At 44.4% G+C, this 124,812-nt stretch overlaps 2 protein-coding genes across 2 annotated transcripts; one reads left to right on the forward strand and one right to left on the reverse strand.

Annotated features, from left to right (window-relative positions):
* The first annotated feature begins 5,684 nt into the window (after positions 1-5,684).
* On the forward strand, positions 5,685-97,984 carry CNN1 (calponin 1). The gene is made up of 7 exons (XM_089688857.1): positions 5,685-5,839; positions 77,094-77,215; positions 78,925-78,991; positions 80,739-80,876; positions 89,930-90,040; positions 93,886-94,032; positions 94,306-97,984. Exons 1-7 carry the CDS (start codon positions 5,780-5,782, stop codon positions 94,552-94,554), a joined length of 894 nt encoding a protein of 297 aa, XP_089544983.1. The 5' UTR covers positions 5,685-5,779; the 3' UTR covers positions 94,555-97,984.
* A 9,954-nt stretch (positions 97,985-107,938) lies between these two features.
* Positions 107,939-114,903, reverse strand: ELOF1 (elongation factor 1). The gene is made up of 3 exons (XM_089688858.1): positions 114,787-114,903; positions 112,232-112,302; positions 107,939-110,817 (listed from the first exon to the last, which is right to left on the reverse strand). Exons 1-3 carry the CDS (start codon positions 114,897-114,899, stop codon positions 110,753-110,755), a joined length of 249 nt encoding a protein of 82 aa, XP_089544984.1. The 5' UTR covers positions 114,900-114,903; the 3' UTR covers positions 107,939-110,752.
* Between the last annotated feature and the right edge of the window lie 9,909 nt (positions 114,904-124,812).

The following is a 124,812-nucleotide window of genomic DNA, read 5'->3' on the forward strand; positions in this document are numbered from 1 at the left end:
CAAAAGGGGTGGTAGTCGAACTGGAAATTTTTATACAAAAACTTAGAAGTCTTGAAAAGAAATCCAATCTGCATTGGCACATTACATTTTGTGAGCAATATATTGAAGAGAATATCAACCCTAGAGGTTTACGCATCAAAATATTTCCAAATGTAAGGAATATAACTATGGATTTTAAGGCATCCTGGGAAAGTACTCTTCAGAGCTGTTCTAGATCTATGATGCAGCTACTTCTCACACAATATAATAAGGAAATTAGTGAAATAGATATGGAGGTTAAATCATTATATACTCAACATCATACACTTTGTTCGCATCCTGATTTCCTGATCAAAAATTGGGAATTACAGGAGTACCTTGAACGACTCAATGTCGATCTAATTCAGCAGAAAGAACAAAAATTTCTCAGAGATAAAATGGCTTTTTCCAGTAATTATGCATACAAATGGCCCGAAGAGGGACAGAGACGCCCTTGGGTTCAGAGAAGGACACAATTTAACAAGAACCTTCATACTCAGGAGCTGGACAGAGTAGAATCAGACTCTTCCAATGCTTCGACTCTTTCTCGCACATCACAAGGAACACGTTTCCCATTGGAGGCATCGGTTATCCTGTAAGAGACCTAAAGATGGTGTGATTAGTGTGATGGTCAGTGGGAAGAATGCTCCTTACACTTGTGGTTTTTGGAAGACTTACCCCCTTACAAATAGCTAAAAATGTCATTGGTGTCAGTGGGAACTTATCTGAAAGGCAGAAATTGCTCAAGGAACCCCTAACAACCTCTAGTGAAACCCTAGAGTTCTATGGAACCCTGGTTGAGAAACCCTATTATATATGGAGGTTTTCTATTTATTTAATCTTTTTTCTGTTTGTTGAACGAGATGGACTTGGTGTCTTTTTTGACCTTACTATGTAACTAATGCATATGTAAATCTTTAGGATGACTCACTAGGCTTTAAAAACTAGTATATGCACATAGAGGTTTCCCAAAGAGAAATGACAAAATCTGGAACCCATGGCCGCACAAAACATTTTATTGCTTCTTTTAGTACATTCATCTTCCACTTTGACACATCCTCCTCCTCTCACTTGTGCCATAACACTTACATTTCTACTAGAGCAGTGGTCTCCAAATTGCAGCCCAAGGGCAAAATGTGGCCCTTTGCTTTCCTTTATCCGTCCCTTGGGGCACTATTTTCCCGCTGATGCAAGGCATTCTGTCTTCCACTGACACCAACAATGGGGCACTATTCCTTCTATTGGCACCAACGATGGGGCATTATTCCTTCCACTGAGACCAATGATGGGGCAGTATTCCTCCCACTAATACCAATGATAAGGCACTATTCCTCCCACTAATACCAATGATGGGGCACTATTCCTCCCAATAATACCAATGATGGGGCACTATTCCTCCCACTGAGACCAATGATGGGGCACTATTCCTCCCACTAATACCAATGATGGGGCACTATTCCCCCCATCACCACCAATGATGGGGCATTATTCCTCCCACTGACACCAATGATGGGGCATTATTCCCCCCACTAATACCAATGATGGGGCACTATTCCTCCAATACCAATGATGGGGCACTATTCCTCCCACTGATACCAATGATAAGGCACTATTCCTTCCACTAATATCAATGATAAGGCACTATTCCTCCCACTAATACCAATGATGGGGCACTATTCCTTCCACTAATACCAATGATGGGGCACTATTCCTCCCACTAATACCAATGACAGGGCATTGGTTGCATCCACTGACTCCAGTGAATTTTTCTACTTACCCTGGATGAAGTCCAGTCCCCTAAAGTCTGAGAGACAGTAAACTGGCCATTTGTTTGGAAAGATTGGAGACCCCTGTTCTAAAGGTTTGTTTGAGCTTATTGAGAACTCTCTTGTTTTATATGTCATGCCACACGGATGTATGTTCAGTTGTAGTAGTGTAGTGGTTATGTGCGTTGCGTTCTGGAGAATATCTGGCACCTATTCCAGCAATGTATATATGAGTTCCTGACACCTGGCCAGGTGACATTAGGACCATGTGGCATACTCATGCGATGTCAATAATGAATGGAGAGGTGAGGTCACATAGTCTCTTATTAGTCTATCAGACTCTGAAACTGAATCTTCCAAAAATGAAGCAGTCCATGCCAGAGAGTCCTTGTAAGGACAGAAGGAAAAGTAAAGAGAGATAAAATAGTAGAACTGTCTACAGGGAATTGATAATGTTTATTATTCTTTAATCTGGAAACTAGTAAAGCTGTACATGAATGAAATCCTTCTTTAACCCCTTTTGTGTGCCTTTCTAAATGGGTAGCTGTTTAACTTAGTGATTGGCATTCACATTTTGACAATGGTGAAGCTTGGGGATCAGTTATGCTAAGGGACACTATCTGCATGGAGTATGCATGGGATTCCAGGGGCAGGATTTTAAAAAAGAGATTCCAACTCTGCCTTTAACCACTTGAATTCCTGGGACTTTTTCCACCCTAAATCCCCGTGAGTCCCAGAGTATTCTTTTTATAGTGTTTGGTGATGTCTAGGTTTTATAGTCTTGCAAGCTGGGAGGTGGGGCAGGTGGAATGTTCCACCATGGGGTGCCATTACCCTGTGCTATTCATCAATGCCTTGAGACAAGGTTGAGGCCGCCGTCAGGGAATACTCAACCTTAAGGCAGGCCTCTACTTTTAGAGATGAACGTACACCATGTACACTTGCACAACAACTGTCCTCCAGTTAACTCTTGGGTCCCAGTGCAAATGCATACCTTCACTGATGACCTCCAGTTTGGAGGAACCTGCTGAGCCTTGTCAACATCCATTTGTCCACTTCCTCTCCCAGTAACAAAATTAGACCCTGGCATGCACTTAGCGCAGGCTACGCATATGCACTTGACTTAGACCTTGAGCTTGTTGCTGGAGGCCATTCCACCTGCAACAAGCACACTTTAACAACAGGCTGCTTGTCTGACTGTTAGCTTCCATTGGTAACCACTTGCTATAATGCACCAGGATGACTCTTTAAGTGTCTTTAAGTACTGTCTTCATACCTCAATGTGCCTAGTAAGTGTACAATTTGCTGGCTACTTGCATTGCACTCCTTTAAGAACATCAGACCAGGCAGAAAAGAAAATTTCTGCATTTTACTTAAAAAAAGTGCTAGAAACATGCAAGAACAGTCCTTTACCCTACATGTGCTGCCCCGCCATACCTGCAAAAGGTAAAGTCCATCAGTGGTAAGTCCATTATTATCCAGCAGCCGTGTCTTCGGGGTGAACCCCAGGATCCAATGGCTCCCTACGATTGGTTCCAAGTTGACAGGAAGGTGTAACACCATTTTCTCCCTTAGGCCAAGGATTCACTGCAAAAACCCCAGGCTGCCGGTGAAACCAGCAGTGGTGAGGACACCGCTGGACAGAGGGACAGGTAAGTGTCTGTATTTTAAAAGTCAGCAGCTACAGTTTTTGCAGCTGCTGACTTTTTTTTCAGCTGGAACTCCGCTTTAACTCCTGCTAGATCACTTCAGGCTGGCTCCTGACACTCAGGAGCCGGGTTACCGTAATAAGATATTACAGGGGGAATAAGACACTCGGGAGCCGGGTTACTGTAATAAGATATTACAGGGTAATAAAACACTCGGCAGCCGGGTTACCGTAATAAGATATTACAGGGGAATAAGACACTCGGGAGCCGGGTTACTGTAATAATATATTACAGTGGAATAAGACACTCGGGAGCCGGGTTACCGTAATAAGATATTACAGGGGTAATAAGACACTCGGGAGCCGGGTTACCGTAATAAGATATTACAGGGGGAATAAGACACTCGGGAGCTGGGTTACTGTAATAAGATATTACAGGGTAATAAGACACTCAGGAGCCGGGTTACTGTAATAAGATATTACGGGGGGAATAAGACACACGGGAGCCTGGTTACTGTAATAAGATATTACAGGGGAATAAGACACTCAGGAGCCGGGTTACTGTAATAAGATATTACGGGGGGAATAAGACACTCGGGAGCCGGGTTACTGTAATAAGTTATTACAGGGGGAATAAGACACTCAGGAGCCGGGTTACTGTAATAAGATATTACAGGGGGAATAAGACACTCGGGAGCCGGGTTACTGTAATAAGATATTACAGGGGTAATAGGACACTCGGGAGCCGGGTTACCGTAATAAGATATTACGGGGGGAATAAGACACTCGGGAGCCGGGTTACCGTAATAAGATATTACAGGGGAATAAGACACTCGGGAGCCGGGTTACCGTAATAAGATATTACAGGGTAATAAGACACTCGGGAGCCGGGTTACTGTAATAAGATATTACAGGGGGAATAAGACACTCAGGAGCCGGGTTACTGTAATAAGACACTCAGGAGCCGGGTTACCGTAATAAGATATTACAGGGTAATAAGACACTCGGGAGCCGGGTTACCGTAATAAGATATTACAGGGTAATAAGACACTCGGGAGCCGGGTTACTGTAATAAGATATTACAGGGGAATAAGACACTCGGGAGCCGGGTTACCGTAATAAGATATTACAGGGGGAATAAGACACTCGGGAGCCGGGTTACCGTAATAAGATATTACAGGGGAATAAGACACTCGGGAGCCGGGTTACCGTAATAATATATTACAGGTGGAATAAGACACTCGGGGGCCGGGTTACTGTAATAAGATATTACAGGGTAATAAGACACTCGGGAGCCGGGTTACTGTAATAAGATATTACGGGGTAATAAGACACTCGGGAGCCGGGTTACTGTAATAAGATATTACGGGGTAATAAGACACTCGGGAGCTGGGTTACCGTAATAAGAGACGGGAGATATTACAAGATGTTAGGAGATATTACAAGATGTTACAAGGGTAATAGGACACTGAAGACATGGCACATGACACTAAAATGGAATTTTGAAGCTGGGTTACTATAATAAGCTATTAAACATTTCAAATTTATTCAAAGATCTCTCCCATTCCAGTGAAGTTAAATAAATCTCAGTGTATATAATATAGACACAGAGGGAATTCCAGGCATATACTCTCCTTATATGTCCAGTCCTATATACACACACAGGACACAGGATGAGAAGTGATAATAGATCTCCTGTATCTGTATGTAGAGGTGAATCTAAATGCTCTGAGGAGCTTACACTCTATTGTCTGACTGGTTTACTTTCAGCCTGTATCATATTTTATTTCCCGTCTGTCCTCTGCCCCCTTTTCTCTATATATATCCAGTTCTGTCCTATCCTGGATTTTCTGCTCCCGGTCTCATCGAATAATTGTTATTCTTTCATTTCCTAATTGTTAGCTTTGTTGCTCCGTATTTCACGCACTTTCTGAGTCCCCACCCCAATATTAACCCTTTGTGGCCCACTTTTGGTCAGGTTCATTTTTCAGTCTCTATCATTCTTGATCTCCTTTCTGTATTCCTCTCTCTTCCTCCTCCTTCTCATTCTCCTCCTCCTCCTCCCTCTCCCTCTGCCATCATCACTCCAAAAAAATCCAAAGTTGGAAAGTCTGACACACTCCTGATATCTCTGACTATATAAATATATATATATTTCATTTTTTTTTTAATACCAACATGTTGACATCACAGGGAATGCTGTTCCACCATTGGCCGGGTCTTGGACCAATCCTTCGCACTCCATGCAGACACACATCACCCAGAATATGAGACATTTAAAAACTTGCAGGAAAAGTTTTGAGAGCATCTTCTGACGGAGAGAGGTGAAGAGACAGAACTGTCAGCCATGTCAGCTCACTTCAACAGGGGCCCAGCCTATGGACTCAGCGCCGAGGTCAAGAGCAAGGTGAGCTGCGTTCAGATGTGGGGGTGTGCTAGGACTGGCCCAAGGAGCTGACACTTTAAAAGGCTACCACTCTATTTTTTTCATGGGCTGACACTTTATTTATCCATGCCTGACTAGCCTGAAGAGCTGACTATTTATGTATCCATGCCTGTCTAGCCTGAAGAGCTGACAATTCAATACTATAGTAGTTTTATCCCTTGACCAAAGAGCTGATACTTTTCTTGTCTGTTAGTTCTGACAGCTGAGCTTTAATTTTTATACAGATTAGTGTCTATGTAATCTGAAGGAGTCACACCTAAATTGTATATTTTAGTATTTAGTATATTTTTCACTTTGAACAAAGCGTTTTATTATATACTTGTCTATTACTAAATGTCCAAAGAGCTGACACTTTATACTTGACTCATTATTTGGGTAAAGGGCTGACATTCTGATACTTCTTCGGTCTATTAACCCTGGCATTAAGAGCACCTGCTTTGTTATTATAGCGTTCTATTTCCTGGTGTGAAGAGCTGACACTCTATCCCCTGGAGTTTCTGACATTTTGGTACTGCACTAGTCTATATTCCCCCCAGTATAGTGTGAAGAGCTGACACTCTATTACAACACCAGTCTATATTCCCTGGGATGTCTGACATTTTGATATTACACTAGTCTATATACCCCAGGATGGTATGAAGAGCTGACACTCTGTTACTACACTGGGCTCTCTCCCTGGGATTAGGAGCTGAGATTCCATTACTACACAGCTCTATATCCCCCCGGAATTAAGAGCTGACGCTCTATTATTATACTGGCCTCTTTCCACTGGTATTAAGAGCTGACACTCTATTATTATACTGGTCTCTATCCACTGGCATGGAGAGATTATACTTTTTTTTACCATCGTGCTCTATGTTGCCTGGTACACAGAGCTCACACTTTGCTACTACAGTGCTCTGTATTACCTGGTACGCAGAGCTCACACTCTGCTACTACAGTGCTCTATATTACCTGGTACGCAGAGCTGACGCTCTGCTACTACAGTGCTCTATATTACCTGGTACGCAGAGCTGACGCTCTGCTACTACAGTGCTCTATATTACCTGGTACGCAGAGCTGACGCTCTGCTACTACAGTGCTCTATATTACCTGGTACGCAGAGCTGACACTCTGCTACTACAGTGCTCTGTATTACCTGGTACGCAGAGCTCACACTCTGCTACTACAGTGCTCTATATTAGCTGGTACGCAGAGCTGACACTCTGCTACTACAGTGCTCTGTATTACCTGGTACGCAGAGCTCACACTCTGTTCTATAATCCCTGGTATGGGGAGCTGACCATCTATTACTACAATGCTGTATATACCCCCAGTATGAAGGGATGACACTTTAATACTACATTGCTCTCTATACCTCGGTATGAAAAGCTGACACTCTATTACTATACTGCTCAATGTCCCCCCCCCCCATAAAGAGCTGACACTACACTGCTCTATATACTCTGGTATGAAGAACTGACACTCTGTCACTACACTACTTTATATACCCCTGGTATAAAGAGCTGACACTCTCTTACTACACTGCGCTACATGCCCCTGGTATGAAGAGCTGACACTTTATCACTACATTACTTTATATACCCCTGGTATGAAGAGCTGACACTCTCTTACTACACTACTCCATATCCTCTGGTGTTACTACACTGGTCTATATTCCCCGGTATAAAGAGCTGACACTGTTACTACACTGGTCTATATTCCCCGGTATACAGAGCTGACACTCTATTACTACACTGGTCTATATTCCCCGGTATACAGAGCTGACACTCTATTACTACACTGGTCTATATTCCCTGGCATACAGAGCTGACACTCTATTACTACACTGGTCTATATTCCTTGGTATAAAGAGCTGACACTCTATTACTACACTGGTCTATATTCCCCGATATAAAGAGCTGACACCCTATTACTACACTGGTCTATATTCCCTGATATACAAAGCTGACACTATTACTACACTGGTCTATATTCCCCGGTATACAGAGCTGACACTCTATTACTACACTGGTCTATATTCCCTGGTATACAGAGCTGACACCCTATTACTACACTGGTCTATATTCCCCGGTATACAGAGCTGACACTCTATTACTACACTGGTCTATATTCCCCGGTAAACAGAGCTGACACTCTATTACTACACTGGTCTATATTCCCTGATATACAGGGCTGACACTCTATTACTACACTGGTCCATATTCCCCGGTATAAAGAGCTGACACTCTATTACTACACTGGTCCATATTCCCCGGTATACAGAGCTGACACTCTATTACTACACTGGTCCATATTCCCCGGTATACAGAGCTGACACTCTATTACTACACTGTTCCATATTCCCCGGTATACAGAGCTGACACTCTATTACTACACTGGTTTATATTTCCCGGCATACAGAGCTTACACTCTATAACTACACTGGTCTATATTCCCCGGTATACAGAGCTGACATTCTATTACTACACTGGTCCATATTCCCCAGTATACAGAGCTCACACTCTATTACTACACTGGTTCATACTCCCTGGTATGAACACATGACAATTCATTTCAATATATTTGAATTTTCTTCTCACCCATAGATCCTATTTATCATGAAGACATTATCTATGACTATCTATTCGAAATATAAAGGCTTTACTGATATATTGCTCCTTATCAGCCTAGTCCAGGGGTGGGCAACCTGCGGCTCTCCAGCTGTTGCAGGACTACAAGTTCCATCATGCCTCTGCAAGTCATAGCTGTAACTGTCAGTTTTGTAATGTTGCAATGCCTCATGGGAAATGTACTTCCACAACAGCTAGCGAGCCGCAGTTTGCCTACCCCTGGTCTAACGTTTTATTAGTAAGCTATTCGATATATCCCTAGTCTGAAGATGTAACACTTGATTAATACTCAGCTATGACTCTGCGAACTGCTGGTCTGAGGACACTGGCACATATACCAATGTGTCTATGCATTGTCCAAAGGGCTCAGGAAATCTCGAAGTCCTGTGGCCACACTGCCAGGTTAACTGCTCTTTCAGGTCTAGGGAGACCAGGTACAGCAGTTTTTCTTACTTGTCCTTGCAGGCTCTTCTCACCCATACTCTGGTGGTCTAAAGGTATTCTGATGTCATCAGGACCGATGCAGGGACCACAGCCCTGCATTGGACTTAAGGAAGCCAAAGAACAGTCCACTGCTGGAGTGCAGGAGAGGGCTGTCTGGGGGACCTGGTAGGTAAAAGTGCTTTTCACCATCCCCTGGACAGAAACAAGCATTTAACTCTTGCGGTGCAGGACGGTTAGTTGTCCCGGAGTTGGTCTTTAATACTGCATCCTGAAGAGCTGGGATGCAGTTTGTGGCTCTTTAGTGTGAATGGCTAAATGTGTAAATATTCTTGCTTGTTTCCTTCTGGCCTGTAGAATGACAAGGGACTTTGGTCTGCCTGATCCAGTGAACAGATACGGTATAAAAAATACTAATCTATATACAGTGGTGTCCCAAGGCAGGTGCGGGGGGGTTCGTTTCGCACCGGGTGACACCGACTGCATGGGGTGACACCGGACCCGCTCCACAAAAAGGTAAGTTGTAAAGCAAGCCGACGATCCCCGCAGGATGGATTGGATCTGCAGATTGAGGAGCATAATGGATCGGACTCTGATCCATTATGCTCAATGCGCAGATCCGATCCATCCTGCGGGGATCGCCGGTTTGCTTTACAACTTACCTTTTCGTGGGGGGAGGTCCGGTGTCACCCCGTATAGGTTGCATGCCGACAATCCCCACAGGATGGATTGGATCTGTGGATTCGGGAGCATAATGGATCGGACTCCAATCCATTATGCTCAATGCGCAGATCCGATCCATCCTGCGGGGATCGTCGGAGGGGGTGTCACCAAGTGTTATTGCATCGGGTGACACCAACCCTAGGGACGCCCCTGCCTATATACAACCGACAGTTCATGAATATCTGGATCTCTCGGTGTCCAGTCTGCATCAAACTACATCAATACAATGACATCTTTTCTGTCTTGTGATACTTCTATTAACATAAACCTTTTCTTCAGCGTGATCTCAAGAGCTGACACTTAAGTTGTCCAAACGTGCAACAATCTGATCTTACAATCTTCGCACATTCTTCCTTAGGATTACCAAAACTATATCATACAAGGACCTGCATGAACAGGCAAACCAAATGTAAACCCAGACAGGCCCTTGCACTGTATAGATGACGGTGGATCGAATGAAGATCTTACAATCAGATTGTAATGAGTATGGTGAGCATCAGATCGGCACTGTTAGACGTGGAGCAGAGAAAAATACCCTACCCTGCTGGTTGCTGTGCAGTGATTTCCAAGCTGGCCATACACTAGTAGAATTTTGTTCACATTTTTTAGTTTTACGAACGTTCGTTTGCTTTCCTAATCATTTATGTGTACAGATCAATGCTCGTTTCCACCACAGTGACATGAATATTAGTAGGAGTAAAACGGAAACTTTTTCTTGAACAAATTTCTAACAGTGAATGTGTTTTTTGATTGGGAAAGTCTATTCGCTCCAAAATCACAACTGAAGCCATGGGATGGGGTGTCCAAACTATGGCCCATGGGCCACATTAGGCCTGCTACAAGATTTTTCCCATCCCCCAGCTAGGGTCAGTGACATCCCCTTAATGTGCACTGCCTATGGTCTTTGCTTCAATTCTCTCCCCCATGTGACAGGGGATTCTGATGTAAGGGGGGGGGTTCTGACTGGGACCCAGATGCAAGAGGCTGATTGGCTGCAGCTGCTGATCGAAGAAACATTTCCAACATGGCCCTTCGACAGAAGTCTTTCAAATGATCGACTTCTGTCAAGCGGGGATCAAAGTCAGCTGGACCCTGCTGCAACAGCCGAATATTGATCAGTAATACAATAACTGGATGCCCTTACTGGATCAGAGAAACTGGCACTCTACAATAATCGGGTGCCCTGTCTGATCATAGGAGCCAAGACTCTAATACAGTAACCGGGTGCCCTATCTGATCATAGGAGCCAAGACTCTAATACAATAATCGGGTGCCCTGTCTGATCATAGGAGCCAAGACTCTAATACAATAACCGGGTGACCTATCTGATCATAGGAGCCAAGACTCTAATACAATAACTGGGTGCCCTGTCTGATCATAGGAGCCAAGACTCTAATACAATAACCGGGTGCCCTATCTGATCATAGGAGCCAAGACTCTAATACAATAACCGGGTGACCTATCTGATCATAGGAGCCAAGACTCTAATACAACAACTGGGTGCCCTATCTGATCATAGGAGCCAAGACTCTAATACAATAACTGGGTGCCCTGTCTGATCATAGGAGCCAAGACTCGAATACAACAACTGGGTGCCCTATCTGATTATAGGAGCCAAGACTCTAATACAGTAACCGGGTGCCCTTATCTGATCATAGGAGCCAAGACTCTAATACAATAACCGGGTGCTCTGTCTGATCATAGGAGCCAAGACTCTAATACAATAATCGGGTGCCCTATCTGATCATAGGAGCCAAGACTCTAATACAATAACCGGGTGACCTGTCTGATCATAGGAGCCAAGACTCTAATACAATAACCGGGTGCCCTTATCTGATCATAGGAGCCAAGACTCTAATACAATAATCGGGTGCTCTGTCTGATCATAGGAGCCAAGACTCTAATACAATAACCGGGTGCCCTATCTGATCATAGGAGCCAAGACTCTAATACAATAACCTGGTGCCCTGTCTGATCATAGGAGCCAAGACTCTAATACAATAACCGGGTGCCCTTATCTGATCATAGGAGCCAAGACTCTAATACAATAATCGGGTGCTCTGTCTGATCATAGGAGCCAAGACTCTAATACAATAACCGGGTGCCCTATCTGATCATAGGAGCCAAGACTCTAATACAATAACCGGGTGCCCTTATCTGATCATAGGAGCCAAGACTCTAATACAATAATCGGGTGCTCTGTCTGATCATAGGAGCCAAGACTCTAATACAGTAACTGGGTGCCCTATCTGATCATAGGAGCCAAGACTCTAATACAGTAATCGGGTTCCCTTATCTGATCATGCGAGCCAAGACTCTAATACAATAACCGGGTGCCCTGTCTGATCATAGGATCCAAGACTCTAATACAGTAACTGGGTGCCCTATCTGATCATAGGAGCCAAGACTCTAATACAATAACCGGGTGCCCTGTCTGATCATAGGAGCCAAGACTCTAATACAATAACCGGGTGCCCTGTCTGATCATAGGAGCCAAGACTCTAATACAATAACTTGGTTCCCTATCTGATCATAGGAGCCAAGACTCTAATACAATAATCGGGTGCCCTGTCTGATCATAGGATCCAAGACTCTAATACAGTAACCGGGTGCCTTGTCTGATCATAGGAGCCAAGACTCTAATACAATAACTAGGAGCCCTTTTCTGATCATAGGAGCCAAGACTCTAATACAATAACCGGGTGACCTATCTGATCATAGGAGCCAAGATTCTAATACAATAACTAGGAGCCCTATCTGATCATAGGAGCCAAGACTCTAATACAATAACCGGGTGCCCTATCTGATCATAGGAGCCAAGACTCTAATACAACAACTGGGTGCCCTATCTGATCATAGGAGCCAATACTCTAATACAATAACTGGGTGCCCTGTCTGATCATAGGAGCCAAGACTCTAATACAGTAACCGGGTGCCCTTATCTGATCATAGGAGCCAAGACTCTAATACAATAACCGGGTGCTCTGTCTGATCATAGGAGCCAAGACTCTAATACAATAATCGGGTGCCCTGTCTGATCATAGGAGCCAAGACTCTAATACAATAACCGGGTGCCCTTATCTGATCATAGGAGCCAAGACTCTAATACAATAATCGGGTGCCCTATCTGATCATGCGAGCCAAGATTCTAATACAGTAATCGGGTGCCCTTATCTGATCATAGGAGCCAAGACTCTAATACAGTAATCGGGTGCTCTGTCTGATCATAGGAGCCAAGACTCTAATACAATAACCGGGTGCCCTATCTGATCATAGGGGCCAAGACTCTAATACAATAACCGGGTGCCCTATCTGATCATAGGGGCCAAGACTCTAATACAATAACCGGGTGCCCTATCTGATCATAGGAGCCAAGACTCTAATACAATAACTGGGTGCCCTATCTGATCATAGGATCCAAGACTCTAATACAATAACCGGGTGCCCTGTCTGATCATAGGATCCAAGACTCTAATACAGTAACTGGGTGCCCTATCTGATCATAGGAGCCAAGACTCTAATACAATAATCGGGTGCCCTGTCTGATCATAGGAGCCAAGACTCTAATACAATAACTAGGAGCCCTTATCTGACCTGAGGAGCTGACACTCTAAAAGCCCCGTACACACGATCAGAAAATCATACGAAAAATGCCACTTTCAAAGCAATCATACAATAATCTGATCGTTAGTGCACAGCAATCGTCCAAAATTACTCGAAGGGACAGGCACGAAAATTTTTGTTGTACAATACTGGATTGTACAATTTTTGTTTAACCAGTAACAGTTTTTATCCAAAAATACAATACAAATTCATTACAAGTACATGACATCACTTCCAAATTTTTATTCTGTCGTACTAGAATTCTCTGAACTTTAGTAACCTCTACACTTTCAATATGAGACTAACATGCAAAAAAAAAAAATGGCCGCTCATTCGTCTGTTATTCTCAATGTGTATAGGGGGCTTAAGGCTGGTCATACATTAGGCGCTTTTCTTTTCTTATTGCTTGACTGTGTTGATGGGGGAATCGAGTGATTTTCATTCCTTCCCTGTCACTGAGCTATTGTATTCTGACAGCAGGAGGTTTCCCCACCGTCAGAATACAATGATCACAGCTGGTGGCAGTGGTCATACGGAAAAAACCCAACAGGCTGGTTGCACTGAAGTCGATCAGAGGATCAACTTTAGTAGAATCCACCTGCCCATAGATGGAACAAAATTTGATTTGTCTAAGGCCAGCTTACAGCAACAACTGGGAGCCCTTATCTGATTAGAGAAAATGACAATTTGCCTTTAACTGATCTGATGAGCTTACACTCTAATGATGACTGCACACATATAGATTTCTCACATCAGTTGATTTCCTCACTCATGCTAAACAGTGTGGATGGAGGAACCTCCCCCGCTGATGACTGTTTTATCTGATAGGATGCTGTCACTGTTTGGCCGATTATGCTCCATGGATTTCTAAATTGACTTTTGTCAAACTCGTGGTGCCCGGCTCCATCATTTTCTTTCAGCTGAAGTTTCTCAAGTCAGTTGGTCCCAGGGGCGGACTGACCATTTGGAAACACGGGCACTGCCCAAGGGCCCAGGGTCAGTAGGGGGCCCCATGAGATGCCCCTGGTACCTTTTCATAGGCTTTTTTGAGTTTGGGCAAGGACACAGGGGCCCCATGATCCCCTATTGCCCGGGGGCCCCATGAGTTGTCAGTCCGCCCCTGGTTGGTCCAATAGGGCCACCCATGGCTCGAATTTCAATTCAACAGGAAATGGCCAAAACTGGAGCCATGTATGACAGACTAAAGTATTAGATCAGGGGTGTCAAACTGGTGGCCCTCCATCTGTTGTGAAACTACAAGTCCCATTATGCCTCTACCGTTGAGAGTCATGCTTGTAACTGTCAATCTTGCAATGCCTCCTGGGACTTGTAGTTTTGCAACAGCTGGAGGGCCACCAGTTTGACACCCGTGTGTTAGATGGATTTGTGGAAAGTAGCGACCAATTTGCGACATTGGTTTTTGTTGGATGTTTGAATATTTTCAGTATTATTGTCACTGTCATGTGTATTTTGAGAATATGTGGTTTTTCACTGTTTGATAGTTCTTTCATGTGAAAGGACGTCCGTAGAAGAGATCTTTCTCAGATCTGGTGAGCACTGCAAGACATGTATGGCTGGCCTACCACAAAAAGGAATCTTCCTCATACGTTGGCCGTTTTATTTTGAGCCTGCTCAGGGCTGTCGGTATTTTGTGTGTATGGAATAGACGCTCGCACACAGCCAACCCATGGCAGGTGGCCTCCCAGTGTTCTGTTCTTCTAAAACACGAATTGGCAGCACTGTGTGATTCTACGGCCACGCTATGAACCTTTTGTTGACAGAATATGATGGCTGGATAAAGCAGCTGTCAGTGAGGAGCAGCAGATTTGTTCACATTTGGCCACAGATGGATTGACTACTGTGTGATTGGTCTGCCAATGTCGGAGAGTGAACACGGCAGCCCTTAGCTAATATGTTATTAAACCTTTCTCCAAATGTTTTATATATGATAAATAAATAAATAAAAGAAATGCGAAAGGAAGCCCATGGGCGATATTGATGACCTGTTTGATTCCCAGCTCTAAATAAGATTTTGAAGCCAGTAATGATTATTTAAAGAAAAATTCCAAGCTTGAGAGGGCAAAATCAGGCTCACTTCTGCACAGAAACCAATCAGCTTCCAGGTTTTATTTCCAAAGATTAACTGAACAAGCGGAGGTTAGAAGCTGATTGGTTTATTTGCAGAAGTGAGTCTGAATTTGCACTCTCCAGCTTTAGTAAATAAACCCCATATAGTCTATCAGGTCTAACATAGCTACACTGGTCCATCTTGGTCCAGTATAGTTTATGAGGTCCAACATAGCTACACTGGTCCAGCTTGGTCCAATAGAATCCAACAGGTCCAACATATTTAAATTTGTCCAGCTTGGTCAAATATGGTCCAACAGGTCCAACATAGCTATGCTTGTCCAGCTTGGTCCATTATAGTCCAACAGGTCCAACATAGCTATATTGGTCCAACTTGGTCCAATAGAGTCCAAGAGGTCTAAGATATCTACATTGGTCCAGCATAGTCCAGCAGGTCCAACATATCTTCATTGGTCCATTAGAGTCCAACAGTTCCAACATAGCTATATTGGTCCAGCTTGGTCCAATAGAGTCCAACAGGTCCAACATATCTTCATTGGTCCATCAGAGTCCAACAGTTCCAACATAGCTATATTGGTCCAGCTTGGTCCAATAGAGTCCAACAGGTCCAACATATCTACATTAGTCCAGCTTGGTCCAATATAGTCCAACAGGTCCAACATAGCTACACTGGTCCAGCTTGGTCCAATATAGTCCAACAGGTCCAACATAGCTACACTGGTCCAGCTTTGTCCAATAGAGTCCAACAGGCCCAACATAGCTATATTGGTCCAGCTTGGTCCAATGGAGTCTAACAGGTCCAACATAGTTACATTGTTCCCGCTTGCACTAATGTGTCTATACATATACCATACCTGTTGGATCCCCATGGAAGGTGGAAAGCATTGTATTAGACACCACTACTACAGTAATCTCCACTGGCTTCCAGGTCCCGTACTGAGTAGCTTCCCTACTCCACCTTGTCCAATCAGAGAACGCTGTACATTCATTGAGACAATGCAAAGTGTTACCTGAATGGTGCCCATGTCGAGCAAGTGACCTCCCTTGTTCAGTAAGCAGTAAGGCAGCCATTCGGCAGGGGCACCATTCAGGTAACATTTTGCATTGTCTGAATTAATGTAAAATGTTCTCTAATTGGACAAAATTAGGCCTGTGATGTCACCACCCCACCTCTCCACTTCGTCCAAACAGAGAAGGCTCAGCACGGGATACCTGGTATCTAGTGGAGATCATTGTGGTAACAGTGCCTACTACAGTGATTTCCAGCATCCACGAGGATCCCACAAGTATGCCACATACATTGCTTCAAGCAGGACCAGTGTATCTATCGAAATATAAAAATACCTGGAATTCATCTTTAAAGTACATCTAAAGCCATTACTGTTTTTTTTTTTGCTTTAAATAGAGTACGGAAGAGTTAGATCCTCTGTCAAGTTTTTGTCCAAGCAACCACTGTCACTGAGACAGAAAATGATGGGAAATCCAAAAACAGAATAAAAAAGAAATCCATCTTTCTCATAATAAAACATACAACAAAATTCTGCTGCCACTTCCACACTGAAAACAATGCCTTAAACACAAAAACAATGTAACATACACACACACAATAAAATAAAATAAATAGTAATTGTCGATGAAACTGGAGGTGAGGGGAAACCTTCCAATAGGGACACCTGTTCCTATGAATAGTAAGGGGAAGAGAAACCTCTCCAATGGGACACAACCTAAGGTGTTTTAACCCTTTGCTACTTTATCTAAAACTAAAGACAAAAAAACAGTTTGGGCTAAAACTTCATTGGCTAAAAGCTTTATTGGTCTAAAACTCTCATCATTATTCATGGAGATTCCAGTTTTTCCAAAGACCACTTTGTTGTTTTAAATACAGTAGAGTGGGGAAGATTTAGAACCTCTTGCCAGGTTAGAGACATTTCTACCCACATCTTTGAGAAAGGTAGTGAAGGAAAATCGCACCAATGGGATGCAAAGAGTGAGAAAAAAAGAAGATATTTTAACCATTCCATTTTCTATGCAAAATAAAACAAATATTGGGCTATAGGTACATTTTGAATATTGTCTAGCAGCTGTATCACTCCACATAAAAATGAAAAGACTTCACCATGCGCAAGTTTGGGACATATAAGAACTATTGGCAGAGCTTTGGATTGGGTACATCTGGGACCTACTGTAACATCATGTCATTTGATGGCAAGGGATGACCCTTTCATGCAGCTACCTTTCTCTGTCTGCAGGTATTTGGGTGCCATTATGGTGATGTTTCTCTATCTTCAAATTAATATCCTTGTGAATTGCCCACTGAAGCAGAGACCTGATATTTTAGAAACCTTGTTGAGAATCAGTCAGTCTATATTAAAGGCACCAATGTCAGCAATGTGCACTGAAAATTATGTAAAGCATTATGGGGTGGACTTTCTTGTATGGCTGGTGGTGAGAAGACCATATTGACAGAAGCCTGAAGTTGGCTCAAGTTTTACCTGATTTTTGCTGAAATGGCCAAAATTCAAGCCACAGGTGCCCTGCCAGTACCACTCTGCTCAACAAAATTCAGTTACAAAATTGACAGAGTTGGGTGCAAAATTATCCTCCAAACAGAGACTGAATCCTATCAGATTCAGTTTTTGGGTATCAAGACTGCCTTGGCTGCCTGAATACAAGGGAGACTCCTCTATCCACACTGTTTAGCATGGATGGTGGAATTGGTTGATTTTCTTTTGGGCGTTGGGAGACAATCCAAGATGAATGGGCCTCCTAACATAACACCCTTCAATGCAAAAAAAACTCATGAGTTGAACACACAAAGCTGTGAAGGGGGCCTTAGTGTGACATGGCCCCTAGGTTCCATAAACACAGTCAGAGCTTTTTTTCTAGTTTTGAAGCCTGTCAGGTTTTTATTGGTACCACTGCCCCACTAGGGACAGAGACATTCTGTTTTTGTTGGTGACCATTGTCACAGAGAGAATGTGAGGGAATATTCTCAATTTTAGGATTGGCACCAAAACAGAACTAGAAGAAAAGTCTTCCAATAGGGAAACCTTTTCTGGTGACAGCTGTCAAAGGTGGGGATTATGCTCACCTGTTGGGTACAGGAACTGTAGGGCAATCTCACGGATGGGGAAAGCAACAGATGTTCCACTATATATAAAACTAAAAAAGGTTTTGACTGGAGCTAAGGTTTCTTAAAAATAATTACATAACTGAAACATCTTTGCTTAGCACCCATCCTTAAAAAATCAGCTGTAAAGCAACTATTTTTGCTAAAATTAAAAATAAAAAGCCCCTGTAAAATAAGATCCATTTTGTGGATTCTTTGCCCTGTTGCAGAGCAAAGTAACCTGAAGAATCTTCACCTATGACATTTCAGGGTGGCCATACTCTGTGGTTCCTTCCACAGACCAGTAGTGATACAAGGGGCCACCTGGAGGAACTATAGATCAAGAGAGGGGCACGAAGGCATTTGACACACCTAGAAATGTCAGATGTGAAGCTTCTTTGGGTGACTGCTCTGCAGTATAGTGAAGATTCCATGAACAGGTAGTTTTTAATTTTATTTCAGTGACTGAAGTGATTTCTGTATATGATTGGAACTGAAGGACACTAGGACCTCTCACATTTGGCCTGTTTACATTATCAGCACATTTAGTTCTTTGCTTCTAATGAGAGTTATTAAGTATTGTAGGCCTAGTAGGACAGGCTACACATTTCCTGGCTGGCTTTTTCTTGGGAATTCTGAGCTCCTGGGCTAACTATTTGATTTTTTTTTTCATTCAGTGTAAGTCTGCACCTGGTTTCTCCTTTTAGCTGCACATGCAACTGTCAACTTGTTGTTTTGGTGTACTTTAATCCTATGTTCTTCCATGTTTATTGTATTGTCTTGGCCTACTGTAGTCCTATGTCCTTCCAAGTGTCCTCTATTGTCTTGGCCCATTTTAGTTCTATGTTCTTCATGTCTTGTATGTCTTGGCGTACTTTAGTCCTATGTTCTTCCTCCTGTTTTGCATTGCCTTGGCCTACTTACGCCCTATGTTCTTGCACATGCCTTATATTGTCTTGGCATACTTTAGTCCTATGTCCTTCCAAGTGTCTTGTATTTTCTTGTCATGCTTTTAGTCTTGTGTTCTTCTGCGTGTCTTGTATTGTCTTGGTGCACTTTAGTCCTATGTCCTTCAATGTGTCTTGTATTGTCTTGGTGCACTTTAGTCCTATGTCCTTCCAAGTGTCTTGTATTGTCTTGGTGTACTTTAATCCTATGTCCTTCAATGTATTTTGTATTGTCTTGGTGTACTTTAGTCCTATGTCCTTCAATGTGTCTTGTATTGTCTTGGTGTACTTTAATCCTATGTTCTTCTGCGTGTCTTGTATTGTCTTGGTGTACTTTAGTCCTATGTCCTTCCAAGTGTCCTGTATTGTCTTGTCATACTTTTAGTCCTGTGTTCTTCTGCGTGTCTTGTATTGTCTTGGTGTACTTTAGTCCTATGTCCTTCCAAGTGTCTTGTATTGTCTTGGTGTACTTTAGTCCTATGTCCTTCAATGTGTCTTGTATTGTCTTGGTGTACTTTAGTCTTTTGTCCTTCCAAGTGTCTTGTATTGTCTTGTCATACTTTTAGTCCTGTGTTCTTCTGCGTGTCTTGTAGTGTCTTGGTGTATTTTAGTCCTATGTCCTTCCAAGTGTCTTGTATTGTCTTGGCGTACTTTAGTCCTGTGTACTTTCATGTTTCTTGTATTTTTCTGGTGTACTTTAGTCCGATGTTCTTTCACAAGTCTTGTATTTTCATGGTCTACTTTAGTCCTATGTTAGGCATGACATGTTGAAAAAAATTACAAATACAAAAGTAATTAAAATCAGCTATTCAACGCTTGGGATTGTGAGAGTGGTGGGTGGTTACTAAATGAAGAAGCTGAGAAAGTTCAGTTTACATCTGAGAAGACTTGCCAACAGCAATAAATCAGTCCAAACTTCAGCACATTTGCCGTATTTAGAAACAACTGAACTAGAGACGCTTACATCCTGAACTATTATGTCCTTAAATCAGAAATGTGATAAAACAGAAATGTGATGAAACAGTGCATATAGAGGTCATCTGCTGTGGAAAGACCTGGCATTGCTGAAACCCTCATGTGGTTTGATACAGTAGAGAAGCAATTTGGTGTAATTTTGAGGATGAACTTTTTTAGTGTCAGTTGGCAGCAGTGAATGGATTGCTTATATGAAAGAATCTAGGTACCAAAACAGTAGGATGACCTTTCACGCCTGGAGGAAAAGACTAGAGGGTTACATCAATGTTTTATTTTAAGCTACAGGTGTTAGCAGGCTTGCACATGTACCTGCACATGCATGCTGTCATGTGCTGAAGCCTGTTCATAAACAAGTATGCAAGTGTGTATGTGATAAACACATCCACATACAGCTAGTGGTCTTGTTATTTCTTTCTCACCCTTCTCCTCCTCATAACCGCGGGGGACATCTCCCCGAATCCTGGCCCTCCACCACCTCCCTCACCCGCACAAAACCCTCCCGCCTCCACGTCCTGCCACAACCCCCGCAACTTAGTATCTGTCCCCCTGCTCCCTAAAATCTCCCCCCCGTTTTCATGTGCACTCCTGAACGCCCGATCGGTGTGCAACAAGCTTATCGCCATCCACGACCTCTTTGTTTCCCGCTCCCTCAACCTCCTGGCGATTACGGAAACCTGGATCCAGCCCACTGACTCTACCTCCCTTGCTGCACTCTCCTACGGAGGTCTCACCTGGACCCACTCACCCAGGCCCAACGGTCGTAAAGGTGGTGGGGTTGGCCTGCTCCTGTCACCGCTGAGCACCTTCCGAGTCCTCCCAAACCCCCCCTCCCTATCCTTCTCCTCCTTCGAGGCCCACTGCGTCCGACTATTCTCCCCAACCCCCCTGAAGATTGCTGTGATATACCGGCCTCCTGGATCCATACCCCGCTTCCTGGAAGACTTCTCCTCCTGGCTACCCTTCTTCCTCTCCTCTGAGCTACCCACTATCATCCTTGGGGATTTCAACATCCCTGTCAACCTCGACAACCCAGACACAGCCCGTCTCCTCCACTTAACCTCCTCCTTTGCACTTGCACAGTGCATATAATCCACCACCCACTCCGACGGTAATATCCTTGATCTTGTCTTCTCCAACCGCTGCGCTCCCCACAACCTCACTAACACCCCCTTCCCTCTCTCTGACCACAACCTGATTACCTTCTCTACCTCCTCATCCTCCAACGCCTACCCCTCCAAATGTCACACTTGTACCAGCCGTAACCTCCGCAACCTTAACCCTGCCTCCCTCCACTCCGCAGCTGATCAACTCCACGACCGCATCCTCCCCCTGTCCTGCCCCGACTTGGCTATGACCGCCTACAACAATGCGCTCTCAACAGCCCTTGACTCACTAGCGCCTTTAACCACACGCAACATCAGACCCCGACCGCTCCAGCCCTGGCAGACTGATCACACCAAAACCCTCAAACGACACAGTGACTGGAGCGACTATGGCGCAAAACCAAATCCCAACAAGCCTTCACCCGATACAAATCTGCCTTCCACACCTACACCTCCTCCCTCCATACTGCCAAACAAGCCTACTTCCTGAACCTCATCAAGGCCCTCTCCTCCAATCCTCGCCGACTCTTCTCCACCTTCAACTCTCTACTCTCGCCACCCCCACCTCCACCCAGCACCTCACTCACTGCCCTTGAGATTGCCAATCACTTCAAAAACAAGATTGACACAATTCGCAAGGACATTGCCGCAACTCACACGCCTTCTCAACCCGTCCCCTCTCACACAGCTACCCCCTCATCCCCCCTCCCCCTCGACATAACCCACAGGGACTTCGTCGCTGCTCAAACTCCCTCCAACCCCCTTCCCCCTCACTCAGCTACCCCCTCTACACCCCTCTCCCACGGCCCCACCACTGCTCTGACCTCCTCTTCCACCCCACCCTACATTCCTCATACTGAAGCTCCCCCAACACTCCGCACCTTTGACCTTACTACCATCGAAGAAGTCTCCAAGATCCTCTCTGATGCCCGCCTCACCACCTGCCCCCTCGACCCTATCCCCTCACAACTCCTACAACCTCCCTCCCCCTCCATCCTACGCTCCCTCACCCACATCTTCAATCTCTCCCTCTCCTCCGGCACTTTCCCTTCCCCTCTGAAACATGCACACATCACCCCCATACTTAAAAAGCCCTCCCTGGACCCCAATGACCCGAACAACCTCAGACCCATCTCCCTGCTCCCATTTACATCTAAACTCCTCGAGCGCCTAGTCTACGCCCGCCTATGCTCTCACCTCAACGACAACAACCTCCTCGATCCCCTACAGTCCGGCTTCCGTCCCCTACACTCCACCGAAACTGCCTTACTCAAACTCTCCAACGACCTGCTAACCGCCAAAGCTAATGGCCACTATTCAGTGCTCCTACTCCTTGACCTCTCTGCGGCCTTTGACACAGTTGACCACCCCCTCCTCCTCAAAAAACTACACTCCCTCGGCCTCAGAGATTCTGCTCTCTCCTGGCTCTCATCCTACCTGTCACAACGCTCTTTCAGCGTTACCTATAATGCCACCACCTCCCTCTCACTCCCCCTCTCTGTTGGGGTCCCCCAAGGCTCTGTCCTCGGGCCCCTTCTCTTCTCCATCTACACCTCCTCCCTTGGCCAACTCATACACTCTCACGGCCTCAACTACCACCTCTATGCCGACGACACACACAAATCTATCTCTCAACCCCCCACCTCACCCCCTCGGTCTCCGCCCGAATCACACTCCTGTTGAGCGACATATCAGACTGGATGTCGCTCCACTTCCTTAAACTGAACCTCTCCAAAACAGAGTTTCTTGTCTTCCCCCCAGCCCGGACACCACCCCCCATTGACTTCTCCATCATGTCCAACAACACCACCATCAAACCCGCCCCGCAGGCCAGAGTACTTGGTGTCATTTTGGACTCCAACCTATCCTTCCAGCCCCAAGTCCACTCTTTAACAAACTCGTGCAGACTCCACCTCCGCAACATCGCCAAAATCCGCACGTTCCTAACTCCAGAAACCACTAAACAGCTCATCCACTCCCTCATCATATCACGACTCGACTACTGCAACTCCCTCCTCACTGGCCTGCCTCGCCGCTGGATATCCCCGCTTCAGTCCATCCTGAATACAGCTGCCAAACTCATTCACCTTTCCAACCGCTCCGTTTCCGTCACCCCCCTCTGCCAATCCCTCCACTGGCTTCCGATTGCGCAACGGATCAAATTCAAAATCCTAACGCTGACGTACAAAGCTGTCCACCATACTGCCCCGAACTACATCACTGACCTAATATCCAAGTACCGCCCAACACGCACACTCCGCTCCTCACAAGACCTCCTTCTCTCTAGTTCCCTGGTCTCCTCCTCCCATGCCCGCCTCCAGGACTTCTCCAGGGTGTCACCCATCCTCTGGAACTCCCTGCCCCAACCCATCAGATTATCACCTACTCTCCTCTCCTTTAGGCGCACCCTGAAAACCCATCTCTTCAGGGAAGCCTACCCCGCCCCCTGCTAACTTGCCGACCTCCTCCACTCTTCCTACCACTCCATCCCCCACTGCTATCTCCTCCTGTGCCACCATCCCCTCCCTCCTAGATTGTAAGCTCGAAAGAGCAGGGCCCTCAATCCCCTCATGTTTTGCATTGTATTGGTATTGTTCTGTCACATGTTCTGTTCCCCTCTGTAATGTACAGTGCTGAGTGAACTATTGGCGCTTTATAAATACTGTATAATAATAATAATAATAATAATGTTATTTGAAGATAACCACCTGACAACTAGCGTGTTTTTTCATAACAATTCATTTCCAAAAAAAACACTAAAAAAAGATTAAAAAGTTAAATATTAAGTGTATTTCTAGGCAAAACATTCTTTTTAGTTTTAGATAGAGAGCAGAAGGGTAAGATCGTATGTCTAGTTTTTGTTGGCGTCCCCATTGGAGAGGTTCACTCAACCATTTCTACTGGTGAGCACTGTCACCAAGAAAGAAAGGGAAGTTCAAAATTTTAGAGTTGTCCCTGGAATAAGAGGTGAGATCTTTGAATGGGGACACCTGTACCAGGGGCTTCTGTCTAAGAGGGGAATTCCTTACATTTTGGAAGATTTGCTTTAACTTTACACATAGTGACATATAGCTAGTCTGGCTGAAAAAAGACAAATGTCCATCCAGTTCAACCATAGGAAAAAAAAAAGTTATAATTCTATACCCACAGTTGATCCAGAGGAAGGCAAAAAACCCCCCAGCAAAGCATGATCCAGTTTGCTCCTGCTGGGAAAACAATTCCTGTTGCATCTGGAAATAAACCATTGAGATTATGGTGAACTGGTTTTTACTTGCCTGTATTCCAACACTTTACTATTGGCCCATCGTATTTGATGGCCAATGGGGAAAAGTAAGTGGGTTGAGCTGACCTGAGTGTATCAGTGCCAGCTCCGGTCACTATTGGAGTGACCTTGGTTTTGAAGATCCTGGAGGTCTTTGGAGGTCATTTTTGGATGCATGCAGGCACCTGGAGTCCTCCACTCTAAAGCTGGCCAGTGGAATTTTGTTTAGATTTTTATTCAAAATCCTGAAAAATCTTTTGTCAGAGCATTCAAATTTGCCGTAAGGTCAACAAATTTTGCTCAAAAGCCCTTAAAATTTCATCCACACCAGCTGCTTAAATGGAATCCCAATGTATTAAACAGGTTTCTTTTCCTAGCACGTGTTTTTTGTTAACGAACGTCACATTTAATTACACTTTTGTTCATTCAGATAACAAATGTGAAACATTTCCAGTCCTCTTTTGAATTTTCTAGTTACTGTTGTAAAAAATAATTACCGATTTGATTCCACTAACCGTTAGAAAATCAAAAAAATTAACATTTTCTAATAAAATTCTACTGGAATATGGCCAGCTTAAGAACCTGGGGCCGCTTTACCAGTTGAGGAGAGCCCAGGGATTTGCTTTAAACTGCATAAAATATAGCTTTAGTAGCTATTATGTGTGCACACAGGCAATTTAAAAACAAGCATTCTTATACAAAAAATGGAAAGAAAATTAAGGGAAATGTGGCTACATGTTATATAGACCAAATAGAAAAACAAAACTGTAAATTCAATACATTTAGGAAAACCAAATCAACCTAAATGGCCATTTATTTTTGTACAGTGATGGGTAGATATTTCCTAAAGAGTAGAACATTTTTTTGAAAATTGTAATGTAATTGCCATTGGAGTCATCAATAAAATCATTCTCATAAGGGTTCCCTCTCCTTGTTGCCCCCTATTTGCAGTGGCTTCAGCCGTATATATTGGTTGCTCTAGCCTCCCATTACATGCCACTGCTTTTATAGTTAATATAGTTCTGTAATGGTTTGTTTATAACTCATGACCTATAATATCAAGCACCTTACAGTTGCAAGAAAAAGTATGTGAACCCCTTGGGATTACGTGGAGTTTTGCATGAATTGGGCATAAAATGTGCTCTGAACGTCATCTAAATCACAACAATAGAAGAACACAGTCTGCTGAACATGCTAGGCACGGTTCACATCAGACAGTGCTTCTTGAAACCAGTAAACCCAAAACAGGTGTGTGTTTTTTAAGGGCAGGACAGCTGTCAGCAACACATCCAATATCATCACACTGATTGGAGTCAAGATTGGCTCACTCCTGGCTCCAATTAGCTCTGGGAGAAGTCATTAAGCTAGGGCCTCACATACTTTTTCCTCCCTGCACTGTGAATGTTTACATGTTATGTGCAATTAAACCATGGCAACATCTAATGTTTGTGTAGTATTATGTTCAGCAGACTGTGTTCTTCTATTGTTGTGACTTAGATGACGTTCAGAGCACATTTTATGCCCAATTCATGCAAAACTCCACATAATCCCAAGGGGTTCACATACTTTTTCTTGCAACTGTACATTTTAACAAATTTGTCGATGATTGCACGCTCTGCATGTGTGTACTTTTCTAGAACTGAAAAATAACTTGGGAAATCATTTAACTAAAAAAAAAAGTTCTCATAGGGCTAGTTAATAAGGATTGCCTTCCTTTGCTTAGAAACATAGAGACATAGAAGAGTGGCTGTAGAAAAATAAACCAAGTGGTCCATCGAGTCTGCCCCATTTTGTTTGGATTGACTTTTTTTTTTTTTTTACTTTTTTTGTCCGAGTATAGATCTCTGCTTGTTTGTGGTGAGACTATGGTTGCTTGTGGTGAGAATGCTGATACGGACAGAGACAAGATGGACAGCCTCCTGACAAATGTACACATTATTATTATACAGGATTTCTATAGCGCCAACAGTTTGCTCACTGCTTTATAATATAAAGGGAGACAATACAGTTCAATACAAGAGGGTTAGAAGGGCCTGATCCTTGGAGCTTACACATTGTCCTGATTTCCAGTTTGTGCCCATATACAGTTCTGTTTTACCCATAGCAACCAATGAGATGCCAACATTTTTCCACTGCAGCTTTGAAGATGATAGGGATAGTCTGGACGGGGAACCTGGTAACTATCAGAGCCCTTCAGGCCAGCAACGCCCTAAACTGCTTTGTATTCATATACAGTAATGCATACACATTAACTCATACTGCCAGGCACAGGTGACAAGGAGCAAATGATTTTAATTTAGATTTTAAGCTTCTTAATCATGTTTATTCCATGAATTTTTGGTTCATTTTGTACATCATTTCTGACACTGCTGTTCTTTTTATGTCTTAGGATCACTTATGGGGCCCCAGAATTTTCAATTCTAGTAGTCTGTTGTTAAGAACTTTTATTAGCTCCATCTCCCTGTTTATAATAATGAAAGAAATAACAGTCTATGGAATTATAATGCTTAATATACCAACATCCCAATTGTACAATCAATTGTAAGACTAGACTGTATATCCTTAAGGACCCTTAGGAGGCTGTTGTAATACTATGATGTGCATGATGGGTTTTTTTTATTACTACTTTAACTCAAATTATAATTAAATTATATATATATATATATATATATATATATATATAAATAAATAAAATAACATTAAAAAAAAATATATATATATATTTATTTAACATTATAACATTGAAAATGTTATATATATTTTTTTCATGGTATTAGTTTAAATAAATAAATATATATATATATATATATATATATATATATTTTTTTTTTAAAAGGTTATTTTAAATAAATATTTATATATATTTATTTTTTAATATATATATTTATATTTAAAATAACATTTAAAAAAATTATATATATACATATATATATATATTTATATTATATGTTATTATTTTAACTATATATATATACTGTATAATTTTTTTAAATGTTATTTTAAATATAAGTATATATACATATTTTTAAAACATTTTTAATGTTATTTTTATATATATATATATATATATATATATATATATATATATATATATAATTTGACTTAGTCCAATTTCTTCTTTTTGTATATAGTCTTACTGTTTATATAGGCAAAATGCCTTCATCTATATCAACTTATTCTTGCTTTTTCTAAAATTGTTAATGCTAGTCTACCCTAAGATAATTTTCGGCTTCATATACAAGTGATCCTACAATAAAAAAATATATATTTTTGTTGCATGATATCATGAGCTTGACCCCTTGCTTGCAAGTACCTCATTTGTGCTACACTGATTTCAGTGCACTGGAAATGACACACGTGTTTTGCAGGAGTTAAATACATTATTATTATTATAAAGGATGTATGTTACGACAACAGTTTACTCAGCCCATTACAATATGGAGGGCAGACAGTGCAGTTGCAATACAATTCAATACAGGAGGAATCAGAGGGCCCTGCTCATTAGAGCTTACAATCTAAAAGAGAGAGCCAAGAGATACAAAAGGTAGTAACTGTGGGGGATGAGCTGATGGAGAAAATAAAAGCACAGTTGTTAGGTGGGGACCGGATAGCCCTCTTGAAGAGATGGGTTTTCAGGGATTGTCTAAAAGTGGACGGAGTAGGAGATAGTTGGACAGATTTAGGTAAGGAGTTCCATAGGATGGGAGAGGCTCGGGAGAAGTCCTTGAGGTGAAAATGGGAAGAGGTGACAAGGGAGCTAGCAAGCAGGAAGTCTTGGGAAGAAAGAAGAGAATGAATAAGTTGGTATTTATGTCATAATTATTTTAAGTCTTGGAGGCAGGTTGTAGGTTAAATTTCCATCTATGCTCGTTGGGAGGTATGTGTAACACGTCTCGATGCTGCTGCCTCTGTAATTCTTATTACAGCAAACCATGTACTGCGCTTTTATCAGTATCTCAGATCTAACTGCCAGCAGGACTAAAATACGCCCATTTGTTTTACTGATGTGTTATGGAAATAAGTGCACCATTGTAAAAAGAAAAACAAAAAAAAAACAAATATCGTAAACTGCTCTCCCTACACCATTTATATGTTCAGAGGTTTCAGTATCACTATTTCCAGAAATTCCTTGTAAACAGCAAAGTTTGGCAGATGAACATTTAAAACAGAAGAAAGTGAAGAGCAGAGAGGAGAGACAGACAGATTGTATTTTTATGGCTGTAAAAACCATCCATAACTGGAGTCCCTGTGGATGGAGTTATTCCTTGCATTCCTTTAGGAGAATGGGGAAGGGGGGGGGGGGGGGTGAGTAGGAAACTCTACGGGGATTTTGAGGATACAGTCAATAGCCGATATAGTCAATCATCTGTAGCCAAGGCAATGGAAAGATATCTACAAAATGTTAATCACTACAGAATACCCCGGGGACAACAGGAACAAGGCAATGTACAAACTTACTTGATTTGCCTGAATATATTACATGAGCAGATAGGTTTTCATAATACACTACTTGGGACTTGGACTCCTTTGTAATGGACTGGAGGAAGAAAGTAAGGTCTTGAGTTTCTAGCTCACAGGTGGAGATAAAAGAAACATGTCAGGAGAGAAATCAGTAAGCTGCTTTTGAAAGCAGTTGGGTGAAAGTTGAAACTATTAGATGGTATATCATGATCTGGACCAGAAAGAACCTTCAGAGATACAACAATCCCAGAAATTGTTCCACATGGGTTCCCCTTACGTGTTATACATGATAAGCCATACGTTTATGACTCATGGGGCCCCCGGGCAATAGGGGATCATGGGGCCCCTGTGTCCTTGCTCAAACTCAAAAAAGCCTATGAAAAAGGTACCAGGGGCATCTCATGGGGCCCCCCACTGACCCCGGGCCCTCGGGCAGTTCCCGAGTTTCCAAATGGTCAGTCCGCCCCTACAACCGCCCACCATAATCCATCAATGTATGGACTCCACTAGATCTCCAAAGGTATGCTGTGGTATCTTGCACCAAGGCGTCAGTAGCAGATCCTTACATACAAGTCCTGTAAGTTGTGAGTGGGAGCCTCCATGGATTTGACTTGCTTTTTCCAGCACACACCACAGATGCTCAATTGGATTGAGATCTGGAGACTTTATAGGTCACTTCAACACCTCAAACCCTTTGCTGTGTTCCTCAACCATTCTGGAATTCATCAGACCATGCCACCTTCTTCCATTGCTCCATGGTCCAGTTCTGATGTTCACCTGCCGATTTTAGGAGCTTTTGGATGGGGGCATAGGTCAGCATGAGCACCCTGACTGGTCTTCTGCTACGCAAACCCATATGCAACTAAAAATGTGCGTCATTCAACCATTGTGTGTTCTGACACCTTTCTATTGAAAAGCAAAATGACCTCTTTCAGCAATTTGAGCAACAGTAGCTCTTCTATTGGATCAGAATACACAAGCCAGCCCTTGCTCGCCACGTGCATCAATGAGCCTTGGCCACCCATGACTCCATCTCTGGTTCGCCGGTGACCTTCCTTGGACCACTTTTGGTAGGTCCCGACTACTGCAGATCAGGAACATCCCACAAGAGCTGCAGTCACTCAGATCCTTACGAATACCCAATTTTTCCTGCTTTCAACACGTCAACTTCAGAAACAACATGTTCACTCCCTGCCTAAAATATATCTCACCATTACTTTCAGATGCCTTTGCAATGAGGTAATCAAGGTTATTCACATTGCCTGTCAGTGGTCATAATGTTATGGCTGAGCAGTGCATAGGTATTGTGCCAGGGTAGGTGTCTTCCCTTTTGCCTTTGGAAGCCATGTAAGCCTCCCTTCCCATTGCACTGGTCATTGTTGTATGGCTGCCTTTGGTTGCCTCTTTTTGTATTCTCTGATGATCTCTCAGAGCTTACCAATGCTGCCGTGTAATTGTTGTGCTGGGGCACATGTATGACAAGGTCTTTTTGACATTTGTTCATTTGTTGGTATTATATCTGCTGTGACCCGTCAATGATAAGGGATCATGCCTCATGGCAAGGGGGACAAGCTTTGTATCACCTGAATTTAAGAACAGTAAAAAATTGTTGTCTGGCATGTCAGATGTCAATGATGGGGTTGTCAGATGTCAATGATGGGGTTGTCAGATGTCAATGATGGGGCTGTCAGATGTCAATTATGGGGCTGTCAGATGTCAATGATGGAGTTGTCAGATGTCAATGATGGGGTTGTCAGATGCCAATGATGGGGTTGTCAGATGCCAATGATGGGGTTGTCAGATTTCAATGATGGGGTTGTCAGATGCCAATGATGGGGTTGTCAGATGTCAATCATGGGGTTGTCAGATGTCAATCATGGGGTTGTCAGATGTCAATCATGGGGTTGTCAGATGTCAATCATGGGGTTGTCAGATGTCAATCATGGAGTTGTCAGATGTCAATGATGGGGTTGTCAGATGTCAATCATGGAGTTGTCAGATGTCAATGATGGGGTTGTCAGATGTCAATGATGGAGTTGTCAGATGTCAATGATGGAGTTGTCAGATGTCAATGAGGGGGTTGTCAGATGTCAATAATGGGGTTAACAGATACCAGAAATTATTTTTTATGCGGCGTGTTAATGCACATGTACCATTGCCTCTGTTGACTTGCATTGCATTCAGGCAGTCGATTGAAATCAGTTCACCAAAAAGCCCCCTGAAAATTGGACATGTCATACAATTTATGCTGCTTTGCCATACATTGCCATACATAGCAGCATGCTGCAGCACATGTACATCACCTTAGTGCGCTGGGGTGCTATTCAAAATGAATGGCACCAAAGCACGCCATTGCATGCCTGCACTGTCACAAAACCGAGATGTAAATCAGACCTTATTGAGAACTGAAAAAAAAAAAACAAATACAAACCTCCAAGTAAGAGCAGCCGGAGACCATCCAAAACACAATTCCCAGCACCGGGGTACAAAAATACCCAATATAAAATATGACCCACAATCTGCTTGGCAAATGTTTACTGCTGCCAGCCTCATACAGTAAGGCACTAGGCAAAAGGAACACATCAGACTCCTCCATATAATGGTGACCCATATAGCAAGATATGTAAAATGGAGTCTGTCCCTCCCACCACAGGGTGACACCACCCAGGGGGAGATATGTGACATGAAATCTGTCCGTCCCACCACAGGGTGACACCACCCAGGAGGAGATATGTGACATGAAATCTGTCCCTCCCACCACAGGGTGATACCACCCAGGAACAGCTATGTGACATGAAATCTGTCCCTCCCACCACAGGATGACACCACCTAGGAACAGCTATGTGACATGAAATCTGTCCCTCCCACCATAGGGTGACACCACCCAGGAGGAGCTATGTGACATGGATTCTGTCCCACCCTCCACAAGGTGACTCAGACAAGAAGAACTATGTGACATGGAGTTTGTCTGTCCCACCACAGGGTGACACAGAAAGGAGGAGCTATGTGACATGGAGTCTATCTTTCCCACTACATAGTGACACCACCCAGGAGGAAATATTTGGCATGAGGTCTGTTTCTTCCACCCCAGGGTGACACCACTCTGGAGGAACAATGTGGAATGGAGTCTGTTCCTCCCACCACAAAGTGACACAGACTAGAAGTAGCTATGTGCCATGGAGTCTGTCTCTCCCACTACATGGTGACACCACCCAGGAGGAACTATTTGGCATGGGGTCTGTTCATTCCACCCCAAGGTGACACCACCCTGGAGGAGCTATATAGAATGGAGCCTTCTTCTCCCACCACAGGGTGACACCACCCAGAAGGAGCTATGTGACATGGAATCTGTTCCTCCCACCACAAAGTTACACCGACTAGGAGTAGCTATGTGCCTTGGAGTATGTGTCTTCCACAACATGGTGATGCCACCCAAGAGGAACTATTTGGCATGGAGTTTGTCCATCCCACCACAGGGTGACAACACCCAGGAGGAGCTATGTGACATGCAGTCTGTCCCTCCTATCACAGAATGACACCACCCAGGAGGAACTATTAGTCTATTATTTGGTCTGATTTAATTATTATTATTATACAGGGTTTATATAGCGCCAACAGTTTGCTCAGCGCTTTAAAATAAAAAGGGAGACAATACAGCAACTATACAAATTCAAAACAAGGTTAGGCGGGCCCTGCTCTTGGGAGCTTACCATCTAATAAATTACTCCTTTTGGACTGAAAACACGCAATTTGTGTGTAAACAAAGCCTGTGAACATGCTTAACCGCTTCCTGACCGCCCTATAGCAGAAACACTGCTACAGGGTGGCACGGGTGCGCAAAATCACGTATATACATGTGATTTTGCATTTCTGGGTAGGGGGTGTGTGCAAGGTGCGCGCACCCTACCCGCGGCCATGGCTGTCAATCACCGGGTCCCAGCCAGTGATTACTTGCCGGCGCCCAGTGATTACCGAGGATCTCTGATGGGGAGGAGAATTGTTTTGTTCTCCTCCCTGTCAGCTTGGGCACACTGCTTTGGATGGCTGTGCATAGCACAGCCACCCGAAGCAGTGTGATTACAGTGACGCACCAACACACCGCCCCCTAGTAAAACACTCCCTGCAGGCAGTTAACTCTTTGATCACCCCTCATGTTAACCCCTTCCTGCCCAGTGCCATTAGTACGGTGTCAGTCCTTTTTTTTAGCACTGATCACTGTATTAGTGTCACTGGAGATGTCAGTGACACCAAGTCAGTTCCCCCCCCCCCAGTGTTAGAATGTCCGCTGCAGTCCCACTATAAGTCACTGAGCACCGGCATGATTTGTAAAAAAAAAAAAAGAAAAACCCAGTATCTTCACCGCCATTTGTAGACGCTATAACTTTCACGTAAACCAATTCATTTACACGTTTTTGGGGTTTTGTTTTAGCAAAGACATGGAGCAGAATACATTTTGGCCTACATTTATGACGGAATTTAATTTTTTACATTTTTTACTGGACATGTTTAATAGCAAAAAGTCAAAAGTATTGTTTCTCTCTCAAAATAGTCAGACTTTTTTTTCTATAGCACAAAAAATAAAAAACACACAGGTGATCAAATACCACCGAAAGAAAGCTGTATTCGTGGGAAAAAAGGATGTAAATTTCATTTGGGTGCAGCGTAGCATGACCGCGCAATTGTCAGTTAAAGTAACGCATCGCTGTAACGCAAAAAATGGCCTGGTGAGGAAGGGGGGGGGAATCCTCAGGAGGGCAGCAAGGGGTTAAGGTGACCCGGTCAGCACAGCGTCACTTGTATGGAATTACATAGCTGCTGAAGGAAGAGTTGCTGTACTTACCTTCTGGAATCCCATTTCTGGACAGATTGCCTCTTTGCTGCTCAATGGCTGCTGCGTGCATTTCACACTTATGGGTGTGCGGAATACCGCCCCCCCCCCCCCCCCGCAGCATGCTGTGGTTCCTTCCGCAAACTCATATGTCCTACAGTGATGTATGAAGCAGCAGAAGTCACACCCAGGATTACTGAACACGTGGAGTAACCAGCGAGCCCCTATTGTATCAAAGGTCCCTCTATCACATCAGAGTCCCTCCATTACCTCAGCAGTCCCTTCATCACATTAGAGTCCCTCCATCACATCAGAGGTCCCCCTATTTTACCAGAGGTCCCTCTATCACATCAGAGTCCCTCCATCAAATCAATGTTCCCCTTCATCACATCAGAGGTCTTCCTATTACATCAGAGGTCCCCCTATTTTACCAGAGGTTCCTCTATCACATCAGAGTCCCTCCATCACCTCAAGGATCTCTTCATCACATTAGAGTTTCTCCATCATATCAGACGTCCCCTCATCACATCAGAATCCCCCCATCATATCAGAGGCCCCCTCATCACATCAGAATCCCCCCATCATATCAGAGGTCTCTCAATTATATCAGAGTCCTTCCATTGCATCAGAGGTCCCGCCACCACATCAGAGGTCCCTCCATCACATCAAAGGTCCCTCCATCATATCTGAAGTCCCTCCATCACATCAGAGGTCCCTCCATCATATAAGAAGTCCCTCCATCACATCAGAGGTCCCTTCATCACATCAGAAGTCGTCCTATCAAATCAGAGGTCCCCATGACGTCAAAGGTCCCCCATCACGTCAGAGTCCCCCCATCACTTCAGATGCCCCCCCATCACTTCAGAGCCCCCCCATCAATTCAGAGGTCTTCCATAAGTTCAGAGGTCCCCCCATCACTTCAGAGCCCCACCCCATCACATCAGAGGTCTTACATCAGTTCAAAGGTTCCCCCATCACTTCAGAGCCCCCCATCACTTCAGAGGCCCCCCCATCACATCAGAGGTCTTCAATCAGTTCAGAGGTCCCCTCATCACATCAGAGCCCCCCCCCCATCACTTCAGAGCCCCCCCATCACATCAAAGGTCTTTCATCATATCAGAGCACCCCCCATCACTTTAGAGGCCCCCCATCACATCAGAGCCCCCCCCCCCATCAATTCAGAGGTCTTCCATCAGTTCAGAGGTCCCCCCATCACTTCAAAGGCCCCCCCATCACATCAGAGCCCCCCCCCATCAATTCAGAGGTCTTCCATCAGTTCAGAGGTCCCCCCATCACTTCAAAGGCCCCCCCATCACATCAGAGCCCCCCCCCCCATCAATTCAGAGGTCTTCCATCAGTTCAGAGGTCCCCCCATCACTTCAGAGGCCCCCCCATATCACATCAGAGGTCTTACATCAGTTCAGAGGTCCCCCCATCACTTCAGAGGCCCCCATCACTTCAGAGGCCCCCCATCACATCATAGGTCTTCAATCAGTTCAGAGGCCCCCCCATCACATCAGAGGTCTTCAATCAGTTCAGAGGTCCCCCCATCACATCAGAGGTCTTCAATCAGTTCAGAGGTCCCCCCCTTCACATCAGAGCCCCCCATCACTTCAGAGCCCCCCCCCCCCATCACATCAAAGGTCTTTCATCATGTCAGAGCACCCCCCATCACTTTAGAGGTTCCCCCATCATGTCAAGCTTCCCCCTTTATGTCAGAGTCCTCCCTATACATCAGAGTTCCCCTCTTTATGTCAGAGTCCCCCCATCACCTAGTCTTCTCATCACATAGGCCCCCAATCACACAGTCCCCATTTCACATCAGTGCTCCAGGGTGGGAAGCTGAGCAGGTTTGGAGGATTCAGACTTCCATCCTCTGGGGGCTTGCCTTGAATCAGTGTCATGAATTGCCATGGTGGGCCATCCGCCGACACCACATCAACGAGTGACACCCTGAGTACTGCTCTACAGAGGCATTGGTAGATATGACAACTCCTGACGCTGATCCCCTCTATTCCTGTTGTGGCCACAACCCAAAATGTGGGATTTTCTTTTACTTTTCACTCCAACGGGGACACTAGGTCTGGTGACAACCAGGGATTCCCCCACTGTGGAGGGATTTCCTCTCTCTTCCTGTTTGGCTATGGGACAGGAAGTGAAGGGAAATCTCCCCAATGGGACACAGATGACAAAATAAAATCTGACCGGGGTTCTAACCCTCCCTTACTCCATCCAAAATGAGAAAAAAAAAAAGTTTGCCTTAATGGCCACATGCATCGATTTTATCATTCAATCAAAATGATCAAATCCGCAAACAATTGAATAGCTATAACCCCTCTTCTGAACGATTGGTGATGACCACACACACTTCCATAACTGATTGATTTCGTTCCCGATCGATCTCTTTGTATAGGAATAATCAATCTATCAATAAAATAGGTGCAGCGCTAAAACAAGGTAAAATACATTAATAAATGGATGTAATTATAAAGTGCAAAGTGATCATCATCATCATATCAACATAAATAAATACATAAGTATAAAGTGCAAGGTATACATCACCACATGGTGATAGTAAAGGTGATAAATTGTCCCAAAATTAAATAACGTGAGGATCTTGTACAATCACAATCAGCGTGTGTGGGTAACTGATCCGGGGTGACAGATGAAGTGACTGAATAAGCGAAGTGTGCACTCACCAGAAGCGCGCTTTAAACACGCATTTGAGATTAATCCTGTCTCATCTGGTATAATCAGGTCTTCTGCTCCCAGGTCAGGCCAGGTTCCTATACACCATTGGGTCTTTAGGCCCTGGTCACATCTGTGTTGGACTCTCTGGGGTCCCTTGGTGTGTATCACTGCGTTGGGTCACCTCTATGATAGGTTCTGCGAATGACGGCACTCACAGGGAGAGCCCAATGAAGGACACCACATAACGTGATACTGCATAAAGGGATGACTTTATTCCACAAAAAGAGTAAATTAACCACTTGACCTCCAGAGGATTTACCCCCCTTAATGACCACGCCTCTTTTTGCTACTCGGCTGCACTAATTCAACTGATAATTGCACGGTCATGCAATGCTGCACCCAAACGAAATTTACAAATAGAGCTTTCTTTCGGTGGTATTTGATCACCTGTGCGCTTTTTATTTTTCACGCTATAAACAAAAAAGGCCAAAAATTTTGAAGAAAAACAATATTTTTTACTTTCAGCTATAAAAAATATATAGTAAACTCAAAGTTGGTTATAAATTGAGGCCAAAATGTATTCTGCTCCATGTTTTTGGTAAAAAATCCCAATGAGTGTATATTGATTGCATTGTGTGGAAGTTATAGCGTCTACAAACTATGGTATAAATACTGCAATTTCCGCCATTTTTCTGCTGTACAGCGCTGCGCTAGTTTAACGGACAATTGCGCGGTCATGCAAAATGGTACACAAATGAAATTTACATCCTTTTTTTTCCCACAAATTGAGCTTTCTTTCGGTGGTATTTGATCGCCTGTGCGGTCTTTATTTTTTGCACTATAAAAAAAGGCTGACAATTTTGAGGAAAAAAAACAATATTTTGGATTTTTTGCTATAAAACATGAAAAACATAAAAAAAAATTTAAAAATCAAATTTAGTCATAAACTTCTGCCGAAATGCATTCTGCGACGTCTTTGCTAAAAAAAAACCCAATACGTGTAAATTAATTTTTTTACGTGAAAGTTATAACGTTTACAAATGGCGGGAAAGATACTGGGATTTTTAGTTTTTTTTTATACTAATAATGGCGGCGATCAGGGACTTATGGCGGCGATCAGCAACTTATGGCAGCGATCAGCAACTTATGGCGGCAATCAGTGACTTATGGCGGGACTGCAGGACTGCGGCGGACATTCTGACATTGGGGGGTACTGACCTGGGGTCACTGACATCTCCAGTGACACCAATACAGTGATCAGTGCAAAAAAAAAAACACTGACACTGTACTAATGGCACTGGGGAGGAAGGGGTTAACTTTATTTTTCAGGGAAGGGTTATCTGTGTGAGGGGGAGTGTTTTACTAGGGGGCGGGGTGTGTACTGCAGGGAACACCGCTGATCGGGAGAGAGAAACTCTTCTGTCCCGATCAGCGTGTCCTGGAGCTGTCAGGGAACTGACAGAGAGCACAGCTACTGCAGCTGTGCTCTCTGTCAGCGATTGCCACCGATCGCCGGGACATAGCCGGTAACAACCGGCTGTGACCCGGCGACTGACATCCGCAGCTGTGATCGGCGGGACAGGTAAGGCGGCGGTGCGCCTCACGCGCGCCCCCTACCTGTTTACAAAACACACGTTTTAAAACGTGGTTTTGCCCAGCTGTGCCGCCCTGCCGCTGTGTTTATACAGTGGCTGGGCGGTATGTGGTTAAGTAGTAAAAAACACTGACCATAAGTCTTTCAGGGTGGCCATCAGCGGTGGTGTGACGTCTGGATGCTGTAGCCCCCCTTAGAGGGACCATACGCGGTGATACACACCAAGGGACCCCAAAGAGTCCAACACAGATGTGACCAGACGCTGTGACACCGGCCTAAAGACCCAATGGTGTATAGGAACCTGGCCTGACCTGGGAGCAGATGACCTGATTATACCTGATGAGACAGGATTAATCTCAAATGCGTGTTTAAAGCGCGCTTCTGGTGAGTGCGCACTTCGCTTATTCAGTCACTTCATCTGTCACCCCCGGATCAGTTGCCCACACACGATGATTGTGATCGTACAAGATCCTCACGTTTTTATTTAATTTTGGGACAATTTATCACCATTACCATCCCCATGTGGTGATGTATACCTGGCACTTTATACTTATGTATTTATTTATGTTGATATGATGATGATGATCACTTTGCACTTTATAATTACATCCATTTATTAATGTATTTTACCTCGTTTTAGCGCTGCACCTATTTTATTGATATTTACATTGGAAGTTTTTTTGGTTGCCTTTTTGGTGTTCTAGCGGCTATTTTCTCAGGTAGCGCTCGCTAATATCCCCTTGTTAATAATCAGTCTATATTGACAACCCATTGGATCGACAGGAAACACACAGAGAATTGGATGATGATCGATAGTTAAAATATGATCGTAACTTTAGCTCTTAAATTATTGATCGCACCTTTTCATCCTATAATCTCATGATCTGATCGATCAAAAAATTATCGTATTCATGTCCAATCAATCAATACATTTTCACCCTGACCGATCAACTCAGTTTAATCAAATCTAATGTAAATTGAGTCTAAATCAATCAGAAGGGACAGTATGTGGATTTGATCGTTTTAATTGAATCACACAGTGTATGACCACTATTAGACCAGACCGAGGCCTAGTACACTCTATGAGAAATTCAGACGAAGGAAGCTGCATATCATGTGACCGGCAATACTATTACAGTGTTACTAAACCCACAACAGTACAATCAGTCTGTATATGCAGGAAAGCATGCTGGTTATACTCACTGTGGAACCTAAGGGGTTAATCCTCTGCATTGTGTAAAAAGTCTGTTTGATCCTGACTTCTCTGATCCTCCCCTTCTTCCAGTGCCCCCCTCTTATCTCTTGATAGGACATATCGTGTAGAGTCACTCTGTACATGCTCAATTTGGTGTGTATTGCTAGAGAGGTTGTTTTTTTTTTCTTGGGAGAGTGCACGTGATCAGCACAGGGCCAATCAGCACTGTCAAGACAGAGGTCAGGGGTTCTGCATCCTCCTAGATCAGAAATAATACTCCTACAAGCATTAACCAATGCTCTGCTGGACACTGATAGAAGTCACAAGACTGCTATAAACTGCTGATGAGAAATGGTATTTAGCAGTTTATAATTAATAAAATAATTGCATTTCATGTTCTGTGTACTGTGGGAGACCAGATATAGTGAATGCAGGGTCCTGGGAGACCAGATATAGTGAATGCAGGGTCCTGGGAGACCAGATATAGTGAATGCAGGGTCCGGGGAGACCGGATATAGTGAATTCAGGGTCCGGGGAGACCGGATATAGTGAATGCAGGGTCCGGGGAGACCGGATATAGTGAATGCAGGGTCCGAGGAGACCGGATATAGTGAATGCAGGGTCCGGGGAGACCGGATATAGTAAATGCAGGGTCCGGGGAGAGCGGATATAGTGAATGCAGGGACCGGGGAGACCAGATATAGTGAATGCAGGGTCCGGGGAGACCGGATATAGTGAATGCAGGGTCCGGGGAGAGCGGATATAGTGAGTGTAGGGTCCGGGGAGACCAGATATAGTGAATGCAGGGTCCGGGGAGAGCGGATATAGTGAGTGTAGGGTCCGGGGAGACCAGATATAGTGAATGCAGGGTCCGGGGAGACCAGATATAGTGAATGCAGGGTCCGGGGAGACCAGATATAGTGAATGCAGGGTGCGGGGAGACCAGATATAGTGAATGCAGGGTCCGGGGAGACCAGATATAGTGAATGCAGGGTCCGGGGAGACCAGATATAGTGAATGCAGGGTCCGAGGAGACCAGATATAGTGAATGCAGGGTCCGGGGAGACCAGATATAGTGAATGCAGGGTCCGGGGAGACCAGATATAGTGAATGCAGGGTCCGGGGAGACCGGATATAGTGAATGCAGGGTCCGGGGAGACCGGATATAGTGAATGCGGGGTCCGGGGAGACCGGATATAGTGAATGCGGGGTCCGGGGAGACCAGATATAGTGAATGCGGGGTCCGGGGAGACCAGATATAGTGAATGCAGGGTCCGGGGAGACCAGATATAGTGAATGCAGGGTCCGGGGAGACCAGATATAGTGAATGCAGGGTCCGGGGAGACCAGATATAGTGAATGCAGGGTCCGGGGAGACCAGATATAGTGAATGCAGGGTCCGAGGAGACCAGATATAGTGAATGCAGGGTCCGGGGAGACCAGATATAGTGAATGCAGGGTCCGGGGAGACCAGATATAATGAATGCAGGGTCCTGGGAGACCAGATATAGTGAATACAGGGTCCAGGGAGACCAGATATAGTGAATGCAGGGTCCGGGGAGACCAGATATAGTGAATGCGGGGTCCGGGGAGACCAGATATAGTGAATGCGGGGTCCGGGGAGACCGGATATAGTGAATGCGGGGTCCGGGGAGAGCGGATATAGTGAATGCAGGGACCGGGGAGACCGGATATAGTGAATGCAGGGTCCGGGGAGACCGGATATAGTGAATGCAGGGTCCGGGGAGACCGGATATAGTGAATGCAGGGTCCGGGGAGACCGGATATAGTGAATGCAGGGTCCGGGGAGACCGGATATAGTGAATGCAGGGTCCGAGGAGACCGGATATAGTGAATGCAGGGTCCGGGGAGACCGGATATAGTAAATGCAGGGTCCGGGGAGAGCGGATATAGTGAATGCAGGGACCGGGGAGACCAGATATAGTGAATGCAGGGTCCGGGGAGACCGGATATAGTGAATGCAGGGTCCGGGGAGAGCGGATATAGTGAGTGTAGGGTCTGGGGAGAGCGGATATAGTGAGTGTAGGGTCTGGGGAGACCAGATATAGTGAATGCAGGGTCCGGGGAGAGCGGATATAGTGAGTGCAGGGTCCGGGGAGACCAGATATAGTGAATGCAGGGTCCGGGGAGACCAGATATAGTGAATGCAGGGTCCGGGGAGACCAGATATAGTGAATGCAGGGTGCGGGGAGACCAGATATAGTGAATGCAGGGTCCGGGGAGACCAGATATAGTGAATGCAGGGTCCGGGGAGACCAGATATAGTGAATGCAGGGTCCGAGGAGACCAGATATAGTGAATGCAGGGTCCGGGGAGACCAGATATAGTGAATGCAGGGTCCGGGGAGACCAGATATAGTGAATGCAGGGTCCGGGGAGACCGGATATAGTGAATGCAGGGTCCGGGGAGACCGGATATAGTGAATGCGGGGTCCGGGGAGACCGGATATAGTGAATGCGGGGTCCGGGGAGACCAGATATAGTGAATGCGGGGTCCGGGGAGACCAGATATAGTGAATGCAGGGTCCGGGGAGACCAGATATAGTGAATGCAGGGTCCGGGGAGACCAGATATAGTGAATGCAGGGTCCGGGGAGACCAGATATAGTGAATGCAGGGTCCGGGGAGACCAGATATAGTGAATGCAGGGTCCGAGGAGACCAGATATAGTGAATGCAGGGTCCGGGGAGACCAGATATAGTGAATGCAGGGTCCGGGGAGACCAGATATAATGAATGCAGGGTCCTGGGAGACCAGATATAGTGAATACAGGGTCCAGGGAGACCAGATATAGTGAATGCAGGGTCCGGGGAGACCAGATATAGTGAATGCGGGGTCCGGGGAGACCAGATATAGTGAATGCAGGGTCCGGGGAGACCGGATATAGTGAATGCAGGGTCCGGGGAGAGCGGATATAGTGAATGCAGGGACCGGGGAGACCAGATATAGTGAATGCAGGGTCCGGGGAGACCGGATATAGTGAATGCAGGGTCCGGGGAGACCGGATATAGTGAGTGTAGGGTCCGTGGAGACCGGATATAGTGAATGCAGGGTCCGGGGAGACCGGATATAGTGAATGCAGGGTCCGGGGAGACCGGATATAGTGAGTGTAGGGTCCGGGGAGACCGGATATAGTGAATGCAGGGTCCGGGGAGACCAGATATAGTGAATGCCGGGTCCGGGGAGACCGGATATAGTGAATGCAGGGTCCGGGGAGACCAGATATAGTGAATGCAGGGTCCGGGGAGACCAGATATAGTGAATGCAGGGTCCGAGGAGACCAGATATAGTGAATGCAGGGTCCGGGGAGACCAGATATAGTGAATGCAGGGTCCGGGGAGACCAGATATAGTGAATGCAGGGTCCGGGGAGACCAGATATAGTGAATGCAGGGTCCGGGGAGACCAGATATAGTGAATGCAGGGTCCGGGGAGACCAGATATAGTGAATGCAGGGTCCGAGGAGACCAGATATAGTGAATGCAGGGTCCGGGGAGACCAGATATAGTGAATGCAGGGTCCTGGGAGACCAGATATAGTGAATGCAGGGTCCGGGGAGACCAGATATAGTGAATGCAGGGTCCGGGGAGACCGGATATAGTGAATGCCGGGTCCGGGGAGACCGGATATAGTGAATGCGGGGTCCGGGGAGACCGGATATAGTGAATGCAGGGTCCGGGGAGACCAGATATAGTGAATGCGGGGTCCGGGGAGACCAGATATAGTGAATGCAGGGTCCGGGGAGACCAGATATAGTGAATGCAGGGTCCGGGGAGACCAGATATAGTGAATGCAGGGTCCGGGGAGACCAGATATAGTGAATGCAGGGTCCGGGGAGACCAGATATAGTGAATGCAGGGTCCGGGGAGACCAGATATAGTGAATGCAGGGTCCGGGGAGACCAGATATAGTGAATGCAGGGTCCGAGGAGACCAGATATAGTGAATGCAGGGTCCGGGGAGACCAGATATAGTGAATGCAGGGTCCGGGGAGACCAGATATAATGAATGCAGGGTCCTGGGAGACCAGATATAGTGAATACAGGGTCCAGGGAGACCAGATATAGTGAATGCAGGGTCCGGGGAGACCAGATATAGTGAATGCGGGGTCCGGGGAGACCAGATATAGTGAATGCAGGGTCCGGGGAGACCGGATATAGTGAATGCAGGGTCCGGGGAGACCGGATATAGTGAATGCAGGGTTCGGGGAGAGCGGATATAGTGAATGCAGGGTCCGGGGAGACCGGATATAGTGAATGCAGGGTCCAGGGAGACCGGATATAGTGAGTGTAGGGTCTGGGGAGACCAGATATAGTGAATGCAGGGTCCGGGGAGACCAGATATAGTGAATGCAGGGTCCGGGGAGACTGGATATAGTGAGTGTAGGGTCTGGGGAGACCGGATATAGTGAATGCAGGGTCCGGGGAGACCAGATATAATGAATGCAGGGTCCTGGGAGACCGGATATAGTGAATGCAGGGTCCGGGGAGACCAGATATAGTGAATGCAGGGTCCGGGGAGACCAGATATAGTGAATGCAGGGTCCGGGGAGACCAGATATAGTGAATGCAGGGTCCGGGGAGACCAGATATAGTGAATGCAGGGTCCGGGGAGACCAGATATAGTGAATGCAGGGTCCGAGGAGACCAGATATAGTGAATGCAGGGTCCGGGGAGACCAGATATAGTGAATGCAGGGTCCGGGGAGACCAGATATAATGAATGCAGGGTCCAGGGAGACCGGATATAGTGAATGCAGGGTCCGGGGAGACTGGATATAGTGAATGCAGGGTCCGGGGAGACCGGATATAGTGAATGCGGGGTTCGGGGTTTAGTAACACTTTAACTTGTATGAAAATTCTCCACAGATACAGGCGCCCATAGCTATGTACAGTGTGGTGGAGGAGGGAGTGTCGGGTTGTTCTTTGCTTCTCATCATCCACATTTTTTTCTGTTCAGCTATTTCCATCCTATTACTGGACACATTAAACAAAATCAGGTGTTGTATTCAAATATGATAAAATGTTTGTAGCTTGCACCCATTAGAGGTCCCCCTTATTGCATTAGAAATTTCCTATCACACCAGAGTCCCTCCATTACATCAGAGTTCCCTCCATCACATCAGAGTCCCTCCATTATATCAGAGTCTCTCCGTTACATCAGAGGTCCCTTCATCACTGCATCAGAGTTTCTCCATCATATCAGAGTCTCTCCGTCACATCAGAGGTTCTTTCATCACATCAGAGGTCCCTTCATCACATCAGAGTCCCTCCATCACATCAGTGTTCCTCCATCACATCAGAGTCTCTCCATCACATCAGAGTATCTCCATCACATCAGAGGTCCTCCTATTATATCAGAGTCCGTTCATCACATCCAAGGACCCCTATCACATCAGAGTCCCTCCATCACATCAGAGATCCAATCATCACATCAAAGGTCCCCTCCTCATATCAGAATCCCTCCATCACATCAGAGTCCCTCCATCACGTTACTGTACACATTAAATGAAAATTGGATGTTGTGTTCACATACGATACAAATTTTCTTGCTTGCATCGCTTTTTGACATCTGAAAAGTCAGCATCAGCTGTCAAAAGCACTGTGAACAGAAAATCGACTGGAAATTTTCAAACGATTTTTTAATCATGTATACGGGCCATAAGATACACATTTGGAACGTTGTTTCGGTTTCCAGGGAGGAATATTATTGATTGTTTTCCATCGATTGGCAGCACTGAGATACTTTGTTGATGCCTATGATTGTATTTTGATCGGTCAGATTGTGAGATTACATGGTGGAAGCGGAGATGTGATCGATAAGTATAGATTGTATCTTAACTATCGATTATCGACTATCGAAGTCCACTTCTCTGTGTGTGACATACTAATCACATGGGTTGTCGACTATAGATTGATTATTGATCGGAAAAGAAATTGATCATTTGTCAAAGTGTGTATGGCCACTATTAATTCTCCTGTAATTGGCTCCTGTCTAAATTGGTCTTGGTATATGTGCCCAGTATGGCTATACATGTGTTCTGCATGCTGATCCCAAGCCCGAGCAACTGGGGAGGGTCGAGGAAAGACCTGACAACCTGGTAAATAAAAATAAAAATGTTCTACCGGAAAAAAGGCTTTTAAGACATGGCGCCTATAGAATCGCTGGAAGTCGGTTTGGCCTAAACCTAAGTATGTTGGCCTTGTATGGATGGCGGGATTAGGAGATAGGATCATCACACATCTCCAACACATGGGGGGTCTCCTTCCCTCCGCAGATGTGCAGCCCTCGCCGTCGTCCCTGCGCCATTCACCTTGTACGCCATCCTGACGGAGAGCGGCCATCGCTCGGTATAAATGACATATTTACCAGTCTGGGAGCACAAGCGGCGGACTGACTTGGGTTAACCCCCGCCTGTCCCAGCCAGCCGGGAGCTGCAGGGCTTCTTTACAAAGAACATAATCATCCCTGGAAGCGAGCGAGCACCATATAAGGCGGCCTGCGCTCTCCCATGGAATGCCTCTACTATATATGGCGATTGGTGAAGTCGGCTGTATACAGGGGGGACAGACCCAGGTGTGAAGGGTCCCCCTCCTTCCCCATCGCTCTTCACTCACATCCAACACCCTCCTTCCTCCTCCCCATTCATACCGCCTGCCCCGCCGCTAATTAGAACCTTGGCAATTAATGGAGATCCTGCAGCAGAACATTCCTGAATCACAAATTTGCAGTCTGCGCTGCTTTTTTTTTTTTTTTCTCTGGCTGGATGGCGGAGGTTTCTGGATACGCGGCGGAGAGGAATAACAGCTTGGATGAGGAAATATTTGACCTTTTAGCTATTTTTGGGAAAATTTAAAGCGGCACGATAATAAATGTGGCGTACATTAGAAGTAACACCGCAATGGCCGCAGGGTATCCCTTGTCTGTTTCAGTGTATAAATCATAGAGGCTTCCTCCCGCTGCTCCACCCAAAACTGACATCGTGGTTTATGGTGGATAACAGCGCTTTCGCCCACCAGATTTTTTTTTTTTCTTTTTTTTTTTTATCACTCTCAGTGATTTGCATTGAAATTGTATTTCTCCTGCTGCAGTAGGGGAGTAGAGAGAAAGAGTAGAAGATTCCATTATTAGCTGAGGGCAGGATAGGCTTCCCTGAAGAGATAGTTTTTCATAGATCGCCTAAAAGTGAGCAGAGTAGGCAATAGTCTGATAAATTGGGGTAGAGAGTTCCAGAGGATGGGGGAAGCTCTGGAGAAGTCCTGGAGACGAGCATGGGAGGAGGAGACAAGGGAGCTAGAGGTTGTGGTTTATGGTGGATAACAGCGCTTTCGCCCACCAGATTTTTTTTTCTCTTTGTTTCACTCTCAGTGATTTGCATTGAAATTTTATTTCTCCTGCTGCAGTAGGGGAGTAGAGAGAGAAAGAGTAGAAGATTCCATTATTAGCTGAGAGCAGGATAGGCTTCCCTGAAGAGATAGGTTTTCAGAGATCGCCTAAAAGTGAGCAGAGTAGGCGATAGTCTGATAAATTGGGGTAGAGAGTTCCAGAGGATGGGGGAAGCTCTAGAGAAGTCCTGGAGACGAGCATGGGAGGAGGAGGAGGAGTGGTTTATGGTGGATAACAGCGCTTTCACCCACCAGATTTTATATTTTTTTTCTTTGTTATTTTTTTTTTTAGCATTCTCCGTGATTTGCATTGAAAATTTATTTGTCCTGCTGCAGGAGGGGAGTCTCACTCTAATTGCTACATTAGATGTAACACCGCAATGGCCGCAGGGTATCCCTTGTCTGTTTCAGTGTATAAATCATAGAGGCTTCCGCCCGCTACTCCACCCAAAACTGACATTGTGGTTTATGGTGGACAACAGCGCTTTCGCCCACCAGATTTTTTTTTTTCTGTTTTTCTTTTTTTTTTTTTTAGATGTAACACCGCAATGGCTGCAGGGTATCCCTTGTCTGTTTCAGTGTATAAATTATTATTATTATACAGGATTTATATAGCGCCAACAGTTTGCTCAGCGCTTTACAATATAACGGGAGACAATACAGCAACAATACAGTTCAATACAAGAGGGATAGGAGGGCCTGATCCTTGGAGCTTACAATCTAAGAGGGAGGGGCTAGTGGTACAAAAGGTAATAACTGTGGGGGATGGACTGGTTGGAAGAATAGAAGATTCCATTATTATTTGAAGGCAGGATAGGCTTCCCTGAAGAGATAGGTTTTCAGAGATCGCCTAAAAGTGAGCAGAGTAGTTGATAGTCTGATAAATTGGGGTAGAGAGTTCCAGAGGAAGGGAGAAGCTCTAGAGAAGTCCTGGTGACGAGCATGGGAGGAGGAGACAAGGGAGCTAGAGGCTTCCTTCCGCTGCTCCACCCAAAACTGACATTGTGGTTTACGGTGGATAACAGCGCTTTCACCCACCAGCTTTTTTTGTTTTCTTTCTTTGTTCTTGCTTTTTTTTATCATTTTCGGCGATTTGCATTGAAATTTTATTTCTCCTACTGCAGTAGGGGAGTCTCACTCTAATTGCTGCTCACTGGCAATTTGGAATTGAGAGCAGAATCGGTGCAATTTTTCTCATAATTCCAGATGGCACTGAAATCACAGCAAAACATGCAATGTGCATTTGGGTGCCATTCATTGTTAGATGGAGAGTAATGCGGGCCATAGATGGGACGAAAAATGGCCGAAAATCGGCCGTAAAAAAAAATTCGGCCGATTTTGGGATCGTTAGTGCGGTAATCGGTCGGCCATTTTTCGTGATTTGTGCCCTTTTGGATTATCGGTCCTGCTGGAAAATAATCGGCCAAATTTGTCGTTCTGCCGATTTTCACGGCAATGATGGACAAATCGGCCAATCTTTTTACCGATTTTAAAAAATGCGCATGAGCAGTGACATGAAAGTAGGAAAAGAAGAAAAGGAAAAAATAGAATATGATTAAGAAGAAGAAATAGAATATAAAGAAGAAGAAATAGAAGAAATAGAATATGAAGAAGAAGAAAAGAGAAAGAAGAAGAAATAGAATATGAATAAGAGGAAAAAAAAAAGAATTTCAGTCTGATATTATATTTTACATTTAAAAGTATAGCAACATTGTATCTATTTGTATCTGTACCAAACTGTACTCTCCGCTCCTCGCACAAACTCCTGCTCTCTAGCTCCCTTGTCTCCTCCTCCCATGTTCGTCTCCAGGACTTCTCCAGAGCTTCCCCCATCCTCTGGAGCTCTCTACCCCAATTTATCAGTCTATCGCCTACTCTGCTCACTTTTAGGCGATCTCTGAAAACCTCTCTCTTCAGGGAAGCCTATCCTGCCATCAGTTAACAATAACTATTCCTCCTACCAGTCCATCCCTCACAGTTATTACATTTTGTAACACTAGCCCCTCCCTCTTAGATTGTAAGCTCCAAGGAGCAGGGCCTCCTATCCCTCTTGTATTGAACTGTATTGTTGCTGTATTGTCTCCCTTTATATTGTAAAGTGCTGAGCAAACTGTTGGCGCCATATAAATCCTGTATAATAATAATAAACACGCATGACAAAATCGCTTGTCGCCCAAAAATGTGCCTGAGCTTTTGTTACAGGACAGATGTGCATTGGGCAGCCCTATGTGCCACACGTAGAAACATGTAAATGCTCTAAGAAATCGCAAGGGGGAATGCGCATGACAGGTGGTGAGGAGGAATTGTATTGCCTCCTCACCGCCTGCTTTAAGCCCTTTATCGCCGCACAAGAGCGTGGTTGCAGAGCAGCCCCATTCACATGAATAGGTCATGTTTGGTGGGTGTCATCCTTTCCAAAAGTGACGGGGTAAAATTCCTGCCATATCTGCAATGCTTTGCAGCTAAAAGGTGTAGCAATTGGGGGGGCTCAACCACAGGGTTCTATTGCCCCCCCAACCTCATGTGTGAATGAGACCTTAGGCTAAGTTTACAAGTCTCTAGGAACTTCAAAAATACTGTAGTTGATGGCTTTAAAAAATCAGATACTTACTAGTACAAGGAATCCAGCACGGTCTTCTTGCAACCAGTTCTTCTTACTGTTATGGGTCTCCCGCACCACCATCTTGGATTTTGGAGCCAGCCCCCTACTGCACATGTGAGAACTTGGGACCCAGTGAGTCTGGTCCTGCAGCCTCCTGGGACATATCACGTGTCTCAATGACCGTTGGTGGGCCCAAGAAGACAACATTTTCCTAGGCGAGAATAAAACAGATAAAATGTGTTCAGGGCTGAGGTGGGGAGGAGGATAAACAGTTCTTTTACTTTTTCCAGAAGTGTTCCTGTTAACACAAGTTCATATATAAGCTGCATAAACTCTTGTTGTGTTTGGGAACACTCCTGTGAGCCCTTCTTGAGAGGTTTCCCCTTATCCTAGCAGTATATCTCCAGTGATGACCCTCTGGAAAGGGATCTTTTATTCCTAGCAAAATATCCTCAGTAAAAGCCCTTTTAAGAGGGTTCCCCCATATCCACCGTGATGACCTTCTGAAGAGGGTTTCCCCATTCCATGTGGTATTTCCTCGTTAAAGACCCCCTGTAGACAGTTCACCAATCTCTGCAGAATATCTCAGAATATCTCAGAATATCCTTATGTATCTCTGTGATGACTTTCTGAAGAGGCTTCCCCTGTTCCCAGTGGTATGTCTTCAGTGATGACTCTCTGGAGAAGCTCCCCTTGTTCCTAGTGAAATATCCTTAGTGATGACCATGTGGAGAGGGTTCCTGTCACTCTTACCCCTAATGCAGGTGGTCAGACACAATAGCTAGTTTCTGTGTTATTCACCTATAGCAGCCCCCTTTTCCAATAAGGCAAGAAGGCCTACTGGTATTTGGTTGCCCCCAGAACTTAAACACAGTACTATAGTGCCTGACCACCACGATGGGGCAGGTGCAAGCTGAGCAGAGCAAACAGGTACTTGAGGTTGACAGACAGGCAGAGTGGTTCATTGATAATCCAGGTACAAGGCAGGTAAGGTTCAGAGTAGTCAGGGTCCAATCCATAATTAAAAGGCAGGCAGAGTTCGGAGAATAATCAATGTCCTATCCGAGGTCATAAACAGGGAAATCCAAGCAGCGGAGCAGACAAACAGGGAGCTTGAGCACGTGTTACAAATGCTTTCACAGGCATGGAACTGTAGCCTTGGCTGGGTTAAATCAGGTTTGGTCTCCACCCAGAGACTGGCCAAATCAATCATATTGCAGATGGACAGATAGACAGGGAGAATGTATCACAGCCAAAACCAGGATGCTGGAATGAGACCAGCAGCTGTGATGGGGCAGGAGCGCTAGACGCTCCTGACATTACCTCCCCTCTGAGGAGGGGCCCTCAGACTCTTAAAGGCATGCTGGACATCGAGCACCTGATCATCAGGCTGGGCATCTGGCACAGTACCATCTGGCTGGGCAATAGTCAAGGCATCAGCGAGGTCAGGTTGGTTAGCAGGCAGAATCTATGGAGCCAAACTGGACAGCAGAGAGAGAACCATTAACATCAGGTTGGATAGGAGGTGACATGTCACTTGAGTCAAGCTGGATAGCTGGAACACAGGCTGGATTCAGAGTGGCTTCGAGGAAAGGTCGAGAGCCCCACCTCGACGAATGGGGCAGTCTGTCCAAAGGATGGATGAAACTTCTTCTTCTTCTTTGCAGGTTTGAGCAGATGTAGTTGCAGTAGGGTGAGGCAGGTTACTTAAAGTCCCGAATATGAATAATCAGGAGGCTTAGTTGGCATGGCCTGGACCAGAATAACTGGTGCAGGGACAGACTGGACCTCATCAGCAGGTATAGAGGCAGCAGAACTTGAGGACAAGTTAGCATCGATGTTCATCCAAGGGCATTTTAGGGCAGGCAATGGTAGGGGTAATCTAGAGGGATTGGCTTTTAAGGACTTAGAGAAAGCACAGGTTTTTCAAGCTTTTACATATGAGCAGGAGTCCTTATGGAGAGAATGCCACTAAAGACCACAAGAAACCAAAGAAAAAGCTTTAGTTATCCCTGGGTGCCTGGCCATCTTAGCGTCATGTGCTTCTGAAAGCACTTTAAGCCCAAAGAGGGTAGCTTGAGAGGAGCACTAGGCTGAGTCTTTAAAATAGAGTCCAAAAGGTCAGGGGATAGGGCCCCCATTACTTGTTCTGGAGGTAAGATATTGTGAAACTTAGAGGACATTTCCAAACAGGGCTCAAGACTGTGTGACTGGATAAGTTGAGCCTCTAGGAGGAAAAGATTTAGACTGTGGCAATTGGCTGGAGATGTGGCCTCTAGAGGAGTCAATAAACTTGTCAGTGTCTTCTGCTACAACAGAGTCATACAAAGACAAAAGGTTACGTAGAATGGACTCACACTTGCAGAAGTTGTCATGATTCAGATCTGATCAGGACTGCAATAAAGACAGGTGACTGGTATTGGCCACAAAAGAGTTACAAATGGGCTTTGTTTCTGTGTTACTGCTGGAGGTGCATTTACACGCACAAACAGTTCCTGGACTTGGAGTGTAAGTTTACAAATCTCCTCAGCAAATAAACAAGCCTGCGTAGAGTCCATCTTCACAGAAAAATGTTCTTGTTGAAGGCTTGTGATAATGTCATGCTAATACCCTAAAACAGGTGGTCAGACACTATAGCTAGTTTCTGTGTTCTTCACCAATAGCAGCCCCCTTTCCCATAAGGCAAGCAGGCCTACCATTACTCAGTTGCCCCCAGGACTTATACACAATACTATAGTGCCTGGCCATCACGCTGGGGCAGGCACAAACTGAGCAAAGCAAACAGTTACTTGCGGTTGGCAGATAGGCAGAGTGGTTTAATGACATTCCAGGTACAAGGCAGGCAAGGTTCAGAGTAGTCAGGGTCCAATCTGTAGTCAAAAGGCAGGCAGAGTTCATAGAATAGTCGATATCTGATCTGAGATCATAAACAGGGAAATCCAAGCAGCAGGGCAGACAAACAGGGAGCTTGAGCTTGTGTTAAAAACACTATCACAATGATGAGACTGTAAGCTTGGCTGGCTTAAATCAGGTTTGGTCTACGCTCAGAGCCTGCCCCCTTCAATTACCTTGCAGGTGGACAGACAGGGATAATGTATCCCAGTCAAAACCAGGATGCTGGAATGAAACCAGCAGCTGTGATGGAGCAGGAACGCTAGACACTCCTGACAGTTCCCCTGTTACTAGTGTCATGTCCTCAGTGATGACCCTCAAGATGGTTCCCCTGTACCTAATGAAATATCCTCAGTGATGACCCTCAAAAGGAAATTCACCTGTTCCAAGCGGTATGTCCTGAGGATGGCCATCTGAACAGGGTTCCCCTGTTCCTATTGGTATATCCTCATTGGTGACCCTCTAGGGAGGGTTCATTCATTCCTAGCGGCATATCCTTAGCGATTACCCATTTGAGAGCTTTCCTCCTTTCCTAGTGATGTATACTCAGTGATGACCTTCTGAAGAGGGTTCCCCTGTTCCTAGTGGTATATCCTTAGAATTGATGCGCTGAAGAGGGTTCTCCTTTGCCTAGTAGTATATCCACAGTGATAACCCTATAGAGAGACTTCCCCTGTTCCTAGTGGTATGTCCTCAGTGATGACCCTTTGGAGAGGGTTCCTCTGTTCTTAGCAGAATATCCTGAGCCATGACCTTCTAAAGAGGGTGCCCCTGTTCCTAGCAGTATAACCTCAGTGAAGACCCTCTGAAGTGGGTTCTTCTGTTCCTAGCAGTATATTCTCAATGATCACCATCTGAAGAGGGTTCCCCTTTGTCAGCAGAATATCCTCAGTGATGTCCATCTGGAGAGGGTTCCCCTGTTCCTAGTAGTATGTCTGTCAGGGCTCCCGGGTATGACCAGAGGTGTGTGACTGACGCAGGGAAACGCAGACTGCAGATAAGTTATAAACAATTTATTAACACTAACAATACAAACATAAATGCAGTGCAATACTAAAACATAACACAGTGCAAACGAACCAAACCAAACCACCCACAGATAACAGTACATACAGTGCAAGCGTCGCCAGGCAGGCCGGGTCAATATCAATTGGGCAGGTAGGTACAGGGGGAGCAAGCGGAGAATAGTCAGGTCACGAGCAGGGTACAGCAACTAACAGGCAGGTAGGTACAGGGGGTCAGGCAGAGAATGGTCGGGGTCACAAGCCAGGAATCAGAACAGAAGTCAGCAGAGGTCAGAATCAAGCCGGGTCAGCAACAAGACAGGAACAGGAGCAGGAGCAGGATGCAGGAACAAGATACAGGGCCCAGGAAAAACACAACACCAAGGCAGAGTCTGCAGGTCTGAATGTCCCTTAAATACACCAGTATAATTAGTTCCAGGTGTTTGACTGGCTGCAAGGTTGAGTCTCTGATTGCTGGGAGCACCCGCTGGCCAACCCTGGTACTGCAGCTCACAAGGCAGGTGAGTCCCACTATTGCTGGCCAGTCCATTCCTGACAATGTCCTTAGTGATGACCCTCTGAAGATGGTTCACCTGTTCTTAGCGAAATATCCTCAGTGATGACCCTGTGAAGGGTGTCCCCAAGTTCCTAGTGGTGTATCTTCAGGGTTGATCCTCTGGCGAGGACTTCGCTGTTCCTAGTGGTATATCCTCAGTGATGATCCTCTGGAGAGGGCTCCCCTGTTCCCAGTGGTATGTCCTCAGTGATGACCCTCTGGAGAGGCTTCACCTGTTCCCAGTGGTATGTCCTCACGGATGACCCTCTGGAGAGGCTTCCCCTCTTCCCAGTGGTATGTCCTCACGGATGACCCTCTGGAGAGGGTTCCCCTGTTCTTAGCAGAATATCCTGAGCCATAACCTTCTAAAGAGAGTTCCCCTGTTCCTAGCAGTATATCCTCATTGATGACCCTCTGGGGAGGGATCCCCTGTTCCTAGCCATATATCCTCTGTGATGACCCTCAGAAAATGGATCTCCTGTTCCTAATGGTATATACTCAGTGATGACACTCTGAAAAGGGTTTCTCCATTCCTAGCAGATATCCTCAGTGATGGCTTTCTGAAGAGAACCCTGTGCCTAGCAGAATACCCTTAGAGATGACAATCTGGAGAGGGAGCCAATGTTCTTAATGGTATATTCTCAGTGATGACCTTCCTAAAAGGGTTTCCCTGTTGCTAGAAGAATATCCTCAGTAATAGCCCTTTAAAGAGGGTTTCCCTAATCCTAACTGTATATACTCAGCGATGACCCTCTGAAGTGGGTGCCCCTGTTCCTAACAGTATAACCACAGTGAAGACCCTCTGAAGTGGGTTCTTCTGTTCCTAGCAGTATATTCTCAATGATCACCATCTGAAGAGGGTTCCTCTTTGCCAGCAGAATATCCTCAGTGATGATCATATGGAGAGGGTTCCCCTGTTCCTTGAAGTATGTCCTCAGTCATGACCCTCTGAAGATGGTTCACCTGTTCTTAGCGAAATATCCTCAGTGATGACCCTGTGAAGGGTGTACCTAACCGGATAGCGTATGTACTCTCCAGCGCCTCAGGATATGCACAGCCAAAAGGGAAGCCAAGGGTACCAGGACAGCGACAACCAAAAGGAAATGTTCCAGGGGTGCAGCCCTCCTCAGACGGGGAAATCAGCCACTGGATAGAGAGAAAACAGGTGGCGCACACACCTAGTGCATTATCCAAGGTTTATTGTAGGAATTAAATCATAAAAACATACTCACAGACGAAGCATGTATCTAAAAAGCATAGAAAAATGACAATGGCCACAACGGCGGGCAAGGTGTTCTCACAGTCAGTGCGGTCAAATGGCTGACGCGTTTCGGGGACGAATCCCTTTCCTCAGAGCTGATGACCAACCTCTGATGCTGATGCACGATGAATGGAAAGTAAAGTAAGAGCCTCGCTGTTGATGCTCTTGTTTTCTCTCTATAAGGGTGTACCTAAGTTCCTAGTGGTATATCCTCAGTGATGATCCTCTGGAGAGGGCTCCCCTGTTCCCAGTGGTATGTCCTCAGTGATGACCCTCTGGAGAGGCTTCCCCTGTTCTCAGTGGTATATCCTCAGTGATGACCCTCTGGAGAAGCTTCCCCTGTTCCCAGTAGTATGTCCTCACGGATGACCCTCTGAAGATGGTTCCCCCTGTTCCTAGTGAATTATCCTCAGTGATGATCATCTGAAGATGGTTCTCCAGTTCCTAGTGGTATATCCTCAGTGATGACCCACTGAAGAGGGTTCCTCTGTTCCTGGTGGAAAATCTGTAGTGATGACCCTCTGGAGAGGGTTCCACTGTTTGAACTAAAGTCTTCTAATGTATACCCAGTTTACTGTCCTGTCGGCACAACATTAAACTATAGGAAATCTCTTCAAAGTGAAGGAAATGCCTTCTTGGACAGTTGCCACCAAAAGAAGTATCCCAGAACAAAGATTTTCTCTGCGTTCCTGTTTTGGTGACAACCTAAAATTTCGGATTTTCCTTTAAAATTTTTGTCATAATGGTCACTAGGAAGAAAATTAGAATAAAAATGTATACTGGTATACAGACAGCATTTATCTGTAGGCTTTAGATACGCTTTAAATCTGTGGCTCTACAGACCACACTGGCAGCCCAAGGAAAGGTCCATGGTCCATAGTTTCAGGGATGCTAGCATAAATGAGGGTGTGCATGCCTCTGACCATTATCCTAACTTACGGAATGCATTTCTTTTGTTTTTTTTCATTCTGTTTCAAGAATAATGACATGTAAGGGCCTTCTATATTAGGAGTGCCATTTGGTTCCTTCTCCCCTACCATACCCTAACCAATATAAATGTTAGAAATAGCTTTTCATTAGCTTTCCCTGTGGGCAGGCTAGCCCAGCCAAGTCCTGGGGAGATTTCTACATGGCTAATCAGAGACACTTAACAATGTAATTCCATAGAAATCACTCTGCATACTTTATACATCCTGGCTGTACTTTGCACAACCTTATAAGCCCTGTTTTGTCCTTTGGCGTCAACACCACAACTGGAAGCTGCTTATTTTCCATGATGAAACAAGCAAATCTTATCCATTTTTGGAAATGATGGACTTAAAAAGGCAACCTAAATGGTAATCACAGAAGTGCTAATTTGCATTGTTCTCAGGCTGTTGTGAGTACTAAGAGCTGCACGGCAAGACGGAAGTCTTGGATTGATGGACAGGAGTCATGAAACCCAACTGTGGGGAGTTGCCATTGATTTTGTTATACTTTAGTAGACAAAGTAACAGGTTTGTCTTAAAGCAGCCTGTACTTACCCATCACCTCCCTACTGCTACCTGCCACTGGAGCCCTGAGGATAAATATGACACTCCACCTGCCTCCCGCAGTATATTACTTACTAGGATGGCACAACTTGGTTTAATACAGGCACCCATGGCAATAGGAAACTACTGCATGCTTGTCACAGGTGGCTCACTACAAAGCAAGGATGAAGATCACAACCAATAAATGGCAAATCCCATATTTATACTCTAATAGTGTCTCTTTAGGGAGCCATGTATGGCATGCTGCTGTAATGTGGCCCCAAAAACGAGGCAGGGAATTGCATATGGGGGAAGGATTATTAAGAAAGCTAAACATCATGCTTACTGCATGAGTGTACTGTAAGGGTGAACCTGTTTATCTGCCTACTTAAAAGTTTGCTTTAAATATATGGAGCCTGTGGACATCATCCTTATCCTTGTTTCACTATCTCCTGAGTCAATGCATGCTGCCATGGCAGTCTAAAACTACTGCACGCTAGTCCCAGGTGGCCTGCTGTTCTATTTCAAATGCCATATCCCTCCTAACGCTCAGTCTGTCCAGCTAGTATGGTCACCTGCTGACTTGGCACCATCCACAGGCAGCTTAACTCTTCAATAAGACAATTGAATCCAATGCACTTTTACTTCAGATAATTGCAGTACAGAGGATGCTTTTTCAGTCTTTTGAATTGGAGAAAGACAAAGGCTTGTCTTTGCAAAGAACTAACACTGACTGAGGAAACATGGAAGAAACAGTGAGGGTCTAGCTAGGACCAAACAACTTAGCACTGAATTGAAGGGGAGTACACAGGGAGAAACCAAATCACTAAAGTAAACAGTTGAATCCAAATCAATTTTACTTCAGATAATTTCAGCACAGAGAATGCTTTTCCAGTCTTTTGAAGTAGAAAATGACAACGGCTTGTCCTTGCAAAAAACTAACATTAAAATATATAAATCTGCGCTAAAAGTAAGATAAAAATGAGAGTGCAAATATATAGCAGCTGAACACTACACCCAGGTACCAGGCAATATAACAGTATACATATACAGTGCAGCTCTTAACAGAAAACAATTGGTGAGACAACATTATAATCATAAATCATTAAAGGAAATGTCCATCTAGAGTTGTCAAAAAGAAAGGAAAGTCCCCAAAAGCCACGGTGAACAGGAAAATCCAAGGATAGCTGATGTGTCACCAACCAGTCACATAAAAGGCTTACCAGAGATATGACCCCCTATTAAGAGTGGTCAATCATGCTTTGCTGGATGATAACCCAGAAAACTGGAAAGCTGGACACTCTTCTGGACCCCCAAGGGAGAAACGCCAAAGATCCTCCAAGCAATGATCCTAAATAGGGTGGCCAAACCAAATAGGTATTAGGAGACCTCCTCTGCTGTCAATTCCAGCAATGTCTCCTCTCTACTTCCTCTACTTCCTATGAGGAAGTAGAGAGGAGACGTTGCTGGAAGTAGCAACCGGGACGTTGCTGGAAGTGGCAACAGAGGAGTTCTCCTAATACCTATTTGGGTACCTCCTCTGCTGCCACTTCCAGCAATGTCTCCTCTCTACTTCCTCTACTTCCTGTGAGGAAGTAGAGAGGAGACGTTGCTGGAAGTAGCAACCGGGACGTTGCTGGAAGTGGCAACAGAGGAGTTCTCCTAATACCTATTTGGGTACCTCCTCTGCTGCCACTTCCAGCAATGTCTCCTCTCTACTTCCTCTACTTCCTGTGAGGAAGTAGAGAGGAGACGTTGCTGGAAGTAGCAACCGGGACATTGCTGGAAGTGGCAGCAGAGGAGTTCTCCTAATACCTATTTGGGTACTTCCTCTGCTGCCACTTCCAGCAATGTCTCCTCTCTACTTCTTCTACTTCCTATGAGGAAGTAGAGAGGAGACGTTGCTGGAAGTGGCAGCAGAGTTCTCCTAATACCTGTTTGGGTCCCATTCGGGACATTGCTGGAAGTGGCAACAGAGGAGTTCTCCTAATATCTATTTGGGTACAGGATTTGAGGACAGGATCCTAAATAAGGTAGCTGATCTACTCCAGATGGGACCCAAATAGGTATTAGGAGACTTCCTCTGCTGTCACTTCCAGCAATGTCACCTTTCTACTTTCTCTACTTCCTATGAGGTAGTAGAGAGGAGGATCTTTGGCGTTTCTCCCTTGGGGATCCAGAGGAGTGTCCAGCTTTCCAGTTTTCTGGGTTATCATCCAGCAAAGCATGATTGACCACTCTTAATAGGGGGTCATATCTCTCTGGTAAGCCTTTTATGTGACTGGTTGGTGACACATCAGCTATCCTTGGATTTTCCTGTTCATCACGGCTTTTGGGGACTTTCCTTTATTTTTGGCAACTCTAGATGGACATTTCCTTTAATGATTTATGATTATAATTTTGTCTCACCAATTGTTTTCTGTTAAGGGCTGCCCTTTATATGTATAAAGAACTAACATTGACTGAGGGAACATGGAAGAAACAGTAAGGGTCTAGCTAGGACCAAACGACTTGGCACTAAACCGAAGGGGAGTACATAGGGAGATACCAAATCGCTAAAGTAAAACTAAATGTCAGCATACTGCAAAGCAATAATAACCTGATGTAGTTCAATACAAAACATAAAAAATACAATCAGTGGAACAGAACATTCACTAGGCAAGGATGAGGATGACAGTCCTTCAATGGCAACTCCCACATTTATGTTCTAACTGGTCACTTTAAGGAGCTGTGTACTAAATGCCACTGTAATGTGGCCACAGGAGGATATGGCATGGAGAAATGCTCTTGGTCTTAGGAAGACAAAGTCAAATGTACTGCAGACATTTCACCCACTTCCACTCTAGCTCCTGCATACCCCCTATGGTCCAGAACAATTTGTACATTTCCACTATGGGCCTGTTTATTTGGCAATAATTTGTCATTGTTTAGGATAACAAAGTAGGTATTTTTGGGGCCAAACTTGTTTTTTTTTGGGCAAAATTGTCTTCAAAACTACATACATTTCCATGAAAAAAGATGTAAAAAAAACAATTTAAATCTTTTTTATTATTTGACTAGAGTTTGTTAAAAACAAAACAAAAAAAAACTATGTAAATAAAAAGTATACATTGTATTTTATGATTTGTCCCATTTACAATGACACTGACACAATGCGTCCTGTACAAACATGGCAAACTTATTTGTAAATGAAAAAGGCTATTTTTTTTTCAATTTTGTGCATTTTATTTTTTTATGCGACAGAAAAACAACAAAATGACAGAAAATTAATCTAAATATTATTGTTAAAAAAAATATAGATAGGGGGAGAAAGGGAAAAAATAGCTCTGATTATGGTTACCTAAGAGGTAGTAAAGGGGTTAATAAAAAAAATATGTTTTGTTTTTATTTTGTTTAACTGATGTCATAGATTGTTACATTGTATTTACTCAATGACACTTGTAGACTCTCTGCAAGTGTTATTTTACACAGAATCCTTTCGGCAGCAGCTAATTCTGTGTAAATCAAAGCAACACAGGCGCTTTGCAGTGTGCCGAAAGCAGGGCATTGACCCATACTGGCCATGTTGCAAAATGTGTGGCATGTCCAATTTTTGGGACATTCATTTCAATGGACAGTCTAAGCCAGGGTCTCCAAACTTTTCAAACAAAGGGCCAGTATACTCTCCTTCAGACTTTAGGAGGGCCGGATTAGGGTCAGCGAGGACAGAAAATGTCTTGGCCCCAGCATCAGTGAGAGTAAACACGGCCTCAGGATTGTTGGTCAGTAGGAGGAGTAGCGCCCCATCATTGGTATTAGTGGGAAGAATAATACACCATCATTGGTTTCATGGGAAGAAATACTGCAGGTCTCAGTTGGAGGAATAGTACCCCAGGGGGCCAGATAAAGGGTAGCAAAGGGCCACATCCTGCCCTCAGGCCGCAGTTTTGAGACTCCTGGTCTAAGCGCATCACACATTAAAATGTGACATGAAGCCAAAATAGGATAAAGATATCAAGATAAAAAACGAAACCAGCATTTGCTGCAATATTCACCCTCAGTACAGAAATAATACCTGGAAGTACCAGCAGGTGTATGGAGCTGTAGGGGAGCGAAGGGAAGATGACTATAAGTAATTGAGAGACCCTGTCCCCTGCCTACTAACAGCAGATCGACAAGGTATACTTACTGAGCAACCTTGGGTAGGCTTCCATGGTGTTGGAGCTTACACAGGTAGATGACATCACTGCCCTCCTCCCCTGCCCCTAAGACACTTTTAGGGCCTAGCAACCAGGGGTGAGCTTGGGTTTGGTCCAAAACACGAAGGAATTGTCAGTGCTGGCCCAACCAGGACATTCCCTGATGATTGGGTCAGCACTGACAGCTTCCAACTTTGACCAAACCCATATTTATCCTTACTAGCAAACAGTGCCACATGGGGTGGTCAATGCTTCTGTGTACTCGGAACCTCTACTCAACAAGAGAAACCTGAAGGATCAGATTGGAGATGAAGGAGTGAATATGGGTGAGAATACCTTGGTGGGTCGGTGGGCTATCAGGTGAGCTGGGTCAAGTGGCAGGCAGAAAAGGCGGCTGTTTTGGGTGCATGAGACAGAGGGAAGAGCAAAGTGGGCAGCATCTACAAGATACATCACAGCTCATGGGTCGCATTTCAGCCTTCTATCCTTGGATGTTAAAGACCCTTGTCCTGCCATTGTCTCTATATTAAAGCGGAGCTTCACTCAACAGGGGAAGTTCCGCTTTAAGCCTTTGTCCCCCGCTCCCTGTTAAGGATTGGCACCTTTGGGGAGCGGGTACCTAAATTTGACTTGTACCTAGGCGATCGGAAGCGGAAGTTGTCCTCCTACCCTCCCTCCCCGAAGTCTTGTCGGACACATGACAGGTTCCAGAAGACTACGGGGCCATTCACAAAGCGCAGTGCTTTTCACGCATGCGCAGAGGGCACCAAGCTGTCACAGACGGGAGCCCACACTGAAGATGCCGGCACCGGGGAGAGAAGACGGCGGGTGAAACCAGCGGTGGTGAGGTCACCGCTGGACTGAGGGACAGGTAAGTTGTCACAGCTGGGTGCCCACACTGAAGATGCCGGCGCCGGGGAGAGAAGATGGCCGGTGAAACCAGCCGTGGTGAGGACACTGCAGGACCGTGGGACAGGTAAGTTGTCACAGCTGGGTGCCCACACTGAAGATGCCGGCGCCGGGGAGGGAAGATGGCCGGTGAAACCAGCTGTGGTGAGGACACTGCTGGACCGTGGGACAGGTAAGTGTTTGTATTTTAAGTCAGCAGCTACAGTTTTTGTAGCTGCTGACATTTTTTTTTTTCAGGTGGAACTGCGCTTTAACTTTGTGAATGAACGCTATGAACGTGGAAATGGTGGTGTCTCTTTAAGTAGAACGTTTGGCACAATGTGACATTTGCTTCCCCAGGATGGGAGCGTACGCCAGCAGTTTGGGAACTGCACTGTTGTATCTTTTAAAGTCTTTGGCAGTCTGTTGATCCCTGTGACAATGACAGACACCTGTTGTCATCATATCATAATGATCCTCAACGGTCGGAGTGTGGGGGGAGGGGCGGTGTGTTGGTTTTGGATCGGCGTGACCACTTGTCCCTTTTCTCGTCCTAGTTTGGTCAATTCCAGATCTGTCAGTGTTTGGGTTGGCAGAGGAGAGGGGAGTGTGTCTGGTGTCACTGCGTGGTCATCCATTCCCGGCTATTCCTGAGCTTCTCCTGCAGCATGTCTGTTCTGTTGGGTCTCTCAATTCTTACTGTATAAAATGCTACTGCATCTCCTTATAGATATACACCGCGCTCGCCTCTTCTTGTGTTCCCCACGCTCTCTTCTTCCATTTTGTAAACTTTTCTAAGTCTTCCCACTCTATGTCTCCTACCTCCATACCTACCAAGAAAGAGTGACACCTCTGAGCTCCAAGTAGGTAGGCAATGGTGCTAGGATGGCCACCTCATCCACTTGCCCTCCTGAGGATTTACCCCCCGTTCCCGACCAGGACATTTTTTGCGTTACGGCGCTGCGTTACTTTCACTTAACTTACATCCTTTTTTTCCCACGAATTGAGTTTTCTTTCGGTTGCATTTGATCGCCTGTGCGGTTTTTATTATTTGTGCTCAAAAAAAAAAAGACCGACAATTTTGAGGAAAAAAAAATATTTTTGACTTTTTGCTATTAACCACTTGGCAACCGCAGAATGACGGCTACAGCGCGGTTGTCCAGTCCTGGGAAGGGGTCATATGACATCCTCCCAGAACGCATCCTACGGACACAGGTGATCACATGATGTGGTAAAAGGCCAATCACAGCGGCCTTTTACCACGCGATTTTTGACTTTTTGCTCCAGTCCAGTAAAAAATCAAATTTCATCATAAAATTAGGCCAAAATGTATTCTGCTCCATGTCTTTGCTAAAAAAAAAAAAAATCCCAATACGTGTAAATTAATAGGTGTACGTGAAAGTTATAGCATTTTCAAATGGCGGTATAGATACTGGGATTTTTAAATTCTTTTTACTATTTTTGTTTCTATTATTTTTTTTATTTGACTTATATTCTGACACTGGGGGGGGGGGGGGGATTAACTTGGTGTCACTGACATCCCCAGTGACACCAATACAGCGATCAGTGCTAATAAAAAGCATTGCCACTGTACTAATGGTACTGGGCAGGAAGGGGTTAACATCTGGGGAGATCAAAGGGTTAACTGTGCCCATTTTACTATGGGCTGTGTCTGTGTGTTTCACTGTAATCACACAGCTTTGTATGGCTCTACTATGCAAAGCCATGCATAGCAGTGTGCAGGAGCTGACAGGGGAGAGATCTGTATTGTTTACAAACAGTCCTCCTCCCCATCGGAGATGTTCGGCAATCACTGGGTGCCAGCAAGTGATTACTGGCTGGGACCTGGTGATTGACAGCTGCGGCCACGAAAGGCAGCACAGGTAGGGCTCACACGCGCCCCCTACCCGGAAATGCAAAATCACGTATTTATACGCAGGGGCGGACTGACAACTCATGGGGCCCCCGGGCAATAGGGGATCACGGGGCCCCTGTGTCCTTGCCCAAACTCAAAAAAGCCTATGAAAAAAGTACCAGGGGCATCTCATGGGGCCCCCTACTGATCCCGGGCCCTCGGGCAGTGCCCGAGTTTCCAAATGGTCAGTTCGCTCCTGTGTATTTTGCGCACCTGTGCCGCCCTGTAGCAGTATTTCTGCTATAAAGCGGAAGGGAAGCGGTTAAAACCGAACACATATTAGTTACACATTTTCTGTAGCTGATTAACCCCTGGACGCCGAGCGCACACAAATATGCGGCCTTTCGGCGTCTGGGTCTTGACGCCGAGCGGCCGCATATTTGTGTGCCATTTGAAAGTACATATGTGCTGAGAGCACGTGTCCTGCATGCTCCCAGCACATATGTCCGTGACTCACGGAAAGGTCCTGATCTCCTCTTGCGATCGGGACCTTTTCCGATCATGTGACCGCCGTAACAGCAAATCACGGCGGTCATATGACCCTAAAACCCCGCCTCCCAACATTCTGAAACCTCTTACGCAAAGGGGTTAATGTGGTAATCAGGGGCGGACTGACCATTTGGAAACTTGGGCACTGCCCAAGGGCCAGGGGTCAGTAGGGGACCCCATGAGATGCCCCTGGTACCTTTTTCATAGGCTTTTTTGAGTTTGGGCAAGGACACAGGGGCCCCATGATCCCCTATTGCCCGGGGGCCCTATGAGTTGTCAGTCTGCCCCTGGTGGTAATTAAACTCACTCTGCGCCTGATCTGCATTAAATCAGCCCCAGAACTTGTGTCATTAATATGTGTTCGGTTTAAAGGGATGAGGTGGCCCCCCTAAATGGCGCACTGTGCCGCACCACCAGATACAAGGACTAGAAAGAATGAATACACAAGAAGTGAGAAGTGAAACACTAAGGGAAGATCTTCATCCATGCGCTGCAGAAACACACATTCCATGTGTTGACGCATTTTGTTGCCATTCAGTTTGAATAGCACCCCAAGGCAACACAGATGCGTGGCAATCAGGGGCGGACTGACAACTCATGGGGCCCCCAGGCAATAGGGGATCATGGGCCCCCTGTGTCCTTGCCCAAACTCAAAAAAGCCTATGAAAAAGGTACCAGGAGCATCTCATGGGGCCCCCTACTGACCCCGGGCCCTCAGGCAGTGTCTGAGTTTTCAAATGGTCAGTCCACCCCTGGTGGCAAGGCACCATAGAGATGCAACAAAGATTTAGTGATCAAATTGTTGGCGCCATATAAATCCTGTGCAATCGTAATTGAAGCGATTTTGTACATCAGAAGCCCATTGATTTCAACGGGCTGCCTAATGCGACACTTACTACCGCATGACATGATGCATGGTGACGCACGTACAATAACATGCCATACAAATGTAATTGGGACCTCAGGCTCTGTTCACACTAAGCAGGTGTGACAAAGAGCATGCTCATTTTGGTGCGTCATGTGCAGCGCAGTCTATTCATTTCAATAGTCTGCCCTATGAGTGAGAAACGCACAAAAGATGTCCCGACCCTTTGCATACTTTGGCACCGTGCATTGTGGAAAGAGCGCAATTTTGGGTGAATTCAAAGTCAACAAAGTGTGAATGTAGCCTAAGACATTCGTTTGAAAGTCGTTTTTATCAGCACTATTATTTCTTTATGCTACGTTCACACACTGTACATCTAGGCACCGCCTGCAAAATCGCATGTTTTCCCAACACGCACAGCAGTGTGCTGACCTTTAGTAGACCCGCGGTGGTGTCATTCATTCCATGCAGTCCAGTCCGGTGCGGCATGGCCTGTCCTACACAGCATGTGCAGAAATGCCCGCTCTGTTGTGCCTGCATGGAGGGACAGAAGGGTTTGGTCCCAAAGGAGGGACACCTGAGGAGGAAGGAGGAACTGAGGGTTTTGGTCCCAAAGGAGGGACACCTGAGGAGGAAGAAGGGATTGAGGGTTTTGGGCCCAAAAGAGGGACACCTGCAAAGGAAGGAGGGACAGAAGAGTTTGGTCGAAAAAAGAGGGACACCCGAGGAAGAAGTAAGGACAGAGGGGTTTAGGCCAAAAAGAGGGACACTTGAGGAAGAAGGGGAGACAGAGGAGCTTGGTCCCAAAAGAGGGACACTTGAGGAAGAAGGGGGAACAGAGGAGCTTGGTCCCAAAAGAGGGACACCTAAGGAGGAAAGAGGAACAGAGATGTTTGGTCCCAAAAGGGAGACACCTGAGGAGGAAGGAGGGACAGAAGGATTTGGGCCCAAAAGAGGGATACCTGAGGAGGAAAGAGGGACAGTGGGGTTTGGTCCCAAAAGAGGGACCCCTGAGGAGGAAGGATGGACAGAAAGGCTTGGTCCCAAAAGAGGGATACCTGAGGAGGAAGCAGGGACAGAGGAGCTTGGTCCCAAAAAAAGGACACCTGAGGAGGAAAGAGGGACAGTGGGGTTTGGTCCCAAAAGAGGGACACATGAGGAGGAAGGTGGGACAGAGGGACTTGGTCCCAAAAGAGAAACATCTGAGGAGGAAGGAGGGACAGAGGGGTCTAGACCCCGAAGAGGGACACCTGAGGAGGAAGGATGGACAGAGGGGCTTTGGCCCAAAAGAGGGACACCTGAGGAGGAAAGAGTGACAGTGAGGTTTGGTACCAAAAGAAGGACACCTGAGGAAGAAGGAAGGGACAGAGGGGCTTGTTCCCAGAAGAGGGACACCTGAGGAAGAAGAAGGGACAGAGGGGTTTGGTCCCAAAAGAGGGGCACCTGAGGAGGAAAGAGGAACAGAGATGTTTGGTCCCAAAAGAGAGACACCTGAGGAAGTAGAAGGGACAGAAGGATTTGGGCCCAAAAGAGGAATACCTGAAGAGTAAAGAGGGACAGTGGGGTTTGGTCCCAAAAGAGGGACTCCTGAGGAGGAAGGATGGACAGAAAGGCTTGGTCCCAAAAGAGGGATGCCTGAGGAGGAAGTAGGGACAAGGGGGTTTGGTCCCAAAAGAGAGACAGTCCCTTCAAATGAAGATAGTCAGAACCGTTTGTGTTTATAATGGGGAATAACAAGCCTGGAACTAAACAGAGATGGTACGGGGAGGCCGGCAGCTGCTGCGGCTGGACGGTGCACTGAGCGGTACTCATGTTTAGGGCAGAATGCGGTCAGGGGTGAATGCCCAGAACACAGTCAGTCTGCATTTCAAACATTCACCCCTGAGCACAGACTGCTGTAAAGGTAAGTACCGGTAAGTACCGCTCCAGTGGCAGCAGCTCTCGGCCTACACCTTCCTCCCACTCACAAGGCCTGCCATGTATGGCCCCTCTAAGGAAGGGCCGCACAGTACCTGCCATCCCCCCAGACGGCTGTGTGGTCCCATCAGCCTGGCATGCAGTGAATGTTGGCAGCCGCCTCTCTTGCATAGCTGTGTGGTTGGTTCACACTAAGATTTACAGGGTCATTGTTCTTTATATAAACATCCCAGACGCCCCTGAGGGCTGGAATGTGCCCACCCACACATCCCCCATCCGTGCCCCATCCACATCCTCCTGGCATGGCGATCGGGGGGGATGTCACGTGACATCCGTGTTCTGGCAGAGAGTCACATGACCTACCAGTCACGTGACAACACAAGCTCTGGTGCACCTACTGCTTCCATGTGCTGCAAAGGGTTCGCCCACCTTGACCAGAGAACTGCCACTGCAGGTAAGGGGTGTTTGACCAAAGCTGAAGGAAGCCCTTGCTATAGGTAGGCCATTGACTTACCTCCTGAAGCCTGGCTGGAGAACTCCCAGAGACGGCATGACCTAGCGCACTACCGCCCCACGACTGTGTGCATTGCAGATGGTTGTACGGTGGTTTCAGCAGCACCCCAAAAGCTGAAAGGGGTCACATTCTGCGGCAGTACCACCCGCCCAACGCGACATATAATTGCTGCTGCAACATCGCAGCCCTGAGCAGATGCATTTCCGTCTTTAGATGGGTGGTAAAACCATGGCTCAACCACCTGCTTTTACTGCCGCCCATGTGAATGAGTCCTACAGAGCCTGGCTAGCTGTAAAAACCCGACAGAGATTCTAATCCTTTCTCACTCTAAAGCCTTTCAGCATTTCCAGGCCTTGTCCAGTGCGGGGCTTTTTGCCTTGGCTGTACAATGCAACTGTGATGGGCAACACGGGGGTGGAGTACATGAGCCTCACGCCTGTTACATGCAGGGGCGGACTGACCATTTGGAAACTCAGGCGCTGCCCGAGGGCCTGGCGTCAGTAGGGGGCCCCATGAGATGCCCCTGGTACCTTTTTCATAGGCTTTTTTGAGTTTGGGCAAGGACACAGGGGCCCCATGATCCCCTATTGCCCAGGGGCCCCTTGATCCCCTATTGCCCGGGGGCCCAATGAGTTGTCAGTCCGCCCCTGGTTACATGCATGCAGATGGCAGGTGTTTATTTCTTCAGAAAGATGACAATGCTATCCCCTGACAATGCCTTCATTTTCCAGAAGACCAGCACCATCTTTGTTCAGGCATCACCCAGGGTCCGCATCTGAACTAAGCTGCCTGCCCTTTACACATGAATCCTGGTACCTATACATTAGTCTTTGTGTTCTAGATCATGTGCTTACATATTGTTTTACACAGATCAGCCCCCTTTCATTGTATGACTTACTCCAAAGTTACATTGTATAGTCTGAGTGATCTCTGGGGGAGAGGTGACAGTAGAAATACTTTCTCCTGTCTGCAGCCAACTAATGACATCAGCTAAGCCTATGGGAAGTCTCTTGCTCAGAGTTCAGGGACTCCTTTATGATGATTGAAGGAGGGACCTTTCTCTGGCAGCTCTGGAATGTATTTGTGTTGTAAAATGCCAGTTATTATCAATGCATGCCAGGGCCCCTCACTAAGGATGCTGCAATGCACGTTAAATGCCTAGGGGGCACTGTGGTGCAATTCATTCTAAATGGCACCCTACACATCTTCCAACAGGCACCGTAGTGTCCAATAGAAGGTGCATTGGAGTGCCATTCAGAATGCACATAGCAGGTGTATTGCCAAGGGTTGCGGTAAAACTTGTAGTACGGATCCTTTCACACGGGCATTCCGTTTTTTCATCAGTTCAGTCACTTTTTTTCATAGAAAAAACGTTTCAGTTTACATCAGTTTTTGCATCCATTTTAATCCATTTAAATCTGTTTTTTTCGGCCAGTTACATCCATTTTTCACCTGTTTTACATACGTATTTATCTGTTTACATCCGTTTACATCCGTTTTCATCTGTTTACATCCGTTTTTAATTCGTTTACGTCAATTTTTCATCCATTTTCATCCGTTTACATCCGTTTTCTCATCAGTTTACATCAGTTTTTTCATCCATTTTACATCCGTTTGCATCCAATTTACATCCATTTACATCTGTTTTTTTTCGGCCAGTTACATCCATTTTTCACCTGTTTTACATACGTATTTATCTGTTTACATGCGTTTACATCCGTTTTCATCTGTTTACATCCGTTTTTAATTTGTTTACGTAAATTTTTCATCCATTTTCATCCGTTTACATCCGTTTTCTCATCAGTTTACATCAGTTTTTTCATCCATTTTACATCCGTTTGCATCCAATTTACATCCATTTACATCTGTTTTTTTTCGGCCAGTTACATCCATTTTTCACCTGTTTTACATCCGTTTTCATCTGTTTACATCCGTTTACATCCGTTTCTGTCTGTTTACATCCGTTTTTAATCCATTTACATCAATTTTTCATCCATTTTCATCTGTTTACATCCGTTTTTCATCCATTTACATCTGTTTACATCCGTTTTTCATCAGTTTACATACATTTTTCATCCATTTTCCATCAGTTTACATCAGTTTTTTTCATACGCTTATATACGTTTTTCATACGTTTACATGCATTTTCCGTCTGTTTTCATCCATTTACATCAGTTTTTCATCAGTTTACATCTGTTTTCATCCATTTTCATCAGTTGACATCCGTTTTCGTCCGTTTACATCTGTTTTTGTCTGTTTTCATCAGTTGACATCCATGTACATCTATTTTCATCCGTTTTCATAAGTTTACATCAGTTTTTTCATCCATTTTAAATCCATTTACATTTGTTTTTTTCCTGTTTATATCTGTTTACATCAATTTTTCAGCTGTTTTACATCCATTTACATCTGCTTACATCCGTTTTATATCAGTTTACATCTTCTTACATCTGTTTTTCATCCGTTTACATCCATGTTCGTCTGTTTACATCCGGTTTTCATCCGTTTTTTTTAAATTTTTCATCCATTTCCATCTGTTTTTCATCAGTTTACATGCGGTTTTTCATCAGTATTTTTCATCCACTTGCATCCATTTTACATCCGTTTTACATCCATTTACATCTCTTTTTCATCTGTTTACATCTGTTTTCCTTCATTTTCATCGGTTTACATTTGTTTTTCATCTGTTTACACCTGTTTTTCATCTGTTTACATCTGTTTTCCTTCATTTTCATCAGTTTACATCTGTTTTTCATTCGTTTACATCTGTTTTTGGCTGTTTTTATCAGATGACATCTGTTTACATTTGTTTTCATCTGTTTTCATCAGTTGACATCCGTTTACATCTGTTTTCGTCCATTTTCATAAGTTTACATCCGTATACATCTGTTTTTCATCCATTTACATCTGTTTTTGTCCATTCCATTTTAAAAAAAAATAGGGTTTTCTTCTGTTAAAAAAATGGATGTTAACGGATACGGACATTAACGGATACAAACGGATGATCATAGAAATACATTGGTGTCCATTTTTCATCTGTAAACGGACAGATGAAGAACGGACATATGTGAACATACGTGTGGAAGAGGCCTGAGGCTCATGTTACCACAATGTCATGGTGTGAACAGGCTCTAAATACTTGTAAACAGCCCTTTAGTGTTTGTGGCGCGTCCCCATTCATGCTCACCAGTGGTTCTGCCCACCAATGGCACCAGGAAAAAGTTTTTTGTTGCGGGCACAAAGCTTCGCAAATGCATCTGCTGCCTTAAGGAGTGTGCTAAAAATGTGGCTCAACCACATGTTTTTAACACCTCCCCCCTCAACCACAAGTCTAAACAAGCAGCTATAGTGTTAAAGCAGGCAGCAAGGTGTCATATTGCCCCTTCACTGCCTGCTAAACACCTCTGAAAAGCGATGTGAATGCAGATCGCTTTTCGGAGGAACTGCAATTTAGCTGCACCTAGCCCTGGAATTTGTCTATCTCATTGCAAGTCAACCAGTCTAGTGTGACTTACCAAAAACAATGCAATTGGTGGAATTTGATCTCAGAAGCAGGGGCAGACTGACAACTCATGGGGCCCCCGGGCAATAGGGGATCATGGGGCCCTGTGTCCTTGCCCAAACTCAAAAAAGCCTATAAAAAAGGTACCAGGGGCATCTCATGGGGCCCCCTACTGACCCTGGGCCCTCGGGCAGTGCCCGAGTTTCCAAATGGTCAGTCCGCCCCTGGTCAGAAGTTATGTAGGCAGGATGAGCATATATGTAAATACACAGAAACCAGCAGCAGAATCTACACCTCTGTATGTGTAAGGAAATACGGTATAAGAATGGAAATGTTATAACCAGGCCCGGATCTAGGGGGTGCTGGGGTGGGCTATGCCCCCCCATTTTTGAGTTGAGACCTGATGGGGACAATTGATGTAAGAGAGCACTCCGAGGAGGGCAATTTATTTAAGGGGGCACTCTGATTTGGCAATTGATGTAGGGGGGGCGCTCTGGTTAGGCAACTGATGTGGGGGGCACTCTGGTTAGGCAATTGATGTAGGGGGGGCACTCTGGTTAGGCAATTGATGTGGGGGGGGCACTGTGATTAGGCAATTGATGTGTGGGGGGGGTACTCTGGTTAGGCAATTGATGTAGGGGGCACTATGATTAGGCAATTGATGTGGGGGGGGGGGGATACTCTGATTTGGCAACTTATGTAGGGGGGGGGCACTCTGATTAGGCAATTGATGTAGGGGGGTACTCTGATTAGGCAATTGATGTAGGGGGGCACTCTAATTAGGCAATTGATGTAGGGGGGCACTCTGATTAGGCAAATGATGTAGGGGGGTACTCTGATTAGGCAAATGATGTAGGGGGGTACTCTGATTAGGCAGTTGATGTAGGGGGCACTCTGATTAGGCAGTTGATGTAGGGGGGCACTCTGATTAGGCAGTTGATGTAGGGGGGCACTCTGATTAGGCAATTGATGTAGGGGGCACTCTGATTAGGCAATTGATGTAGGGGGCACTCTGATTAGGCAATTGATATAGGAGGGCACTCTGATTAGGCAATTGATGTGGGGGGGCACTCTGATTAGGCAATTAATGTAGGGGGCACTCTGATTAGAGAATTGATGTAGGGGGCACTCTGATTATCAATTGATGTAGGGGGAGTACTCTGATTAGGCAATTGATGTAGGGGGAGTACTCTGATTAGGCAAATGATGTAGGGGGCACTCTGATTAGGCAATTGATGTAGGGGGGGGGGCACTCTGATTAAGCAAGTGATGTAGGGGGTACTCTGATTAGGCAGTTGATGTAGGGGGCACTCTGATTAGGCAATTGATGTAGGGGGGGGGGGCACTCTGATTAAGCAATTGATGTAGGGGGTACTCTGATTAGGCAAATGATGTAGGGGGCACTCTGATTAGGCAATTGATGTAGGGGGGTACTCTGATTAGGCAATTGATGTAGGGGGGCACTCTGATTAGGCAATTGATGTAGGGGGGTACTCTGATTAGGCAAATGATGTAGGGGGCACTCTGATTAGGCAATTGATGTAGGGGGGTACTCTGATTAGGCAAATGATGTAGGGGGCACTCTGATTAGGCAATTGATGTAGGGGGGGCACTCTGATTAGGCAATTGATGTAGGGGGTACTCTGATTAGGCAGTGGATGTAGGGGCACTCTGATTAGGCAATTGATGTAGGGGGGTACTCTGATTAGGCAGTTGATGTAGGGGGCACTCTGATTAGGCAGTTGATGTGGGGGGGGTACTCTGATTAGGCAGTTGATGTAGGGGGGCACTCTGATTAGGCAATTGATGTAGGTGGCACTCTGATTAGGCAATTGATGTAGGGGGGTACTCTGATTAGGCAATTGATGTAGGGGGCACTCTGGTTAGGCAATTGATGTAGGGGGCACTCTGATTAGGCAATTGATGTAGGGGGGCACTCTGATTAGGCAATTGATGTAGGGGGGTACTCTGATTAGGCATTTGATTAAGGGGGGCACTCTGATTAGGCAATTGATGTAGGGGGCACTCTGATTAGGCAATTGATGTAGGGGGCACTCTGATTAGGCAATTATGACTCCATGGTACAAAAGTGTGCCGAGTGAAGAGGGAATACTGGTTGCATGCAACCCTGTCACACTACTGATATTGTGCCCCCTGATTTTTTTTTTACTGCACCCCCAGATCAGACAGACTAGATCTGGTCCTGGTTACAACCATAATGTGATTCCAATACACATCAAGAATAACTCAAACTCTTACTTCTCTTATAGTTCTTACTATAGACAGACTATACTCTCTATTTAGGACTCCATTGAAAAATAATTGTAGGAAAAAACTGATAGAGCCAAACACTGATTGCTTACTTTCAAACCGTGGCTATTACAGGGGCTCAAACACACTTCCTGAGCCCTCTGTGGTCCTTCCAATGAGATGCTGGTCACTCTTTTAATGTGTTTTTTGAAATACTGTAAACCTCATGTACATGCAATTATAAAGCAGATTTTATGTTTTTTTGCCAGAGAACTTGACATGAGTGTTAGTTTACAGGTTTCTGGGCTGCCTGGGAGAAAACGATGTGTCTGCAGTTAGCTAAATGACCACTGTGTGGCAGCATAGAGCCTGGGACTAAAATATGGAAAATCCTATCCTGGAAACAAAGTGGAGGCGCTGTTACCTATGAGGTTTATAAGGAGCAAAAGGGGCCGCTGCTCTCCCAGAAAGGGTCCCCTCTATACAAAATTATCATAATAAAAAAATGATTTCATTAATTTTTTTAGGAAGTAATAATTTGCCTCCAATCATCTGTAAAAGTTTTTACTTTGCTATATTGTATCAGTTTTAAATTTATTGTGGCAGCTGAAGCAAATCACACACTGAGCACCTAAGCCCTTACCCCTGGTTCACATATCCGCGTTCCTGCGGGCCGCGTTTTGTGTGGGTACAAGAGCCCATTCATTTGAATGGACTCCCGTGCCCCGGGACACGCAGGGAAAGAAGTCCCTGCACTTCTTCTGAAAACACAGCTCGCACGGGAACCTCGGTTCCCAGTATGGTTGCGTTTTCCAGTGCGGGTAGCGTGCCATTAGAATTAAAGGCACCTGCCCGCTGGTCCACATTCTTCTGTGTGGGTGGTGCCTCTGCACGGATTTCTGTGCAGATTCACAGCGGCACCACCCACACATATGTGAGCCTAGCCTGAAGGAAGGCAGCCTATCATTGTGCGTGTGTGTGTGCACCTGACCTCACCATGACATTGTGTCACACATTTTTTCAAACCTTTACTTCAAGACTTTTTGTCCCCTATGTGATAAAAAAAAGTTTAGTTTAAAAAAAAAACAAAAACGTAAAAAGTGTACAACATTAAATCTACACCCAAGCACTTTAACCCCCCCCCCCCAAAAAAATAATGTTTTTGTCCCCCTCCCATCCCCTCATACAAGCACGCATGCATGCATCAGTGGTGCCTGCACGTTAAAACATTGATACACGTTACATATTTCTGTGCACGCTGGACTGAGATAAAAAATACTATGCCCAATTTTCACAGTTCACTCTAAACTGATGAACCGTGGGGACTGTTAAAACATTGTCTAATGAAAATATAGTGTACTGACGTTTGTCGTCATTTTAGGGGCACAGTTTTAAGGATTGACATGCATCTATTTACTCTGTGCAGCCTCATCTTATATTTTGCAAAAAAAAAATATCAGATAATATATTGCTCTTATGTGCCTTAAAATGATCTTTAGTACATTTTTTACTGAAATATTCTGTTTTGTAAACCATTGTGTGACATACAAAATTTGGAACTACCACTACTTTATTCACTAGGGTGTGTGCTTTCAGAAAATATCTAATGTTTGGGGGTTCATGTAATCTTCAGGCCTAAAATAATTTTTATATACATGTGTATAAAATATGCAAAAATGGTCCTGGCAGCGAAAGAATGTATAAATTTGATGATTTGTCATGTGTTTTGATTCCTGTTTATAAGGGGTCCACCAAATCTGAATTACCCCAGGCCCCCAAGGTCTAAATCCAGGCCCTGTCTGATATAGGGGAAAAAAGTCACCTTTTAGCACTGAGTAGGTAAGCAAAGGACACAGCTCTGTCCAGGGGCGGACTGACCATTCGAGCACTCGAGCACTGCCCGAGGGCTGGGGTTCAGTAAGGGGCCCCATGAAATGCCCCTGGTACCTTTTATAGGCTTTTTTGGGTGTGCTGTGAGTGTGGGCAAGGACACAGGGACCCCATGATCCCCTATTGCCCGGGGGCCCCATGAGTTGTTAGTCTGCCCCTGGCTCTGTCATACCCCAGTTATGTAAACCATTAAAAATGGATATGTAGTGACTGATACCCCTGGATCAGTTAAAGTGCAGCCCTTTCATGAAATCAAGCATCACATTTGCCCTGTATATTTAATAATTTGACCACCACTGTTCTAACACCTATAAGGGACATGGGGTCAATTTGCCCCTATAATGCCCCTAAATAAAGACTGGTAAGACAACTGCAGAGGACATCACCCTAGGAGAATCCACAGCTATTATTAATCTCTTTTTATTTAAATATTTATATTTTTAGGACTAATATAACCTATACAGCAGACATCATTTTTCTACCTCCTCTGAATTTTATAGAGAACCCCATCATTTGTTACACTAAATTGCATGATTAGAGCAGATCAGTAGAACCTAGTAGGAAGATATGAGCTTGCACAGTTTGATTTGTATTGTAGGCCGGGCTTCAGTGTGACCAAACAAGGCCTAGGATTAAAGGAAAACTGTCAGAAAAATATGCAGGCTTGCCATCGCTGAACCTCGTTCTAAAAATGCCAGATGCCTGTCAGTAATGCTGACCTTCTACTTTGAGTCACTGGCCTACTGTAGATTTCTGACTTTCCTGATCTGCATGCATGCCAGAAGATTATTATTATTATACAGTATTTACAAAGCGCCAATAGTTCACTCAGCGCTGTACATTACAAAGGGGGACAGAACATGTGACAGAACAATACCAATACAATACAATACAGGAGGGGTTCGAGGGCCCTGCTCTTTCGAGCTTACAATCTAGGAGGGAGGGGATGGTGGCACAGGAGGAGATAGCTGTGGGGGATGGAGTGGTAGGAAGAGTGGAGGAGGTCGGCAGGTTAGCAGGGGGTGGGGTAGGCTTCCCTGAAGAGATGGGTTTTCAGGGTGCGCCTAAAGGAGAGGAGAGTAGGTGATAATCTGATGGGTTGGGGCAGGGAGTTCCAGAGGATGGGTGACACCCTGGAGAAGTCCTGGAGGCGGGCATGGGAGGAGGAGACCAGGGAACTAGAGAGAAGGAGGTCTTGTGAGGAGCGGAGTGTGTGTGTTGGGTGGTACTTGTATATTAGGTCAGTGATGTAGTTCGGGGCAGTATGGTGGACGGCTTTGTACGTCAGTGTTAGGATTTTGAATTTGATCCGTTGCGCAATCGGAAGCCAGTGTAGGGATTGGCAGAGGGGGCTGGCGGAGATGGAGCGGTTGGTAAGGTGAATGAGTCTGGCTGCCGTATTCAGGATCGACTGAAGCGGGGATAGCCTGTGGCGAGGCAGGCCAGTGAGGAGGGAGTTGCACTAGTCGAGTCGTGATATGATGAGGGAGTGGATGAGCTGTTTAGTGGTTTCTGGGGTTAGGAACGTGAGTTTGTTAAAGATTGGACTTGGGGCTGGAAGGATAGGTTGAAGTCCAGAATGACACCAAGTACTCTGGCCTGCGGGGCGGGTTTGATGGTGGCGTTGTTGGATGTGACGGAGAAGTCAATGGGGGGGGGGGTGTCCAGGCTGGGGGGAAGACAAGAAACTCGGTTTTGGAGAGGTTCAGTTTAAGGAAGTGGAGAGACATCCAGTCTGATATGTCACTCAGTAGGTGTGTGATTCGGGCGGAGACCGAGGGGGTGAGGTGGGGGGTTGAGAGATAGATTTGTGTGATCCAAATCTGTGAAGATCCAAATAATATCCGGCCAACTGGCATTTTAGGAATGAGACCAGCAATGGAAGCGCTATGTTCTTTCCATGACAACTCTTCTGAACCACACTGACATGCTCCCTTGTCTTCTTTCAGTTGGCATCAAAATATGACCCACAGAAGGAGGCCGAGCTGCGGGAATGGATAGAGAGGACCACCGGCAGGAATATTGGGAATAAATTCATGGAGTCCCTGAAAGATGGAGTCATACTGTGCGAGTGAGTGACTATAAAAGAGCAAACCTATTTATCAAGACCTGAGAGAAGAACAATAAATTCTAGTGGTCATAGGTATTATTGTGCCACCTGTAGGCTGATGTCTAAGTCCGTCTTCTGTGGTCTTTATTTAGATTAACAGGGTTGGATGGTGACACAAAAGAGGCCCAATGTAGACTGGTGCCAAAGTCCATCTTTTGTGGACTTTATCTAGTTTAACAGGATTGGATGTTGACACAAAAAGGAGGCCTACTGTAGGGCTTACCTAATTCTAAGGCAACCATTTTGGCATTGCCCAGCTGGCATAATGCTGTTTCCTTCCAGTACTTTGTCCACTATGACAGGGGATGACTGCTTTTGATTTCAACTGAATGGATCAGAATCAGTTTGGCCAAGTCCTGATAAAAACAAAATCAATCTTTCGACAGGTCACCTCCAACACTTGACATCATGTGCATCACCCATTTTCATAGTGGGCAGAGCTAAGGAAGAAGGTGGTATTAAGTCAATTGGGCATTGCTACATCCGTTGTCATGCAATTAGATACAGTATGCTCTATAGTACGATTCTTTGTATGTAACTAGAAAAAGGGGCTGAACTTTTACATTAATGTGCCATATATATTTTAATTTTAGATCTGATCTAATGTACCAATACAAGAGCAGCTGCCTTTGAAACGTTGCTGTCCTAACAATGTAAGATGGGCTCTGTAATTAACTAGGTGTTGGTGCCAAAAGCACAAGTCCCTGCTCCATTCCTTTCCTTGCTAGAGCACTGACCCTCCTGCTGAGATTATACCCTCTGCCATATTGTGCTCACTCTGTGCCACAGGCCTCCACAGGACATTCCTAGGCCATTGACCTTTATGTCCCCAAGGAAGGAATGTCCACACACATAAATATGGTTGCTGCACTTTCATGTTGGTACTTGGAAAATGGCATAAAACAGTCACATCACACTGACATACTATCGCTTGACAATACATAGTCAATCACATTCACTGGGTGTTCCACAGAAGTCACATGTGAAAGCATCATGCAGCACTTTAAACAGCCATCTTCCCTCTAACAGCCTCTCCCTCCAAACAGGGATCACAGGAATGGGATCTCTGTGGTCACCTCCTCCTTGGGTACACATCTTCCCGGGGAATAGCCTCACTCAGGGAACTCTTGGCCAGGCCTGGAAGACCTTTCACAACCTGCCCTAGCCCTCGCCTCTATAAGAGTCAAAACGTCCATAGCCGGCTCTCCTGGGTGCAAGTCTACCTCTATCTGGCCTGCAGCCCTGTCCAGGGCCTCCATGTGCTGGCTACATTTGTACTGGTGTGGGGTGTTTGGCTCCCATGCCCCAACTGCACTAGAGCTCCTCTCAGCCAGGCTTATAATTGGGTGCTAACTCATCCATCACTACAGGAGTGCTCTACCTAAAAGGGGCATAAAAGGGGCCTAACACCTGATGACACTGCTTTCTGTAACTAGACACTATTCTGAAACAGAGCCACCTAGTGGCAGACTAGCTAGCTGCACCTGCGTACAGGCAGTAGCCCTACTGATGGGTGTCCCCACTCCTCCTCTTGTCTTGCTTTGGGATCAGTCTGTGGTGCCTGCAGATGGGGGCAGTCCTCCTTGGCCTTTGGTGGTAGTGGTGGGGAGGGAGTAGATGACTGACACTGCTTGTTCACTATAACCAGGATAGCCATCTTCTCTCCGCAGGTTAATTAACAAGCTGCAGCCCGGCTCCGTCAGGAAGATCAACGAGTCTACACAGAACTGGCATCAGGTAATAAGACCAGGGAGTACAGGACTGGAACCTTGAAATGAGGGTGTGAATAAGGTTCAGGAGGGCAGCATTTTCAATATGAAGCTGGGATCAAGAAGACAGAGGCATGACCTCAAAGGTAGTGAGTCAGTAAGGCAATTTAAGGGGATCTTAATGCTGGAGGAGTCTCCTTAGCATCCTGATCATGTGATCACTATGCTGTATACATATATGTGGTAGTAGGGTGTTAAAACCCCCCACTGTGCTGCCACGTATATGTGTACGGCTGACAGGAAGAGGTTAGGAAAGCTTGGTAAAAAAAAAATGGATCAATGGGTCTTTTATTGACATCACTTTGTTTCTAATATTCTGTATGGAAAGACCCCCCATTTGACACAATACAAACACTGGTGCACCCTAACTTGTTCTCCACTATGGTTGTCTCCTCCATCAACATGTCTCAACACACACACACATAAACAAAACATGATTTGCCCCCATCGTCTGTCTGTGGGCATGTACTGTCTGTATTTTAACCAAGAGGCACTTGGAGAGCCGGTTTGTCAAAACAAGGTTCCATTGTTGAATATGTGGGATGCTCTGTTGAAGACATGAAATGGAAACATCACCACTCTGCCTTTCACCTGGTCCAATCAAAGAATGCTTTGCATTCATTGAGGAAATGCAAAGTGTTCTCTAAATGGCACCTGTGCCGAGTCGCTGACCTCCTGTTTTCATGGTGTAGCAGGAGCCACTCGACCTGGAAGCTAGTGGAGATGCCTACTACAATGATTTCCAGCATCCACAGGGATCCCACAGGTACAGCACCTGACAAATAGTCTGAAGCCTTGGAGAAATAGTTCCATCTTCCCAGCAGGGTTCCAAAGCCTTAGGGGCTGCTGCCCTGAGGTAGCCCATGGACTGCGTAGCTGTTCTTGAGGCCTGAGGGTCTGGATGGATCTCCTGAGAAGCTGGCTGTGGGATTTCACCAGAAGGGATCATGTTTGGAGAAGGGTTGTTTCCCGCACTGGACCGTGTCCAGAGGAAGCTGGAAGGTGTGCAGCTGTCCTGTGGACTTGTGATTAAATACCCTAAATTGATTCCCGGTGACTGTGTGTGCTTTTGGGATATAAGGGCTTGGGCTGAGACAGCTCTCATATGGTCTCAGAATATTGGCCATTCCCCTGTCCTCAGCCGAACCATGGAGTGTGAGCCTAGAGAAAGGTGTCCCCCTGTGCAGCATTTTGGAAATTGTATTAGGTACCAATAGTTGAGCAGTAGCGCAAGGTGACCAGATGCCAAAGACAATTGCCTTATGTTCTACAGCTGTGGGGCCTTAGACAGTTCTATGTCCATAGTTACCCTCCAGAGAGAGAGACTAGGGAGAAGATTGTCCCCACATTGCTATTGCTGATTGTTTGGAGTATCCCATGCCAGGACCCCTCTCCTGTTTAAAGTTCTTCAAGCAAAAAATTAAAAAATACATCACCTAGACTGTTATTGCAGCTGGTGTGCACAGATGGGTGCTTGTGGTGGTGAGCTGCCTCTGTGCTGTTAGGGAAGAACCAGCTATTGCCAGCAGCCCCTATGAGGGTAGCCCTACACTGGAATTTATCTTTCAGATACATTACAGTGGAAGGGCATTGGCTTACAGTCATTACGTCCATTGACCATATATGAAAAGCCACTGGTAATGTGTTTCTTCAGCTATATGAACTATACTTATGGGACACATATTGCTATCTCTCTAACTGTGCTTTATTTGCAGCTGGAAAACATTGGAAACTTTATTAAGGCAATCACAGATTATGGAGTGAAACAACACGATATATTTGAAGCAAATGATCTGTTTGAGAATACGAACCTCACTCAAGTCCAATCCACACTATTGGCCTTAGCTAGCGTGGTAAGTCCTTGTAAGTGCTTCAATATAATAAATGCCACCGCAGCTTCTGTGGGGAGAAAAAATGCCTCAAAAATGTCCATGCTGTAAGAGGATAGAGCTGTTAAACCACAATGGTCCCCTACCCATAATTCTCTGCCATTGTTCACGTGGAGGAACCATGATACTTTGGGCCATCAAGCATTTTTCACTTGCTCCTAACTAGTCATTTCCAGACCTCCAGGAAAGCGGTGAGATCACATTTGAGTATTAATTATGTACAATACCTAAATAGCTCATTATTTGACACAGGCTAGATGAACAGGCTGAGACAAGAGCCCGACATTCAGAAACGTCGTCTTTTTAGGATGAAAATAATGGCCTTGGGACATCTAGAATCAGCCAAGCTTCACCCACTTTTTACCACTTGATTCATTGGGAGGGTGCTGCATGACATAATGCCTACACCTATTAAAGGAAAACAGTAATGGGGTGATGTGTAAGCTGCCATTGCTGACTTCTCCCTTTGAAAATGCTAGTTGCCTGGCTATCAACCCAAAACAAGCAAGTGAAGTCAGAACAAAGGTGAAGCTTCTCTCTCTAAGTACAGGTTTCCTTAAAAAGAAAAAACATGGCAAAAGCATAATCTGCAGAGAAGAGGAGCACAAGTTCCTAACTTCTGTTCGGTACTTTTGAGTACCAAGCCCTTAGGGAGGTCATTTTCAACAAGGGTTCCTCCAGAGATTGCTAGCGATTCCTTGAACTGTGGCTATTTGACCTCCCATCAATGGTGCCTGCATAGTTCTGGGTCCAGTGCCACACTGCAGAGCCAAGGGCAGCTAACCAATGATCATTTTAGCCGTCTGTAAGTAGGGGTTTTTAGTAGCGGTTCCCTAAAACCTCAAAATTATTCATGTTCAACAGATGAAAAAGGCTGTCTTAGGGGGTAGAAAACCTTACCTTTACCCAGAAGAGTATTCTGGCCTGTGTGCTCAGCAGCAGTGTCTGATGGGCTTTGATTCTGCCTCACCGCTTCCTATGAATGGATACCTTGGAATAGGAAAGTTATAACACTGAGCACCATACACTACAGTGGGATTCATCCTTAGGGCTCATTTACACTTCTGCTCTGTATCCAGAACATTTATTATTAAATTTGGATACAGCAGGAAAGGGATAGAACCTCTGTCAGGTTTTAAAACACAGTCAACCTCTTGTGTGTATTACTGTAATGCGGTCAAATAAGGTGATAAATATGCCATTTATGATGGCAATGAGGTCTAATGTCCTCCAAACTTCTCCAAAATTCACAAGTCTGCAAATGCAAGTCTGAAAAAAACATTAAGATTTCTGTCTGAAGTCTATGCTGCAGAAAGGGACGCCAACTTATAAAAACTCCCCTTATGTATTATACATGGAGATCATATCCCCCCTTATGTATTATACATGGAGATCATATCCCCCTTATGTATTATACATGGAGATCATATCCCCCCCTTATGTATTATACATGGAGATCATATCCCCCCTTATGTATTATACATGGAGATCATATCCCCCTTATGTATTATACATGGTGATCATATCCCCCCTTATGTATTATACATGGAGATCATATCCCCCTTATGTATTATACATGGAGATCATATCCCCCCTTATGTATTATACATGGAGATCATATCCCCCTTATGTATTATACATGGAGATCATATCCCCCCTTATGTATTATACATGGAGATCATATCCCCCCCTTATGTATTATACATGGAGATCATACCCCCCTTATGTATTATACATGGAGATCATATCCCCCTTATGTATTATACATGGAGATCATATCCCCCCTTATGTATTATACATGGAGATCATATCCCCCCCTTATGTATTATACATGGAGATCATATCCCCCCCTTATGTATTATACATGGAGATCATATCCCCCCTTATGTATTATACATGGAGATCATATCCCCCCTTATGTATTCTACACGGAGATCATATCCCCCTTATGTATTATACACGGAGATCATATCCCCCCTTATGTATTATACATGGAGATCATATCCCCCCTTATGTATTATACATGGAGATCATATCCCCCCTTATGTATTATACGTGGAGATCATATCCCCTCTTATGTATTATATATGGTGATCATATCCCCCCTTATGTATTATACATGGATATCATATCCCCCCTTATGTATTATACATGGTGATCATATCCCCCCTTATGTATTATACATGGAGATCATATCCCCCCCCCTTATGTATTATACATGGAGATCATACCCCCCTTATGTATTATACATGGAGATCATATCCCCCCCTTATGTATTATACATGGAGATCTTATCCCCCCTTATGTATTATACATGGAGATCATATCCCCCTTATGTATTATACATGGAGATCATATCCCCCCTTATGTATTATACATGGTGATCATATCCCCCTTATGTATTATACATGGAGATCATATCCCCCCCCTTATGTATTATACATGGAGATCATATCCCCCCTTATGTATTATACATGGAGATCATATCCCCCTTATGTATTATACATGGAGATCATATCCCCCCTTATGTATTATACATGGAGATCATATCCCCCTTATGTATTATACATGGAGATCATATCCCCCCTTATGTATTATACATGGTGATCATATCCCCCTTATGTATTATACATGGAGATCATATCCCCCCCCCCTTATGTATTATACATGGAGATCATATCCCCCCCTTATGTATTACACATGGAGATCATATCCCCCCTTATGTATTATACATGGAGATCATATCCCCCCTTATGTATTATACATGGAGATCATATCCCCCTTATGTATTATACATGGAGATCATATCCCCCCTTATGTATTATACATGGAGATCATATCCCCCCTTATGTATTATACATGGAGATCATATCCCCCCTTATGTATTATACATGGTGATCATATCCCCCCTTATGTATTATACATGGTGATCATATCCCCCCTTATGTATTATACATGGAGATCATATCCCCCCCCTTATGTATTATACATGGAGATCATATCCCCCCTTATGTATTATACATGGAGATCATATCCCCCCTTATGTATTATACATGGAGATCATATCCCCCTTATGTATTATACATGGAGATCATATCCCCCCCTTATGTATTATACATGGAGATCTTATCCCCCCTTATGTATTATACATGGAGATCATATCCCCCTTATGTATTATACATGGAGATCATATCCCCCCTTATGTATTATACATGGTGATCATATCCCCCTTATGTATTATACATGGAGATCATATCCCCCCCCTTATGTATTATACATGGAGATCATATCCCCCCTTATGTATTATACATGGAGATCATATCCCCCTTATGTATTATACATGGAGATCATATCCCCCCTTATGTATTATACATGGAGATCATATCCCCCTTATGTATTATACATGGAGATCATATCCCCCCTTATGTATTATACATGGTGATCATATCCCCCTTATGTATTATACATGGAGATCATATCCCCCCCCCCTTATGTATTATACATGGAGATCATATCCCCCCCTTATGTATTACACATGGAGATCATATCCCCCCTTATGTATTATACATGGAGATCATATCCCCCCTTATGTATTATACATGGAGATCATATCCCCCTTATGTATTATACATGGAGATCATATCCCCCCTTATGTATTATACATGGAGATCATATCCCCCCTTATGTATTATACATGGAGATCATATCCCCCCTTATGTATTATACATGGTGATCATATCCCCCCTTATGTATTATACATGGTGATCATATCCCCCCTTATGTATTATACATGGAGATCATATCCCCCCCCTTATGTATTATACATGGAGATCATATCCCCCCTTATGTATTATACATGGAGATCATATCCCCCCTTATGTATTATACATGGAGATCATATCCCCCCTTATGTATTATACATGGAGATCATATCCCCCCCCTTATGTATTATACATGGAGATCATATCCCCCCTTATGTATTATACATGGTGATCATACCCCCCCTTATGTATTATACATGGAGATCATATCCCCCCTTATGTATTATACATGGAGATCATATCCCCATTATGTATTATACATGGTGATCATATCCCCCCTTATGTATTATACATGGAGATCATATCCCCCCCCTTATGTATTATACATGGAGATCATATCCCCCCTTATGTATTATACATGGTGATCATACCCCCCCTTATGTATTATACATGGAGATCATATCCCCCCTTATGTATTATACATGGTGATCATATCCCCCTTATGTATTATACATGGAGATCATATCTCCCTTATGTAGGGTGTGGTCATAAAGAGGGTAAATCTTCCGGAGGTCAAGTGGTTAAAATACAGGCATCATAACAATTCTGGTGACTCTCTGATCTTTCTTCACTCCAATATATATAAAAAAAAATCATTTTGTCCGGAGTTGAGCTTTAAGAGGCATGCAATATCCATGGCTATGAATGGAGTTTTTTGCCGAAATGCGTGGGCTGCTGTGGCTTGCACACTGCGCTCGTTATGAATAGAGTGCTTTTATCAGGAGAACGAGTTGCCGGCTCTTCATCTTATACTCCTATGCATGTAATATCCATGTTCAGTGTTTCCTGTGTTCACCACACGTTTCAACTTGTGGAGGGTGAGTGTTTGTATTGAGTTCCCCAGGTAAAATATACTTAGAGCAAACCTGAGATAAATTGTAGCATTATATGTGGCAGCTATTTTTTAAACACATCGTGTGAAAGACATTGGCAAGGAACTTTGCTTTGAAAAAAAAATGGTACAGAACTCTCCTTTCAGTGTAGGTAAAGATAAAGACAGACATTGTCCCCAATAGCTTGGTATACACTATATTGCCAAAAGTATTGGGCCAGCCCTCCAAATCAATTGGATTCAGGTGTTCCAATCACCTCCATGGCCACAGGTGTATAAAATCATCACCTAGGCATGCAGACTGCTTCTATAAACATTTGTGAAAGAATGGGTCGCTCTCAGGAGCTCAGTGACTCCAAGCGTGGTCCCGTGATAGGTTGTCACCTGTGCAATAAATCCATCCGTGACATTTCCTGGCTACTAAATATTCCACGGTCATCTGTTAGTGGGACTATAACAAAGTGGAAGCAACTGGAAACAACAGCAACTCAGCCATGAAGTGGTAGACCACGTCACATGACAGAGCGGGGTCAGCGCATAATGAAGCGCACAGTGCGCAGAAGTCACCAACTGTCTGCGGAGTCAATAGCTAAAGACCTCCAAACTTCATGTAGCCTTCAGATTAGCACAACAACAGTGTGTAGAGAGCTTCATGGAATGGGTTCCCATGGCCGAGCAGCTGCATCCAAGCCTTACATCACCAAGTGCCATGCAAAGCGTCGAATGCAGTGGTGTAAAGCACGCCACCACTGGACTCTAGAGCAGTGGAGACGTGTTCTCTGGAGTGACCAATCACGCTTCTCTGTCTGGCAATCCGATGGACGTGTCTGGGTTTGGTGGTTGCCATAAGAACGGAACTTGTCTGACTGCATTGTGCCAAGGGTAAAGTTTGGTGGAGGGGGGATTATGGTGTGGGGTTGTTTTTCAGGGGTTGGGGTTGGGCTTGGCCCCCTAATTCCAGTGAAGGGAACTCTTAAGGCGTCAGCATACCAAGACATTTTGGACAATTTCATGCTCTCAACTTTGTGGGAAGAGTTTGGGGATGGCCCCTTCCTGTTCCAACATGACTGCACACCAGTGCACAAAGCAAGGTCCATAAAGACATAGATGACTGAGTTTGGGGTGGAGGAAATTGACTGGCCTGCACAGAGTCCTGACCGCATAGAACACCTTTGGGATGAATTAGAGCGGAGACTGTGAGCCAGGCCTCCTCCCCCGACATCAGTGCCTGACCTCACAAATGTGCTTCTGGAAGAATGGTCAAACCTTCCCATAGACACCCTCCTAAACCTTGTGGATGGCCTTCCCAGAAGAGCTGAAGCTGTTATAGCTGCAAAGGGCGGGGCCAACTCAATATTTAACCCTACGGGCTAAGACTGGGATGCCATTAAAGTTCATGTGCGTGTAAAGGCCACCCGACCAATACTTTTGGCAATATAGTGTAGTTTAGTAGACAACAAATTCTATCAATTGACTTCACACTCCATCTAGTGGTGAATTTTCAGAATGATTATTTTAGTTGGAGCATACAGTAGAGTTCAGTACTACAGTAAAGCTTTCTTAGAAGGGTAAGTAGTCACATGACTCATTCCATCACATATCCCAAAAATAAGAAGATTATTTCCTCTTTTAGGTCAGTGGGTGGGGCCATACAAATCGTTCTTTTACACCCCAATTACAATTACAATTTTAATTACAAATCCAGAACTGCTGGTGTATAGTGCAACGTATAGCACAATATCAGAGTCCATTATTTCAAACCGTATACAACTTTTTAGCCATCATCAGTACAGCGTATAGAAACCATGGCTTTCATGGAGTGGGGCTTGGGACCCAATAAGTCAGTATAATGATACTGGTATTGGTGAGAATGGACTAAAGGAATTAAAAGGCCCTCTAACCGAATTCATAGCACAGTGAGGCCTTCTTAGAGCAGAAGGTATTTCCGGGTCTCATTCCATCACATATCCCAGAAACAGGAGGATAATCCTCATTTTGGAACATGTGAATTAAGGTATATGTAAACATGAACAACCTCTGAATTTCTCTTATTTGCTTCCTTGAACATATTTTATTATTTCTGTTTGATAAGTGCAAAACATATCTGTTGATACTGCCAAAAATTCAATGAGCTGAAACTTCCTGTGCTCACTGTTCAGCAATATTATCATCCTTGTCCAGTTCTCTCTTTGTGAACTACAGAACTTCTCAGCGAAATGTTATGAAGATGGGGGGGGGGGGGGTGTATTCTGTTGTTCTAATGCATTTTGTGTCCTAGGTGACAACATTTCTCCATCAATAAAGTGCAGTGAGTGAGCGTTGTCATCCTAAGACAGGAAGTTTGTTATTGGTATATTACTTATTTGTTCTTGGATTTGGATACACTTTAAAGTCAGCCTGTGTTGAGAGAACCATGGGGGCTGCCATTGCTGATCTCCTTAAAACAAAAAAAAACTAGCTCCGCTTTCAGCTCTTATTGAGTCACTAACATGGAAGAAGAATGTAACAAGTGAAGTCAGATGTTCTGATATGTAGTTTGCTGCTCAGAAAGTACCAAAATCATTAGCGGGGCATGAAAGCCAAGCATTTAGAACTTCAGCAGATACAGGCAATGGCAGCCTACAGTTCATACAGGTTTCCATTGTCGGTGCTGCTGATCTGCATGGGTGCACGCCCGGCAGGCTGACAACACTGTTGGTAATTGCAAAACAGCAGCTTAGCATTGTCAGCCTGCAGCAGGAAGTGCTGTTACTGGCAGAATCTCCAGGTAAGAAACTTTTGCAACAGATTCACAATAGAGAAAAAAAAAATAGATTCACAAAAAAACTGTAGACTATGAGGCATGATGCAAATTAAATCTGAGTTTACATACAATGGCAAGAGGACACATCACTCATTCAACAGCTGTTGAGAGATCATTTGACCAATTCCATTCTGTACATCCTCCAACTGTTGCAGGTTGGCAGTTTATGGAGGCATATATATGGATACTGCGAAGCAAAAACAAAAAAGAAGCGCACCAACCTTGCGCATTACCTCAGTAAACCAAATTTTTATTGAATATGGAATTATACTCAGAAACAATAAAGTATTTCAAGCATGTAAGTTAATGAAGTAGGATAAATATGTCCTGTGAGCCACCACAAATATTTAGTATAGAATAAGTTTGCAGGCTCCTAGCTACATCCTCATTATATGTACTAAAAATGACAATTTAAAAATAAAAATGGTGCCGCGCCCTTATATTGTGCCCATGAATAAATAAATAAAATCAATATTTAAATAACAATTAAATGTTTAAATAATAAAGTAATACCCTTAATTAATCAGAAGGTAAAATGTGCAATTCATTATAAAAATGTGATTCATTATTATAGAGAAAGGAAAAAAAAAATTATAAATATATATATATATATATATATATATCAAAAAAATAAATAAATCCCAGCTAAAATAAATAAATAAATGAATCAAAAATATATATATACTGGAAAATCAATAAATAGTTGATAACTGTCCAATGTAGGTGAGAGTCCAATTATTAGTGAGATCCCATCAGAGTGGAACTGTTCACCATAACTTACTGTTCACATGATTCCAAATAAAGATGCTCAAAATAAAATAAGTTACTTGGTGTATTCTTCTATGAGTAGCAGAAAATGGTTCTCCTCTTTGCTCCCACTATTCTGCTGTAAATGGATCCTGGATGAGGTCCTCCCTCCAACAGATGTTATTTGCTTTCTCCCTATTACTTAGCATGATGCCAAAGGGGAAAAAAAGAGAGGGATAGTGCCTTATCCTTGGTAAGAATATAAATTTATTAGTGCCAATTTTGCACTTACGGATATAAAAACATCAAATCGCTTTGAGTGTATACTGTGTCCAGCCTGAGCGGCGTGTGGACACACACTTCCTGTACTTGCCGTGCATAGGAGTCGGGTACGTGTTGACGTCAGTGCCCCTCCCCAACGCGTTGCGCCACAGGGTCACGTGGCTTCGTCCGAGGGATATGATTTTTAAGTTAATGAAGTATTTCAGGCATGTAAGTTTATAATTCCATATTCAATAAAAATTTGGTTTACTGAGGTAATGCACAAGGTTGGTGCACTTCTTTTTTGTTTTTGCTTCGCAGTGTTGGTCGGGCTTCCCCAGCCTTGTTTGGAGCTGCACAACCCCATATGCACAAGTGGTCGATTTTTTCAAGTTCTGGTTCCATCTATCCACCTCTTTTGGGTCTCAGAGTGCAGGAGAGATTGTTTCTATTTTGGCATGTATATGGATGTCAGAGGCACACAGTTTGACCGCAGTAAGTGCCTGTTAGCCAAACCAAGATCCTGATGGCTGTGTAATATCTGTCTTTCCAGGCTAAGACAAGAGGAGCCAAAGTTGACATTGGGGTCAAGTATGCCGACCGACAGGAGAGAAGATTCAACCCTGAAAAACTCAAGGAAGGAAGAAATATCATTGGACTGCAGGTGAGTTCTGACTGAAATGGAATGATTGGGTTTACAATAAACCCCAGAGGAAGGCCAAATAGCTCTTTGGGACAACTTTAGATGATTTGTGTGAAAAACTTCTTACAGTCCCCTAAAGGCTTGATGGATCATTTCTCTGGGTTTGGATATTTCCACATTCCCCACTGTAGCTACCAGTAATTGTAATATCTTCTTCCAAACTTTTTTATTGATTTTGCCATTACTAAATCAAATCATCCAGTAAGGTATTCCTCCCTACAATGGCTTTACTGTAAAGAACTCCTCCCTATTGTGATGGTAAAATCTTCTTTTTCCAGATGTCATAATTTTTCCAGTCTAGACATGTCACTTTTATTGTGTTTGTGTGTATGTATAGGTTAGTACAGAGGGACTTGTCTTTTACTGTGTTCTTCTGCCAACTATAGTTGGGGCCCTTAAGCAGTGTTGGCGAACTTAACATTAGTCTTGGTGATCCAGAATGCAGAGTAGGTGCTAAGTACTAAGTATCCTGCTTCCAGTCTCTGTTACTGGTGTGCAAATGAGCTTTCTCACCAGTTCCTATGGTGTGGCTTTAAACTTCCGATGTAGGAATGGGGCCCCTTTTTTCTGTGCAGATGGCTCCGCTGATGACAAATGAAAGAAAGAGGAGACTGAGAAAACTCTCTAGTCCCCTGCAATAAAGGCGAGATCGATTGGATTGTTGCAGTGCCTCCCCTGAAGCTATCAGGCTTCTGGCTCTGGGCCCCACTGGTCTGGTCTCCTCAGAGATGTGTATGCACAGCTGATGTGTTCACATGGACTCCAAGGCTGCCAAGAGGAAGAAGATTCCAGTGCAGTCTGTTAAAAGCTATTCCGCCACACCCTCTCCTCCTCGGCGTTCTATGAGAACTGTCGTGTAAAGGGTCCATGGATTCCATTCTATGGTTGATGTCCCAGAAGTCAAGTCCATAGGTTTTCCTGGCTATAGCTTTCCTCCTGCTGACTGGAGGGGTTAGTGCAACACAACATCCAGCATAGCAGTAGAAAATGAAAGTAAAACTGACTGTAAAGAGAACAATGTTTTCTTTCTCAATGTTTCTGTAGTCCATTACATGGCTACATATATACAATAGTGTGCAAAAGTCTTAGGCAGTGAAGTGTTAATAGTTTACTTTTACCAATTACCAAAATGGAAAGTAGATGAACAGAAGAGAAATTCAAATCAAATCAATATTTGGTGTGTCCACCCTTTGCCTTCAAAACATCATCAATTCTTCTTGCAGACGTTCTTGAAGGAACTCGGCAGGTAGGTTGTTCGAAACATCTTGGAGAACTAACCACAGATCTATGGATGTAGGCTGCCTGAAATTCTTCTGTCTCTTCATGTAATCCCAGACAGACTCCATGATGATGAGATCAGGGCTCCATGGGGGCCAAGCCATCACTTCCAGAACTCCTTGTTCGTCTGTACTATTAAGATAGTTCTTTATGACATTGGCTGTATGTTTGGGGTCATGTTCTACTGCACAATAAATTTGGGGCCAATCACACACCTCCATGATGGTATGGCATGATGGATAACTATCTGCCTGTATCTCTCAGCATTGAGGACAGCACTGACCCTAACCAAATCTCCAACTCCATTTGCAGAAATGCAACCCCAAACTTGCAAGGAACCTCCACCATGCTTCACTGTTGCCTGCAGACACTCATTATTGTACCGCTCTCCAGCCCTTTGCCAACATACTGCCTCCTGCTACAGCCAAATATTTATTTTACCAAAGATTTTATTAGGCATGTTAAAAGAAACAAACAAACCATAACAAATCGTATGATACAGAGTGATAACAAACAACAAAAGATAGGGAAACAACACACAGCAGGCACAGAAATATACAAACAAGACCCATACGGGGGTCCAGATAACACTATGAAAGGTAAAGGGCCGCGAAGCCCGCATCCACTTTCAAAAATGTAAAAGTTACATATAAAAAAAAAGAGCAACAAAAAGAAAACACATAGAGAGCTGCGCTCTCATAAGGCAATATTGTCCCTGAGACATAGACTTGTAAGACAACAAAAATAAGTGACAGAAAATCGATCTAATTTAAAAAAAAAACACAAAAAAAAGTGAAAGAGAAAAAAAAAAGAGAGAAAGAGAAAAAAAAAAGAAAACAGGAAACAAAGGAAAGCAGAGAGAAAGGGAGAAACAGTCCAGCAAGAGAAGGAGTTCGCCAGGGAAGAGAGCCGGGAGACACATAAGAGGAGAGGAGAGGCTAAACCCAACACATCATAGATTAGTACATTTCGTAGTAAAACAAGAAACTGGCTGATAATCCACCCATGGTTGCCAAACAGAAAGAAACTTATCATGTTTATCCTCCAATATCGCCTTCAATTTTTCGTTGATAAAGAAACCTTGGATTCTGGACCTGACCTCCTCAAACAGCCAAATATTTAAAATCAGTCCAGAGCACCTGCCACCATTTTTCTGCACTCCCGGTTCCTATGTCCTGATGCATAGTTGAGTCGCTTAGCCTTGTTTCCATGTCCTATGCACACAGGTAACATAGGAACCAAGGGTGCAGAAAAATGGTGGCAGGTGCTCTGAACTGATGAGTCAAAATTGTAAATATTTGGCTGCAGCAGGAGGCAGTTTGTTCGTGAAGGGCTGGAGAGCAGTACAACTTTGTAGCGGTTTTCTACTTTTTGTTGTTCTAAAAGAAACAGCCATGTCCTGGAAAAATGATTCAGAATGGGAGGGTCTGTTTAATTCCAATCACTGGTGCACTCAGTATTCTACTTAGAAAAAAATGCAGCGTCTGCATCCCTTTAAAAGTATTTAACAATTGGTGAGTATATCATCAAAACTGAAATACCTCGTGGCGTTGTCTTCCATATTTGGTGGTCATGCCCAAGACTGGTTCGTTTTTGGTCTTGTGTGTTTGGCCTCCTTTTCACTTTGTTTCATCTCTCTATACGCCGGGATGCTCGGTATGCCTTGCTTCATTGCCCCATATCGGGCCTCTTGGCTCATTGGCAGAAGTTGGCGTCCTATTTGTTTTTATCGGCCACTAGAACAATTGCTCAGGCCTGGAGGAGTCCGTTTGTCCCTCTTCAGGGGGTGCGGGATCGTATGACCACTATGATGTTCAGCGAACAGATGTCGAGTATATGCAACGACTCCCAACGTAAATTTTCAAAAATATGGGAACTGTGGTTGCAATATGCCTTTCCCACGCTCCCTCTGGCTAGTATGGGGATGTAATGGCGTTTGACATTGGCTTTCGGTGGTGGCGCTCTTGGACCCCTGCTTTTTTTTTTTTTTCTCCCTTTTTCTGTTAGTTTTTGGGTGACAGTGGACAGCTGCCTTTAGTTGTTATAGTCAGAGTTTCATTAATGTTGTTGTAACTTATGTGCCATTGATAGCCCCTGCGTGGGCGTACCTTCTGCCTTGTTGGAGTTAGAGCACTGTTTCTCTATTATGTTTTTTCTTATCGGTGCAATTGATAGCCCCTGTGGGGGCGTGTTTTGTTGCCTCTGTTTTATACTGATTAAAATGAATAAAAACCATTGAAATATAAAACTGAAATACCTGTTGCAGGGAGTGCCTAAAATCTGACTTGCATCTTTGTCCAGACTTCTGGGAAAATCGGTAAGCCATTCACAGCAGCTGGAAATGACATTTCTGGGGGCGTTCCAGGATGCCATATTGCATTGAATTTTACAGAAAATGACACCACTGCAGATTGAAAGGGAAAATCATTTTTATTAACATTAAATTACAACATGGCTTGGCACAAAAATGGAGTTACCCTTTAAATATATTGCCTGTGCGCTGATGTGTTTTTTTTTTCTGTTGACAGATGGGAACTAATAAATTTGCCAGTCAAAAGGGAATGACATCATACGGCACCCGTAGACACCTCTATGATCCCAAACTGGGCAATGACCAGCCAGTGGACACATCTACTATCAGCCTACAAATGGGCACCAACAAGGGGGCATCCCAGGTGAGCGGTTAAGGAAGGATTGGCCTTAGTAGGTTGTATTCCCTATTCTCTTTTAGTTCAAACCTGTCAACTAATTATAGTGTAAGCAGCCATTTTGTGCATGAGCCGCTAGTTACTAAAATACAACCCATCAAGCTGCTGGGAACTCCGTATCTCAACCCCAGTGAGATCTAGTATTTTGGTAGAACGATTATATGCTCAGACCACCAAAATGGCTGCCAAGAACAAAAAAAATGTCTGACTGGCTAGAATAACCAAGCTGTTTCTCTTTAGTCCGGCATGACGGCCCCAGGCACCAAACGTCAGATCTTCGACCAGAAGCTTGGCATGGATCAATGCGACACCCAGACCATCCCCTTGCAAATGGGAACAAACAAGGGGGCATCTCAACAAGGCATGACAGTGTACGGCCTACCACGTCAAGTCTATGACGCCAAGTACTGCCTGGACAGCAACATCTATCAGTTGGGCGGTGAGGACGGCCATTACGACAACAGCCATCAGTATTACAACTCCGAATAAAGCCACCCATCTTCCAGATAACCTCCACATCACCCTCTCCTGTGCCAGCGTGTACCTGCTAACCGTGGCAGAGAAGGGTGACCACTGCTGCCCATTCTATGCCAGCGTGTGCTAGCTGCTCTGGCAAAGGGGGTTAATGCTACCCACCATCCATGTTTGCTCTTGCAGAGTAAAAAAAATTAATGATACCACTAGGTGCCAATATGCCTCCTGGCACCTAGAACGCTGCATGTCCCAAACCTGCTGTTCTGGCAGAGAATGATCTCCCTCCTACCCCCTTTCTTCTTTTCTGGCAGAAAAGGGGGTATAACTGCCCATTCTGTGCCAGACTTTGCCCGCTGCTTTGGCAGTAACAAAATAAAAACCCATTCCCCATATGTCTGACGCTACATTAAAAGAGACTGGGAATAAGCTATATGCGGAGCCTTGCATTCTTTTTTTTTTTGCCGAAAAACACAGCTCAGCATCCAAGTGTACATCTGCAGAGCATTGCTCTTTCCATCTCACCATTAGGTGAGACAGAATATTGCACCCTAACCACCATGCCGCTTTGGTCACCCTTTCAGCTGTAAAATTTCCCACTAGGCAGTGCTGCAGTGTAGTGTCTTAACCGCTTTGTGCCTGGAAGGGTTATGCTCTGGCATACTAGCCGCATTCAAATTTTGTCTAGACAGGATTTTCATTTTTGTCTATGGTCAAAAAAAATGGTCAAAAATATGAAAAGGATGCATTACAGATGTCTTACTTATATGTTTTATTAGAGCTTTATTTTTTTTCAGTAACATGGCACTTTTTTGCCGATAAAATCATATGGATATACATACGTTATCCAAATATATACATAGCAGTGGAAATGGACTAATATATTGTAGATGCTTATATGGTACCTTTATCTACCTGTATACTTTTCAAAAAGAAGAGGAATAGAGAGTTTATATGGAAAACTAGAAAAGACACTAAATCACATAATTTTTTATTGTTTGCAAAGTGAAAATTCTTATCAGACATGTACATATTTAAAAAAAAAAAGAGAGAGAGAGAGACGCACATGAGAAAGTTAACAGATAAAAATTATTTGCCACATATCCATGAATGTTCTATTTCATAATATCAAACGAGTGTGTGTGTATATGTATGTGTGTGTGTGTGTGTGTGTGTGTGTATATATATATATATATATATATATATATATATATACAAATATACAATATATTTTGGGAAATACCTTTAAAAAACTAAAATTGTGCTTGTGTCCAAATATATATGGACCTAACTATATATATATATATATATATATATATATATATATATATATATATATATACAAATATACAATATATTTTGGGAAATACCTTTAAAAAACTAAAATTGTGCTTGTGTCCAAATATATATGGACCTAACTATATATATATATATATATATATATATATATATATATATATATATAGAGTGAGAGAGCGAGAGAGAGAGAGAGAGAGAAAGAGAGAGAGAAAGATAGATATACACACACACATGGGAAATCAATGAGAAAGTTAACAGATAAAAAATCATTTGCCATATATCCATGAATGTTCTATTTCATAATATCAAACGAGTGTGTGTATATATATATATATATATATATATATATATATATATATATATATGTATATATATATGTGTGTGTATATGTGTATATATATATGTATATATATATATATATATATATGTATATAAATATATGTGTGTGTGTGTGTATATATACTTTTTTTTAATATATATTATATAGTCTATTTTAAATATGTTCATGCATGATAGTAATTTTACTTTTTTTGTTTTTTTTTACGTTAGTGGTTTATCTAATGTTTCCTAAAAACTCTGTTCCCTTTTTCTGAACAGTATACATACAGACATTAGTCTTGGTTACATTCACTGCGGACACTTTGGCTGTCACCATTGTTAGTCTCCTAATAGGCCGCATTGATCATAAGCTTCCTTGGCACCACAAAGAATCATCCATACGCAGTTTAGCTCGACCCTTCCATAACACAGGCCAACACACATTTTGGTGCCTTGATTGTTAGACCTGTTCCTGGGTATATTTGACCCATTGATTCCAAAAATGGCACCAATTTTTCCCTATAAGTTCTAGTAGTTGAGATACAGCATACATGCCATACTCCACTCTTCACTCTGGTTGCCTGTCAAAAATCAGGATATTTTAATGTAGTCTTTTATTTAAAGTGGTTGTAAACCCTTACATATACCCAGTGAATGATCTGGACTCAGGTGATACACAGAGATAAAACAAATCCTCCTGCATAAGTTGCACCTGTTTATCTATAGCGATCTGTGCCCTAAATCCACTCAAAGTGCAGAATTTACACAGGATCTCTCAGCTCTAAAAAGCAGGGGATGGGGAGCTGAAGTTACATAAGTGAGATGAGCTCTGAGAGTTTATTGGAGGGAAGGGACACACACCCCCTTCACACAGCTCACAGGAACAGAGCTGAGGCTGTCAATCACAGGCTGTGCCCTCCCTGTCTCCATTTTTCTCTTGGCGTCAGGAAAATATGTCAGAAGTGACTCATGTAGATAGCAGAGGAATGAGGCAGCAGACAGAAATGACACTTAGTGCTCTGGATTGAGACAAGTACACACTCTAGAGGGATATACTTTGTTCATATTTCATGTCTGAGGTTTACAACCACATTAATATTGTTGTAGCATGAAAGAAACACAAAAAAGAATAGCCACAACTTCTACAGTGCAAAAATAAAATATGAATGGCAATATACACACAACTCTTATAAGATCATAACTAATATATATATCTAGATATAAAAAGTTAATAACTTACACTTTACAATACAATGTAAAATTACAGTTGGAAGTACGTAAACACTCTCACTATATCTGCTAACTTGTATGCAAAAAGCACAAACTAGGTAACAGAAGAACAAGTTGATCATCAAGATCTTTTCAAAAACTAAAAAAATTATATATATGTAAAAAATTTATATAAATTTTGAACATATCTAGGAACCTATAGCTGATGCATTCCAGCCAATGCAATTGCCTGTATGAGCACCTCCAATAACCCCAAGAACAGGTCTTAAAAGTTAGGCAGCATTGAAAAAGGTTTTTGTTGGGCTGTGTCCCAAACACGATGCATGCCTGGAAAGTTTTCATTCATGACTGATTTTTCTTAGCATGATTCGAAGATGATGGGATAGGTCGGAGGATGTGGCCTTCTTTTGTTATTTAACATTTTCAGACTATCTATGAAGAAAAAAAAAAAGGAGCCCAATAAAAATTTCTGCATTCCCATCTGCAGTTGGGTGGGATCAGAAAGACGAAGCAGTTGCACGTGTAGAAATAAAAAATTCAAAAATGTGTTTTGAAAATTCTGATTATTTCAAAATTAAAACTAAAGACGTGTATGACCGGATTATGATCCACGGCCTGTCATGTACATGTTTTGTCATTGGCTAGATCTAGGGGTCTCCTATGGAGTGGCTGGAAATGCTCAGCACTCTGAAGCTCTTTTGGATTTACCCCCGGTTCACATCTATGCGGTTGGTTCCGCATGAAAATCTGTGCAGCCGCACCACCCGCACAGAGAATTGCGGACTTGCGGGCAGATGCCATTAGTTCTAATGGCACGCCGCCCGCACTGCGAAACGCAACCGTACTGAGAACCGAGGTTCCCGTGCGGGCTGCGTTTTCCAAAGTAATGCAGGGACTTCTTTCCCTGCGTGCCGCGGGCGCATGAGTCCATTCAAATGAATGGGCTCTCTTCCCCGAGCAAAACGCGGCCCGCACGGCCGTATATGTGTGAACCTAGGGTTACTGAAGCTTTGTGTCTAACACTGGCCATACACCAGCAGGATTTCATTTAAATGTTTTGGTTTTTTGGAGCATTTATTAAATTTTCTTATGTGAAGGATGACCACCATTTTTGAATACAGGAATGAGAAAATTTGAAGGAGCAGGATGACATTTTTTTTCCCTGAACGAACTTCTAACTGTGAAGGTGGTTTTTCTTCAGGAAAATCATACTTTTTATAAAGCAGCCTTTTTAATACCTCTGCAATTACATTTATGTAGCCGGATGAAATTTGAAGGGCTTTTGAACGAAACAAGTTTACTCAATGATGGCAAGATCAAATGCTCTAACAATTTTTTCCAACTTTCCATGGAAGTGAATTGCAAAACTGCCGGTTTCAAAAAATCAGAAAACCACCAATAGCATTGTCTCAGGTGGTTTGCAGAGTGTCGTTGCCTCAGCGTTTGTGTTTCAGGCCATTAAGGGGAATGAATAAGTGAATGGAAGAGTGGTCAGGGCAGGAATGCTCCTCAGATTCAGGAGTCTTACTAGTATGCAGAAGAAGGGATGTTGCAGGTTTGGGATAGGAGGGGTGGGCGCTGTTTGAATAATGCCCTGGCAGGTGAAAGGCTATCAGGACAATGACAGCCACCAAGATGGGTGCAATGCTCTGCAGACTACCATGTCATACTGTATCTTGCCTGGCTCTGTTTTTTTGCATGTTCCTCTCCCCTCTCCTCTCATCACCACAGCATAGAGTATGTGAACAACACCTCACTTTACAGAACTGACTGCAAATATATTTCTATATATATATTTCTAATTAGTCTCTCTGTGCTTTATTTGCGCACACATTGTACGAAAAGGAAATATTGAGCATGGGGCACAACAGGCAATGAATAGCCATGGATGTCTACAGAATGAGCATCCCATTGCACCTGTGTTTTCCAATCTCAGTGTGGAGGTGCCTCCTAGCTCTGACTCTAAGGCTCAATAGACTATCAATCCTGACGCTTGGCGCAACTCGCCAGCAACAGGGTTACTAAGTCGAAAATACACACCTGTCATTGTTGGCTGAACAGCTACAGTATCTCTGCTACCAGTGAGGGTCCTAGGCTATGGAAGCAATTGAGCGAGTTCCCCTCCATTCGGATGTTGTGTAATTGTACCTAGCGTGTCATGGGCCTTAGAGTAAGGCTGTATGGGCTATTTTAATCTACTGAAAGGTTTACGACTTCTACACAATAATCTCATAAGCCGCACATTGATTTTTAGTGTCTATTTTATTCCCTTTTTTCCTGAGACCACCACTGACTGGTGGTCTCAGGAAAAAAGGGAATAAAATAACCCATGCCATAAAGGTCCTAAAGTGAACTTGACGTGGCCAAAGCTGTAATAACAGTGTGGAAGGCAGAGCTTCTAGGTGAGAAAAGTTGTTTTGAATAGTTTTAAACCTGCAGTGTTCATTAAATGATATCTGGTGATCCTGCCATGAAGGTCCTTATTGAGGCACTTCCTGCTTTAGGGTGACAACATTCGGTTCCAATTCTAAGAGCAGGGCTTACAGAGGTATATGGAGGCACCCCAATCACGGTTACTTTAGAACACACACTAAGGCCACCCAGCTGTACAAGGGTCTTACAGTGTGCAGAGCTTGTGCAACAACATTCCTGGGACCCATTGCCGCCGCCGCATACAGCCACCTATTGTTCACATACAGCACCCACAGGTAGTGTGCATTTGGCGCATGCTTTATGCAAGTGTTTTACACAAACCCTAGCACACACCTGCGTACAGCCACCTCTTCTAATGTATGTCAATGGGCGGCTGTATGCAGCAGGTCCAGGAAATTATGCAGGTCCTGCACAGCCATGTGCATAACACCTAAACCAGGAGTATCGAACTGGTGGCCCTCCAGCTATTGCAAAACTACAAGTCCCATCACGCCTCTGCCTTTGAAAGTCATGCTTGTAACTGTCAATTTTGCAATGCCTCATGGGACTTGTAGTTTTGCAACAGCTGGGGGCCACCAGTTTGACACCCGTGGCCTAAGCTATAGCCAAACTGCTACATGAGTGATTTTAAAATGGAGCTCCAGACAAATATTTTGTGAGGAAGGCTTGGGACCTCCATCAGGTTTTTGTAACTGTCTGTGACCTCATCTGGAAGGATTTCCCCTAGCTTCCTGTTCATGTAGCCACTGAGACAAGAGATGTCTTCAATGGGGTCACAGACAGCAATAAAACATTTTTAATAGATGGTTAAAACCTCTAACAAGCAAATTAACCAGGTTGGAGGTCATCAATTTTTCATTGCGTTTGTCTCAATGTGCTGCCAAGGAGAAGATTGCCAACAAGTGGTTAAAGTGTTTAAAAAGCAAGAAAAACTAAATAGAACAAATACCCCCCTGCAAAGAAAAGCCATCTGTCCTAGAAATCTTTACTCTACAGTTTGGAGGCCACTACTCTAAAGATTTCTAGGACAGATGGCTTTTCTTCTGTCCATACAGGGGTCAGATGCAGTTCTCTGCTTGCCTTTATCCACCCCTTGGGGCACTATTTCTCTCTCTTAAACTGACAAATAGGTACTATTCCTCCCACTGACACCACAAATAGGGTACTATTAATCACACTGACACCAAGGATAGGGCACTATTACTCCAATACCTAAGATGGGGCACTATTCCTCCAACTAATACCCAAGATGGGGCCTGGTCTACTCCCACTGACCACAATCTGACCCTCTAAAGTGTAGACAGTTAACTCACCCTTTGTGTGGAAAGTTTGGAGACCCCTGCTCTATAATGGTCTCCAACTCACTAAAGAATCTTCAGCATCTGACACTTCGTAGAGCAGCTTTTCGCAGCCTTTTACTCCTGAGGAACCCTTGAAAATAGTTTTTGGATCTCAGGGAACCTGTTAAAATGAATGCCCCTTACATTAGTGGTCAGCAAGCAGGAAGAATGCCCCTTTACAGTGGTTGGCAGATCATCACCCTTACAGACACTTTAAAAGTTTATCTCTGCAATGTCCTGACTCTGCCAAGTGGCATTGGCCCCGTCTATTTAGGCACCATCAGAGAGGAGGTCAATCAGCCACATTTCAGGACCTCCTAGCAAACTCGGGAGGAACCCTAGTTGAGCATGGCTGCCCTTAGTCCCCCTCTATATTCTATGGTTTCATTAACCGGACCCTTACGTCACCACAGGACACAGTAGTGGAGACCAGCAGAGAGAACTTCAGTGCATAGAGGGTACCAGGCAGGTATGCTGAATGCTGAAGATTCTTCAGCAAACTGAACTCTTCAGAAGAACAAAGATCATCAGCACGGGACAGGCAAGTCTTAGTTGTAAGGAGGTATTTTGAAATAGCACCAGAGATGCCTTAAATAAACTGGTTTCATCTGCAAATGTATTAAACTGCCACCCAGAGCTGAAGACAGGCATCTTCTCCTTACTGGCTTCTTGAGCACCTTCACAAGCCCACAACAGGCTCCATTACTCCAATTTAGACCTCTCCATAGAAGATGATCATGTTCTTCCTTTTACAATGCCTCAGTGGGCTCACTCCTCATTCTACAAGACCAACAATATGTTGTGTCCAACTCTTGGAGATCCCATAGTCCAGATTCTCTGGGCATCACATCTGATAACGCTTGAAGAGGTTTCCACAAAATGTTCTTGGCATTTTTTTTTTTTTTTACAATCACCAGGTCTTTTCCCAATTGCACATGTACATATCCAATTTGTACATATTTCCTATGGCCAATTTGCCAACCAGCATATACTTGGTGTATAGTGAAATGGTGAAAACCATGCAAACACAGGGAGGACATGCAAATTCCATGCAGATAGTATCCTGGTCAAGATTCAAAACAAGGACCCCAATGAAGGAAGGTATGAGTGCCACCACCAGTGAGTTATGATAAGCCTAAGTTCAATTTTGTATGCTGAAGATGAGGCTTTGGAGATCCAAGGCCATAAAAGCAGCTCACCTTGAAAACTATATTTAAGCTTTTGTCTCCTAGCTCCTAGCATGCAAATTACTTTTCCAGAAAAGCACTGGTCAAAGCCTCAGTGGAATGTTTCCAGGTCTTTCAGATGTTTACATTATTGGAGATCTGTTCAGTGAGAGAACAGTGCAGACATATAAAAAGAAGCACGACACAATTCACTGAAACTTCATTGGATGTTTCCTACGTATATTGATGCAAATAAAAAAAATGTATTAGAAGCATGTCAACACAGTCCGACTCACCCTGTCACCAGAAGAGTGTTTCTTGCCTGTGATTTCATACCATTGATCCTATAAGGTGGGAATATCTTCTCCAACATACAGTTGACCATGTGAGACCATATGAGCAATTTCATACTGGCTTCAAAGCCTACGGACTAATTTAGAAAAAGTAGATCCTTTCCAAGCCTAGGTTCATACTGCGGGAAAGTGTGTAAATCGCAAGCATTTTGGCAAACAAAACAAGGAGCATTTTCAGGTGCATGAAACTGCATGGTGCCAAGCAGGGTTCTACGCAACATTTAAAAAATAAAAAAAAAAAAGGGGGAGGGGGGGGTCAGGGACTTTTTCCCTGCAGGACACAGAGCTGCAGAAACCCATTAAAATGAATTGAATAGGCCGCTGTGCCCATGCAAATGCAGCCCAGGTATGAACCTACATTAAGCAAATAGTAGCTATACATCTCATATCCCGTTCGGGCAAGAAGATACACGGACAGGTCTGCAGGAGACCTGCATAGCACCAACGATCTGCTGATCGCTGGTGCAATGCTTTACAGGCTCCTGCAACAAAAAATAATAAATGCACATTTTTTTACCTGCAAAAAATGTGTATTTATTATTTTGGTCAAAAGGTGAACTTATTCTTTAAAGCATTCTATGCATTAGGGTAAAAAAAAAAAAAACTTCTGCTCCAATGGGCACATGATCGTTGATCTTTTCTGCCCCCCAGGCATTCAGAAATGTTTAAAGAGACACCAGGGAGGGCAGGAAGGGATTAAGAGTAGTGAAGTCCAAAGGACCAGTCATGCAACAAAAATATTCACAAGACGATGGCAATAGCACCTACATTCTCTTTCACAAAAGGGTTCCTTTAGAGCAGGGGTTTCCAAACTTTCTAAGCAAAGGTCCAGTACACTGCGCTTCAGGCTTTAGTGGGGACCAGATTGTGGCCACTGGGATTAGAATATGCCCCGGCATCAGTGGGCATAAACAATGCCCCATCATTGGTTTTAATGTGAGGAATGGTGCCCCATTGTTGGTACCATACATTGATGGTGTCAGTTGGTGGAATACTGCCCCAAGGGCCAGATAAAGGCAAGCAAGGGGCCACATCTGATCCCCGGCCGCAGTTTGGAGACCACTGCTTTACAGTGACTTTATTTTAAACAAAAAACACAAGCCAGAATTCTTGCCTATCCTGCTCCCTGTGCCACTGATCTTTTCCTGTTTTGAAGAGATACCATTGGCTAAAGAATCTTCTGGATTAAAATGCATCTGGCCTATTTAGCTTTTTTTAATACAGCAGGAGCCCAATGGTGAATTCATTTAACTTTAGTTCACAGCTTTGCTTCTACCTAAATCGGAGTATTTCTGCTCTTCCTTTTGCGCACCCCATAATATAAACCAGAAATCCAGCATAGAGCATGTGGGCTGTTAGTAATGGCCATGGCAGGTGTGCAGGTCTAAGAAATTTGGTAATCCAAGTGTTGCAGAAGACCCCAAAACACGGCCTTGTGCAGTGAAAAAAGTTTACTATATGTATATATGTAGCACTTGACGGTAACAAGGTGAAAGTCAGAGGTCTCCAAACTTTCTAAACAAAGGGCCAGTTTACTGTCCTTCAGACTTTATGAGGCCGGACTGCAGCCAGTTGGAGTATAAAAGAATAATGTCCCATTGTTTGGTGTCAGTGGGAGGAATTCTGCCCCATAATTGATGTCATTGGACCCCATCACTTGTGTCACTGGAAGGAATTGTGCCCCATCATTGAACCCTATCACTTGTGTCACTGGAAGGAATTGTACCCCATCATTGATGTCATTGGACCCTATCACTTGTGTCACTGGAAGGAATTGTGCCCCATCATTGATGTCATTGGACCCTATCACTTGTGTCACTGGAAGGAATTGTGCCCCATCATTGATGTCATTGGACCCTATCACTTGTGTCACTGGAAGGAATTGTGCCCCATTGTAGGTGTCATTTGAAAGATTTGTGCCCCCTTCATTGGTGTAAGTGGGGGGGGGGGGGAATTATACACAATTGTTTGTAGCAGTAGATGAAATAGCACCCCAAGGGCCAGATAAAAGCAAGCAAAGGGCAGATTCTGGCCCCCGGCCCACATGTAGACCACTGGTGAAAGTGCTAAACAGTTTACAATTCCGGATTTATGTATATATATTTGCGCATTTATGCAAAGAAGATAATTAACATTTGACATATATCCGATTAACATCAGCCAAACCCTCTAAACATCCAAACATCTGTGAATTTCTAGAAGACACCCATGTCTTACCCATAACAAGGTGGTTGGGTATAAGACAACCTAGCAGTTCCTAGGACTAATATCAAACAATCAGCACCTCTCACACATTTCTGCTTATTACTCCTCTATCTAGCTGAAGGAGGGAAGGAGAACAAGATCACAACTACTGCCCGGCCTGGCACAAGCTGCAGCCTGGAATCCAAAGGTCATAAAAAACATATTTTGAGATTTTTAACTCCTTGGCATCTGCCAAAGACTGAAATGTACAGTTGTGTACAAAATAATAGCAGTCAGACATCACTAACCGGATCAATCACTGTTTTTGGTAGAAATGATATTTCTACATGGCAAATAATTTCCTAGCAGGTGTAGTAGAGTAATAGAAATCCAACAGACCCAACAGTCATGACATGCTGCTGATTCTGTGTCATTGAATCACTCATTGAAAGGGGCATGTTCAAAATAATAGCAGTGTGGAGTTCTATTAGTGAGGTCATTCATTCTTTGAAAAACAGGTGGCAATTATTGCCCTTATTTAAGGAAGGAAGGAAGGCAGCAAATGTACATGCTGGTTACAGTGCATTTCTCTCTGAAATTCTGAGGAAAATGGGTCGTTCCAGACATTGTTCAGAAGAACAGCGTACCTTGATTAAAAAGTTGATTGGAGAGGGGAAAACATATAAAGAAGTGCAGAAAATGATAGGCTGCTCAGCTAAAATCATCGCAAATGCTTTAAAATGGCAACCAAAACCTGAAAGGCGTGGAAGAAAGCAAAAAACTACCATTCAAATGGATGGAATAGCCAAAATGGCAAGGACTCAGCCAACAATTAGCTCCAGGAAGATGAAAGAAGGTGTAAAGTTCCCTGTGAGGACTGTTACAATTAGAAGACGCCTATGTGAAGCCAAGCTATCTGCAAGAAGCCCCCGCAAAGTCCCACTGTTGAAAAAAGACGCGCTGAAGAGGTTACAATTTGCCAAAGAGCACATTGACTGGCCTAAAGAGAAATGGCGCAACACTTTGTGGACTGATGACAGTAAGATTGTTCTTTTTGGGTCTAGTGGCCGGAGACAGTTTGTCAGACGACCCCCAAACACTGAATTCAAGCCACAGTACACTGTGAAGACAGTGAAGCATGGTGGTGCAAGCATCATGATATGGGGATGTTTCTCATACTACGGTGTTGGGCCTATTTATCGCATACCAGGGATCATGGATCAGTTTGAATACATCAGAATACTTGAAGAGGTCATGCTGCCTTATGCTGAAGAGGAAATGCCCTTGAAATGGGTGTTCCAACAAGACAACGACCCCAAACACACCAGTAAACGTGCAACATCTTGGTTCTGACCAACAAGATTGACGTTATGGAGTGGCCAGCCCAATCTCCGGATCTTAATCCAATAGAAAACTTGTAGGGTGACATCAAAAATGCCGTTTCTGAGGCAAAACCAAGAAATAGAGAAGAACTGTGGAATGTCGTCCAATCATCCTGGGCTGGAATACCTGATCACAGGGGCCAGAAGTTGGGTGACTCCATGCAACACAGATGTACAGCAGTTCTCAGAAACAGTGCGACTACAACCAAATATTCATGAAGTGATTCAAAGGAAAGCAAAATCTTCAAACATTTCTCAGTTTATATAGTGAATGTTTGAGTTTGTAAAGAAGAATACAAACACTGTGATTTTTTGAACCGTCTAATATTCACTTCTCTTCAATTTTTTTTAGAGGAACAACACAAATTTGATCTATTTTTCTTCATGTTTTGATTTGGAATAGAATGTGTCGTGTTCCCAATGCATTTGTGTGGATGGAAATAAAAGCTATTAGAAGGATTTTGAGCTTTATTCACTTTTATCAACACACTGCTATTATTTTGAACACAACTGTACATCTGGGGTGAAGTGAATATCTGCTAATTAAACATAATTATTTTAAGCTGGTCAACATTTTTTCCCCCATTTTAAAGTGGTACTAACCCCACAACAGTAAAATCCACCTGTATATGCAGTAAAGCATGCTTGTCGTACTCACTGTAGACCACCTAAGCGGTTATTTCCCCTGATCTTCCCCTTCTTCCATTGTCCCCTAAATATCTCCTGATAGAACAGAGGTTTGGAGTCTATCTGCACATGCTCAGTTCAGTGTGTATTGTTAGGTTTGTTTTTTTTCTTGGGAGAGTGCATGTAATCAGCACTATCCAGAGGTCAGGGGTCCTGCACTCCTCCAAGCTGTAACATGTGCTCTGCTGGGCACTGATAGAAGTCACAAGACTGCTCTGCTGATGAGAAAAGGTATTTAGCAGTTTATATTTACTAAAAAAAAAAATTGCATTTCCATGTTCTGTGTACTGTGGGAGACCACATATAGTGAACGCAGGGTCCGGGGAGACCACATATAGTGAACGCAGGGTCTGGGGGGGACCGGATATTGTGAACGCAGGGTCCGTGGGGGACCGGATATTGTGAACGCAGGGTCCGTAGGGGACCGGATATTGTGAATGCAGGGTCCGTAGGGGACCGGATATTGTGAATGCAGGGTCCGTGGGGGACCGGATATAGTGAATGCAGGGTCCTGGTATTAGTAACACTTTATGTTCCCTTAGAAGGGCTGCAATACATGCTCTCCACTGTGGTGCTGTTCCCCGCAGTATCTCTCCTCTACCTAAAGATATCCTCAGTCTTTCAGGCTGAATGATGCGCAGTGCTGTTCAATCCAGAAGACTGAGGACATACAGGGTGTGGAGGACATCACCATGGCATGCTGATCTCACAGTCCATTAATCCAGAGTGTCACTAAGGTGATGACATCAGCACCACTCTGCATCATCGAAGAACACCCACCACAAGAAGATCCAAAGAAGATCCCCAACATCATGTACCCAGCCTTAAAACTCCTGGAAACTGTATAACATAAAAAGCAAAAAATAAACACAGGTGGATGAGGCGGGTGGAGCACGAAGTAGGGCTTTAAAACAAAAAATTGTTAATGGCTTGTGTCAAATTAATCCCAACACACACACACACACACACACACACGATCTTGAGCCTTGCAACAAAAGTCACGACATCAGTTTAGTGTCACTCTGTCCATTTTAATAAAAAAAACACACACTTTTACATCAATTTGGTAACAAAGCTTTGCTCCTTTAAGATACTTTCAACCGTAAATTTTCACAAATTAAAAAAAAACATTATTGGCTAGTCCAGTTATATTATTCTATGCACATGTTGGTGAGTTCTCAACGAATGGTAAGCTGTGGAATGCTCTGCTACTTGAGGTAGAAATGACTATTTACTACTCTGAAGGGGACAGTATGACTTCCTAACCAGGGGCGGACTGACAACTCATGGGGCCCCCAGGCAATAGGGGGCCCCTGTGTCCTTGCCGAAACTCAAAAAAGTCTATTAAAAAGGTACCAGGGGCATCTCATGGGGCCCCCTACTGACTCCGGGCCCTCGGGCAGTGCCCGAGAGTCCAAATAGTCAGTCCGCCTCTGTTCCTAACACCTAACAGCAGCTATGACTGAAGGGTGGTACGATTATATTTGGACTTGTAAGGTATATCAGACAGAAATAAGTTGTTTTTTTTTCCCCTACCCTGGCACACCCGCTGTTAGTGCCATTTCTGCTGCCAATGGGACTGTGGGAAGATAAATAGATTTTTGTAGTTTGCAAAACTAAATATATATATATATATATATATTTTTTTTTAAAGAATAACTGGATTAAGGATTTTTGATTGACAACTGGAGTTCTGCTTTAAAGTCTTATTTAGTACAGTTGCAATGGGACCCATTTTATGGTCCAGCTCATCTTCTTTAATCAGAGTCCCACGAAAGCAGCCAAAGACTGGATTATCTGTCCTAATTAATCCACTACCCAGACACTTCAATCGCAGCATGAAGATCCTTTCTATCATAGAAGCCTGGTGAAAGCATTGTAAAATGTATAGGATGTAATCCTGCTCACTTCTAGTGCAAGCAAACATATTTCATGCCGTTCTAAAGACCAGATGTGCGTAACCCCTTTTATTTAGAGCCCAGTGTGATTAGTTTTACACTGCTAGAGTAATGCAAACAGATCCAAAACGAGTCTAACAGAAGAATTGCCATCTCTGATGATCTAGGGACTCCAAAATTCACTAAAGCTGCCAAAATGACCATCTTGGTGAAATGCTACCTTGTGACTGGCCTAGTTTTCTGAAAGTTTAAAGCAGATGTATAGTCGGATGTTGAGTTAAATATTTGTGGGATAAGGGGGGCCGGCCGCCCCCCCCCCCCCCATTCACATGGCCATTTAGCAGCATACACCGGATTCCAGCCATAAGAAATCAACAGATACTTGCAGCTGGATTAACAGGCACATGCAATATAGTAGAAGCCACTCAGCCAGCACAAATTATTGTTAGGCCGACAATGGCCATCACGGTTTGTATGTAGCCATACACCAAGCAGTTACTTGTAGATGTATCGGATTGATTCATTAAGAATGATAAGAAAATGGCAGAATTGTTATCCTGAAGAAACTACTCTTCCATGCACTTATGGCACCAGATCTCAGCTGAAGGGGTCTGGGAAGTGAAGTTAATTTGGTGGCCCTGCATGAACATCACTTCCAACGCCCCTATGGTCATTCTACTCCAGGGGTAGACAACCTCAGCACTCTGGCTGTAGTGACACTACAAATCCCATCATGCCCCTGCCTCCAGGAATCAGGCACATGGCTATTAAAGTCATGCAGTGTCTTATGGAACTTTACTTTCTACAAAAGCTGAAGTGCTGAGATCACCTACCCCACAGGTGTCAAACCAGCTGTTGCCAGACTACAAGTCCCATGAGGCATTGCAAGATTGGCAGTTACAAGCATGACTCCCAAAGGCAGAGGCATGATGGGACTTGTAGTTTCGCAACAGCTGGAGGGCCGCCAGTTTGACATCCCTGGCCTACCCCTTCTAAACTCTTATCTTCTCCTGCAGCAGAGCTCAGCAGATCAAACATAGTCAAGCATTTGGTCACAGGACTGCCCACTCTGGTACTCCCATGCACCAACCAAATTTTTTGTACCTTCTGCAACCATTATAAGTTTCATCAGCAGAGGATTTTATTATGACAGGTACACTTGAATCCACTGTGAGCCCATTTGTTTTTCTTTTTTTGAAGGTGGTTGAGGGACAAACTGTTCTTGATACCTGAGGGAAACAAAATTCCCAGGTTCATTTTTTCCCAAGTACATTATGGGGTAATAAAAGGGAGAATCTGTTTGGCAGACATGGGCAACAAGAACAGCCATGTCCTTCCAGAACATTCCAAAATCCAAATCTTCATTACAATAGTGACACAATAGTTGGGGTTCTGACATCACAGATAGTGAGAAAAGGAACAAAGTTGTGTGCTCTTTATTTAATCTTCTTATCAAGCAGAAACATTATATATCAACTCCAGAACACAATTTAGATTCTCAGCCAGGCATTACTAAATCGCTATAATACACACCTCCTATAATGTTTCCAGATACTTGATGTTTGCAATTGATGAAAGGCTGAATTTTCTTTACATAAAAAAAAAAGGGTCCTGACATTTCCAGGCTCATTGTCTGTATATAAATAAAATTTGTGATTCTTTTCTCTATCACTGAAAGCAAACATTATAAAAAACAAAAAAGGAAAAACAAAGTTAAAAAAAACCCTAAAAATAAAGCACCTTCTCAACTAATCAGACATGTCGTGTGTCCGGCTGTAACTGGCTAGCATCTGCAGAATAAAAGGGTCCCAACTGCTTTAACCCTAAAGGGGACCTCCCCTTATGAAGCTGGGTACAGTGAAAGTGAGACATAGAAGATGACCGGTGCGGATTGGTAGGATCAATGTCTTGAATGATGGCCGCCAGCTACTGATTGGCAGCTTCACAGGCATCGATCCAGTCACTGTAGACGTCCACTGGTTCTGAAAGGTCTGAGATTTTAAGTTAAGGAGAGGCAATTGCACATAATGAAAAACACAAAAAGTCTGGAGTGGGATGGAGTGGGATCCGAAGGCTGAATAAAGAAGAGGGAAATCTAAAAATTATACTTGCTAGTAATTCCTTTTTGGGAAAACCTTAATACAACTGCACTGCCATAATGTGAAGTATCCAAATACAATAAAAGGGACATTTTTTTTTTTACTGCTTGTAAAGGCAGGTTTACCTTCATGCAGTCTATGTATGAAGGTTAAAAAAAACAAACAAAAAAACAAAACAAAAAAAAACTACAACACACGTGTACGCAACTTTCTCCCCTAGCTCTTCCTTAAATTTTACCTGAACCAATCTCGATCCAGCGATGAGAACAGCAAAGGCTCTTCTCTCTTACACCTCAAAGGCTTAGATACAGCTGTGGGAGCCATTGGCTCGTGCTATTGTCAAATCACAGCCAGTGAGGAGAGTGCAGGGGCTCTGTGTCTTATGGACACACAGGGCCAGCTCAGGAGCAAGCATGCACAGGTGCCCCCATAGCAAGCAGCTCGCTCTGGGGGCACTCTGCGGGGGGGGGGGGGGAAATCGAGGAGCACCACCAGGGGACCCAGGAAGCGGATCAGGCTGCTGTGTACAAAACCATCGCACAGATCAGGTAAGTATTTGTATTTTTATTACAAATAAATAAAAAAAAAAAAAAGGAAGAAGGAGCGCTTAGTATCACTTCACTTTTGATGAAATGAGGAAATATGAACCCTGTCAGGATTTTATTTTTATATATATTATAATTTTTTTTTTTTTGAAGTGTCATGGCTTGAGATTTATCCCCTTTATTTGTCCCTGGGAAAAAAAAAAAAAATGAAAAATGTAAAAAATTAAGACTTGTCACAGGAAATCTTGCAGTCCAGACACTTGTTATGATATGGTCCAAGAGATTTCCCTCGCAAAAAAAAAAAAATAAAAAAAGGTTTCCTCTAATTTTCTGATGCGTCTGTGGGACAGAAGGTGAGGGGAAACCTAGTAAAATGTGACACAGATGGCAAAAACCTGACAGAGGTTTCCATACTCTGACATAAAATCTATGTTCTAATATTCAGACCCATTATAAATCATAACACCTTGTGCAGCCAATTCTGCCCTTCAGTAGGTAATAGATCCATAGTCCATATTAGCAATGAAACAATAGATCTCTTTTGAACCAATTCTATTTGGTGCCTCATATCAGTCACAACTATGGCAATGACGGGATGGTGACAGGTATATGGCCCCCTTTGACCCCCCAAAGACATGAAAGCAGGGCAAGGACAAAAACACATTATTCTGGGTCTCTGCTTCACATGATAAATTAATGTAGGTACTAGTTCCCTCCTACCAACTTTACAATACTGTTAAATATTTTTGTGTAAAGGTTACATGTTATTGGGGTCTGAAATTCCTCGAGGCACACCGTACACGATATGACCCCCGTATTCCGTGCTCTGTCCCTGTAAAAACACAAAGAAACAAACATCAAGTCAACAAAAACACCACACAATACATACAGTGCCTTGAAAGTATTCATATTCCTTGAAATTATCCACATTTTACAACCAAATATGTAAAAAAAACTTTTTTGCCCCACTGTATAATAGTTGTCCCATGTACAGATTCTCCCACCTGAGTCATGCCGAGTACTGCACAGCCATCCAGAGGAAGTGTTTTATTTTCTGAATGAATACAAAACTTCCTCCGATTGCCTGAGGCAGATATTGTGACATTGTCAGCATACCTGTCAGCATCAGCAAACCGGAGGAAGCTTTGTATTCATTCAGAAAATAAAAAGCTTGCAGGGAATGGATGAGCAGCAATTAGCCTGACTCGATTTTGTTTGGAGGAGCCGGATAGGAAGTCTCATCCTGCTACCAGAACACAGCGATGTATACGATATAAAGTCGAAGTTTCATACAATGCTGACAGCTGCTGTATGTGTCAGTGAAGAAAATAGTTTGGTGGATCAGCTTAGTCCAAACAAATTACTTACAGTATACTAAAACAAGAGGTTAGGCTTAAAAGTGGAACTTCAGCCTTTACAACTAGTATAGTTTTCTAACTAAAGGTCTTTTACCTTTGTGTATTCTATGCATGAAGGTAAAAAACCTTCTCTGTGCAGCAGCTCCTCTAGCCCCCCCCCCCCAATACTCACCTAAGCCCCCTCTTGATCCAGGGGTGTGCACTGGAGTCTCGGCAATCTTAGGACTCCCTCTCCTCATTGGCTGAGACAGCAGCAGGAGCCATTGGCTCCCGCTGGGGGTCAATCACAGCCAATGAGCCAAAGAGAAGAGAGAGGGGGCAGCCTACGGCTCCGTGTCTGAATGGACACATGGAGCAGCAAGTGCCCCCATAGCAAGTAACTTACTGTAGGGAGAACCTGACAGGAAGGAGGGGCCAGGAGCGCCGGTGAGGGACCCGAGAAGAGATGGATTCAGGCTGCTCTGTGCAAAACCACTGCAGAGAGCAGGTAAGTATGATGTGTTTTTTTTTTTTTTGAGCTTTTAATATCACTAAGTCTTGCTAGATCACTGCAGGCTGGCCCCTTTTGCAGGTAAAGCCACATAAAACATTTAAAATAATTGCACATTCTGTTTAAAATCCAGTAATACACAGTCTCATCCTGCTCTGCACATGCTCAGTTGTGCTCTATTTTTTGGCACTTTACTAAAATGTAGAGGCCGATCCACTGACAGCCTCAAGTCAGCAAAATGGCGGCCCCCGGCAAGAAGAAACAGGAACAACGCTGGAGGCAATTTACAGCACATACTAATTTTGTTAGCATGATTATTAGTGTGGAATGCATGTTCCTTGCCAAGCCTAGGTTCACATCTGTGTGGCTCTATGAGCAGCAGTTTGCTCATGCATGGCAGCCCCTGTGCCTCCTGAAACGCAAGGAAAAAGGCCCCTGCAGCATTTTAGAAACTCGCAGCCCATACAGAAAACCCAAGTACAGTGCTGGAGTGATTTCCAGTGCGTGTGACATGCCATTAGTATTAATGGCACCTGCATACGGATCCTGCATTTTTCGGTGTGGGTGGTTGCGGCTGCAGGAACAGGTGTGCAACCTGTTATTGGTAAAGATCTGCTTTAAAACCAAACACACAACATGCTACAAAAATACTAATTCAAAACAAGAATTTAAAAAAAAAAAAAAAAAAAAAAAAAAAAAAAAAAAAAAAAAAAACAAAAAAAAAAAAAAAAAACAAACACACACACACACACACACACACACACACACACACACACACCCCCCCCCACACAAGAAACTCCACCCCCTTTTTTTTCTTAAAATGGAATATTTTCATTTAATTTATGGAATAGTGTTTCATAGTCTCCCACCCCTCCAATGAAATTCATGGCGAATTTTGTTCCATTTTTTTTTTTACTTATTTTCCCTCAGCAGTGATTGCAGAAGGGGTTTTGGAGTCCTAGCGCCACATGTAACTATTTTTTTTGTTTTTATAAAATGGACCTAAAAAGTGTTATAATTTCCCCGTAATGTTTTTCAGATGTAAATTAGTCTCAGTTTAATGTTTTCCAGCACTGCGAGAGTTCACGGATTGCAAGAAATCTTATCAACGTATTTCAATTTTTGACAAACATTTGTCTAGAAGTATAATCTGTAATTAGAAAACACAGGCGCCTTTCCTAGATGGTAAGCTCCCGGGGAGAGGACCCACGCTCCCACTGTTCTCTTGTTATCACTATGCTTTGCAAACTGTAGGCACTAATCTTCTGAACTTCTTAGTCATTACGTCACATATTAACTGCCCTGGAACTTTTAATACTTTGTACGGTGCAATAAGGGAATCTGGTGCCATGAAAATGGTTTATTACACCCAATGTAAAACAAACACACTAGCAGGACAATTATTCTGATAATCATCTAGCAACAATAAGTAAACAGTCGCTGACAACATTTAAACATAGAATCTTACATATGGACATCACAGGACTTTTCGTGGTTACAGAAAGGACAAGTGAACTGCGTCTCCAGGACCCCGGTCTTCTTCTTAGGTGGAGGCTTTCTCTTTGACTTTCTACGTCCCATTTTTTCCTTTAAAAAAAAAAAAAATAATAATTATTATTTTCAGTATTTTTTTTTTTTTTTTGTACTCTTACAGAATCAGGATCAAAACCAAGAAATGGCATATACCAATACCACATATTGCAGTCCTTCCCAAAATTATAATCAGAAGGGTGGAATCAGCCCCAAGCAGATCCACCTGCTCAGCGGGGGATCTGTCCACTGATCCTCACTGAGTAAGCGAATGACTGGTCTTGTCTGCTCCACTTGTGCTGAGTGGACACAGTCTGCTGTTTCCTATGGGGCAGATGGATGTAAGCGGACCGCCTGTCTGTTTACATCCAACTGTCATCCGATCTGCTAGATGGATGGGGAATGGATCCCCATCCGTCTGTTTTTAGCAGATTGGATGCAGGTGGGTGCAAATGGACACGTTTGTTTACATCTGCCTCCCCACAGAGAACAATGGATGGTCCAATCAGTCCACCTGTTTGAAAGGGCCCTAATCTGTGCAAGAAAGAGACACATACTTACTAGTAGTGGTGCACCAAAACTGGAAATTGTGGACGGAAACCGAAAATTCAGGAAGCACTTGACCAAAAACCAAATTTTATATATATATATATATATATATATATATATATATATATATATATATATATATATATATATACATATATATACCGTATTTTCCGGCGTATAAGACGACTTTTTGACCCTTGAAAATCTTCTCAAAAGTCGAGGGTTGTCTTATACGCCGGTATATGGCATGCTGACACTTTTTAGGGGGGGGCGGTGCGGTGCCGCCCCCCCCTTTCAACGGAAGTGAAACTAAGTACAGGGGTGGACAGAGGGGCTTCTGTTTCTTACCTGGCTCCGGTCCCACGACGATCCGGTCCAGGAAGCGCAGCTGCTCCTTCCTTCAGTTCGGCCACTGGATGTTCGTGCGGCTGCTCGGCTCCGACTCCTCACCAGAACTGTAGCTCAGGAAAGGCACACAGGCGGCCAATCACCGGGGAGGAGGCAGAGCCGAGTGGCCCCACGAAAATCAAGTGAAGGTAAGTGTGCCGTGCACAGGTGCTGCTGCAACCATATATGCTTGCTGCAGCAGCACCATACTGAACAGGGGTCAGCAAGTGTCAGTGGGAGGAATAGTGCCCCGTCGTTGGTGTCACTGATACCAATGATGGGGCATTATTCCTCCCACTGACACAGACGATGGGGCACTTTCCCCCCCCCCCCCCACGATGGGACACTATTCTCCCGCCCCCCCACTGACACCAATGATGGGGCACTATTCCACCCCCCACTGACACCAATGATGGGACACTATTCCTCCCACTGACGCCAATGATGGGGCACGATTCCTCCCACTGACGCCAATGATGGGCCGCTTCCTGGATGACTTCTCCTCCTGGCTACCCTTCTTCCTCTCCTCTGAGCTACCCACCATAATTCTTGGGGATTTTAACATCCCTGTCAACCCGGACACAGCCCGTCTCCTCCACCTAACCTCCTCCTTTGCACTTGCACAGTGCATACAATCCACCACCCACTCCGACGGTAATATCCTTGATCTTGTCTTCTCCAACCGATGCGCTCCCCACAACCTCACTAACACCCCCTTCCCTCTCTCTGACCACAACCTGATTACCTTCTCTATCTCCTCGTCCTCCAACGCCTACCCCTCCAAATGTCACACTACTACCAGCCGTAACCTCCGCAACCTTAACCCTGTCTCCCTCCACTCTGCAGCTGATCAACTCCACGACCGCATCCTCCCCCTGTCCTGCCCCGACTTGGCTTTGACCGCCTACAACAATGCGCTCTCAACAGCCCTTGACTCACTAGCGCCTTTAACCATACGCAACACCAGACCCCGACCGCTCCAGCCCTGGCAGACTGATCACACCAAAACCCTCAAACGACAAAGTCGTGCCCTGGAGCGACTATGGCGCAAAACCAAATCCAAACAAGCCTTCACCCGCTACAAATCTGCCTTCCACACCTACACCTCCTCCCTCCATGCTGCCAAACAGGCCTACTTCTTGACCCTCATCAAGGCCCTCTCCTCCAATCCTCGCCGACTCTTCTCTGCCTTCAACTCTCTACTCTCTCCACCCCCACCTCCACCCAGCACCTCACTCACTGCCCTTGAGATTGCCAATCACTTCAAAAACAAAATTGACACAATTCGCAAGGACATTGCCGCAACTCACACGCCCTCTCAACCCGTCCCCTCTCACACAGCTACCCCCTTATCCCCCCTCCCCCTCGACATAACCCGCAGGGACTTCGTCGCTGCTCAAACTCTCTCCAACCCCCTTCACCCTCACTCAGCTACCCCCTCATCACCCCTCTCCCACGGCCCCACCACTGCTCTGACCTCCTCTTCCACCCCACCCTACATTCCTCATACTGAAGCTCCCCCAACACTCCACACCTTTGACCTTACTACCATCGAGGAAGTCTCCAAGACCCTCTCTGATGCCCGCCTCACCACCTGCCCCCTCGACCCTATCCCCTCACAACTCCTACGACCTTCCTCCTCCTCCATCCTATGCTCCCTCACCCACATCTTCAATCTCTCCCTCTCCTCAGGCACTTTCCCCTCCCCTCTGAAACATGCACACATCACCCCCATACTTAAAAAGCCCTCCCTGGACCCCAATGACCCGAACAACCTCAGACCCATCTCCCTGCTCCCATTTACATCTAAACTCCTCGAGCGCCTAGTCTACACCCGCCTATGCTCTCACCTCAACGACAACAACCTCCTCGATCCCCTACAGTCCGGCTTCCGTCCCCTACACTCCACCGAAACTGCCTTACTCAAACTCTCCAACGACCTGCTAACCGCCAAAGCTAATGGCCACCATTCAGTGCTCCTACTCCTTGACCTCTCTGCGGCCTTCGACACAGTCGACCACCCCCTCCTCCTCAAAAAACTACACTCCCTCGGCCTCAGAGATTCTGCTCTCTCCTGGATCTCATCCTACCTGTCACAACGCTCTTTCAGCGTTACCTATAATGCTACCACCTCCCCCTCTCTGTTGGGGTCCCTCAAGGCTCTGTCCTCGGGCCCCTTCTCTTCTCCATCTATACCTCCTCCCTTGGCCAACTCATACACTCTCACGGCTTCAACTACCACCTCTATGCCGACGACACACAAATCTATCTCTCAACCCCCCACCTCACCCCCTTGGTCTCAGCCCGAATCACACACCTACTGAGCGACATATCAGACTGGATGTCGCTCCACTTCCTTAAATTGAACCTCTCCAAAACCGAGTTTCTTGTCTTCCCCCCAGCCCGGACACCACCCCCCATTGATTTCTCCGTCACATCCAACAACGCTACCATCAAACCCGCCCTGCAGGCCAGAGTACTGGGTGTCATTCTGGACTCCAACCTATCCTTCCAGCCCCAAGTCCAATCTTTAACAAACTCGTGCAGACTCCACCTCCGCAACATTGCCAAAATCCGCACGTTCCTAACCCCAGAAACCACTAAACAGCTCATCCACTCCCTCATCATATCACGACTCGACTACTGCAACTCCCTCCTCACTGGCCTGCCTCGCCGCTGGCTATCCCCTCTTCAGTCCATCCTGAACACGGCTGCCAGACTCATTCACCTTTCCAACCGCTCTGTCTCCGCCACCCCCCTCTGCCAATCCCTCCACTGGCTTCCGATTGCACAACGGATCAAATTCAAAATCCTAACGCTGACGTACAAAGCTGTCCACCATACTGCCCCGAACTACATCACTGACCTAATATCCAAGTACCGCCCAGCACGCACACTCCGCTCCTCACAAGACCTCCTCTCTAGTTCCCTGGTCTCCTCCTCCCATGCCCGCCTCCAGGACTTCTCCAGGGTGTCACCCATCCTCTGGAACTCCCTGCCCCAACCCATCAGATTATCACCTACTCTCCTCTCCTTTAGGCGCACCCTGAAAACCCATCTCTTCAGGGAAGCCTACCCCACCCCCTGCTAACTTGCCTCCCTCCTCCACTCTTCCTACCACTCCATCCCCCACAGCTATCTCCTCCTGTACCACCACCCCCTCCCTCCTAGATTGTAAGCTCGAAAGAGCAGGGCCCTCAATCCCCTCATGTTTTGCATTGTATTGGTATTGTTCTGTCACATGTTCTGTCCCCCTTTGTAATGTACAGCGCTGAGCGAACTATTGGCGCTTTATAAATACTGTATAATAATAATAATAATAATAATAATTCCTCCCACTGACGCCAATGATGGGGCGCTATTCCTCCCACTGACGCCAATGATGGGGCGCTATTCCTCCCACTGACGCCAATGATGGGGCGCTATTCCTCCCACTGACGCCAATGATGGGGCGCTATTCCTCCCACTGACGCCAATGATGGGGCGCTATTCCTCCCACTGACGCCAATGATGGGGCGCTATTCCTCCCACTGACGCCAATGATGGGGCGCTATTCCTCCCACTGACGCCAATGATGGGGCGCTATTCCTCCCACTGACGCCAATGATGGGGCGCTATTCCTCCCACTGACGCCAATGATGGGGCGCTATTCCTCCCACTGACGCCAATGATGGGGCGCTATTCCTCCCACTGACGCCAATGATGGGGCGCTATTCCTCCCACTGACACCAATGATGGGGGCGCTATTCCTCCCACTGACACCAATGATGGGGGCGCTATTCCTCCCACTGACACCAATGATGGGGGCGCTATTCCTCCCATTGACACCAATGATGGGGCGCTATTCCTCCCACTGACACCAATGATGGGGCGCTATTCCTCCCACTGATACCAATGATGGGGCGCTATTCCTCCCACTGATACCAATGATGGGGCGCTATTCCTCCCACTGATACCAATGATGGGGCACGATTCCTCCCACTGATACCAATGATGGGGCACGATTCCTCCCACTGATACCAATGATGGGGCACGATTCCTCCCACTGATACCAATGATGGGGCACGATTCCTCCCACTGACACCGATGATGGGGCACTATTCCTCCCACTGACACCGATGATGGGGCACTATTCCTCCCACTGACACCAATGATGGGACGCTATTCCTCCCACTGATACCAATGATGGGACACTATTCCTCCCACTGACACCAATGATGGGGCACTATTCCTCCCACTGACACCAATGATGGGACGCTATTCCTCCCACTGATACCAATGATGGGGCACGATTCTTCCCACTGGTGTGCACTGGAAGAGGGGTAGTCTTATACGGCGAGTATAGCCCAAACACTACATTTTAACAGGAAAAGTAGGGGGGTCGTCTTATACGCTGGAAAATACGGTATATATATATATAAAAATTGTATTATAAATGACATTTTCAAATTGATATAATGAATTTAAATGAAAATGAATGTAAAATATTAAAATCCTGTAACATAAAACAAAAATTGGATAGAAAAAACACACACACACACACTTTTTTTTTTTTCTTCCCACACATCGTAAATAGGGGAGTTTTTGCATTGAAGTCAATCATTATTGGCACCTTTTTTTTTGTTCCTATCGGCAACAGGCAGATAACCCTATTTTCAGCTGATAATTTTCAGCTGCCGATATATCGTTGAATTACAAATACGTATTTTTGGGCTACTCCAGCTCACCTGTGTCAACCAGTTCAGCTGCAGGGGAGAGGAGAGAGCACTTACAAAGGATGTGCCGTTGTAGCCACTGGGTGACTTCACTGCTCCAGGCTTTACTAGTCGTTATCAGAGTGCTCGCTCCTATTCCCTTGCAGCTGCTGCTGGCTGACACAGGGGAGATAACATACCCAAACCACAGTGGCCTAAAAATAAGCAAGGATACAGATCTTTATTACACAGATTACTCAGAATAAGCATTAGGAGGTGGGGGGAGCATTTTTTAAGAATGGCTAGGTCAGGGGTGTCAAACTTGCGGTCCTCCAGATGTTGCGAAACTACAAGTCCCATCATGCCTCTGCCTTTTAGAGTCATGCTTGTAACGGTCAATCTTGCAATGCCTCATGGGACTTGTAGTTTGGCAACAGCTGGAGGACCGCAAGTTTGACACCCGTGGCCTAGGTGATGCCTGTTAGATCACTGCCCTCATGGCAAAGATTCCCACTGTGACTATTATACAGTGGGACCCACACAGCCCTGACTTCTAGCATTTAGCTGTGCAAACAAACGCAGAACGGCCTTCCGTCATGAATGACTTCCTACAAATGTATGTACAATGTACGCAATGATGAATGTATGTACAATGTACGCAATGATGAATGTATGTACAATGTATGTACGTAATGATGAATGTATGTACGTAATGATGAATGTATGTACAATGTATGTACGTAATGATGAATGTATGTACAATGTATGTACGTAATGATGAATGTATGTACAATTGAATGTATGTCAGTATGATGTGATGTACTACGGAAATTTTTTTTTTATTTTTATGCAGGATCTGTAGCAGTGTGTGCGCACAAAGCCTTCCAGGGCTTATTCTACAGTCACAAAAAAAAACAAAAAAAACAAAAACAAAAAAAACTTCAATTGTCACCATGTGGCATCTGTAAACCTTCTGGAGGGCAGTCACTTGCACATGCAAAGCAACCATTGCACATGAATGATGTCTGCAGAGAAACCCTTACAAACACTTTAAGGCTGCATTTACATCTGAGCGATTTGTAGCTTGAAGCTCCACAACACTCAGGAAGGAAAAAAAAAAAAAAAAACAATTCTCTATGGAGATGGTTCACCTCTTCATTCCAAATTGCCTCAAGCCAAACGCCTGAAGCTCAAAAAAGTTTTGAAATGACTTTTGTAGCTCGATTTGGAGAGATTGGTGCGTTTCTGAAGAAGCTGGAAGCAGAAACACATAGTAACAAACGATAGCTTTCGCTATTGGCTGATATACAAAATACCAAAGCTTCAAAAAACACTGTCCAAAAACACGACACTAAAGGTGTGTGAATGCAGCATAAGGTGTGTACTGAGGCAGGGTGCTCTGATGTTTTCAAGAAGCCATGTACAGCACCCTGCATTGTATAGAGAAGCATAGAGACCCAGTGATTACATCACCAGGACTAACATGGGTTATGTAATAAAAATGGAAAGGTTTTATTTTAAAATTTTCCATTAGCATGTTGAAGGGTGATCCAGCAAAGGTGAAATATAAGCAGATTAAAGCTTCAGGTTTAAGTACAGGTGTACGTTTAATAAGCACTTCACTAACACCACTCCCTTCTCCTCCTATCTAATCTACACAAATAAAGCCAACTCCAGCTTAATCAGCCACAGCCCGCTCCACTCCTCCCCCTCTTCATACTTCTTCACTTCAGCCCTCATAGATATGTACAAGACTGGAGATGCTGGAAGAGCACCTTCTACATCTGCAGCCATCAGACAGGGATCAGTAGTCTAGAGTACATCTAACTGAGGGCTCATTCACACTATGTGTGGTAGCCGGTGTTAACCTTCACAGATCAGTGCAGGCTCGCCATGAGGCTACTTTTTTTGTGCTCTGTTCACACCAAACCGAGTAAAAAAAAACAAAACAAAAAAAAACAAAACAAAAAACACGACATTGTGTGCGATTCTGCAACACACTAGAACTCACCTCATGGGACCATTAGGGCTCGCTCACTTTAGCAGTGTTCTCTAAAGAGCATTCCGTGTACAGGGGTGGTAAAAGCACAGTCACAGGTTTTACTACCCCACAACTTTGTGATCCACAGGAATGAAGTGTAAATTTTGACATTACCATATAAAAAAAAGAAAAGAAAAAAGCAAACAGTGCCTTGTGTTATAAGCTCACTCACCGCCCGCCTGCCAGTGTGGGTCATTTTGGCATGCCCAATGGTGTGAACAAGCCCTCCAGGTACACCTGGATTGAAAATCTTAAAGTGGAGCTCCACCCAAAAGGGGAAGTTTCGCTTTAAGGACCGCTCCCCATTAAGGATTGGCACTTTTGGGGGGCGGGTACCCAAATTTGACAGGTACCCACTCCCATTTCTGGTGATCGGAAACGGAAGGTGTCCTCCCTCCCTGTAGTCTTGTGGGACACGTGACAGGTCCCAGAAGACTACAGGACCATTCACGAAGCGCAGTGCTACTCACGCATGCGCAGTGGGTACCTGGCTGTGAAGCCGCAAGTTGTCACAGCCGGGTGCTCACACTGAAGACGACGGCCTCCTGGAATACAGGACGGCCGGTGAAATGGGCTACGGGGGACACACCACGGGACCGAGGGACAGGTGAGTGGCTATTTTTTAAAAGTCATCAACTACAGCTTTTGTAGCTGCTGACTTATTTTTTTGACAGGGTGAGCGCAACTCCGCTTTAAATTACCAGGAAAAATAAATTGTGTTGCGCTTCACCATTAGGCCCCGTTCAGATTTCACATTAGTGGGAGCATTCCTGCTCGCGACTTTTAAAGTGTGATTTACACGTTTCTGCGTGCCACGATAGGGCAGCCCATTCCCTTCAATGGACTGCCCTATGCGCGTTTGTCACCCAAAATAAGCGCCTGCTCCTTTTTGGGCGACATGTTATAATTTTCTTCACACAACTAGAGCTTTCTTTTGGTGGTATTTAATCACCGCGGGGGTTTTTATTTTTTGCTAAATTACGAAAAAAACATTTTTCTTTGTTATAAAAATTGACATATAAATAATTGTTCTTCATAAATTTAGGCCGAGATGTATTCTACTACATGTCTTTGGTGAAAATAACCCAAATTAGGATGTATTATTTAGTTTGTAGGAAAGTTATAGAGTTCACAAACTATGGTATAGATCTGAATATTGATCAATCCTGAAGTACTGACAGCCAATCTAATTTCTTGAGGTCCAAGAATGTCAGAACAGGACAGATATCCCCCAAATGTCAGAAAAGTACAGATATCCCCCAAATAACAGGACAGATATCCCCCAAATGACAGGACAGATATCCCCCAAATGACAGGACAGATATCCCCCAAATGACAGGACAGATATCCCCCAAATGACAGGACAGATATCCCCCAAATGACAGGACAGATATCCCCCAAATGACAGGACAGATATCCCCCAAATGTCAGGACAGATATCCCCCAAATGTCAGGACAGATATCCCCCAAATGTCAGGACAGATATCCCCCAAATGTCAGGACAGATATCCCCCAAATGTCAGGACAGATATCCCCCAAATGTCAGGACAGATATCCCCCAAATGTCAGGACAGATATCCCCCAAATTACCCCTTTTTGCAAAATAGACAGTCCGCCGTACTTCATAAGAGGCATGGCGAGTTTTTTGAAGTTGTAATTTTGTCATAATTTTTTGGAAAATTAAAAAAATTATCACTATTTTCTTTTTTTACATACTGTCACCAGTGCAGTACAGCGTCATCAAATAACTGGCATGGTGGTGATCAGGGACAATGACTGGTGACCGTATGAACAAAAAAAAAAAAAAAGTATTATATATATTTTTTTTTTATTTTATTAGTTTTAATTTATTAATTGTTTTTCATATTTCACCATGACCAAAGTAGTATAATGTTACCATAGTAACATTGTACTATTTTGGGGAAGTGATCAGGTTTTTTTTTTTTTTTTTTTTTTTTTTTTTTTTACACAATTTGCTTATAGCAAAGAATTACTTTGCTATAAGCAAGCATTTACCTGAATGACATTGATTCATTCAGGGTTTTTTTTTGTGCTTAGCTGTGATTTGACCACGGCTAATCACATGACACAGATGGACTGTGATTGGCCCAGCTTGTGCATGTGATCACTGTGACCATTCTCAGCTAGACACACTTGTATACAATGGATGGCTTCCTTTCATGCCATCCATTGTATACAACCGTCATGTGACCTGCTGTGATTAGTCACAGCAGGTCACATGGTACTGGAAAAGGGGCCGGTACACAGATCTGTCATCGGCTGTATCCGAGGT

This window comes from Staurois parvus, unplaced genomic scaffold, assembly GCF_062004578.1.
Source record: "Staurois parvus isolate SC_StPar_1 unplaced genomic scaffold, SC_StPar_1.0 ptg000456l, whole genome shotgun sequence".
NCBI lineage: Eukaryota > Metazoa > Chordata > Amphibia > Anura > Ranidae > Staurois > Staurois parvus.

Bases quoted from the DNA above. Each gene is read 5' to 3' on its own strand.
- ELOF1 (XM_089688858.1), bottom strand. From the start codon at position 114,899: ATGGGACGTAGAAAGTCAAAGAGAAAGCCTCCACCTAAGAAGAAGACC. The intron at 112,303-114,786 runs GTAAGATTCTAT...GTGTTTTTACAG, and splicing joins AAGTCCTGTGATGTCCATAT to GGACAGAGCACGGAATACGG. The intron at 110,818-112,231 runs GTAACCTTTACA...TTAAAATCTCAG, and splicing joins ATTTCAGACCCCAATAACAT to ACCTTTCAGAACCAGTGGAC.
- CNN1 (XM_089688857.1), top strand. From the start codon at position 5,780: ATGTCAGCTCACTTCAACAGGGGCCCAGCCTATGGACTCAGCGCCGAG. The intron at 5,840-77,093 runs GTGAGCTGCGTT...GTCTTCTTTCAG, and splicing joins GCGCCGAGGTCAAGAGCAAG to TTGGCATCAAAATATGACCC. The intron at 80,877-89,929 runs GTAAGTCCTTGT...CTGTCTTTCCAG, and splicing joins TATTGGCCTTAGCTAGCGTG to GCTAAGACAAGAGGAGCCAA.